The 144,179-nt window shown below is 42.0% G+C and overlaps 12 protein-coding genes and 1 long non-coding RNA gene across 17 annotated transcripts; 2 read left to right on the forward strand and 11 right to left on the reverse strand.

Moving 5' to 3' along the window:
• Nucleotides 1–1,033: 1,033 nt before the first annotated feature.
• Nucleotides 1,034–2,026, reverse strand: LOC307247749 (trace amine-associated receptor 13c-like; the record flags this gene model as incomplete). Its single annotated transcript, XM_080023871.1, has 1 exon — nt 1,034–2,026. The coding sequence occupies one exon, from the start codon at nt 2,024–2,026 to the stop codon at nt 1,034–1,036; it is 993 nt and encodes a 330-aa protein (XP_079879997.1).
• A 6,506-nt stretch (nt 2,027–8,532) lies between these two features.
• LOC307247750 (trace amine-associated receptor 13c-like) lies at nt 8,533–9,525 on the reverse strand (the record flags this gene model as incomplete). The annotated part of the gene is made up of 1 exon (XM_080023872.1): nt 8,533–9,525. One exon carries the CDS (start codon nt 9,523–9,525, stop codon nt 8,533–8,535), a length of 993 nt encoding a protein of 330 aa, XP_079879998.1.
• A 4,348-nt stretch (nt 9,526–13,873) lies between these two features.
• Nucleotides 13,874–14,866, reverse strand: LOC307247751 (trace amine-associated receptor 13c-like; the record flags this gene model as incomplete). Its single annotated transcript, XM_080023873.1, has 1 exon — nt 13,874–14,866. The coding sequence occupies one exon, from the start codon at nt 14,864–14,866 to the stop codon at nt 13,874–13,876; it is 993 nt and encodes a 330-aa protein (XP_079879999.1).
• A 4,157-nt stretch (nt 14,867–19,023) lies between these two features.
• LOC307247753 (trace amine-associated receptor 13c-like) lies at nt 19,024–20,016 on the reverse strand (the record flags this gene model as incomplete). Its single annotated transcript, XM_080023875.1, has 1 exon — nt 19,024–20,016. The coding sequence occupies one exon, from the start codon at nt 20,014–20,016 to the stop codon at nt 19,024–19,026; it is 993 nt and encodes a 330-aa protein (XP_079880001.1).
• Nucleotides 20,017–27,822: 7,806 nt separating this feature from the next.
• Nucleotides 27,823–28,815, reverse strand: LOC307247754 (trace amine-associated receptor 13c-like; the record flags this gene model as incomplete). The annotated part of the gene is made up of 1 exon (XM_080023876.1): nt 27,823–28,815. One exon carries the CDS (start codon nt 28,813–28,815, stop codon nt 27,823–27,825), a length of 993 nt encoding a protein of 330 aa, XP_079880002.1.
• A 3,847-nt stretch (nt 28,816–32,662) lies between these two features.
• LOC307247755 (trace amine-associated receptor 13c-like) lies at nt 32,663–33,655 on the reverse strand (the record flags this gene model as incomplete). The annotated part of the gene is made up of 1 exon (XM_080023877.1): nt 32,663–33,655. One exon carries the CDS (start codon nt 33,653–33,655, stop codon nt 32,663–32,665), a length of 993 nt encoding a protein of 330 aa, XP_079880003.1.
• A 4,302-nt stretch (nt 33,656–37,957) lies between these two features.
• Nucleotides 37,958–38,950, reverse strand: LOC307247756 (trace amine-associated receptor 13c-like; the record flags this gene model as incomplete). Its single annotated transcript, XM_080023878.1, has 1 exon — nt 37,958–38,950. The coding sequence occupies one exon, from the start codon at nt 38,948–38,950 to the stop codon at nt 37,958–37,960; it is 993 nt and encodes a 330-aa protein (XP_079880004.1).
• A 7,324-nt stretch (nt 38,951–46,274) lies between these two features.
• trim25l (tripartite motif containing 25, like) lies at nt 46,275–54,640 on the reverse strand (the record flags this gene model as incomplete). The annotated part of the gene is made up of 12 exons (XM_080023879.1): nt 46,275–46,849; nt 47,360–47,425; nt 47,573–47,641; nt 47,775–47,810; nt 48,259–48,381; nt 48,749–48,839; nt 50,426–50,476; nt 50,611–50,621; nt 51,546–51,705; nt 52,567–52,800; nt 53,379–53,474; nt 54,002–54,640. 12 exons carry the CDS (start codon nt 54,638–54,640, stop codon nt 46,275–46,277), a joined length of 2,151 nt encoding a protein of 716 aa, XP_079880005.1.
• LOC307246059 lies at nt 48,845–50,264 on the reverse strand. Its single transcript, XR_013844692.1, has 3 exons — nt 50,246–50,264; nt 49,909–49,971; nt 48,845–48,913 (listed from the first exon to the last, which is right to left on the reverse strand). It is a non-coding gene; the product is annotated as an uncharacterized lncRNA (long non-coding RNA).
• A 1,055-nt stretch (nt 54,641–55,695) lies between the features above and the next one.
• Nucleotides 55,696–57,743, forward strand: nudt15 (nudix (nucleoside diphosphate linked moiety X)-type motif 15; the record flags this gene model as incomplete). The annotated part of the gene is made up of 3 exons (XM_080023880.1): nt 55,696–55,844; nt 56,885–57,081; nt 57,365–57,743. The coding sequence occupies 3 exons, from the start codon at nt 55,696–55,698 to the stop codon at nt 57,511–57,513; spliced, it is 495 nt and encodes a 164-aa protein (XP_079880006.1). The 3' UTR covers nt 57,514–57,743.
• Nucleotides 57,744–63,735: 5,992 nt separating this feature from the next.
• gpr180 (G protein-coupled receptor 180) lies at nt 63,736–69,618 on the reverse strand (the record flags this gene model as incomplete). Its single annotated transcript, XM_080023881.1, has 10 exons — nt 63,736–64,509; nt 64,635–64,712; nt 64,828–65,025; nt 66,053–66,210; nt 66,342–66,391; nt 66,808–66,988; nt 67,867–67,972; nt 68,299–68,393; nt 68,564–68,707; nt 69,480–69,618. The coding sequence occupies 10 exons, from the start codon at nt 69,616–69,618 to the stop codon at nt 64,354–64,356; spliced, it is 1,305 nt and encodes a 434-aa protein (XP_079880007.1). The 3' UTR covers nt 63,736–64,353.
• Nucleotides 69,619–69,889: 271 nt separating this feature from the next.
• On the forward strand, nt 69,890–86,055 carry tgds (TDP-glucose 4,6-dehydratase). Of its 2 annotated transcripts, none has more exons than XM_080024613.1 (12): nt 69,890–70,028; nt 70,723–70,789; nt 71,777–71,845; nt 72,471–72,561; nt 78,785–78,933; nt 79,540–79,638; nt 79,772–79,831; nt 81,112–81,155; nt 81,326–81,491; nt 82,860–82,915; nt 84,058–84,155; nt 85,511–86,055. In XM_080024613.1, the coding sequence occupies exons 1-12, from the start codon at nt 69,982–69,984 to the stop codon at nt 85,576–85,578; spliced, it is 1,014 nt and encodes a 337-aa protein (XP_079880739.1). In that variant the 5' UTR covers nt 69,890–69,981; the 3' UTR covers nt 85,579–86,055. The 2 variants fall into 2 exon arrangements, with proteins under 2 accessions (XP_079880739.1, XP_079880740.1); XM_080024614.1 differs by having other exon boundaries at nt 78,788–78,933.
• Nucleotides 86,056–86,141: 86 nt separating this feature from the next.
• On the reverse strand, nt 86,142–119,422 carry LOC307248065 (ATP-dependent RNA helicase DDX3Y-like). Of its 4 annotated transcripts, none has more exons than XM_080024271.1 (19): nt 119,194–119,422; nt 114,851–114,902; nt 113,853–113,909; nt 112,875–113,090; nt 112,407–112,509; nt 111,064–111,171; nt 110,742–110,841; nt 108,671–108,806; nt 105,038–105,135; nt 104,008–104,106; nt 103,528–103,688; nt 101,660–101,804; nt 101,422–101,566; nt 99,065–99,115; nt 96,531–96,712; nt 95,994–96,111; nt 95,042–95,195; nt 93,162–93,286; nt 86,142–92,776 (listed from the first exon to the last, which is right to left on the reverse strand). In XM_080024271.1, the coding sequence occupies exons 1-19, from the start codon at nt 119,236–119,238 to the stop codon at nt 92,697–92,699; spliced, it is 2,175 nt and encodes a 724-aa protein (XP_079880397.1). In that variant the 5' UTR covers nt 119,239–119,422; the 3' UTR covers nt 86,142–92,696. The 4 variants fall into 4 exon arrangements, with proteins under 4 accessions (XP_079880397.1, XP_079880396.1, XP_079880399.1 ...); XM_080024270.1 differs by having other exon boundaries at nt 113,853–113,912; XM_080024273.1 differs by lacking the exon at nt 113,853–113,909.
• Nucleotides 119,423–144,179: the final 24,757 nt, after the last annotated feature.

Raw genomic sequence — 144,179 nt, forward strand, 5'->3', positions numbered from 1 at the left:
AAGTCATTATTCTGCTTCCAGAGTTCTGTTCTTAACATGTGTTTTTTGTATATGAAGTGAAAGACATCACCAAATTGTTGTCAATGTTATTGCCATGCTCCTGTTAATATCACGTGAAAAAATGTCAATATAGTGAATATAGATGCAACTAGTCCTCCTCTCTATGGTTGTATAATTTATACATTTTACAATTTATTTGAGGGAGAATAATCCAAGAAAGCATATTGTTGAAGAAAACTCAGTCTACTCTCAGGTTCACTTTGAGGTTTAGTGATTTTATATTTTAATTGATACATGCATGGAGAGAAAACAATAACACGACAGCAACTCTCCAATGTAATTGTCTCTCACTCGATATTCACCTCAAATGGGTTTTATAATATTCTGCTGAAGGACTATAGTGCCTGTAAATGACCACTACTTCAACAACATGGATATGTTTTTCGTTGAAAAATGGATGCAACTGGTCGCTGAGCTTGAAGTAACTTAGGAGCACAGCTTTGTTAAATCAGGTGAGGTCAGATTATATTCGTCATTATCAACACACAGAATGGTCTGATCTATCAAATTTAAGGACAAAGACGCTGAAAGTTTTTTACCACATGTAGAAATGTCTCAGCATTGTAATTTACTATTTTGTTAGTTTCTAAATATATGCCCATCTCTCAGAAATCATATCTGCAAACATGACTGTCCTGAATGCTGAATGCATGTCATTAACTTTTCTTGATGAAATCCATTTAGTTAAATTCCTTGAAAGTCATATAAAACTTTATTACAGTATGTGTCTTTATTGAAATGAGAAAATTACATTTGTCAGTTTATACATTTATAACAGCAATACACCTCCCCCATTCTAAAGGTTGTGCTCTACAAGCAGTTCAACACTTATGATGAGGGATTTTAGCAGAAACAGAAATGTATATGATTTCAATGATATCCCTGGAAAGAAGAAATGTAAACCCCTTCACCCAGCGACCCCATCACCAAGCATTACGAAAAATGATAATGAAATTAAATATCTGAATATATCTTAAAACATCTTGGCTTCACCGGAGTCAGGTTTTAATATTTGTAGAGTGACTATGAGTTTCATTGCTTTTCTAAACCAGGGGTAGAAGAAAGCGTAAATCAGTGGATTCAGACAGGAGTTTAAGTTTAACAACCAGACCACAAATGCTGATGCTGACATATTGCTGGATGTATTCTGTCCCGAAAATGCTGGGTAATAGTACGGACAAAAACAGATGAGAAACACCACAACAACCACACCCAGGGTTCTAGCAGCTTTCCTTTCTGATTTCCTTGCCACCACAGTCCCCCCGGTGCCCTGGGTAGACACAGTTTGAGAAAGAATGTGGCGCGCCTGGGAAATAGCCACCGCAAACACCCTCATGTAGAGAACAACCACCACTGTCACAGGGATTAAAAAGGTGATCGTCAGGTCAACAGCCCCTGAAATGTAACCAATGACTATTATACAGTCCCCCTGACACAAACTGTTCTTCCACGGCGCTATGAGATTCTCTTTCAGAATCAGGCAGTTGTAAAGAACCGAGCATATCCAGCAGAGGCAGACGGAGATTTTAACCCTGCCAAGGGTAATCGTGGCAGGGTAGCGCAGAGGGTTGCAGATGGCCACGTAACGGTCAACAGATATTAACAACATGTTCCCCACAGAGGCAGAGGTCAGGATGAAGCTCACACTGTAGTAGAGGGTGCATGCATGGTAACCTAGGAACCAGCAAGCCCCGATGGAGTGGAGGCCTTCGATGGGCATTATCAGCAGGCCCATAAAGAAGTCAGAGCAGGCCAGGGAGAGCAGCACCAGGTTGGTTGGGGTGTAGAGTTGCCTGAAGTGGGTGATGGAGATGATGACGAGCAGGTTGAGGGCCACAGTGAGCAGTGCCACCAATAACAGAACCGTGTAGAGCAGCATGGCCTCAGCTGGGGAACGCAGGGCCCTCCTGCAGGAGGTGTTGAAGAGCTGCGGGAAGCAGAGTTCGGTCGCCTCAGAAGTTTCCATTGTGCAGAGAGCATAGAGACTGATGGGAAAGGAGAGGCGAGGTGAAGAGGTGGGAGGTAGAGGAGAAGACAGCAACAAGCCTCATCTGCGTGTCTTATTTATTTCTCATACCAAATGTCCATCCTCCCCTTCTCCCTGTCATTGTCTTAACTCTGTCTTCATTTGTCTCTCTACTGCCCCCTCCCTCTCTCTCACACTTTCGCCTCTTCCTCATTCCTCCCAAACCTTCCCTTTCCATGTCTTCTTTTAACTCTATGATCCTATTCATCAATCACAAAACTGGAAACGAAAGAAGTGACTGTCGTGAATGTCAGAGGAATAATTCAGCAAAATATAAAATCAAAAGGCTGCATTCCTCAATACAGAAAAACTCCAATTACTCTACATTCCAGCCTCCAAACAGAACAGGAATATGTTGGAAGCAACAGCAACTTGTGCTGTTAAGGCCTGAAATATTTTGGTTTCATTCATTCAAACATAAGCTCCAAGGTCGAAAAAATAATATCACACAGTAGCGCAATAATTCATAACTACCATTTGCATTTTGAGGGGAAGAAATTAATTTACATTTAAGTTACATTTCCTCGTTTATAACCGTATAAAAACTACAAGGCTCATTGCTACAGAAAACTCTGCTTGAAGGATTAAAGGTATGAAATAAAATTCAATTTAAAGGGGACCTATTATGCAAAACTCACTTTTTCAGTGCTTGTGCACATACATGTGGGTCTCTGATGGGCCTACTGACACACAAACTGAAATATGACAACTCAGTCAGTCTTTTGAGAGCTGTCTATTTCAGAAAATGTGGTGAAACACGCCATCCAGATTTGTAGCCTCTTCCTACGTCACATGGGGCCTCGGTAGAATTACAACTGCCCTCCATCCGGGAGTAACTCCACCCATGGCTGGAGAAATAACACAGAGAATAACAAGCGCCACTGGGAAGACCAGCACAAATCTTTGAAACGATTTGCTAAAAGAGGAATTAATACAAACTGTCAGAAAGACAAAGACAAAAAATGACAACACCGTCAGACAAAACTGCAGATGAGGGAAATGTATGTATTCAAAAAATTATTTGTTGTTGTTTCTTTCTATGAAAAAAGGTATTTGGTAAATGTGTCCCACCACAGCAAAACTTGCCATCTCACACATATCTGAGATCAGCAGGAGCAGGCAAATAAGTTGAAAAAACCTTTCTTTAAGCAAAATTTGATTTTTCCAGATTCGTGTTCCTTTGTGTTTTTTTTAATCTCTCTATGTATTTTCAAAACCAAGTTTGATTTATGAATAGTATGAAAATGTTAAACCGTGGAGTTAAATATTCCCGTTAGATTACATGGGGAAACGCAGTTCACTTACCGGGACACGGAACATCGCTGAATAACGCAGATCGATCGTTTCCTTTAAAGCGAGCTTCCAGGTGAAGATCATTCCTCCATCGTCCATGTGATTTGAAGTCACAATGTGAAACCGATTTGACCTTTAAATCGTACTACTTTTACACACACGGAGCCATTGTTGTGAAACCACGAAGAAGAAAAACCCTTTGCATCACGCACCTACGTCACTTAAGTAAACAGACGGTTAAAGCGCAGCATGGGGGTGTTTCGGTCTCACATGTCTGTGAAAACTTTCTGCTCAGTATTGTTATGGATGAGGCGAAGCGGATGGACATTTGAACTGTTTGAACATTTCAAACAGCGGATTTCAAACTTAACGTGACATTTAAACAGAATATTTCAAGAACAACCGGAGGAAACCGACGATACATCCATTGCTGCTACAATGGAAGAAGCTGATGATGGGATGTCCGTTGAGGTTGGTGACAGATTTTCTGATTTCAGATTTTCCGAGACTCATAATTGATAGACTCTACATTTTGTTGTGTTGTCCGTACTTTTAAACTCAAAATAATTCCACTTTTATAAAACATATATATTCTTACTCTTTAATTAAAGTTGTTTTTTTTAAACGCAAAAGTAGTTGTGTTGTTGAGCTGTTCGTGAATGGCCCATTCAGCACTATGTTAATTAGCCATGAGGCTTTGTTTGTCCGCCAACGCCATTTGCATTCTGGGAGCTGGCTGAATGAACCTGGTGTGGGTAAAACTTTGGAGGTGATGATTGTGAGGGAAAAATGATTACGATCAACTATTTTGAATGAGGACAAAGGCCTCTACCTCCAAAAGGGGGTTTTAAAACATTTGTGTCTGTCCCCCCAGGAACCGCCCAGAGTTATGTAAAGAGAAATGTTTTGCTCGGAGACCTCTAACCCAAAACACACCCTGTTTCTTCCGTATAAAGCCTCCTGTCTTTCTCGGTGATATCAGATTGATCTGAGCGCTGCTTTGGAGCACTATTGAATCTTTCTCTTTATTCTGCGGAATAAATAATCTTGGATATTCCCAGTTTTGTCTTCTTGTAGCGGGCAGATTAACCTCACCGATCATTGCGGAAGAATTTCCTTCACATGATATCAGAATCACAGTTTGCCACACCCTTGTCATTAACAAGTCATAGCTTTTAAAATATTTGTTTGATTTGCACAAGTGACACCTTGTTTGGAAGCTCTGATTCTCCACTTTCAAATGATGCGGAAAAAAACAACTCCAAAACCGCCAAATGACCCTAAAGTACGCGGTGGGTCACAAATAGACGGGAGGCTGTGGCGCGCGATTCGCTGTGCGTTTCTCCAAACAAAACCAACACAATTTTGAGATTTTATTGTGGATGCATTTATTTTATTGATTGTATTTTGCGATGTTTACAGAAAGCAAAAAGTCCTTGTGTGTGGTGTCCTGGTAAGTCGCGGTGCAGTGTTCGTGTGTGTTTTAATTGAGCCCTGTAGATCAAATATGAGAGAAGATTCAGCAACTTGATTTGTTATTTCTCTCTTCAAATTTGTTCAGAAAATATTTTTGGTGGATTAATACGGTGAAATCCAGTGAAGGTTTACAGACTACGGAACCCGGAAGTGAAGCTCAAACCTTATTGGCTCACAACACCCGGGAACTTATGCTCAAACTCTATAAGCTCACAGAACCTGGGTCCTCAGGAGGGTGGTTCCTCCCATTTAAACACCGTCAGGACCATGTTGGATTTACAGTCATGTGAGAATGGCTAGAATGTTTAATCTGAGTGGTGTTTTTAGTTAAAAACTACAAAGGCCTGTTTTGGGGACCTCAGAGAACATTATTATCTGGTGTAAAAACGAGCAGAATAGGCCCCCTTTGAGATTTATGCCAGAAAAAAAGATCGATATGACACAATTGACACCTGATAAGGTCACCTTACTGTACCTGCCTTTTTCCTGACATGAACTTCATGAGGTCCATGTGGCTTGAGGAATCTCTCCTCTCTTAACTGCCTTTGTGCAGCGTTCCATGGAACCATCGGGGGGGCATGAGCAGATTCTGTTATTGACCCAAGATACTGTACAGGAACAACCTTGAACTACTTGTTCCCATTGGAAATGAAGACCAAGATAAAAAACAGTGTAACAGTGTTGCAATTCATTAACATTCATGGGCTGATTAACAAATGGATTGTGCGGCATTTCGGCCGCTGAACCTGCGCATATTTATATCGTGTGTATACTGTATTTTGTGTATTGATATTGTGTCTAGATTTGTGTGTGTATTATACTGTATTTGTTTAGTTTGAACTCCTTGAAAATGAAAATTAATATTTTTTAAGTACTTCACAGTACTTGAATTTCATTTTGCAATGCTAGAGTGAACCCTAGTTATGAATAAATAAAGAAAACAATGAAAATCAAAGACCGAAATTGATGAAATTAAAAAACCATCTTTGATGGTTCTCCCATCTACTCTGTTTTCCATGCTATTGTTCAGAAGTCATTTTCGTCAAGGTTGAGGTCTGAAGTCCCCTGAGGACAAGTTAGAGATTGGTCTGGACTCTCTGCATATACAACATTGTCATTGATAATCACTGTGCTTCTTTCTGAGGAGCAGCCTTGTCTCCATGACAACACAGGACTGTTCAGTATGGTCACTTGTTTTACATTTTGTGTACAGTAAGTTGAAGTAACTATTTCCAACTATTAATTTATTATTATTTCACCGCTGCCAACTAATGCAGCCACAGATAAGGTTGCATCATGCGCTTAGAGGACTACATCATGTGTTTAATGAATTAATTACCATGTTTTTCTAACACCTCAGTGAGCAGACGACTGAAGGAGGAGTAAACAGATTCCTCTGGTGGACAGAAACAACACAGTCTTTAGACATAATGATGTGTTTGTTTTGAAACGTTTGGATGGGGGAATATGGTCTCATAGGTTTTTGTAGTCTGTGTGTGTGTGTGTGTGTGTGTGTGTGTGTGTGTGTGTGTGTGTGTGTGTGTGTGTGTGTGTGTGTGTGTGTGTGTGTGTGTGTGTGTGTGTGTGTGTGTGTGTGTGTGTGTCACCGTGTGTCATGTTTTTTTATTGTTCATAAACAGCCGCCACAAAAACAAATGAACACATTTATGTTGATTAGTTGTTCCAACGAATGACTAATGACTAATTTGCAGGTGTACCGGAAACCAGCTTTGGAACCTGGGTAAATCACTGATAACCAAAAATGAAAATACTGAAACGTAAAACTTAACATATCTTTTCAAAAATATTTATTAACAAACTAACTTAGAACATAGTGACATTGATATGTCACCGAGTTCTACTATAACTGGGTGTCTCTTGAACATCAAATCACTTGTTGAACCATTGTATATAACTTTGAAAATAACCTTTGTCTTCTTTGAAATAACACTTGTCATCTGTTATCACATTTGTCGTGATTTGAAGTCTTTGAAAAGGTCTGGGTGGTTGTCGGACAGATGCTTCGAAAGGTTGGAAGTGTTGCCTCCCTTGGCGAGACAAAATTTCAAGTACCTTTGGCAAAATGGCGCTGCAATGTTTTTGAGTTAATTTATTCATTCATTTATTTTAATTTCTTCATTTAGCAGACGCTCTTGTCCAAAGCGACTTGCATGAGAGGCTAGAAACAATCAAAAGCATACATCAACCATTGCAGCAACATCGAACTTCAGTGCATGATCTCCTGTTTCTAAATTCAACCAGATACAAGTGCAAGATGCTGTAAGTAATCAGAATAAAAAGTGTCATTATTTTTTTATATTAGTGTATTTTTTTCTCTCCATATTAGTGCAATATGTCAAATAACAACTAAACAGCTAGTCAACATAACAACTCCTGTGTTGTCAGTGCATCATCAAAACAACAACTTAAGGCTAGTCAACCTCAACAGAAACAAGAATAGTTAGTCATAGCTGAGATAGAATCAAATCATGATTTGAAATCAAACTGAAGTTTTATTTTAATCAATTTCCTTATTGAACAAAAGAAAAAAAAGCACCAAACGGGGACACTCACTCCTTCTTTTTGGTGTTATGGAAATGACCACCGTAGGCACGCCACAGTCTAAAACATTAATTGGAAACACTGCTGCTTCTTTAAAAGTCCCAGTTAAAAAGGTATTATATTGAAAACGTTTCAGGATTTTCTTTTCACATAATATTTTTTTGACATCTTGACATCTGGAATGAACTGGAAGCCAGTTTAAAGAGGCTGGTCCATTCGGAGTGGTGTGGTCAAACTTTCTAGTTTCAGTCGTTATTCTGCTTCCAGAGTTCTGTTCTTTACATGTGATTTTTGTATATGAAGTGAAATACATCACCAAATTGTTGTCAATGTTATTGCCATGCTCCTGTTAATATCACGTGAAAAAATGTCAATATTGTGAACATAAATGCAAATGCATGTCTTCTCTCAGGTTCACTTTGAGGTTTAGTGATCTTATATTTTAATTGATACATGTATGGAGAAGAAACAATAACACGACAGCAACTCTCCAATCTAATTGTCTCTCACTAGATATTCACCTCAAATGGGTTTTATAATATTCTGCTGGAGGGCTATAGTGCCTGTAAATGACCACTACTTCAACAAAATGGATATATTTTATGTTTCAGAAGTAACTTCGGAGCACAGCTTTGTTAAATAAGGTGAGGTCGGAATATATTCGTCATTATCTACACACACAGTGGTCTGATCTATCAAATTTAAGGACAGAGATGCTGAAAGTTATTTACCACATGTAGACCTGACTCAATATATGCAAATCTCTCAGAAAAACTATCTGCAAACATGATATGCTGAATGCATGTCATTAACTTTTCTATATGAAATCCATTCAGTAAAATTCCTTGAAAGTCATACAAAACTTTTTTTCAGGATGTCAGGATTTAAATGAGAAAATTAGATTTGTGTGTGTATAACAGCAATACACTGCCCCCATTCTAAAGGTCATGATATACAAACAGTTCAACAGTTATGATGAGGGATTTTGGCAGAAATAGAAATGTATATGATTTCAATGATATCCCTGGAAAGAAGAAATATAAACCCCTTCACCCAGCGACCCCATCACCCAGCATGACCACAAATGATAATGAAATGAAATATCTGAATATATCTTAAAACATCTGGGCCTCACAGGAGTCAGGTTTTAATATCTGTAGAGTGACAATGAGTTTCGTTGCTTTTCTAAACCATGGATAGAAGAAAGCGTAGATCAGTGGGTTCAGACAGGAGTTAATGTACAACAACCAGAGCACAAATGCTGATACTGACGTATTGCTGGATGTATTCTGCCCCGAGAATGCTGGGTAATAGTACGGACAAAAACAGATGAGAAACACCACAACAACCACACCCAGGGTTCTAGCAGCTTTCCTTTCTGATTTCCTTGCCACCACAGTCCCCCCGGTGCCCTGGGTAGACACAGTTTGAGAAAGAATGTGGCGCGCCTGGGAAATAGCCACCACAAACACCCTCATGTAGAGAACAACCACCACTGTCACAGGGATTAAAAAGGTGATCGTCAGGTCAACAGCCCCTGAAATGTACCCAATGACTATTATACAGTCCCCCTGACACAAACTGTTGTTCCACGGCGCTATGAGATTCTCTTTCAGAACCAGACAGTTGTAAAGAACCGAGCACACCCAGCAGAGGCAGACAGAGATTTTAACCCTGCCGAGGGTAACTGTGGCAGAGTAGCGCAGAGGGTTGCAGATGGCAACGTAACGGTCAACAGATATTAACAACATGTTCCCCACAGAGGCAGACGTCAGGATGAAGCTCATACTGTAGTAGAGGGTGCATGCATGGTAACCGAGGAACCAGCAAGCCCCGATGGACTGGAGGCCTTCGATGGGCATTATCAGCAGGCCCATAAAGAAGTCAGAGCAGGCCAGGGAGAGCAGCACCAGGTTGGTTGGGGTGTAGAGTTGCCTGAAGTGGGTGATGGAGATGATGACGAGCAGGTTGAGGGCCACAGTGAGCAGTGCCACCAATAACAGAACCGTGTAGAGCAGCATGGCCTCAGCTGGGGAACGCAGGGCCCTCCTGCAGGAGGTGTTGAAGAGCTGCGGGAAGCAAAGTTCGGTCGCCTCAGAAGTTTCCATTGTGCAGAGAGCACAGAGACTGATGGGAAAGGAGAGGCGAAGTGAAGAGGTGGGAGGTAGAGGAGAAGACAGCAATGAGCCTCATCTGCGTGTCTTATTTATCTCATGCCAAATGTCCATCCTCCCCTTCTCCCTGTCATTGTCTTAACTCTGTCTTCATTTGTATCTCAATTGCCCCGTCCCTCTCTCTCACACTTTCTCCTCTTCCTCACTCCTCCCAAACCTTCCCTTTCCATGTCTTCTTTTAACTCTATGATCCTATTCAGTAATCACAAAACTGGAAGCGAAAGAAGTGACTGTAGTGAATGTCAGAGGAATAATTCAGCAACATACAAAATCAAAAGGCTGAATTCCTCAATACAGAAATACTCCAATTATTCTACATTCCAGCCTCCAAACAGAACAGGAATATGCAGGAAGCAACAGCAACTTGTGCTGTTAAGGCCTGAAATATTTTGGTTTCATTCATTCAAACATAAGCTTCAAGGTCGAAAAAATAATATCACATAGTAGCGCAATAATTCATAACTACCATTTGCATTTTGAGGGGAAAAAATTAATTGATGTTTAAGTTACATTTCCTGATTTATAACCATATAAAAACTCCAAGGCTCATTGCCACAGAAAACTCTGCAGGAAGCATTTAAGGTACGAAATAAAAGTCAATTTAAAGGGGACCTATTATGTAAAAACAACCTTTTTCAGTGCTTGTGCACATACATGTGGGTCTCTGATGGGCCTACTGACACACAAACTGTGAAATATGACAACTCAGTCAGTTTTTTGAGAGCTGTCTATTTCAGAAAATGTGGTGCAACATGCCATCCAGATTTGCAGCCCCTTCCTACATCACATGGGGCCTCAGTAGAATTACAACTGCCCTCCATCTGAGAGTAACTCCACCCACGGCTGGAGAAATAACACAGAAAATAACGAGCGCCACTGGGAAGACCAGCACAAATATTTTAAAAGAAAGAGGAATTAATACAAACTGTCAGAAAGACAAAAAATGACAAAACCGTCAGACAAAACTGCAGATAAGGGAAATGTAAGCATTTAAAAAAATATTTCTTGTTGTTTCTTTCTAAGAAAAAAGGTATTTGGTTAATACATGGTAGGCTGTGGCGTGCGATTCACCGTGTATTTCTCCAAAGAAAACCAATCAAATTTTGAGATTTTATTGTGGATGCATTTATTTTATTTTGCAAGTCGGGGTGCAGTGTCCGTGTCCCCTACAAGCTTGGAGCATGACAACGGAATTCGGAACAAACTGTTAAATTTAGCCTTGTAGATCAAATATGAGAAAAGATTCAGCAACTGGATTGGTTATTTCTCTCTTCAAATTTGTTCAGAAAATGATTTTGGTGGACTAACAGACTACAGAACCCGGAAATGAAGCTCAAACCTTATTGTCTCGCAAAACCCGGAGCTTATGCTCAAACTCTATTAGCTCACAGAACCCGGCACCTGAGGAGGGTGGTTCCTCCCACTTGAACAGAGCGTCAGGAACACGATGGTTTTAGAGGCATGTTAGAATGGTTAGAATGTAAAATCTGAGTGGTCTTTTCAGCAAAAAACTTCAAAGTCCTATTTTGGGGACCTCAGAGACCTTTGTTAACTGGTGTAAAAAGGAGCAGAATAGGCCCCCTTTGAGATTGATGCCAAAGAAAAAAAGATAGAACACAATTGACACCTGATAAGGTCACCTTACTGTACCTGCCTTTTTCCTGACATGAACTTCATGAGGTCCATGTTGCTTAAGGAATCTCTTCTCTCTTAACTGACTTTGTGCAGTGTTCCATGGAACCATCGGGGGGCATGAGTGGATTCTGTTATGGACCCAAGATACTGTACAGGAACAAACCTTGATCTACTTGTTCCCACTGGAAATGAAGTCCAACATAAAAAACATTCTGTGTAAACATTGAAGAAAGTTACTATTCAATTGCAATTCACTAACATTCATGGGCTGATTCACAAAAGGATTGCGCAGCATCTCGGCCGCTGAACCTGCGCTTATGACACAAAAAGCAATCGTCTAACTCACAAAGCCCCCTCAAACATGGCCGTTTCCAGCTTTTTAGGGGCCTGATGCAAAATGTTGTTTAGGGGTCCCTATTTTGTGAAAGTACGGTGGAGGGATTCCAAACCCCTAAGGTGGTCCAGGGGCATGCATTTAACCTCTACATGCAATGTGGTGCACTTTAAGAGGAAAATAGGCTAGATCTCTGAAGACGCTTAACCTCTTAAGCCCCGAGCCCCTTTCTTGGGCTCCAAGTGAGTTGGAGGGGTTGGCGTGAGTTTTATGGGGGCGGGGGTCGACAGTTGGTGCCACATACAAGTGCCTTCAGAAAGCTAAGACCTTAAGGAATCAACAAAAAAACACTTTAAGAAACTTAATACTGTGATGCAGTATCAATACATTTTGATAATTGTAGATTTGTGTGATTCAGACATTTTTAATGATTGGATGTCAAGAACTATTCTCTGAAAATGACTCAGAAAAACATTGAGCCAGTATATATATATATATATATATATATATATATATATATATATATATATATATATATATATATATGTGTGTGTGTGTGTGTGTGTGTGTGTGTGTGTGTGTGTGTGTGTGTGTGTGTGTGTGTGTGTGTGTGTGTGAATAGATGGGTGGTTGTGTGGGCTTGTATGTATTTTTATATATATATATATATATATATATATATATATATAGATGTAGTGTTTAGATATTGTGTATAGATGTTTGTGTCTATTTTACTGTATTTGTTTTGCCTGAACTCCTTGAAAATGAAAAGAATAGTTTTTAAAAAGTACTTGACAGTCCTCGAATTTCATTTTGCAATGCTTGAATGAACCCTGGTTCTGAAAAATTTCATAAAATAATGAAAATCAAAAACCAAATTTGATGAAATTGAAATAACATCTTTGATAGTTCTCCCTCCTATGCTGTTTTCAATGCTACTGTTCACAAGTCACTTTTGTCAAGGTTGAGGTATGAAGTCACGTAAGGACAAGTTACAGATTGATCTGAAGTTTCTGCATATACAACATTGTCATTGACACTAACTATGCTCCTTTCTGTGGAGCAACACAGTTCAGTATGGTCACTTCTTTTTATGTTTTATTTACATAGTAACTCTTTCCATCTGTGGAACAAAAGAAAAAAAAGCACCAAACGGGGCCACTCACTCTCTTACACCCCCCCAGTGTCCTCCTTTTTGGTATTATGGAAATGACCACCGTAGGCATGCCACAGTCTAATTCATTTATTGGAACCACTGCTGCTTCTTTAAATGTCCCAGTTAAAAAGGTTTTAAATAAAAAATGTTTAAGGATTTTTTTTTCACAAAATATTTTTTTGACATCTTGACATCTGAAATGATCTGGAAGCCAGTTGAAAGTGGCTGCTCCATTCGGAGTGGTGTGGTATACTTTCTAGTTTCAGTCGTTATTCTGCTTCCAGAGTTCTGTTCTTTACATGTGAATTTTGTATATGAAGTGAAATACATCACCAAATTGTTGTCAATGTTATTGCCATGCTCCTGTTAATATCCATGAAAAAAAGTCAATATAGTGAATATAAATGCAACTAGTCCTCCTCTCTATGGCTGTATAATTTATACATTTTACGATAAATTTGTGTAATATTGGAGGGAGAATAATCCAAGAAAACAATAACACGACAGCAACTCTCCAATCTAATTGTCTCTCACTAGATATTCACCTCAAATGAGTTTCATAACATTCTGCTGAAGGACTATAGTGCCTGTAAATGACCACTACTTCCACAACATGGATATGTTTTTCATAGAAAACTGGATGCAACTGGTCGCTGAGCTTGAAGTAATTTAGGAGCACAGCTTTGTTAAATCAGGTGAGGTCAGATTATATTCGTCATTATCAACACACAGAATGGTCTAATCTATCAAATTTAAGGACAAAGACGCTGAAAGTTTTTTACCACATGTAGAAATGTCTCAGCATTGTAATTTACTATTTTGTTAGTTTCTAAATATATGCCCATCTCTCAGAAATCATATCTGCAAACATGACATGCTGAATGCATGTCATAAACGTTTCTATATGAAATCCATTTAGTTAAATTCCTTGAAAGTCATACAAAACTTTATTCAGTATGTGTCTTTATTTAAATGACATTTGTGTATGTATAACAGCAATTAACCGCACCCATTCTAAAGGTCATGATATACAAGCAGTTCAACAGTTATGATTTCAATGATACCTCTGGAAAGAAGAATTGTAAACCCCTTCACCCAACGACCCCATCACCCAGCATTACCACAAATGATAATGAAATAAAATATCTGAATATATCTTAAAACATCTTGGCCTCACAGGAGTGGGGTTTCAATATCTGTAGAGTGACTATGAGTTTCATTGCTTTTCTAAACCAGGGGTAGAATAAAGCGTAAATCAGTGGGTTCAGACAGGAGTTAAAGTTCAACAACCAGGCCACAAATGCTGACGCTGACGTATTGCTGGATGTATTCTGCCCCGAGAATGCTGGGTAAAAGTACGGACAAAAACAGATGAGAAACACGACAACAACCACGCCCAGGGTTCTAGCAGCTTTCCTTTCTGATTTCCTTGCCACCACAGTCCCCCTGGTGCCCTGGGTAGACATAGTTTGAGAAAGAATGTGGCGCGCCTGGGAAATAGCCACCACAAACACCCGCATGTAGAGAACAACCACCACTGTCACAGGGATTAAAAAGGTGATCGTCAGGTCAACAGCCCCTGAAATGTAACCAATGACTAAAATACAGTCCCCCTGACACAAACTGTTCTTCCACGGCGCAATGAGATTCTCTTTCAGAACCAGGCAGTTGTAAAGAATCGAGCACACCCAGCAGAGGCAGATGGAGATTTTAACCCTGCCGAGGGTAACTGTGGCAGGGTAACGCAGAGGGTTGCAGATGGCCACGTAACGGTCAACAGATATTAACAACATGTTCCCCACAGAGGCAGAGTTCAGGATGAAGTTCACACTGTAGGAGAGGGCACACGCATGGTAACCTAGGAACCAACAAGCCCCGATGGAGAGGAGGCCCCCGATGGGCATTATCAGCAGGCCCAAAAAGAAGTCAGAGCAGGCCAGGGAGAGCAGCACCAGGTTGGTTGGGGTGTAGAGTTGCCTGAAGTGGGTGATGGAGATGATGACGAGCAGGTTGAGGGCCACAGTGAGCAGTGCCACCAATGACAGAACCGTGTAGAGCAGTGTGGCCTCAGCTGGGGAACGCAGGGCCCTCCTGCAGGAGGTGTTGAAGAGCTGCGGGAAGCAGAGTTCGGTCGCCTCAGAAGTTTCCATTGTGCAGAGAGCATAGAGACTGATGGGAAAGGAGAGGCGAGGTGAAGAGGTGGGAGGTAGAGGAGAAGACAGCAACGAGCCTCAGGTGTGTGTCTCATTTATATGCCAAATGCCCATCCTCCCTCCCTCTCTCTGTCACTGTCTTAACTCTGTCTTTTCAGTTAAAAACTTTTAAGACCTGTTTTGGGGACCTCAGAGACCTTTGCTAACTGGTGTAAAAAGGAGCATAATAGGTCCCCTTTGAGATTGATGCCTGTAAAAAAGATAGATTTAACACAACTGACACCTGATAAGGTCACCTTACTTTACCTGCCTTTTTCCTGACATGAACTTCATGAGGTCCATGTTGCTTGAGGAATCTCTCCTTTCTTAACTGCCTTTGTGCCGCGTTCCATGGAACCATCGGGGGGACATGAGCGCATTCCATTATGGATCCAAGATACTGTAGAGGAACAACCTTGATCTACTTGTTTCCATTGGAAATGAAGTCCAACATAAAAAAACATTCTGTGTAAACATTGAAGAAAGTTATGTGTTCGATTGCAATTCACTAACATTAATGGGCTGATTCACAAAAGCATTGAGCGGCATTTCGGCGGCTGAACCTGCACCTATGACACAAAAAGCAATCGTCTAACTCACAAAGCCCCCTCATACATGGCAGTTTCTAGCTTTTTAGGGGCCCTATGCAAAATGTGGTTTGTGGGTCTCTATTTTGTGAAACTTTGGTGGGAAGATTCAAACCCCTAAGGTGGTCCAGGGGCATGCTTTGAACCTCTACACGCAATGTGGTGCACTTTAAGAGAAAATTAGACTAGATCTCTGAAGACGCTTAACTTCTTAAGCCCCGAGCCCCTTTCTTGGGCTCCGAGTGAGGTGGAGGGGTTGGCGTGAGTTTTATGGGGGTGGGGGTCGACAGTTGGTGCCACTTACAAGGTTAAAATAATAATAAATTAAATGCAAATGAACTATTTTATGAAATCTGACTCAGAATTTTTTTTAGAAACATGTATTTATTGATTTTGTTGTAACAAATCACATCAAAGTGCATTTTGACAAAGGATAGTATAGTCAAATTAAATGACTGAAATTTGACAAAACTGTGTTATTTATCATCACAAAAAATTAATTCACTGAGACTTTAGTATTATATATGTCACGCAGGTGAGAGTCACTTAGTCTTGTCCTCACGCGGTTCTTGTTAATGTTCATAACCGAGAACGTCTTCTCGCACACGTATGTCAAGCCAAACAAGCTCAGCATTTTCTTAGCAAATGTCCAAATCTCTTGGAACCTGTCTTTGTCCAGCCGGCGGTAAAAGTTTACAAGAGGGAGTTGCAGGTGCTGACTGCTGACACTCCGCGTCACACTGCAGCTCAATGAGCTCCAGCTGCAGGTGGGCTGGAGCGTCGTAAGGATCCACGGAAAAAAGTGTGATCTCCTTTTCAATAGCTGCAAAATCCCTGAAACGCTGTTGAAACTCCTCAGCCGGAGGTGAGATGTTTGCCGTTAGCTTATCGTTAGCATGTTTCGTCTGGTAGTGCCGCTTAATATTGACTTCGTTGAAAACAGTCACAGTCTCTTGACAAATTAAGCACACACAGTTGTTTCGCATGTCAGTGAAAAAATACTCAGATTTCCACTTGTCCTGGAAACAGCGGTCCTCGTTGTCAACTTTCCCTTTTTAGTTCCAGTTGGCATTTTAGAAATGGGCTGAAAATATACCACAGTGGTTCAAGTTCACACAGGAGTCACGCGGCGAGAGTGCGGCCACAAGTCTACTGCCATCCTCTGCCATCCTCTGGACGCTTCAGGCCGGTGGAAATTTAGACACGGGCCGGATTTGGCCCGAGGGCCGGACTTTGGGCATGCCTGCCTTAAGGAATCAACAAAAAAACACTTTAGGAAACTTAATGCTGTGATGCAGTATCAATACATTTTGAAAATTTAGGATTTATGTGATTTTGTCAATTTTAACGTTTGGATGGCAAGCACTATTCCCTGAAAATGACTCAGGAAAAACATTGAGCCATTATATATAAAACTAATGTATATATATATGTGTGTGTGTGGGGGGGGGGGGGGGTTATATTTTTATAGTGTGTATACTGTATATTGTGTATTGATATTGTGTCTAGATATTTGTGTGTATTATACTGTATATATTTAGTTTGAACTCCGTGAAAAAAAATATATATATATATATATATTTTTTTTTTTAAGTACTTCACGGTACTTGTATTTCATTTTGCAATGCTAGAGTGAAAATTAGTTATGAAAAAATGAATAAAACAATGAAAATCAAAGACCCAAATTGATGAAATTGAAAAACCATCTTTGATGGTTCTCCCATCTACTCTGTTTTCCATGCTATTGTTCAGAAGTCATTTTCATCAAGGTTGAGGTCTGAAGTCCCCTGAGGACAAGTTAGAGATTGGTCTGGACTCTCTGCATATACAACATTTTCATTGACACTAACTGTGCTTCTTTCTGAGGAGCAGCCTTGTCTCCATGACAACACAGGACTGTTCAGTATGGTCACTTGTTTTACATTTTGTGTACAGTAAGTTGAAGTAACTATTTCCAACTATTCATTTATTATTATTTCACCGCTGCCAACTAATGCAGCCACAGATAAGGTTGCATCATGCGCTTAGAGGACTACATCATGTGTTTAATGAATTAATTACCATGTTTTTCTAACACCTCAGTGAGCAGACGACTGAAGGAGGAGTAAACAGATTCCTCTGGTGGACAGAAACAACACAGTCTTTAGACATAATGATGTGTTTGTTTTGAAACGTTTGGATGGGGGAATATGGTCTCATAGGTTTTTGTAGTGTGTGTGTGTGTGTGTGTGTGTGTGTGTGTGTGTGTGTGTGTCACCGTGTGTCATGTTTTTTAATTGTTCATAAACAGCCGCCACAAAAACAAATGAACACATTTATGTTGATTAGTTGTTCCAACGAATGACTAATGACTAATTTACAGGTGTACCGGAAACCAGCTTTGGAACCTGGGTAAATCACTGATAACCAAAAATTAAAATACTAAAACGTAAAACTTAACATATCTTTTCAAAAATATTTATTAACAAACTAACTTAGAACATAGTGACATTGATTTGTCACCGAGTTCTACTATAACTGGGTGTCTCTTGAACATCAAATCACTTGTTGAACCATTGTATATAACTTTGAAAATAACCTTTGTCTTCTTTGAAATAACACTTGTCATCTGTTATCACATTTGTCGTGAATTGAAGTCTTTGAAAAGGTCTGGGTGGTTGTCGGACAGATGTTTCGAAAGGTTGGAAGTGTTGCCTCCCTTGGCGAGACAAAATTTCAAGCACCTTTGGCAAAATGGCGCTGCAATGTTTTTGAGTTCATTTATTCATTCATTTATTTTAATTTCTTCATTTAGCAGACGCCCTTGTCCAAAGCAACTTGCATGAGAGGCTAGAAACAATCAAAAGCATACATCAACCATTGGAGCAACATCGAACTTCAGTGCATGATCTCCTGTTTCTAAATTCAACCAGATACAAGTGCAAGATGCTGTAAGTAATCAGAATAAAAAGTGTCATTTTTTTTTTTATATAAGTGTATTTTTTCTCTCCATATTAGTGCATTATGTCAAATAACAACTAAACAGCTAGTCAACATAACAACTCCTGTGTTGTCAGTGCATCATCAAAACAACAACTTAAGGCTAGTCAACCTCAACAGAAACAAGAATAGTTAGTCATAGCTGAGATAGAATCAATTCATGATTTGAAATCAAACTGAAGTTTTATTTTAATCAATTTCCTTATTGAACAAAAGAAAAAAAAGCACCAAACGGGGACACTCACTCCTTCTTTTTAGTAGGATTCAGTAAAATTCCTTGAAAGTCATACAAAACTTTTTTTCAGGATGTGTCAGGATTTAAATGAGAAAATGAGATTTGTGTGTGTATAACTGCAATACACCGCCCCCAGTCTAAAGGTCATGATATACAAGCAGTTCAAAACTTATGATGAGGGATTTTGGCAGAAATAGAAATGTATATGATTTCAATGATATCCCTGGAAAGAAGAAATATAAACCCCTTCACCCAGCGACCCCATCACCCAGCATTACCACAATTGATAATGAAATTAAATATTTGAATATATCTTAAAACATCTGGGCCTCACAGGAGTCAGGTTTTAATATCTTAACAGTAACTATGAGTTTCATGGCTTTTCTAAACCAGGGGTAGAAGAAAGCGTAGATCAGTGGGTTCAGACAGGAGTTAATGTACAACAACCAGACCACAAATGCTGATGCTGACGTATTGCTGGATGTATTCTGCCCCGAGAATGCTGGGTAATAGTACGGACAAAAACAGATGAGAAACACCACAACAACCACGCCCAGGGTTCTAGCAGCTTTCCTTTCTGATTTCCTTGCCACCACAGTCCCCCCGGTGCCCTGGGTAGACACAGTTTGAGAAAGAATGTGGCGCGCCTGGGAAATAGCCACCACAAACACCCTCGTGTAGAGAACAACCACCACTGTCACAGGGATTAAAAAGGTGATCGTCAGGTCAACAGCCCCTGAAATGTACCCAATGACTATTATACAGTCCCCCTGACACAAACTGTTCTTCCACGGCGCTATGAGATTCTCTTTCAGAACCAGACAGTTGTAAAGAACCGAGCACACCCAGCAGAGGCAGACAGAGATTTTAACCCTGCCAAGGGTAACAGTGGCAGAGTAACGCATAGGGTTGCAGATGGCCACGTAACGGTCAACAGATATTAACAACATGTTCCCCACAGAGGCAGAGGTCAGGATGAAGCTCATACTGTAGTAGAGGGTGCATGCATGGTAACCGAGGAACCAGCAAGCCCCGATGGAGTGGAGGCCTTCGATGGGCATTATCAGCAGGCCCATAAAGAAGTCAGAGCAGGCCAGGGAGAGCAGCACCAGGTTGGTTGGGGTGTAGAGTTGCCTGAAGTGGGTGATGGAGATGATGACGAGCAGGTTGAGGGCCACAGTGAGCAGTGCCACCAATAACAGAACCGTGTAGAGCAGCATGGCCTCAGCTGGGGAACGCAGGGCCCTCCTGCAGGAGGTGTTGAAGAGCTGCGGGAAGCAGAGTTCGGTCGCCTCAGAAGTTTCCATTGTGCAGAGAGCACAGAGACTGATGGGAAAGAAGAGGCGAAGTGAAGAGGTGGGAGGTACAGGAGAAGACAGCAACAAGCCTCATCTGCGTGTCTTATTTATCTCATGCCAAATGTCCATCCTCCCCTTCTCCCTGTCATTGTCTTAACTCTGTCTTCATTTGTCCCTCTACTGCCCCCTCCCTCTCTCTCACACTTTCTCCTCGTCCTCACTCCTCCCAAACCTTCCCTTTCAATGTCTACTTTTAACTCTATGATCCTATTCAGTAATCACAAAACTGGAAGCGAAAGAAGGGACTGTAGTGAATGTCAGAGGAATCATTCAGGAAAATATAAAATCAAAAGGCTGCATTCCTCAATACAGAAAAACTCCAATGACTCTACATTCCAGCCTCCAAACAGAACAGGAATATGCAGGAAGCAACAGCAACTTGTGCTGTTAAGGCCTGAAATATTTTGGTTTCATTCATTCAAACATAAGCTTCAAGGTCGAAAAAATAATATCACATAGTAGCGCTATAATTCATAACTACCGTTTGCATTTTGAGGGGAAGAAATTAATTGATGTTTAAGTTACATTTCCTGATTTATAACCGTATAAAAACTCCAAGGCTCATTGCCCCAGAAAACTCTGCAGGAAGCATTTAAGGTACGAAATAAAAGTCAATTTAAAGGGGACCTATTATGCAAAAACAACCTTTTTCAGTGCTTGTGCACATACATGTGGGTCTCTGATGGGCCTACTGACACACAAACTGTGAAATACGACAACTCAGTCAGTTTTTTGAGAGCTGTCTATTTCAGAAAATGTGGTGCAACACGCCATCCAGATTTGCAGCCCCTTCCTACGTCACATGGGGCCTCAGTAGAATTACAACTGCCCTCCATCTGAGAGTACCTCCACCCACGGCTGGAGAAATAACACAGAAAATAACGAGCGCCACTGGGAAGACCAGCACAAATCTTTTAAAAGAAAGAGGAATTAATACAAACTGTCAGAAAGAAAAAAATAACAAGTCGCGGTGCAGTGTCCGTGTCCCCTACAAGCTTGGAGCATGACAACGGAATTCGGAACAAACTTATAAATTTAGCCTTGTAGATCAAATATGAGAAAAGATTCAGCAACTGGATTGGTTATTTCTCTCTTCAAATTTGTTCAGAAATTGATTTTGGTGGACTAACAGACTACAGAACCCGGAAATGAAGCTCAAACCTCATTGGCTCGCAAAACCCGGAACTTATGCTCAAACTCTGTTAGCTCACAGAACCCGGCACCTGAGGAGGGTGGTTCCTCCCACTTAAACAGAGCGTCAGGAACACGACAGATTTAGAGGCATGTTAAAATGGCTAGAATGTATAATCTGAGTGGTCTTTTCAGCAAAAAACTTCAAAGACCTGTTTTGGGGACCTCAGAGACCTTTGTTAACTGGTGTAAAAAGGAGCATAATAGGCCCCCTTTGAGATTGATGCCAAAAAAAAAAGATAGAACACAATTGACACCTGATAAGGTCACCTTACTGTACCTGCCTTTTTCCTGACATGAACTTCATGAGGTCCATGTTGCTTGAGGAATCTCTCCTCTCTTAACTGACTTTGTGCAGCGTTCGAGCTCTAGTGCTGAGGTTGCTGTGTAGTGTATCACTGCTCGTATTGTAGTATTGCAACTTGATCTACTGGATTGACTCTGTACATTTCACTGCTATTTGCTGATCTGCCAACAAGCTTGTGTTCCAGACACACCCCCTATTCAGGTAAGTCCTCTCTTATGTGGGCGTGCACTTAGCCAGGTGCAACCCCAATCACACGAGCAGCTGTATTCTATCACCTATTTATGGTCCTGCCCTTGAAGCGTTAGCTTCAAGCGTTGGCCCATTTGTAGTCGCTCTCGTGTGAAGACGCACGTCTACCTCTGCACGTCAACCAAAGCAAGGACACCGAACAAGGCAAACCTGCCTTCTTTCTCTCACTCCATACAAAATGTGCTACTACCGCATCCCTACAACTTCAAGGTCTCCCAGAAAGCGTCGTTATACCATACGCCGATGCAATCCGGGTAACCTCAGGTCCCTGCAGCAAACATCTTCTGCAAAGACCTCCTTCTCTGTTGGCTTGTGGAATTGTCGATCTGCAGTTAACAAGGCAGACTTCATTTCTGGTCATGCCAACCACCTCTCCTTGGAGCTCCTTGCTCTCACTGAGACATGGATTAAACCGGAAGATAGCGCAACCCCGGCTGCACTCTCCACTAACTACTCATTCTCCCACACATCCAGACCATCTGGCCGTGGTGGTGGGACTGGCCTGCTAATTTCCAACACATGGAAATTTAATCCACTGCTGCCTTTAAACAACTTTGCCTCCTTTGAATATCACGCCGTCTTGGTGACTGCTCCGGTGAAAGCCTATGTGGTCGTCATCTACCGTCCACCAGGACAACTAGGTGACTTCCTACATGAGCTTGACACCCTGCTGTCATCAATCCCTGAGCATGAGTGTCCCATGCTCTTCCTCGGAGACATGAACATCCACTTGGACAGTGCGAGCTCGGCTGACTTCCTGTCTTTGGTTCGCTCGTTCGACCTAAGACAGATCCCGACTCCACCGACTCACAAGGCTGGCAAAGAGCTTGATCTCATTCTTGCTCGGAGCTGTACCACCGACAACCTATGGGTCACTCCTCTTCATCTCTCTGACCACTTCTTCATCCACTTCAATGTCCAGCTACCAACACAACCCCCCACCTCCCCACCCATGGTTACTATCCGCAGCAATCTCCGCAATTTGTCTCCCACCCACTTCTCCTCTGTGCTCTCCTCTTCTCTTCCACCCCACGGCACTTTCTCCTCTCTGCAGGTTAATGATGCCACTGACTCCCTCTGCTCCACCTTGAGCTCATGTCTGGATAGCCTGTGTCCACTATCCACCAGACCTGCTCGTTCAACCCAGTCGCACCCTTGGCTGACTGACACCCTCCGGACAACGCGCACTGACCTCAGAGCAGCCGAGAGGAAATGGCACAAATCCAAAACAATTGAGGATCTTGCTAGCTACCAGACACTGCTGTCCTCCTTCTCTTCCAGCATCACTGCTGCCAAGAAGGCCTTCTTCAATGACAGGATCAACGGTGCCACAGACACACGTAAGTTATTCACCACCTTCAAGTCTCTGCTTTACCCTCCACCACCTCCCCCAGCTACTAACCTCACTGCTGACTGCCTTGCCTCCTTTTTTACTAACAAAGTGGCAGCCATCAGCAGCCAATTCACTAAACAACTTACTCACAACCTGTCTTCTCCAGCCCTAGGCTCATCGTTCCCTGGTTTCACCCCCCTCGCTGAAAGTGAGGTATCTAAACTAATAACATGTAGCCGTCCTACTACCTGTCCGCTAGATCCGATCCCATCTAACCTCCTTCAAGCCATATCACCGACTATCACCCCGGCAATCACACATGTGATTAATTCTTCCCTAACTTCCGGCACTTTCCCTTCCGCTTTCAAAGCGGCTCGGGTCGCACCACTGCTCAAAAAACCCTCACTCGATCCCAATCAAGTAGAAAACTATCGGCCGGTCTCTCTCCTCCCATTCCTTTCCAAAACCTTAGAGAGGGCGGTCTCTAGACAGGTTACAGAGTACCTGTCAAGAAACAACCTTCTTGATACACTTCAATCTGGCTTCAAAAGTGGTCACTCCACCGAAACAGCCCTGTTGTCTGTGACAGAGGCCTTAAAAACTGCTAGAGCTGCTGCCAAATCCTCGGTTCTCATTCTGCTAGACTTATCAGCTGCTTTTGACACTGTCAATCATTGCATACTCCTGTCCATACTCTCAAGCATGGGCATAACGGGCAGTGCACTTTCCTGGTTCGAATCTTACCTTACTGGGCGCTCGTTCAGTGTGACATGGCGAGGCCAGCTGTCTGTGCCTCACAACCTCACCACAGGGGTGCCCCGAGGCTCGGTGCTAGGACCCCTCCTCTTTGCCATATACACCACCTCACTGGGCCCGATCATCCGCTCGCATGGCTTTTCATATCACTGCTATGCGGATGATACTCAACTCTATCTGTCCTTCCCGCCCGACGACCCTACTGTCTCGACGCGGATCTCGGATTGTCTCGCTGACATATCCACATGGATGAAGGATTATCATCTTCAACTAAATCTGGCGAAAACGGAACTGCTGGTCTTCCCGGCCAAACAAGGTATTTATCACAACATTGATATTAAAATCGACTCTCTATCTCTTGTTCCTACCAAGGCTGCAAGGAATCTTGGTGTCATTATTGATGACCAACTGACATTCTCGGACCATGTTGCCGCCGTCTCCCGGTCCTGCCGCTTCGCACTACTCAACATCCGAAAAGTCAGGCCGTACCTGACCCAATATGCCACTCAGCTGCTGGTACAAACCTTGGTGATGTCCCGCCTCGACTACTGCAACGCCCTCTTAACAGGCTTGCCGGCCTGTGCGGTGAAGCCACTTCAGATGATACAGAATGCGTCGGCGCGACTGGTGTTCAACCAGCCAAAGAGGGCACATGTCACTCCGCTGCTCATCGAGCTCCACTGGCTACCTGTAGCCCCCCGCATCAAGTTCAAGTCTCTTATGCTGGCCTACAGAGTGATTGCTGGGAATGCTCCCGCCTACTTAAATGCTCTTGTAAGAGCACATGTTGCCCCCCGGATGCTGTGCTCCTCAAATGAGCGTCGCCTGGCTCTGCCGGCCATACAGCCACGGCAATCCAGGCTATTCTCATTTGTAGTTCCACGTTGGTGGAACGAGCTGCCAAAAATGACCAGAGCGGGGACCTCCCTCTCTGTCTTTAAGAAGCACCTGAAGACCCAGCTCTTCAGTGAGTACCTCCTGTCCTAACCTACAATAGCACCACCTTGCAGTATTTATTGTTACACGAATGTTGTTGTTACACCAATCTCTGTCGCAATGTAGCTGAATGTTATTCTCCCTTGTAAGTCGCTTTGGATAAAAGCGTCTGCTAAATGACTAAATGTAATGTAATGTCATGTTCCATGGAACCATCGGGGGGGCATGAGTGAATTCTGTTATGGACCCAAGATACTGTACAGGAACAACCTTGATCTACTTGTTCCCATTGGAAATGAAGTCCAACATAAAAAACATTCTGTGTCAACATTGAAGAGAGTTATATGCTCGATTGCAATTCACTATCAATCATGGGCTGATTCACAAAAGGATTGCGCTGCATTTCAGCCGCTGAAACTGCACTTATGACACAAAAAGCAAGCGTCTAACTCACAAAGCCCCCTCAAACACGGCCGTTTCTAGCTTTTTAGGGGCCCTATGCAAAATGTCGTTTGTGGGCCCCTATTTTGTGAGACTTTGGTGGGAGGATTCCAAACCCCTAAGGTGGTCCAGGGCCATGCATTTAACCTCTACATGCAATGTGGTGCACTTTGGGAGGAAAATAGACTAGATCTCTGAAGACGCTTAACCTCTTAAGGCCCGAGCCCCTCCGAGTGAGGTGGAGGGGTTGGCGTGAGATTTATGGGGTCGGGGGTCAACAGTTGGTGCCACATACAACTGCCTTCAGAAAGCTAAGACCTTAAGGAATAGACAAAAAAAACACTTTAAGAAACTTAATGCTGTGATGCAGTATCAATTGTTCAATTTGTAGTGTGTGTGTGTGTGTGTGTGTGTGTGTGTGTGTGTGTGTGTGTGTGTGTTTGTGTGTCAGGGTTTTTATTGTTCAGCCGCCACGAAAAGTAATGAACAAATTTATGTTGATTAGTTGTTCCATTACGTGGACCAGAAACCAGCTTTGGAACCTGGGTAAATCACTGATAACCAAAAATTAAAAATTAAAACTCAAAACTTAACATATCTTTTCAAAAATATTTATTAACAAACTATCTTAGAACATAGTGACATTGATTTGTCACCTAGTTATACTATGACTGGGTGTCTCTTGAACATCAAATCACTTGTTGAACCATTGTATATAACTTTGAAAATAACCTTTGTCTTCTTTGAAATAACACTTGTCATCTGTTATCACACTTGTCGTGAATTGAAGTCTTTGAAAAGGTCTGGGTGGTTGTCGGACAGATGCTTCGAAAGGTTGGAAGTGTTGCCTCCCTTGGCGAGACAAAATTTCAAGCACCTTTGGCAAAATGGCGCTGCAATGTTTTTGAGTTCATTTATTCATTCATTTATTTTAATTTCTTCATTTAGCAGACGCTCTTGTCCAAAGCGACTTGCATGAGAGGCTAGAAACAATCAAAAGCATACATCAACCATTGGAGCAACATCGAACTTCAGTGCATGATCTCCTGTTTCTAAATTCAACCAGATACAAGTGCAAGATGCTGTAAGTAATCAGAATAAAAAGTGTCATTATTTTTTTATATTAGTGTATTTTTTCTCTCCATATTAGTGCATTATGTCAAATAACAACTTAACAGCTAGTCAACATAACATCTCCTGTGTTGTCAGTTCATCATCAAAACAACAACTTAAGGCTAGTCAACCTCAACAGAAACAAGAATAGTTAGTCATAGCTGAGATAGAATCAAATCATGATTTGAAATCAAACTGAAGTTTTATTTTAATCAATTTCCTTATTGAACAAAAGAAAAAAAAAGCACCAAACGGGGACACTCACTCTCTTACACCCCCCCAGTATCCTCCTTTTTGGTGTTATGGAAATGACCACCGTAGGCACGCCACAGTCTAATTCATTCATTGGAAACACTGCTGCTTCTTTAAAAGTCCCAGTTAAAAAGGTATTATATTGAAAATGTTTCAGGATTTTCTTTTCACTAAATGTTTTTTTGACATCTTGACATCTGGAATGAACTGGAAGCCAGTTGAAAGAGGCTGGTCCATTCGGAGTGGTGTGGTAACACTTTCTAGTTTCAGTCGTTGTTCTGCTTCCAGAGTTCTGTTCTTTACATGTGATTTTTGTATATGAAGTGAAAGACATCACCAAATTGTTGTCAATGTTATTGCCATGCTCCTGTTAATATCCATGAAAAAATGTCAATATAGTGAATATAAATGCAACTAGTCCTCCTCTCTATGGCTGTATAATTTATACATTTTACGATGAATTTGTGTAACATTGGAGGGAGAATAACCCAAGAAAACAATAACACGACAGCAACTCTCCAATCTAATTGTCTCTCACTAGATATTCACCTCAAATGGGTTTCATAACATTCTGCTGAAGGACTTTAGTGCCTGTAAATGACCACTACTTTCACAACATGGATATGTTTTTCATAGAAAACTGGATGCATCTGGTCCCTGAGCTTGAAGTAACTTAGGATCACAGCTTTGTTAAATCAGGTGAGGTCAGATTATATTCGTCATTATCTACTCACAGAATGGTCTGATCTATCAAATTAAAGGACAAAGACGCTGAAAGATTTTTTTGACCACATGTAGACGTGACTCAATATATGCAAATCTTTCAGAAAAACTATCTGCAAACATGACATGCAGAATGTATGTCATTAACTTTTCTACATGAAATCCATTTAGTTAAATTCCTTGAAAGTCATACAAAACTTTGTTTCAGGATGTGTCAGGATTTAAATGAGAAAATGAGATTTGTGTGTGTGTATAACAGCAATACACCGCCCCCATTCTAAAGGTCATGATATACAAGCAGTTCAACAGTTATGATGAGGGATTTTGGCAGAAACAGAAATGTATATGATTTCAATGATATCCCTGGAAAGAAGAAATATAAACCCCTTCACCCAGCGACCCCATCACCCAGCATGACCACAAATGATAATGAAATGAAATATCTGAATATATCTTAAAACATCTGGGCCTCACAGGAGTCAGGTTTTAATATCTGTACAGTGACTATGAGTTTCATTGCTTTTCTAAACCAGGGGTAGAAGAAAGCGTAGATCAGTGGGTTCAGACAGGAGTTAATGTACAACAACCAGACCACAAATGCTGATGCTGACGTATTGCTGGATGTATTCTGCCCCGAGAATGCTGGGTAATAGTACGGACAAAAACAGATGAGAAACACCACAACAACCACGCCCAGGGTTCTAGCAGCTTTCCTTTCTGATTTCCTTGCCACCACAGTCCCCCCGGTGCCCTGGGTAGACACAGTTTGAGAAAGAATGTGGCGCGCCTGGGAAATAGCCACCACAAACACCCTCGTGTAGAGAACAACCACCACTGTCACAGGGATTAAAAAGGTGATCGTCAGGTCAACAGCCCCTGAAATGTACCCAATGACTATTATACAGTCCCCCTGACACAAACTGTTCTTCCACGGCGCTATGAGATTCTCTTTCAGAATCAGGCAGTTGTAAAGAACCGAGCACACCCAGCAGAGGCAGACAGAGATTTTAACCCTGCCGAGGGTGACTGTGGCAGAGTAACGCAGAGGGTTGCAGATGGCCACGTAACGGTCAACAGATATTAACAACATGTTCCCCACAGAGGCAGAGGTCAGGATGAAGGTCATACTGTTGTAGAGGGTGCATGCATGGTAACCTAGGAACCAGCAAGCCCCGATGGAGTGGAGGCCTTCGATGGGCATTATCAGCAGGCCCATAAAGAAGTCAGAGCAGGCCAGGGAGATCAGCACCAGGTTGGTTGGGGTGTAGAGTTGCCTGAAGTGGGTGATGGAGATGATGACGAGCAGGTTGAGGGCCACAGTGAGCAGTGCCACCAATAACAGAACCGTGTAGAGCAGCATGGCCTCAGCTGGGGAACGCAGGGCCCTCCTGCAGGAGGTGTTGAAGAGCTGCGGGAAGCAGAGTTCGGTCGCCTCAGAAGTTTCCATTGTGCAGAGAGCACAGAGACTGATGGGAAAGGAGAGGCGAGGTGAAGAGGTGGGAGGTAGAGGAGAAGACAGCAATGAGCCTCATCTGCGTGTCTTATTTATCTCATGCCAAATGTCCATCCTCCCCTTCTCCCTGTCATTGTCTTAACTCTGTCTTCATTTGTCTCTCTACTGCCCCCTCCCTCTTTCTCACACTTTCTCCTCTTCCTAACTCCTCCCAAACCTTCCCTTTCCATGTCTACTTTTAACTCAATGATCCTATTCAGTAATCACAAAACTGGAAGCGAAAGAAGTGACTGTCGTGAATGTCAGAGGAATCATTCAGGAAAATATAAAATCAAAAGGCTGCATTCCTCAATACAGAAAAACTCCAATTATTCTACATTCCAGCCTCCAAACAGAACAGGAATATGCAGGAAGCAACAGCAACTTGTGCTGTTAAGGCCTGAAATATTTTGGTTTCATTCATTCAAACATAAGCTTTAAGGTCGAAAAAATAATATCACATAGTAGCGCTATAATTCCTAACTACCGTTTGCATTTTGAGGGGAAGAAATTAATTGATGTTTAAGTTACATTTCCTGATTCATAACCGTATAAAACCTCCAAGGCTCATTGCCACAGAAAACTCTGCAGGAAGCATTTAAGGTACGAAATAAAAGTCAATTTAAAGGGGACCTATTATGCAAAAACAACCTTTTTCAGTGCTTGTGCACATACATGTGGGTCTCTGATGGGCCTACTGACACACAAACTGTGAAATACGACAACTCAGTCAGTTTTTTGAGAGCTGTCTATTTCAGAAAATGTGGTGCAACAAGCCATCCAGATTTGCAGCCCCTTCCTACGTCACATGGGGCCTCAGTAGAATTACAACTGCCCTCCATCTGAGAGTACCTCCACCCACGGCTGGAGAAATAACACAGAAAATAACGAGCGCCACTGGGAAGACCAGCACAAATCTTTTAAAAGAAAGAGGAATTAATACAAACTGTCAGAAAGAAAAAAATAACAAGTCGCGGTGCAGTGTCCGTGTCCCCTACAAGCTTGGAGCATGACAACGGAATTCGGAACAAACTTTTAAATTTAGCCTTGTAGATCAAATATGAGAAAAGATTCAGCAACTGGATTGGTTATTTCTCTCTTCAAATTTGTTCAGAAATTGATTTTGGTGGACTAACAGACTACAGAACCCGGAAATGAAGCTCAAACCTCATTGGCTCGCAAAACCCGGAACTTATGCTCAAACTCTGTTAGCTCACAGAACCCGGCACCTGAGGAGGGTGGTTCCTCCCACTTAAACAGAGCGTCAGGAACACGACAGATTTAGAGGCATGTTAAAATGGCTAGAATGTATAATCTGAGTGGTCTTTTCAGCAAAAAACTTCAAAGACCTGTTTTGGGGACCTCAGAGACCTTTGTTAACTGGTGTAAAAAGGAGCATAATAGGCCCCCTTTGAGATTGATGCCAAAAAAAAAAGATAGAACACAATTGACACCTGATAAGGTCACCTTACTGTACCTGCCTTTTTCCTGACATGAACTTCATGAGGTCCATGTTGCTTGAGGAATCTCTCCTCTCTTAACTGACTTTGTGCAGCGTTCGAGCTCTAGTGCTGAGGTTGCTGTGTAGTGTATCACTGCTCGTATTGTAGTATTGCAACTTGATCTACTGGATTGACTCTGTACATTTCACTGCTATTTGCTGATCTGCCAACAAGCTTGTGTTCCAGACACACCCCCTATTCAGGTAAGTCCTCTCTTATGTGGGCGTGCACTTAGCCAGGTGCAACCCTAATCACACGAGCAGCTGTATTCTATCACCTATTTATGGTTAGAAACTTTGGAACCTGGGTAAATCACTGATAACCAAAAATTAAAAATTAAAACTCAAAACTTAACATATCTTTTCAAAAATATTTATTAACAAACTAACTTAGAACATAGTGACATTGATTTGTCACCTAGTTATACTATGACTGGGTGTCTCTTGAACATCAAATCACTTGTTGAACCATTGTATATAACTTTGTAAATAACCTTTGTCTTCTTTGAAATAACACTTGTCATCTGTTATCACACTTGTCGTGAATTGAAGTCTTTGAAAAGGTCTGGGTGGTTGTCGGACAGATGCTTCGAAAGGTTGGAAGTGTTGCCTCCCTTGGCGAGACAAAATTTCAAGCACCTTTGGCAAAATGGCGCTGCAATGTTTTTGAGTTCATTTATTCATTCATTTATTTTAATTTCTTCATTTAGCAGACGCTCTTGTCCAAAGCGACTTGCATGAGAGGCTAGAAACAATCAAAAGCATACATCAACCATTGGAGCAACATCGAACTTCAGTGCATGATCTCCTGTTTCTAAATTCAACCAGATACAAGTGCAAGATGCTGTAAGTAATCAGAATAAAAAGTGTCATTATTTTTTTATTAGTGTATTTTTTCTCTCCATATTAGTGCATTATGTCAAATAACAACTTAACAGCTAGTCAACATAACATCTCCTGTGTTGTCAGTTCATCATCAAAACAACAACTTAAGGCTAGTCAACCTCAACAGAAACAAGAATAGTTAGTCATAGCTGGGATAGAATCAAATCATGATTTGAAATCAAACTGAAGTTTTATTTTAATCAATTTCCTTATTGAACAAAAGAAAAAAAAGCACCAAACGGGGACACTCACTCTCTTACACCCCCCCAGTATCCTCCTTTTTGGTGTTATGGAAATGACCACCGTAGGCACGCCACAGTCTAATTCATTAATTGGAAACACTGCTGCTTCTTTAAAAGTCCCAGTTAAAAAGGTATTATATTGAAAATGTTTCAGGATTTTCTTTTCACTAAATGTTTTTTTGACATCTTGACATCTGGAATGAACTGGAAGCCAGTTGAAAGAGGCTGGTCCATTCGGAGTGGTGTGGTAACACTTTCTAGTTTCAGTCGTTGTTCTGCTTCCAGAGTTCTGTTCTTTACATGTGATTTTTGTATATGAAGTGAAAGACATCACCAAATTGTTGTCAATGTTATTGCCATGCTCCTGTTAATATCCATGAAAAAATGTCAATATAGTGAATATAAATGCAACTAGTCCTCCTCTCTATGGCTGTATAATTTATACATTTTACGATGAATTTGTGTAACATTGGAGGGAGAATAATCCAAGAAAACAATAACACGACAGCAACTCTCCAATCTAATTGTCTCTCACTAGATATTCACCTCAAATGGGTTTCATAACATTCTGCTGAAGGACTATAGTGCCTGTAAATGACCACTACTTTCACAACATGGATATGTTTTTCATAGAAAACTGGATGCATCTGGTCCCTGAGCTTGAAGTAACTTAGGATCACAGCTTTGTTAAATCAGGTGAGGTCAGATTATATTCGTCATTATCTACTCACAGAATGGTCTGATCTATCAAATTAAAGGACAAAGACGCTGAAAGATTTTTTTGACCACATGTAGACGTGACTCAATATATGCAAATCTTTCAGAAAAACTATCTGCAAACATGACATGCAGAATGTATGTCATTAACTTTTCTACATGAAATCCATTTAGTTAAATTCCTTGAAAGTCATACAAAACTTTGTTTCAGGATGTGTCAGGATTTAAATGAGAAAATGAGATTTGTGTGTGTGTATAACAGCAATACACCGCCCCCATTCTAAAGGTCATGATATACAAGCAGTTCAACAGTTATGATGAGGGATTTTGGCAGAAACAGAAATGTATATGATTTCAATGATATCCCTGGAAAGAAGAAATATAAACCCCTTCACCCAGCGACCCCATCACCCAGCATGACCACAAATGATAATGAAATGAAATATCTGAATATATCTTAAAACATCTGGGCCTCACAGGAGTCAGGTTTTAATATCTGTACAGTGACAATGAGTTTCATTGCTTTTCTAAACCAGGGGTAGAAGAAAGCGTAGATCAGTGGGTTCAGACAGGAGTTAATGTATAACAACCAGACCACAAATGCTGATGCTGACGTATTGCTGGATGTATTCTGCCCCGAGAATGCTGGGTAATAGTACGGACAAAAACAGATGAGAAACACCACAACAACCACGCCCAGGGTTCTAGCAGCTTTCCTTTCTGATTTCCTTGCCACCACAGTCCCCCCGGTGCCCTGGGTAGACACAGTTTGAGAAAGAATGTGGCGCGCCTGGGAAATAGCCACCACAAACACCCTCATGTAGAGAACAACCACCACTGTCACAGGGATTAAAAAGGTGATCGTCAGGTCAACAGCCCCTGAAATGTAACCAATGACTATTATACAGTCCCCCTGACACAAACTGTTCTTCCACGGCGCTATGAGATTCTCTTTCAGAATCAGGCAGTTGTAAAGAACCGAGCATATCCAGCAGAGGCAGACAGAGATTTTAACCCTGCCGAGGGTAACTGTGGCAGAGTAACGCAGAGGGTTGCAGATGGCCACGTAACGGTCAACAGATATTAACAACATGTTCCCCACAGAGGCAGATGTCAGGATGAAGCTCATACTGTTGTAGAGGGTGCATGCATGGTAACCTAGGAACCAACAAGCCCCGATGGAGTGGAGGCCTTCGATGGGCATTATCAGCAGGCCCATAAAGAAGTCAGAGCAGGCCAGGGAGAGCAGCACCAGGTTGGTTGGGGTGTAGAGTTGCCTGAAGTGGGTGATGGAGATGATGACGATCAGGTTGAGGGCCACAGTGAGCAGTGCCACCAATAACAGAACCGTGTAGAGCAGCATGGCCTCAGCTGGGGAACGCAGGGCCCTCCTGCAGGAGGTGTTGAAGAGCTGCGGGAAGCAGAGTTCGGTCGCCTCAGAAGTTTCCATTGTGCAGAGAGCACAGAGACTGATGGGAAAGGAGAGGCGAAGTGAAGAGGTGGGAGGTAGAGGAGAAGACAGCAACGAGCCTCATCTGCGTGTCTTATTTATCTCATGCCAAATGTCCATCCTCCCCTTCTCCCTGTCATTGTCTTAACTCTGTCTTCATTTGTCTCTCTACTGCCCCCTCCCTCTCTCTCACACTTTCTCCTCTTCCTAACTCCTCCCAAATGTTCCCTTTCCATGTCTACTTTTAACTCTATGATCCTATTCAGTAATCACAAAACTGGAAGCGAAAGAAGTGACTGTAGTGAATGTCAGAGGAATCATTCAGGAAAATATAAAATCAAAAGGCTGCATTCCTCAATACAGAAAAACTCCAATTATTCTACATTCCAGCCTCCAAACAGAACAGGAATATGCAGGAAGCAACAGCAACTTGTGCTGTTAAGGCCTGAAATATTTTGGTTTCATTCATTCAAACATAAGCTTCAAGGTCGAAAAAATAATATCACATAGTAGCGCTATAATTCATAACTACCGTTTGCATTTTGAGGGGAAGAAATTAATTGATGTTTAAGTTACATTTCCTGATTTATAACCGTATAAAAACTCCAAGGCTCATTGCCACAGAAAACTCTGCAGGAAGCATTTAAGGTACGAAATAAAAGTCAATTTAAAGGGGACCTATTATGCAAAAACAACCTTTTTCAGTGCTTGTGCACATACATGTGGGTCTCTGATGGGCCTACTGACACACAAACTGTGAAATACGACAACTCAGTCAGTTTTTTGAGAGCTGTCTATTTCAGAAAATGTGGTGCAACACGCCATCCAGATTTGCAGCCCCTTCCTACATCACATGGGGCCTCAGAAGAATTACAACTGCCCTCCATCTGAGAGTAACTCCACCCACGGCTGGAGAAATAACACAGAAAATAACAAGCGCCACTGGGAAGACCAGCACAAATCTTTTAAAAGAAAGAGGAATTAATACAAACTGTCAGAAAGAAAAAAATAACAAGTCGCGGTGCTGTGTCCGTGTCCCCTACAAGCTTGGAGCATGACAACGGAATTCGGAACAAACTTTTAAATTTAGCCTTGTAGATCAAATATGAGAAAAGATTCAGAAACTGGATTGGTTATTTCTCTCTTCAAATTTGTTCAGAAATTGATTTTGGTGGACTAACAGACTACAGAACCCGGAAATGAAGCTCAAACCTCATTGGCTCGCAAAACCCGGAACTTATGCTCAAACTCTATTAGCTCACAGAACCCGGCACCTGAGGAGGGTGGTTCCTCCCATTTAAACAGAGCGTCAGGAACACGACGGATTTAGAGGCATGTTAGAATGGCTAGAATGTATAATCTGAGTGGTCTTTTCAGCAAAAAACTTCAAAGACCTGTTTTGGGGACCTCAGAGACCTTTGTTTACTGGTGTAAAAAGGAGCATAATCGGCCCCCTTTGAGATTGATGCCAAAGAAAAAAAGATAGAACACAATTGACACCTGATAAGGTCACCTTACTGTACCTGCCTTTTTCCTGACATGAACTTCATGAGGTCCATGTTGCTTGAGGAATCTCCTCTCTCTCAACTGACTTTGTGCAGTGTTCCATGGAACCATTGGGGGGGCATGAGTGGATTCTGTTATGGACCCAAGATACTTTACAGGAACAACCTTGATCTACTTGTTCCCATTGGAAATGAAATCCAACATAAAAAACATTCTGTGTCAACATTGAAGAGAGTTATTTGTTCGATTGCAATTCACTAACAATCATGGGCTGATTCACAAAAGGATTGCGCTGCATTTCAGCCGCTGAAACTGCGCTTATGACACAAAAAGCAAGCGTGTAACTCACAAAGCCCCCTCAAACACGGCCGTTTCTAGCTTTTTAGGGGCGCAATGCAAAATGTCGTTTGTGGGCCCCTATTTTGTGAAACTTTGGTGGGAGGATTCCAAACCCCTCAGGTGGTCCAGGGCCATGTATTTAACCTCTACATGCAATGTGGTGCACTTTAAGAGGAAAATAGACTAGATCTCTGAAGACGTTTAACCTCTTAAGCCCCGAGCCCCTTTCTTGGGCTCCGAGTGAGGTGGAGGGGTTGGCGTGAGATTTATGGTAGTGGGGGTCGACAGTTGGTGCCACATACAAGTGCCTTCAGAAAGCTAAGACCTTAAGGAATCAACAAAAAACACTTGAGGAACCTTAATGCTGTGATGCAGAATGAATACATTTTGAAAATTGGAGATTCGTGTGATTTTGCCAATTTTCATGATTGGATGACAAGCACTACTCTGAAAATTGCTCAGAAAAACATTGATGCAATTTATATATATATATATATATATATATATATATATATATATATATATATATATATATATATATATATATATATATATAAATTGCATCAATGTTTTTCTGAGCAATTGTGTGTGTGTGTGTGTGTGTGTCTGTGTGTGTGGGTGGGTGGGTGGGTGGGTGTATTTATATATTTAAAAATATGTATGTGATTAGATATTGTCTATAGATATTTGTGTGTATTATTCTGTATTTGTTTTCCTTTAACTCCTTGAAAATTAAAAAAAAATGTTTTTAAAAAGTACTTGACAGTCCTCGAATTTCATTTTGCAATGCTTGAATGAACCCTAGTTCTGAAAGATTTCATAAAATAATGAAATCAAAAACCGAAATTGATGAAATTGAAATAACATCTTTGATAGTTCTCCCTCCTACCCTGTTTTCAATGCTACTTTCACAAGTCACTTTTGTCAAGGTTGAGGTCTGAAGTCACGTAAGGACAAGTTACAGATTGATCTGAAGTCTCTATATATGCAACATTGTCATTGACACTAACTATGCTCCTTTCTGTGAGCAGCCTTGTCTCCATGACAATACAGGACTGTTCAGTATGGTCACTTCTTTTTACGTTTTATTTACATAGTAACTCTTTCCAACTATGGAACAAAAGAAAAAAAAGCACCAAACGGGGCCACTCATTCTCTTACACCCCCCCAGTATCCTCCTTTTTGGTGTTAGGGAAATGACCACAGTCTAATTCATTAATTGGAAACACTGCTGCTTTTTTAAAAGCCCCAGTTAAAAAGGGTTTAAATAAAAAATGTTTAAGGATTTTTTTTTCAAAAAATATTTGTTTGACATTTTGACATCTGAAATTAACTGGAAGCCAGTTTAAAGTGGCTGGTACATTGGGAGTGGTGTGGTCAAATTTTCTAATTCAGTCATTATTCTGCTTCGGGAGTTCTGTTCTTTACATGTGATTTTTGTATATGAAGTGTAAGACATCACCAAGTTGTTATCAATGTTATTGCCATGCTCCTGTTAATATCACACGAAAAAATGTCAATATAGTGAATATAGCTGCAACTAGTCCTCCTCTCTATGGTTGTATAATTTATACATTTTACAATTTATTTGAGGGAGAATAATCCAAGAAAGCATATTGTTGAAGAAAACTCAGTCTTCTCTCAAATTCACTTTGAGGTTTAGTGATTTTATATTTTAATTGATACATGCATGGAGAGAAAACAATAACACGACAGCAACCCTCCAATGTAATTGTCTCTCACTCGATATTCACCTCAAATGGGTTTTATAATATTCTGCTGAAGGACTTTAGTGCCTGTAAATGACCACTACTTCAACAACATGGATATGTTTTTCATAGAAAACTGGATGCAACTGGTTCCTGAGCTTGAAGTAACTTAGGAGCACAGCTTTGTCAAATCAGGTGAGGTCAGATTATATTCGTCATTATCTCCACACAGAATGGTCTGATCTATCAAATTTAAGGACAAAGACTCTGAATTAGTTTTTTTTACCACATGTAGAAATGACTCAGCATTATAATTTAGTATTTTGTTACTTTCTAAATATATGCACATCTATCAGAAATCCTATCTGCAAACATGACATGCTGAATACATGTCATTAACTTTTCTATATGAAATCCATTTAGTAAAATTCCTTGAAAGTCATACAAAACTTTTTTTCAGATGTGTCAGGATTTAAATGAGAAAATGAGATTTGTGTGTGTATAACAGCAATACACTGCCCCCATTCTAAAGGTCATGATATACAAACAGTTCAACAGTTAGGAAGAGGCCTTTTGGCAGAAAAATAAATGTATGTACAAAAGTATGTATGTATGTATGACTTCAATGACTTTAATGACTGTGGTGACTTCCGATCCCTGAAAAGAAGAAATATAAACCCCTTCACCCAGCGACCCCATCACCCAGCATTACCACAAATGATAATGAAATGAAATATCTGAATATATCTTAAAACATCTGGGCCTCACAGGAGTGGGGTTTCAATATCTGTAGAGTGACTATGAGTTTCATTGCTTTTCTAAACCAGGGGTAGAAGAAAGCGTAAATCAGTGGATTCAGACAGGAGTTAAAGTTCAACAACCAGGCCACAAATGCTGATACTGACGTATTGCTGGATGTATTCTGCCCCGAGAATGCTGGGTAATAGTATGGACAAAAACAGATGAGAAACACCACAACAACCACACCCAGGGTTCTAGCAGCTTTCCTTTCTGATTTCCTTGCCACCACAGTCCCCCCGGTGCCCTGGGTAGACACAGTTTGAGAAAGAATGTGGCGCGCCTGGGAAATAGCCACCACAAACACCCTCATGTAGAGAACAACCACCACTGTCACAGGGATTAAAAAGGTGATCGTCAGGTCAACAGCCCCTGAAATGTACCCAATGACTATTATACAGTCCCCCTGACACAAACTGTTCTTCCACGGCGCTATGAGATTCTCTTTCAGAATCAGACAGTTGTAAAGAATCGAGCACATCCAGCAGAGGCAGATGGAGATTTTAACCCTGCCGAGGGTAACTGTGGCAGGGTAACGCAGAGGGTTGCAGATGGCCACGTAACGGTCAACAGATATTAACAACATGTTCCCCACAGAGGCAGAGGTCAGGATGAAGTTCACACTGTAGGAGAGGGGACACGCATGGTAACCTAGGAACCAGCAAGTCCAGATGGAGTGGAGGCCTTCGATGGGCATTATCAGCAGGCCTATAAAGAAGTCAGAGCAGGCCAGGGAGAGCAGCACCAGGTTGGTTGGGGTGTAGAGTTGCCTGAAGTGGGTGATGGAGATGATGACGAGCAGGTTGAGGGCCACAGTGAGCAGTGCCACCAATGACAAAGCCGTGTAGAGCAGCATGGCCTCAGCTGGGGAACGCAGGGCCCTCCTGCAGGAGGTGTTGAAGAGCTGCGGGAAGCAGAGTTCTGTCGCCTCAGAAGTTTCCATTGTGCGGAGAGCACAGAGACTGATGGGAAAGGAGAGGCGAGGTGAAGAGGTGGGAGGTAGAGGAGAAGACAGCAACGAGACTCATCTGCGTGTCTTATTTATCTCATGCCAAATGTCCATCCTCCCCTTCTCCCTGTCATTGTCTTAACTCTGTCTTCATTTTCTCTCTACTGCCCCCTCCCTCTCTCTCACACTTTCTCCTCTTCCTAACTCCTCCCAAACCTTCCCTTTCCATGTCTACTTTTAACTCTATGATCCTATTCAGTAATCACAAAACTGGAAGCGAAAGAAGTGACTGTCGTGAGGAATAATTCAGCAAAATATAAAATCAAAAGGCTGCATTCCTCAATACAGAAAAACTCCACTTACTCTACATTCCAGCCTCCAAACAGAACAGGAATATGCAGGAAGCAACAGCAACTTGTGCCGTTATACTTGAGCGGCCTGAAATATTTTGGTTTCATTCATTCAAACATAAGCTCCAAGGTCGAAAAAATATTTTCACACGTTAGCGCTATAATTCATAACTACCATTTGCATTTTGAGGGGAAGAAATTAATTTACATTTAAGTTACATTTCCTCGTTTATAACCGTATAAAAACTACAATGCTCATTGCCACAGAAAACTCTGCAAGAAGCATTTCAGGTACAAAATAAAAGTCAATTTAAAGGGGACTTATTATTAAATGTGTCCCACCACAGCAAAACTTGCCATCTCACGCATTTCTAAAATCACGAGGAGCAACCAAATAAGTTGAAAAAACCTTTCTTGAAGGAAAATGAGATCTTTCCAGATTTGTGTTCCTTTGTGCTTTTATTTATCTCTCTGCGTATTTTCAAAACCAAAATATTCCTGTTAGATTAAATGGGGAAACACAGTTCACTTACCAGGCAGAGAACATCGCTGAATAACGCCGATCGATCGTTTTCTTTAAAGCAGGCTTCCAGGTGAAGATCATTCTTCCATATTCCATGTGATGTGAAGCCACAATGCGAAACCGTTTTGATAGAATTCCACCTTAAAATCGTACTACTTTAACACACACGTAGAAAAACCCTTCGCGTCACCCACCTACGTCACTTCCGTAAACAGGCGGTTAAAGCGCAGCATGGGGGTGTTTCGGTCTCACTTGTCTGTGAAAACTTTCTTCTCCGTATCGTTATGGATGAGGCGAAGCGGGTGGCGGAAGCTCTGAATCATATTTCGGATCTTAATCTGACCAGTGCGATGGATCCAAGTCAGTGTTAGCAGCGCGTAGTGGACTTCATTTTCCACGATGATAGTCAGTTCTCCCACGGTGACGTGGAGAACGACAGCGATGCTGAATCTGATATTACTCCGGCCTTGGAGAACATTTCAAACAGCGGATTTCAAACTTATTGTGACAATGAAACGGAATATTTTCAAGAACCACTGGAGGAGACCGGACGATACGTCCGTTGTTGTTACAACGGAAGAAGTTGATGACGTGATGAAGTCTGTCGAGGTTGGTGACAGATTTTCAGATTTTCGTTGGTTTGTCCGTACTTTTAAACTCAAAATAATTCCACTTTTATAAAACATGTATATTCTTACTCTTAAATAAAAGCATTTCTTTAAAAATCTAAATTAGTTGTGTTGTTGAGCTGTTCGTGATTGGCCCATTCAGCAGTATGTTAATTAGTCCTGAGGCTTTGTTTGTCCACCAACGCCATTTGCATCCTGGGAGCTGGCTGAATGAGCCTGGTTTGGGTAAAACTTTGGAGGTGATTATCTCAGAATCACAGTTTGCCACACCCTTGTCATTAACAAGTCATAGCTTTAAAAAATATTTGCCTGATTTGCACAAGTGACACGTTGTTTGGAAGCTCTGATTCTCCACTTTCAAATGATGCGGGAAAAGAAACAAACTCGAAAGCCACAAATGACCCTAAAGTACGCGGTGGGTCACAAATAGACGGTAGGCTGTGGTGCACGATTCAAAAAATCCCTGTGTGTGGTGTCCTGGTGAGTCGCGGTGCAGTGTCCGTGTCCCCACCAAGCTTGAAGCATGACAATGAAAGTCGGAACAAACTTTTAAATTTAGCCTTGTAGATCAAATATGAGAGAAGATTCGACCCGGGAACTTATACTCAAACTCTATCCTCCTCAGGAGGGTGGTTCCTCGCATTTAAACAGAGCGTCCGGAACACGATGGATATAGAGGCATGTTAGAATGGCTGGAATGTAAGAATAGGCCCCATTTGAGATTGATGCCAAAAAAAAAAGATGGGTAGAACACAATTGACACCTGAGAAGGTCACCTTACTGTACCTGCCTTTTTCCTGACATGAACTTCATGAGGTCCATGTGGCTTGAGGAATCTCTCCTCTCTTAACTGCCTTTGTGCAGCGTTCCATGGAACCATCGGGGGGGCATGAGCGGATTCTGTTATGGACCCAAGATACTGTACAGGAACAACCTTGATCTACTTGTTCCCATTGGAAATGAAGTCCAACATAAAAAACATTCTGTGTCAACATTGAAGAGAGTTACTGTATATGCTGGATTGCAATTCACTGACATTCATGGGCTGATTCACAAAAGGATTGCGCTGCATTTCAGCCGCTGAACCTGCGCATATGACACAAAAAGCAAGTGTCTAACCCACAAAGTCCCCTCAAACATGGCCGTCTCTAGCTTTTTAGGGGCCCTATGCAACATGTTGTTTGTGGGCCCATATTTTGTGAAGCCATTTTATATATATATATATATATATATATATTTATGTGTGTGTGTGTGTGTATATTTATATAGTGCGTATATATTGTATATAGATATTGTGTATAGATATTTGTGTGTATTATACTGCATTTGCTTTGCTTGAACTCCTTGAAATATAATAGTTTTTAAAAAGTACTTGACAGTCCTTGAATTTCATTTTGCAATGCAAAGATGAACCCTGGTTATGAAAAAATAAATAAAACCACGAAAATCAAAGACCGAAATTGATGAAATTGAAAAACCATCTTTGATGCTCCTCCCATCTACTCTGTTTCCAAGGCTATTGTTCAGAAGTCATTTTTGTCACGTTAGGACGTATTACAGATTGGTCCGAACTCTCTGCATATACAACATTGTCATTGACAATCACTGAGCTCCTTTCTGTGGAGCAGCCTGGTCAGTATGGTGACTGTTTTTTACGTTTAATTTACAGTAAGTTACTCTATTCAAATTTTAACATTTCAGCTCCAACTAACGCAGCCACAGATAAGGTTGCATCATGCGCGCCGAGGGCTACATCATGTGTTTAATGAATGAATGACCATGTTTTTCTAACACCTCTTCATGGGTAGAAGTCTCAGTGGGCAGACACTATCACAGCGATGACTGAAGGAGGTGTGAACAGATTCCTCTGGTGGACAGAAACAACACGGTCTTCAGACATAATGATGTGTTTGTTTTGAAACGTTTGGATGGGGGAATACGGTCTCAGAGGCTTTTTGGAGTCTGCGTGTGTGTGAGTGTGAGTGTGTGAGTGTGTGAGTGTGTGTGGGTGTGGGTGTGTGTGTGTGTGTGTGTGTGTGTGTGTCTGTGTGTGTGTGTGTGTGTGTGTGTGTGTGTGTGTTTTTTTATTCCTCTACGCCGGCGACAGCTGTGGCCGGAGGCATTGTTTTCAGGTTATCCGTCCGTCCATTCCATTCTTGTGAACACGTTGAAGGAATTTCTTCAAATTTGGCACAAACTTCCACTTGGACCCAAGGATGAACCGAGTAGAATTTGGTGGTAAAATGTTGAAGTCACTGTGACATCTTTTTGGCAATAACTCAAGAATTCTCCCTTGTAAGTCGCTTTGGATAAAAGCGTCTGCGAAATGACTAAATGTAATGTAATGTAAAGAATTAATACGCTATTTATGACAAAAATTCACACAAACGTCTGATACGATAAAATGATGAAGCGATGACAATATTTAAAAGGTCAAAGGTCAACTTCACGGTGACATGTTCTGCAACAACACTTTTCTGGCCATTACTCAACACCATAACTCAGGAACAGAAGGGGAGATTGTGACCATGTTTCACATTTGGTCGGATACTGAATTGGTGACCTTAATCTTGGGTGCCCACCTTGAAACTGTGTTGTATACGGTAGATCTTCTGTGCTGAAGTGTGTGAAGCATCCCTGTTTCACAATGTGTAGCTTCTTTGCAGCAACATCCATATTTGAAGCTTTGTCTCCTGTCATGTCAGAAGAAATTTATACTCATGAGCTGGGCATTTACCCTACGCTTTATGCGCTCTAGCCAGAGTTCCCATACCAAAATCTTGACTTGGGTACCGAACCAGCTTTGCTTTGGTACCGCGGTATCGATACCAAATCGATACCGCGCTCAATGACTGATGACCAAAATATTTTCAATGAAAAATGAACATAAAAACATAAAACTTAACGTATCTTTGAAAAGATGGTCAATTGGGTCAGTGGTCAATGGTTAATTTGACATGTATCTATGCACCTAATACTATGCAGCTTCAGTAATAAATCCAGGTGTTTTTAGTCTTCACAGTGATATGACACTCCCCAACAATATTAGAAATAATTTGCTTGCAATGACATAAAAGTAAAGAGACCGTACACCTTTACTACTAATGCAATTTGTACTGAAAGCCACACATTCCAGTGTAAAATGCGCACAACATTTTTCAAAAAAATATTAAATTTCTGCTGAACACTGCACTACAAGATTTTTATAACCAATAATTTCCAAAAAAAATTGGCAATCGCAATTGGCCATGAAAAATCCTGATCGGTGCCGCACTAATATTCAACAAGTTTGCGAGGGAAGTAATGTTTTTTCGTGATCTACTTGAATCAGAAACACACGTTCGATACATTAAAAGGAAGATTAAAAGCGCATTGGACACTGGACTGGACAGGGACGGGGCATTGTCGCGGCAATGTTACTGCTTCCTAAAATTTGAAATAAAGAATATAAGAGAGGAATGGTTGCCTACATATTCATTACATAATGAGGCACTTCCAAAGTTGCCAAAGTATTTTTGGTGTGTGTGATATTACCACGAGTATGGCCGTAACAGGCATGCATGTTTTTTTGCATGTGTCCTTTTTACATTGATTGTGAATGTTTCCTCACTTTATATGTGGGTGTAATTGTTTTAAGTGTGGGTGATGTAGATTAACTTTACTTGTACAACTTTACTTATACAATGTTTTGCTGAATCATGAGTGTAGAGAATTAACTATTTAATTTTTAGAATAGATGTCGGCTAGCTACTTTCATAATTTCATAATGGTGAGTACAGTACAATAAGATGACAGGTGATAAACACGGCAGATCATCATTTTTTTACAACACTGCCCATCACACCAGTCCACCGGTAATGTGCCGTGACCTCTCTGACCCCTCGTTGGTCTCGTGGCATAATGAGAGGTTCCGGGTTCAAATGTTTCTTCTTGAATCGCAAAATACTGTAAATGCCAGACGACATCATCACGTTTCAGCACCTCCAGACTGCAGAGGTGCAACACTATGCTCTTTGGACTTTGAATCCATTGATCCGGGTTCAACTCTCGGTGGAGCCTGTTTAGTGGTCATTTAAAAGTTTTCTGAAACAGCGGTGTCCTTAAAGGAAACCCTTGCACATACCGTACAGCTGTTGAGTCATGAGGTCCCCTTAATTGTCCAAATAGTAAAATATCATTGTACAGTTCATGGTCATTTGCTTGTTATTCTGATGATATTTTAATATATATCACGGCGCCCAAAATGTTAAGACACTTAATAGTTTCATGTGTTGCTGTATTTGGTGCAAGTTGCAAGTTAAACTCAACACAGGCTCTGTTTAAATAAAGCAATTTAATGTCTTTATGCAAATGATACCACAAGAATTTCTTTAAAGGACTGTACATTTCATGCTTTTCTATTTGTTTTTTATTTTTCTATTTGCATTATGTCAATACATCCTGAGTCTTCTGTGGTAAATCCTTGATTCTGTAATTGTGCCCCACAAGGTGGACATGAGTAGGACATTTAAACAGCCCTTTCCCATATTTTTTATTTTTTATTTGTTAATTTTTTTCTCTCATCATTTTTCATTACTGGTAATGCTTATTTCTTACGGCCAGATGTTGAAGGCAGTGTGGAAGTGCTTTAACCTCCAGTTCAGCTATTGGCCACAAGATTCAAGAGGTTTATTTCAGACTCAATGTCAAGTCAATGGAAAATAAAAAAAGAACTTCTTAATAGAAATACTGAATCAATATGGTTTTCCACTCGATTTAGGGTCTCGATATTTGAGTCAACTTCTTCGGATGGGTGATTGCTTGTTATTTTGAATATTATTGAAATATATTGTGCCATGAAGAGGACATTAAGGCAGAAAGGGGGGTTTGGGGCTGTACATCCCTCGATTGACAGATCCCTCATTGGTGTTCAATCAAGGTTGGTGTGTTTATTCCTCCCTCTGTGTGTAGCATGCAGTACTGCATACTGTATCGTTGTTCTGGGTTACTGCATACTGCGCTGTATTGCTGTTCTGCTCGGTGTTACTGTATTGCTGTGTCGTACTGTTGTATACTGTACTGTATATCTCCATACTCACTTTATCCACATGCACTTTACTGCACATATCTGTATATACAAATAGCCTATGCCATATACATAACTCTATTCCCTTCACTTCTATTTTGCACCCCCACTCTGTATAACCTTTTCAGTCTTATTTTATCTTTATTTTATTTATATTATTCTCTTCACTTCCACATTACGTTTTAGGAATCAGTTCGTTTCAGTTAGTTGCTAGGTAGGAATGAGGTTTGCTATTATGTTCGGTTTGGTAACTATTGTGCATAATCTCCGGGTGCGTTGCAAAGACATTTCACTAAATATATGTATGACAGTATGTACAGTATATGTATGTGACAAATAAACCTCTTGAATCTTAAAATCTTAAATGTTAGACTACAGCTATGTTATATACAGTACACTCCAGAAACTCTGCTATCCGGTTTATTACAAAAGCCCCTTTTAAAAGACACCACTCCACTCTAGTCGTACCTCTCCGTCAACCGTCCACCCTTAATCACCCGTCGTAATATTCACTGGCTCATCTACAAAAGCCTCCTTGGTCCGTCCTCTCTCCTACCTGTGTCAGTCCCCTGCGTCAGGTGTGATCAGTGTACTCACCCCCGTGAACTTTGACACACAACATCCAGTTGTTTATAAACGGCTCGCTACCTACTGGGCACTACTTTGCAAAAACACGCTCAGGAATATTGCCATCGGAGCCAAAGAACACAGATTTTCAACCGACAAACGCCTGGCGTGCCGCACGGCACGGTCACACCGAGCAGATCTTGATGCTGTCAGTGCTGGAGCTGAACTGCCCGAGCGCAAAGTCCAGGCCCACCCCCACGCCGCTGCCCACCCCGAAGGCCGCATAGAGGGGCTGCGTGAAGTTGCCGCGGAAGGTGTGCAGGTGGGTCATGCTGTCGGCCACGCTGTAGAAGGCGAGCGTCCCCTCGGACAGGTCCAGGAAGACTCCCAGGCGAGGGGAGTAGGTGACGGGAATGTCTCGCTTCTGGTTGTCGTGCATGGCCGAGCAGCAGGTGTCCGACAGCTCCAAGCTCCAGGACTGTGCGTTGTAGCCCAGGCCCGCCCGAGCGTCCGACCCCTTCCTGGTCAGGGCCCCGTAGACCACACCCAGGGAGGAGCCTCGGCCCCTCCACTCCACCTCCCAGTAGCAGCGCTGGGCATACAGGGGGCTCTGGCACATCACCTGGGTCCAACCGTCGAAGCGCTGCGGGAGGTCGGCGTAGGGTTGTGCTGCCGCCTGCAGGGTGGCCTTGGTGTTGCCCTCAGAGAGAGCCAGCCGTCGGTGGGCCGTATTGGGGTCAAGAATCAGGTTCACTGAGTCTGGGAAAAACAAAAATTGGAAGGTACCGTGTCATATAAATAATGTGATATGAATAAAAATATATACTAGCGGCACTACACTGGTATAGGATCACTTCACTGTACTATGAGCTTCATAGCCATATCCATTCCCTCGACACATTTGCCGTACGATGATTATGCATTTCTTATAATTTCTTCTTGTAATGCACTAGTCAGCCTCGTAAAATTTCTCGTAGGTGCAACCTTTCACCACTTGTGAAGTAAAGTTCATGCAATTTCTTACACTGTCATGTTTTTTGTTTTTTTTACATGATTTACAACAACGGTGGTTCAATGTTTATGGAATGGAATGGAATACTGTGTATACTGTCATGTTAGTGTACTGTATGTATAAAAATATATTATGTGTAGCAACGGCAGTTATGACTGTACACTACAACAAATTCTGCATCAGATTGTATCACGCATTTACTTCGGGGATCAATATTGACATTGTTTACTGTGCTCAGGTTACGTGTAGATACTCACACTGTAGGAACTCCTCTCGGGTCCTTGGCTCCGGGGCCTTGATGCTATCGAGGTTGATCTCCCTCACTGTTAAAAGTCACACTTAGGGTCAGACTCTCTTAAATATGAATTGCTACCTCCTTAACCAGGATGATAAATGTAAAAAAATATATAAATGACTAAGTATTAAAGAAAAAAAAAAGAAAGAAAAGAAAGAATGGTATATCAGCTCACGTGTTGGGAAAGCAGGCGTGTGATTGATGGAGTCTGGTGGTGGCAAGTCCAAGAAGAGGCTTGGGTTAACTGTCCGGGGAGAAGGAAATAATAGTCACCTAACTAGTCAAACACAGTGATCCATGCACACATGATTTTTCACCATGAACGTGCTTAGTTAGGAACCGCATTGAGAGACAGTCCTGACGGACCGCCGCTTTACCGTCTGGTGGAGTTTCAGCCAGAGCAGCCATCCCCCCTGTTGAGTGAAACAAATTAAATATGAAATATTAATTAAAAATATTATGAGGCACAAACTTTATTACTATGTTATATTGGCTACAGAATTGGCTGTTCAGGAATTGACAGGTCCCCTGAATGTTTGAGAATATGTACAAGAAGAAGCTCAGATACATTTTAGTTGAAGTATCCCGACTCAAAGGGCTGTGATGGGCTGCAAGGTCGCTTTTCACGTTAGTTCTTACTTACGCAAAAAGTACTTACGAATTGTCAGCCAACAATCACCTGACGGTTTTTAATATAATATTTATATTTATTATGAATATACTATTTATATATTATTTTATCTATTATTTTATTTCCAGGCAACTGGCAACAGGGTCATTACCAAAACGTAAATATGTATGAGGATAATTTCATCCATTTTTTAAAATATCTCCACTCTCTAATCTCAAGTGTGGATTTACATGGGTTTCCACCCCCTAATGGTGGATTGCTGAGAGTGGCGGGGGCCGGGGGGGATGTGGCCTGGGCGTTGCCACGGCGATGGGAGCGGAAGAGGCTGCTGATGGACGTCATCCGGCTGAAGCCTGACAAAAGCCAAGAGAAGATCAGAACAAATGAGGTAAGACATTCCGTTTTTTTTATTGATCCTTTTTTCATAATAAATCATACAAGGTAAAAAAATGTATATATATATAAAACGAGAATAATAAGTTATAGGTCTATAATAATTCTGATGCTAGCTTTCAAAACATAATTTTAACAGTAAGAGAACTATACATACTCTTAACTTACTTGACTAAGATTTTGCACATGCCTCTATGCAGCACATACACTGTATAACGTTGTGGAAATACACAATGTGATTGATGATAAACATATCTAAAGAATAAAGCAGAGTGATTGTTTTTTTTTTTTACAATCAACTATCAACTGTTTGGATTGATCCTGTACCTCCAGTCGATGCTGGTGTCAGGGTCTGGGTCGGAGCTGGGACCTCTGCTGGGCTTGGAGGCGTGGCGGTGGCGGCCGGGAGGGCCTGGTTCTGGTTGGGACGGTTCCACAGGGAATGGGACTGGGACTCTCTGCGACTAGGAGTGGGACTGTGGGTTTCCCTGCCTGTTGGAGAGACGCAGAAGAGTGAGCGGACCCAATTGAATCAGCGAGCTTTGGATGAGCTGCGTTTCCCATTGAGCCCCTTGATACGTACACCAGGGCTCTTTGATGATTTAATGTACAGTGCATTTACCACTGCATTTCATCCATTTAATGTACACGTATTGCCTGCTGCAATACATCAATTCCATGCATTTTTGACAAATAAATCGATTTTAGGTTCCAAAAGGGTTTATTTGGGGTTAAAATGGTACTTATGATTAGCCAAACTGCCTTTGGACAAAGAATCTATACAGTTAGTCAGAAATCCTCGAACTCAAAACTTTACTAGAAGTGTGTGGATGTGTGTGAGTGTGTGTGTGTGTGTGTGGGGGGGGGGGGTACATTGTGTTTCATTTTCATTACTTTTGATCGATTCAAATCTGATCAATTCAAATTTGATCGATTTAAACAGTCTTGGAATCATAATCAGAATGAGTTTATTCAGCCCAGTACATCTTCTCAAGCATTTTGTCATGGTGGGGATTGGTGTGTTTCTCTACAAAACAATTATCATTTCAAAACAATCCATAAAATTAAATTATATCTAAAATATGAATAATAATAATATTAAAAAATAAATAAAATTAGCCAAAAAAATACTGAATATAAATATCCACATATAAAAATACATACAGAATATACAAAATGCGATTCTATGCACAGGATGAATTATTGGTATGGGTATATAGTGTATGAATTATAAACGACTACTATGTACTGACTAAATTGTTACAGCGTCTGTGGTGTTATAACAAGTGTTATTTCACTATATTACATCTGGAATACCTTCACACCCTGTTCACTATTGAATGGGTGGAACGTGCGCCGCTGGTCCCTTCGAAAGGACACACAGCAGGAACAATCATGAGGAAACGTCCAGGACGACAGGCCATCACGTCATCATCAGGAAGTGTCTGACGTCTGACCCATTTTTCTTCCTTTTTTTTTTTTTTTACCTGAGTCTCTGTCCACTCTTTTCTGCCTGTCTTGGGGCCTGGGTGAATTGGAGCTTCTTCTGTCTAGGAAAGGAATGAAGAGATCATTTTAACCGCTTTGAATCACCTCGGCAAGATCATGATCCTTTCAGGGAGCGGCGGAGTTTGTTGTTAAACTAACTTTTTAAATCAACTAATGGTGCAAAATGCCTTTGCCGTAGAGGAAAACTCTCAACTCTGGAACTGCCTGCCTGAAAATCTGTGGCTCGCGGTCTCAGTCGTCGCTCACTTCTTCAAACCTTTGCGTAGGTTTTTTAAGAACGTATTCAGATTTTCTCAATCTTTACTTTATACTTACCATGCGGTGCGTCCCGACTCCTGACATCTCGAGACCTGACACCAATTCCTACGGTAAAATGAAAATGAGCATTTTGACGTCCAGTAATAAAAAAAAAAAAGGTCCTATTTTGTGGTTGAGAGAATGAATGACAATCTTCATAATAAAAAATAATAATAATTTTGGTGTCAAATGCAGTACCCAATGGTCTCCGTTCATGGCCTCGTAACCCGACTGATAGGCTGTTTGCGCCTGCCATAGAAGACACAGAATGAATTAAATTGATAGTAAAGGAAACCAACAGTATAATAGGCTGGTAGTATAATAAATAAGGTATAATAATAATGTAATAACGATAATAATAAAGTACAAAGAGTGGCACGTACCCTGCGGGCGGCTGGTGGCATTGCGGACGCCCAAACCGGAGAACACTGTCAGATCAGCAGATTAACAAGGGTTTTCAAACTAGGTTTCCATTTCTGTACGGTTTAACTTAGTTTAGCAGACAAACCTGTTACACCAGGTCCATCTTGAAGCCTGCTTCACACTGAACACCACAAGCAACAGGTACAAAGCGGGATTCATTCCTGTGGGACGCGATGCGCTGCCAATTTCCGTGTCCAATCGAGGCTTTGTAGTGATTTGTAGTGAATTGTGTGTGTTCTTTATTTTTCTCGCACTTTGCAAACGCTATATAAAGGGAGTTTTAAGCTCTCATTCATGGCACATGGCGAATGTCCAGCTGAGTGAACTACTGGCTGACACGTTTTGGGATGCAAAACCCTTGCGTTCCTATTGTGTTCATCCAACTGCCACAAGGGGGAGGATCCCACTGTCGGATGCGATTACGCATTCGATGCGAAGCCGGCTTAAGAGTCTATTTGCAGAATTGTAAGAGAAAAAATTCTGAATTCCAAGAATAAAGAACTCAGTCATTTTCTCCACATGGCCCGAATCCTTTTCCATAACTATCTTCCATAACTAACTGCAATGCCGAAACCCAAAATGGTGGAAGGTTGAATAGAATAATGGAAAAAAAAACTACTCACATTTCAGAATCCCGCCTTTAGGTGCATTCGTGCTCGCTGGCATGACATGAGAGAGAGAGAGAGACGGAGAGTTTAATTCAAACTTGCATGAAGGCTAAAGAACTCACTCTCTGCATCGATTTCAAAAAGAAAATGATTGTATCTCACCACCGCTGTCTCCCAAAGTGAACGGGGCTGTGTCGTGGACTGAAAGGAAGAAGCAGTCAGCAATGAAATGGATATTGAAACACCTCGCACGGACAAACAGTGACCGTGCTTGGGAGCGTGCGGACCTTGTTTGGCGATCTTGTCCAGCTCCTGGTTGCAGAGATCCTCCACGCGCTCCCTCAGGTCCAAGATGGCGTCTCGCACAGGCTCGTACGATGCGCCGGGGTTCACCTGAATGCCGGCCAGCTCCTCGGCCTCCAGAGGGCTGCACATGGCCTCGCACGTCTCCAAAGACATGGAAGTGTTAGACAGCTGCTGTATATGATTTCAAATTGGTTGACGCTTCAGCCATGCCGTTTCCTAATTCTTTGGTTTGTTGTAAGTGGCGATTTTATTTTCTTGTTTATGTGATTTGTTTTTGTTTATGTGATTCATATTTGTTTATGTGATGTAAGGTGTCTTTAAGTGACTTGAAAAGCGCTATACAAGTAAAATGTATTATTATTATTATTGTTATTATTATTATTATTATTATTATTAGAAATCTTATCATTGGATCATTGTTTATTTGATTTGTTGTTTATTGTTTATCAGTAGGTTTTGTTGTTTATTGTCCATTGTTTATCTATGGCGTTAGGTTTATTGCAATTGCATGTTGCTATTTTCTTTTTTCTGTTTTTATTCTTATTGCCTTCTTATTATTGCTTTTTTTGGCCTATTTTTTACTATCTATCTATCTATCTATCTATCTATCTATCTATCTATCTATCTATCTATCTATCTATCTATCTATCCGTCTAGCCATCTATCTACGTTTCCCATATAAAAAAAAGCTCTTTGAATCTAATTAAGAGAACAACATACAGAGAATGTCCTGTCACTTGGCTCTTTGATGGAACTAACACCCCGACTAGCTCACTGTTAGTCAATTTGTGTGTGTGTGTGTGTGTGTGTGTGTGTGTGTGTGTGTGTGTGTGTGTGTGTGAGAGAGAGAGAGAGAGAAGGGGGGGGAAGCATATACTGTATGTGTGAGAGAGAAATATTTTCTCTCCATCCATCCATCCATCTTTCTATCCATCCATCCATATCTCACAATCAATCCCTTGTTTTGACCACCACAGCCCAGCCAGAGCCTCTGCTCCTCACCTGCAGGTAGTGGATGTGGTCCTCACAGCGAGCCAGGTCCTTCATCTCGTTGTCCCTCTTCCTGCGCTCCTTGATCTCGGCCTCCAGCTCGCCCGTCACCTCCTTTGCTTCGGCCGTCCTCTCCTGGCTCGCCTGCTCCAGCAGCTCCTTCAGGAGCTCCTGGAGCCTCTCCACCGAGCGCTGCAGCTCCAACAGCACGGAATCCGAGTCGCCGCACACGCGGTCGGCTGAGCGCTACGGGAACCCAATCAGAGCGTAAAGCTTGTGTATGAATAACGTTTTATGTTTGACTCACCTGTCTGAAGGTTGCTCCCTTTTATCAGTGGAGGAAACTGGTTGAGCAACCAGCTTGTTGCCAAATCTCATGCTTATCCTATTGAGCTACTAAGCGTTTTTCAATCTTGAAAGGGAACGGCTGGCCCCGACTGAGGTGGTGAGGGTTACCGAAATCCTAAACAGGTTTCCTCGCACTAAGAGATTTGTTTGACATTCATTTTCGCTATGTTGGGTGTTTTCGTGTGCCTTGTGTTTAGTGTGGTTAACCTTACAAACTAGGGGTTGCATATACTGCTGAAAAGCCATTTAAGATCATTTGAATTAAAAAAAAAAAAGAGCCTGCCTGCCAGCTGTCCAACTTGTAAAAGAAACAACTCAGACAGACCTAATTTAAAAGGGATTTGCAAGCACATGCAATTGTGAACATAACAGCTACAAATTTGGAATCCTTAGCAGCAGGAAATTAAGTTTCAGCCTTAAATGAAAAAAATAAAATAAAATCAAGAATATTTGATTAAGGCCAAATGTTAACCCACCTTCATGGTCTCCATCATCTTCTTCAACTCTTTTAACTCGTGCTCTCTCCGTTTCAGCTTCTGGTGATTCTCTGCCTGAATCTCTGACAGAACTTTCTACAAGAGGGCACAAGCCGGCAGATAAACACTGAGTCTTATCCAGGTTGTAGGATGTTCATCAGTTGCTCACTTTAATAATACATGCTCTCAGTAATCTATCAAAGTCACGTTGAAACAACTGCTGTGTGTGTGTGTGTGTGTGTGTGTGTGTGTGTGTGTGTGTGTGTGTGTGTGTGTGTGTGTGTGTGTGTGTGTGTGTGTGTGTGTGTGTGTGTGTGTGTGTGTGTGTGTGTGTGTGTAGTCCATGTGATGTTATGTTGTAATTTCTCATATGCCCATCTTTATGCTTTATGTTTCGGCTGTAGGCTACAATGACTATAGGCTACGCCAACTATCATGATGACCACTGGTCAAGGACCCAGGACTCCCTCATAGCGTATGCCACGCCGTATCTACCCCATTCATATAGTGATACAATATTCTGTCACCACATAAAACACTGCTGTATTGCGTCCTTCGTGAGGTTACACAGTAGTTATGGCGTCCCCCCCATCAAGGCCTGTGCAGACGTTCACTTCCCCTACCTGTCTCTCCATGCGCTCGGCCTTGGTGGACACACACTCGTGCCCTTTGTGCTGGTTGCTGTTGCAGAGCCAGCAGACAAACACTTTGCACTGGCGGCAGTAGAACTCCTGCAGGTACTTGTGCTCGGTGCAGATCTTCTCGGCCAGCTGGCCCGTGGGCACTATCAGCTCGTGCTGCTTCATCGCGGGCTGGCTCTGATGAGTCTTCAGATGGGCCTCGCAGTACGAGCTCATGCACACCAGGCAGCTCTTCACCGCCGCCTTCTTCTCCCCCTGGCACATGTCACACAGCACAGCCCAACGGGGCAGCCGCCGCGAGCCCTTGGACTTGGATGCCGGAACAGAAACCGTCGACCGGCCACTGCGGAGGGAATCCCGCACGTCCGACTTGAGAGCCGCTTTGCGGACCTGCTCCACGGCCTCAGCCAGCATGGTGTTCCGGGACAGGGAGGGCTTCGGGCAGAAGATCTTACGACACTGGGGGCAGCTGTACTCTCCCTTGGCGTCATCCTTGCTCCAGAAGTCCTTGATACAGTCCATGCAGTAGCTGTGGCCGCAGGGGATGGTGACAGGGTCGTTGGGGAGATCCAGGCACACCGGGCAGTTGAACTGCTCCTCCGTCCAAAGCTTAGTGCTCATCCTAAAGCCGCTGTGTCAGATGAACAGTCGGAGGAAAAGCCAGCAGCTATAGAGAGAGGGACCGCGGAGAGGGGAGGAGTGGGGACTAACAGCAAGAGATACGCAGAAGACACCTGAAGGTAGAAAGAGATGCAGTCTTCATGCCAGCACGAGAGAGAAGGAAATACTCTTGGAAGGAAGGAAGTCCAACTGGGCTGAGAGGTGGTATGGGTGGTGCCAAAGCCGTCAAGCAGGTTAAGCGAGGAGAGCAAGTCTTGAGGAAAACCTACATTCTCAACAAATACAGAAGTTTCACCACTGTGTCTGGAGGTCCTTGGAAAGTCTGAAAATATCTATGACTCAGTTCAAAAATATTAGACCTTAAAGGTAATTAAATACTGTTACATTTGAATATATGAGGTTTTAATTTCAACATAAACATTTTGTCTGCGTTTATTTGATTGATTATATTTTCAAAAATTGGTTCTTTTGCATCAGCTTCAATCGTGCTGATGTTATCAAAAAGCAAAAGTTCGATTTATTCCAGTTTTTGAAATTTGCGCAAAATATAAAAAAAATAAAAATCAATATTGTCACCCGGAACCCCATCGTTTACATTGTAATATGCAATACGCATAAGATGCCACTAGATATCAGTGTTCTGACACAAAACACTTTCCATGGTCAGTACAGTACAGTAGTTCACCAGCATACTGTATATCACCATCTACAGATGCTGCACAAATAGATCTCTTTATTTCTATTGACAGATATGATTTATTAGATGGTTTATTTTATTGAGCAGAGTTATAAAAATAGTAATAGTAATTGTTTAAAACGTAGAACAGCAGATGCAGAGCATTTTAGGAATATATCGCTTTGGTAAAATGGGGAAGAGGTGGGGGGTCGGCAATTGGATTTTTTGTTTTGTTTATTAGATGGAAGAATATAGACCACGTGACGTACACACCGAAACCACGTGGTGGACCGGAAAACCGCGGTGCTGCTGCTCGTCTGCTGCTCGTCTGCTGCTCGCAGTTCCAATCTAAGATTTGGATCCATTTGCTTCGGGTTAAATGTCTGAGCAGGAGCGGAAGCGTCCCGGCGTCGGCGTCGGGGTGCTCGTCACGGACTCGTCCCATCCAAAGTGTGTCCTTCTTGGGAAACGAAAGAGTGCGGTGGGTCGAGGGACCTACCAGCTCCCCGGCGGACACCTCGAGTTTGGGTAGGTAAGTGTGGAAGCCACTCATAAGGAGCCAAAAAGAAACGAAGAATAGAAATCCAACCGAATATTTGTTTTAAAAAATAAAAATAATTTGTTAGGTATGATCTTTCTTTTCTTTTTTTTTTTTTTAAGTTTGCGTTAACGTGACGGAAATAAATACAAAAACTGTTGTCGCTGGAAGTTAATATCAATGGAAAATAGAGAGTAAATCTGACAAAGGAAAAATGTAAAATGTACTCAGAGGTTGGTCTTGATCCTTTTCAATATATAATTTAGAATTGGACTGAGAAACCAAAATGGCTTTGGCCGATATATCGGCCATTATTCGACCTTTTTGACCAAATCGAGATCGGCAGTGCCCACGGCTCCCCATTTTGAAATAAGTATAATAAACAAAAAACATTGATTCATTATTTATCCTGTACATGTCTGTTTTACACTACTTTTAAGTTACTCACCAGAAATAAGTGCAGAAGTCTGACCAGGCATTCACTCATGTTTGTTTACACTGATCAGCCATAACATTTAAACCACTGACAGCTGAAGTGAATAACATCGCTCATCGCCTTCCAATGGCACCTATCAAGGGGTGGGATGTATTAGGCAGCAAGTGAATAGTAAGTTCTTGAAGTTGATGTGTTGGAAGCAGGAAAAATAAATAAAAAATCTTGAATCTTGAATCTTGAAAAATGGACAAGCGTAAGGATCTGAGCGACTTTGACAAGGGCCAAATTGTGATGGCTAGACGACTGGGTCAGAGCATCTCCAAAATGACAGGTCTTGTGGGGTGTTCCCGGTGTTCCACGCTACAAAATTGGGTCGGCATCGGACCCAAACATCGGGCATTGGTCAGGCTCTTCTTTTTTCCTGTATGGTTCCACTTTAAGATACAAATACTGACCTGTGCTAGAACCACAAGACTGATTATTTTACATTATACAGGCAATAATGGAGGTCTATTCCAATAATAGGTTATTTGCTTGACAACAAACTATTTTGAAGCACTTTAATTTTTTTGTCAAATGTAATCCCCTTTAAAGGGAGACCTGGGAAGAGTGTGCTCATAGAGAAGTCCTGGAGGAGGCCGGGGTTCACTTGGTCAACATCCGCTTTGCCTCAGTGGTGAACTCCATCAAACTGGAAGAGCAGTACCACTACGTCACCGTCATCATGCAGGGGGAACTGGACGGAGAGACTGTGCAGGAGCCCCGCAACATGGAGCCACAGAAGAACGAAGGCACCAATCATTCAATATATCATTACTATTCGAAGCTTAAAACCAACTAGCTGCAATATTTTACAATAAAATAGTCAAACTACCATTCATTATCTTTTACATGTATCATATCAATATTGTGATATGAGACAATGGTATGTGTATTTGCATCAAGCGACCTTAAGGTACAACTCAAAGCAGCAAAGTTGTCCTTTTCAATTTAGTTTAAGGATCTTTACTTTCTCACCCACTCACCCAACTATTGGGTAACAGAACATGTTTGGTCTTCCTTTCTCCTCTCCAGGTTGGACGTGGACACGGTGGGACCAGTTCACTCCTGAGGAGACGCTCTTCCTGCCACTGGCCTGCCTCAGACACCAGGGATTCCAGCCTTTCTGCAACACGGCATCAACCCCAAATGGACCATTTGAGAGAAACAACATGGACCCTTAAACTGGGAAAGACTGCTTAAAACCCCTATACAGCTTAGATTGTTCCATTTCCGGGTCAAACATATTGTGTTTATTGCTGTCAAGTAACACGGTTCTCAAAACATGTGTGATAGTGTTACGAGTTACTGAAGGCTGGGCTTACAATGAAATAACTCAGAAGCAATGGTCTATGTAGTAGTCCATGTGGAGTAGTAGTGCAATGTCATATTTTCGGTTGTGTGTCGTAGAAATATTACCACAAGTTTTTATATATATATATATATATATATATATATATATATACACACACACACCATGTTATTGCCATGTTACAATTTGGAGATTGTACTTGGCAATACCATTCTGAGCACAAGCATACATGGTTCAAAGGTTAAATGTGTAACAGTTAATGCCCAAGTGACATACACCGATCAGCAACAACATTAAAACCACCACAACCACAACAATCACTAACATTGTGTACTTCCTCCTTGTGCCGCCAAAACAGCTCTGTACCATTGAGGCATGGACTCCACAAGACCTCTGAAGGTGTCCTGTGGTATCTGGCACCAAGATGTAAGCAGCAGATCCATTAAGTCCTATAAGTTACCATGGATCAGGCTTGTTGTTCCAGCACATCTCACGCTCCATCGGATTGGACCCTAACCCCGGCCATCCACATGATGTAGAAGAAAATGTGATTCATCAGACCAGGCAACCTTCCTCTATTGCTCCAAGGTCCAGTTCTGACGTTCACGCGCCTATTGTAGGCGCTTTCGGCAGTGGACAGGGCTCAGCATGGGCACCGGTCTGTGGCTACGCAGCCCCATATGCAGCAAACTGCGATGCACTGTGTGTTCTGACACCTTTCTATCATAGCATTAACCAGCATTAACTTTTTCAGCAATTTGTGCTACAGTAGCTCTTCTGTGGGATCGGACCAGACGGGCTAGACTTTGCTCCCCACCTGCATGAATGAGCCTTGGCGCCTATGACCCTGTTACCAGTTCACTGATTGTCCTTCCTTGGACCACTTTTGGTAGGTACTAACCACTGCATGCCAGGAACTCCCCACAAGACCTGCCATTTTGGAGATGCTCTGACCTAGTCGTCTAGCCATCACAATTTGGCCCTTGTCAAAGTCACTCAGATCCTTGCGCTTGCCCATTATTCCTGCTTCCAACACATCAACTTCAACAACTGACTGTTCACTTGCTGCCTAATATATCCCACCCCTTGACAGGTGCCCTTGGAAAGAGATGAGCAATGTTATTCACTTCACCTCTCGCTGGTTGTAATGTTGTGGCTGATCGATGTATTTATAGTATATATATAAGTCTCTTCAGTTTTGTTTTTTTTAATCTCTTTTAATCTATCTATCTATCTATCTATCTATCTATCTATCTATCTATCTATCTATCTATCTATCTATCTATCTATCTATCTATCTATCTATCTATCTATCTATCTATCTATCCATACATACATACATACATACATACATACATACATACATACATACATACATACATACATACATACATACATACATACATACATAGTAAGATAAGAGATTTAATTGAAGACTTGAGTCTTTGCTCATCACATTCAAGAACTTGAAAAGCACACACTCCACGCTCTATTATCACGGTTTTTATTATTGATTTTAGTACCCTCTTTCTTTGACCGTTATTGTACTTTGGGTTTTCAATGTGAGTGAACTGAGCTGTTTAAATAATAAAGTCTGACTTGGAATTGTCTCGACTACATCCCTGAATGTGTGTGCATTTACTGAGTAGATGCTTTCCATTCTTGCCCAGAAAGGCGGACCCCGCCACTAAACATGGAAAGAGCATGTAGAGGAAAAACATCACAACACAATTACCTTGAATGACTCTTATAAAGTGTAATTCAAGCTAAATAAATGTAACTAAATATGAAATATTGGATCGATTTGATAAAATAACCGTACAAGTTTGTGAGTTCTACAAGCTAGAAAACGTAAAAAGAGCAATAGGTAGTAGTAGTCGTAGTTAAGAATATTCGACTTGCACAACATACATTCGATTTTTGGGTAAGCGCATGCGCAGATGGTTCCCTTATCATTTAACATCTATGTCGGAAAGCTGGGCGGCCATACATTATGATTGGAAACTACGTATAATGCTTAGGTATGTTTGTGAATTACACAAACGCCCTCACGCTGTCACTCAACGTCACGTCATCTTCGGATGTTTGAGGGCTCGTTGACACGATGGCGGCGGTTTGTGGCCTCCAAACTTTGCAAGGCTCTAGGAATGTGAAGTGATGTTGGACCAGCACCTGGGCTTTAGTAAACCTCCGCCGAGGTATTGGGCAGAAGATTTTTCGAAACATTTTCGTTGATTGGTACACCGAGAAGGACTGTCTGCTTTTGCCAAAGTATACGGCCGTATACGGTACATAGAAGTGTTTATATATGGGTACTCCTCAGTAAATGACCTACCTGTTTTTTTTTTACGACTGTTCGGACTTACAACCAGCTCTCTGACGAGTTTGTATTATGCAATGCCGCGGTGTGCCGCCCTTTATATACTATACACACAATATACATCTCATCTCATCACTGTTCTCAGACGCCCCCCTACCGTGAAATAACGCGGGTCCTCGCTTATCGACCAATTCGCTCAACGACCTGGTCCTAGGAACGGAACTCGATTGCTAAGTGAGGAGTACCTGTAGTATATAAATATTTTTAAATGAACCTTTTTACTAATTAAGCTTATGAATTACTACATATCCTTTTGCCACTGACAGTTCTCCAGTTAACTGGATGTGGCACATTTTGGTGACCCCCAAAAAGGAGATTTTTGTCCGTTACATTAAATCACATTAGCCAAATCATTCAATACTAGACCAATTGTCGATGTGCTCATGCGTAGTCACGGTGGCCGAGAGGTTAAGGCGTTGGACTCGAAATCCAATGGGGTTTCCCCGCACAGGTTCGAATCCTGTTCGTGACGACCTTCAATTTTGGACTTTACATGTTTTGTATTTTAACAGTCGACCTGGGCGATATTAGAATAACATTTACGCATTATTTTACTACGAATTTAATACCTTATCCGGATCGGGATTTCTATTTTACACTTTCATAATTTTTTACAGAACTAACGTAATCATTGTGATTTATTTAAAATCGTGCGTACTACGGCCAGATTTCTACATTTGGCATTTCATTCATTAAATCAAATCCCAATAATCAAGTAAGGAATTGCATAAAAAAAAACATTATACATATTATAAGACGGTAAAAATACTATTATTACTACGTTATTACATTACATTGCATTGCATGAAAGGGCGGTCAGGTCCCCCTGTGAGCCTGATCACCGACTGCGATGAGAAGGCCTACCGCGAGGAGGTGGCTGACCTGTCACTCTGGTGCCAGGACAACAGCCTCCACCTGAACGTCAGCAAAACCAAGGAGCTGATTGTGGACTTTAGGCGTGGATCACAATCGAGGACGCACGCGCCCTTGTGGATTAATGGGACTTCTGTCGACAGGGTGAGCAGCTTCAGATATCTGGGAGTCCACATCACAGAGGACTTAACATGGACTGTACACACAGACACTCTGGTGAGAAAGGCGAGGCAGCGTCTCTACCACCTCAGGCAGCTGAGGAAATTCCGGGTCTCGGTGAGGATCCTCAAGTCCTTCTACTCTGGAGCAGTGGAGAGCATCCTGACAGGCAACATCACCGCCTGGTTTGGGAACTGTACTGCCCAGGACAGGCGGGCCCTGCAGAGGGTGGTGCGTTCAGCTGAACGTACCACTGGAACTACCCTCCCCCCCCTTGCAGGAGCTATACACCAGGTGTAGTAGCAGAGCCCGCAGGATCATGAAGGATCCTCATCACCCCAACAACGGACTGTTTCAGCTGCTGCGGTCAGGCAAGCGCCTCGGCAGTCACACAGCGAGAACAGAGAGACTGAGATGGAGTTTTTTGCCGCAAGCCATAAGAACTGTCAATGCTGACCTCACCAGGGGTCCTCACTGAGCCATACACTAGGCTCCACTACCTACTGTACTGTATGTAGCATACTGTACCGCATACTGTATCACTGTTCAGGCTTGTTCGTGATGCCGTATTGCTGCGCTGTACTGTTGTATACTTTGCTGTATTATCCCAAACACTACCTCACTCTATTCACATTCACATGCCACTTTAATGCACATATCTGTATATACATAGGCATATTCCCTCTATCTATTCCATTTTATTTTTTATTGTATTTTATTCTATATATTTTTATCTTATTCTATAAGTATTCAACTTACTGTATTACGTTTTAGGAGTCAGTTAGTCAGTCTATTAGAAAGGAATTTTTTCCTTTTTTTTTTTTCCTAGGACATATTGTGTGCTATCACCGGGTGCGTTGCATTACATTTCACTGCATATATGTATGAAAGTATGTATATGTATGTGACAAATAAAAATCTTGAAACTTGAATCTCCTAATTCTGAAAACAATTTCATTTTTAGGCTTGAGTTTCAGAAATAGTTTTAATCAGATTTGCACATTTAGAGCACTTGAGCAGAAATATAGAGAGAAAAGAGGAAAATCTCTCTCCACTTGTGACCATTTACTCACATTTTACACCAACCAACTCCAGCTGTTTGCCAGTTATTCATTCAAATGTTTGATTAAATACAGAAGTGAGATCGAGGGAGCATTACGGTGTAGTATTAATAGTATATGTGATGGAAAATGGGAACTGCAGTAGAAAATAAAATGTGATGCTTGTGTTCCACTCCCTGTACAGTATATCCTCGCCATACACTCTTTTTCCACCTCTGTGCACACATGACTACAAACACATCTTAAATATTGGTGGCCGTAGAATGATACAATCATAGCATGAACTGCACTGTAAATATGCATAGTTCCATAATCAATTTGAAAATCAAGCACTCAAGTATGATTAATCTGATGATGAAATGTGACTTTGATTGTGGTGTGTGTGTGTGTGTGTGTGTATTTCTAAATTTGTATCGGGGCACTGACATAACAATGTAATGTGCATGTGTTACCGGGTAAAGTGATGATAGCAGCAGTTGAGCTTCCAGGTTCGAAAAGTAAAAGTCCACTGTATTTTGAGTCAAAAAGTCTGCATTTGCTTGGTTTTTTGTAGAGGTACAAAGTGGTCAGTGAAATAAAAAAATATACCCAACATGAAACCTTTAGACATGTACAGCAATGGATACTCCACTTCCACGGTATATCTGCTTTGAAAAAAAAACAAACAAAAAAAAAAAAAAACAACACACATATAAAAATAGTCACAATATTTACAAATCAATCATTGAGAATATAGCCGTGGATTTATTTCATTACTCTTGTTTTGGCTCAATACTTTGGATTTGATATTCCTCAGACTTTTATCATTTCCTATCCCGACTTGTAGTGCAGGAAATGCATAATTTACGCATGCTTTTTAATTTTAGGCTTGGATTGTGCTCAAAGTCTTCAGATGTTTGACTCCAATGTGTTTGAGTCAGAAAATGTCTCACAGAACTCCACCCGACCCTCTTATTATTTGTGCCATAAATCTGGTGCTTGTTAATGGAGGCTTACAGATATGAGTCATGGCCACTGTCCAGCTCGAGAATAAGGATGTTGTGGAAATCAAATTTTCCATTTCAATTTCACACATACAAGGAATTTAACTCTAATGTCGTCCGTAACGTACCAAAAAAACCCCAACAAAAAACCCCCAGCAAAAAACAAATAAATAAAAAAATAATCAGGAGTGAATGAATCCCTTACAGGATTCTCAATTGCAACACAAGCTGTTTGGCGCCTTTTTAATTTCCAGGTGAAATCCCCTGATGAAGAAACGCCTCTCTAATTTTCCACGCTTGGCTTCGTCTGAAACAGTCGGCGGGGGAAGTTGAGGGACGCTCCTCGAAAGCTACTTCCTCCCCACTTTAGAACATGCCTCTTTTATTTCGCTTAATGATGCTCAGCTACAAAGGAAATAGCCACTTAGCGCCCACATCCATCCATCGGTCCAACCTATAATTCCTCTGAACGTTACAAACCATGAGAGGTAGGGCGTTGCAGTCGACATTTCCCTGCGGTGGCTCTGAGGATACATGCAACGGAGCCTCAGAGCGTGTCGTGACTCACGTGCATAACACTGTTGTGTCGTGTCCTTCAGAGGCTCCGATGCGCCACAGCATTGAGCTCACTACTGGTTGGCACTGACTGGCAGTGTCATCTTGTTCTGTGTCATACCCCCTTGCCCAGCCCCGCAAGTGACCTTGACTTGCCACTTCACCCCCTCTGAAAACCAAAATGTAGCCCCAGTGATGAGTTTTTAAACATAGCAGAGTATTGAAGCCAATGTAGACGTGCCTTAAAGTGAAGTTTGGCTGAGGGCCTCTAGATAATGCTTGGAAAGCCTCGGACCGGATGGAAGTTCTCGCCAGAAATCCAGCCTTTCCAGACTCGAGGGTCTCAATATATAGCTTAAGTTGTAATAGGTGCCTTGTTGTGACTTTCAAAGAGGATGTTAAGGCTTGAAAAGGGGGACTTCTGGGGGTGTAGCTGCCTTGATTGACATGGTCTCTCATTTGCATTCCATCAAGGTGGCTATGTTTTCTTCCTTCCTCCGACGGTCTGGTGATTTTTACACGCCAGCCCACCAAGACTCTTAGTTTCCGACCAAGATGGTGGCGAGTGCAAACCCAAACTCAAGGCTGCAAATTGTCTCCTCAGAAAACCAACGGGTGACGTTACAGACACATTTTTCTTGCAGTCCATGGCTGTTAGCGTTGGCTCCATGCCTCGGGGGAGGGTGGGGGTCAGTAACACCTCAGTAACGCCCCCTGGTGTTGGCCCTGGACATGGTGAGCGGCAGCGAGACGGACGACAGGGAGGAAACCTCCCAGTAGAGCGAGCGGGAAAGGAAGAGCTGGTAGAGGATGACCACCGAGATGGACTGGAAGAGGACCACTCCAATGGTCACCATCTTACAGAGGGAAGGGGAGGGAGGGAACCAGTCAGTTTAAAATCTTATGCAAAAGGAAAGGAAAAAAAAAAAGTAAGAAATCAATGTAAAAGGATCTGGCATAAAGTGTTGGTTTGCACACCGACCTTCTCCTGTTGGTGCTGGTTTAAGACAATAGAGGTGAGGACCAAGGCAGGGTGACAGAGGAACCACAAAAAACATCCCTGCAAACAAACAAAGAAACAAAGAAAAAATTCAGTGATAAGGCTTAGACTGACATGACTTAGACTTGGCAGTTGTAGTGGTTAGAATATAACCTCATATTATGAGGTCCAGCACCTTGGCGAAGCTGAGGTAGAAGTCCCTCTTGAGTGCGCTCCTCTCGGTGGAGATGATCTGGTAGAGGACGGAGGCCAGGAGCAGCGCGAGGCCGACCCTCAGCACCATCAGCAGGATGCCGGGGAGGCTGCGCTGGGCGTGGTAGCTGCGGTGATCAGCCCAGGCGTCCGAATACTGCTCCCACAGCAGCAAGAAGCCCTGAGAAAGACCCACCACGTCAACAACAACAAGCCAAAAAAGGAGTAAGGAGATAGTAGAAGAATACCTTCCTTTGCACTCTGGACTTGGTCCCTCATAGACAGGAATATCCCTGTATCATTCCATCATTTTTTCATATTCCATTTAGAATCTAAAATCAGAACTTATCCACATTTTCCCGCATAGGGGAACGGGAAATGTTGCGAGTGTGGGGATCGCGGCGGAGAACCCCCACGCTTCGTGCCGGCCCCCACCGGTGTGCGCGTTGACCCGGGTTTAAAAAACCCGGGTCAACCCGCTAATTTTGGTGTGAAACAGCATTTTACTCTTGATTATACATTTTAGTGTGATCCACTCTATAGTTTACATTATGCATAATATGAATGCCAGAATGGCACTATATTAATGCAGTGTATTCATGCTCTTGTCTTAACATTATAAGGAGTACTTTTATCATATTTTATTATAATTTTTATTGGTTATAATACTTAAGGATTTGGGTATTATACTAAACGATAGGTTCACTATTTTTCAACCCAGGCCTTAATTAAAATGCTCCCATCATTTATAACCTCAATGAAAGCTTTACTATTGAGAAACCTAATCTGCTTCAGCTCCTCACTGTGCTTCAATGCAGTGCAATTGTGATCCTATACTTTTAGTGAAGGTTGAGGCGTCAAATCACGTATTTACTTGACTATTATTCCTGTCTATTTTTAACCATGTTTTATGCTCAGATGTTCCCTTATAAGCCCTTTGGGCCCCGACATCCTGCCCACTGCAGCTTCGATTCCGAGCTGCTGGAAGAACTCCATTTCCCCAAATAAATTTAGGAAGTTCTGGCTCCGTGTCCTGCTAAGACGAGCGAGCGTCAACACAAACATCGAGGCTTAAAAACCGTTGCTTCAGGAACCAAACGGTTGACATCACGGACACTATGCCCAGTTTTCCTGCTGTCCATGGTTGTAAGCATTTTCCCCCAAACAGACAAACAGTGAAGAAAGTGAATTCCAAAAGCCCGGATCACCTGCGTCAGCGCTCCCCCGATGGTGACGGCGGTGGAGGCTGGCGAGGAGTCCCACTGGAGGGGTCTGGACTGGGGCTTGCGGCCCCGGCTCAGGGTCCAGCCCATGCACAGGCTGAGCAGCATGTACAGCATGGACACCTGGGACACAGAGTCCAGGACTGCACAGGAGAGAAGGAGGGATCCACCTCAGTTCAAGTCACACAATTTTATCTTGGAGGATCTCGTTGCTAAATCACCGACACTGACTCCTGACGGTTCCAAATTCTAAATAATAAATTGAGGGGCTTACACTCTGCCAAGCCGCCCATCAGTGGAAGTCCCACACCGTCCCTTGAATACCTGCACGTGAGTACAAAGGCAGGACGCGCCGTGAGACAGGAAACTAAAAAAAGGCAGAACCATTTGGTAACCGAGTGGGAAAAGCAGTTCGAGACTAATAATGCCAAGACCAATAATTCAAGACAAACAATGACTGAAAATTATTCACTGAGGAATAATAGTTATCTTTCAACATCAAAACTGATGACCCAAATCTGAAAATGAGTTTAAAATTGAACTAATTTTATGAAATTAATTTTGCTTGTTTGCTTTTTTGCTTATTACTATTTGATGACCTTCTATTCATGGAGAGTACTTTGAGTTGCATGATTTGTATGAAAGGTTCTGTACATATAAAGTTAATTATTATTATTATTATTATTATTATTATTATTATTATTATTATTATTATATTTCATGGATTTGGTTTTCCCCACCTGGCCAGATGGACATAGTTGCAGAGCGCGGAGCCACCCTGCAGCGCCAGCGCAGTTGACAGCACCTTGAGAGCCATGTGCATGGGGCCGCCTTTCCTCAATGCCTGGTACAGGGGCTGCACGTAGATACAGGCAGCCAGGAAGTAGGCCAGGAGCAGCAGGAAGTAGAAACTGTGGAGCCCTAGGGTTTGAGGGAACCAGAGAGAGAGAGCGAAAGAGAGCGAGAAAGTCAAATATTTTCTGTATTATCCTTTCTCTATTAACAGATATCTTTAAAGGATAGGTTGGCCATTTTTCATTTTTCACTGCTACTGTTTCTCACTGTACTTAAGTGCAGTCCCAAACACTTAAGCTTTAAATGTTAAATCTCCATTTCAGACAGTCTCTGTGTGGTATACCACACACACACACACACACACACACACACACACACACACACACACACACACACACACACACACACACACACACACACACACACACACACACACACACACACACACACACACACACACACACACACACACACACCATTTTATCTTTTTTTTTTTTAAACTTTTGCACATATTGGCTCTCTTGGCTTAATCCACGCTCACCAAAAAGGCTAGAAACAGGAAGTTGTATAGTGGGTTTTTATTCCTCTTGAGTAGTAGGAAACGTTTTGATGTTTTTTCATCTTCGGCTGCTATAATGACCAAATTTATATTTTACAGCATCCATGTGCATTTTGGATAATGTCAGAATATTCCAACAAAAACTTAAATAAGATATTTCATAACCTGATATTGAAGTTGAAGTGTTACATAGGGTCAAATGCAAAAGTTTAAGATTCAGCTAAGCAAAAACAGTTATCCTGCTATTTTGAATAAATAGGACCTACTGTCATTTTGCACTGCACTATGAGCCACAAAATAGGCATGAAAAGCATGATTATTCTCATACTCTCATTGGATCTTTGAAAATACACTAGCTTGTATCAATTGTACGGTGAATTGTATGGCTTGTATTAATTGTATCGTATGGTATCCCTGTGCACGTCTGTTCGCGGCCTTTTCTCACCGGTCTGATCAGCGCTGAAGTGCTCCAGCGGGTTTCCTGCCGCGTCGGCGTTGAACAGCAGCACGGTGAAACTCAGGTCGCTCTGAGCCGGAATGGGCCCTCCATCCTGCAGTGCACGGAGCAAGACACCAGAGTAAGACGCTAAATCGATCGCTTAAATAACTCGGCTTTTGAGACGATCGAAGGTGGATGTCCTGAATTTCACAGGGGCTAGGCTAGTTGATTCCCTCTGCAGCCATGCACTGAGCTAACACAGTTAGCACGCAGCCCGTCGCTATCTCAGTACTGGACGCACAGGGAGGACCTTTGTATCGACGTTATTATCTAGCCAAACTACTGGAGTATCCCTTAATCAACAATCCCCATCAACAGCAACAATACAAATGTAAATGTATGCACTATTACCAGCATTACTTGTAATTGTCGGATTACCTGACATGTGTATCTGTCTGCGTAGAGGGCTTGCCAGGCCGTTGGCGAGGCCTGATGAGGAATCGTCTGGTTATGTTCCTCCAAAGTGAGAGAAACTTGCCAAGACAAAAGGGGGAAGAGGGGGAGAAACAAGAAGAGGATCAGGGCAGGACAGTAAGGCTGGGATGCAAGCAGGACGGTTACAAGGGAAGGGGTTTCATTTATTTGGTTGAGAACTCCTGGCGGCTTCTTTCCGTGCGCGTGTTTGTATCGGTACGACACGTACTGGTGAGATCCGCCTTGGCCAGTCGCTCCGAGCAGCTGAGGTTGTCCAGGCCCTTGTCCATATCCCGGTACATCAGGAGGCGAGATTCCTTCTCCACGGCGAGAGGGGCGTTGGGTAGTCGGCACACCACCAAGCCCTTATCTCCTGGAGGGCAGAAGGGAAGGGGAAGGGGAAGAGGGCAGGTTGAGGGAACATTAAAAAAAAAAAAAAAATCTCTGCCGGCGGGAATGATGTCCAACAGTTTCAGGAACGTTTTCAGACGAGGCCATTTGGCATTTTACTTGCGCTCTCATCTCGTTGAAACCGACGAGACAACACAGTTGACCCTCATAGACTTTGTCCACTTCATCACACAACGAATCCCTGAGTAGTGTCAAGATCATGACATCATACTTGACGAGCGATTGTCACACAAATAAGAGAGATGAACGATCCGGTAATTTTACGCCACATAAAATAAGCCTAAAACCATGTAATAATAACAACACACATCCCCCATATAAAGAGGAGCGATTTGTTGACGTTGACCCTTGTAACATAAAAAGTCAGGTTAATTTCCACCAAATGCACCAAACTTGCATTTTATTTGTTACAACAAATGGGCTCAATTCACAAATGGGACGCTGGCTTAGAAACAAAACAAAACAAAACAAAACAAAACAAGAAACCTCTGTGGAATTTGGATGGAAACGCACGCTCGCAGAGCCAAACGATATTACAAAAACATCGCGATCAAGCTCAAGCGATCGCGATCGGACGATGACGTCAGCCCTGGCCGCGACCGATCCTTCAAATCTGGGTCAGGGTGCCGGTCGCCGCGGGCGCGGAGCGCGGCTCTCGTCCGGCTCGGCCCCGTGTCGCGCTGGGCAACTTGCGGTTGAATTCACCGGAGCCCCGCGCGTCGCCGCAGCGTTACCTTGGTACATGAATCTGGTGATGAACTGCCCATCCCGCTCCCTCGCCACTCCGCTCTTGAAGAGCCCCGTCACAGTTTTTCCAAATGCAGCCGGCGGGCAGGATGTAAAAGCGACAAGTGCGGTTATTAAATAATACATTTTTTTTTCCCACCCCCTCCGGTCCGAGGCGTCAATAACTTGAGCGTTGAGTGACTCAAGTGAATAAACGAACCGGCGCACAGAACGCCGAGGTGATGCCCGGTCGGCACCGCTGACGCCGAGTGACAGGGTGACCTATCGGAGGACGACTTCCGCGTTCGCGTCACACTGCCGGAGCCAATCAGAGGGAGGATGGGGGGGGGCGCACAGGCCAAACGCGGCGGCCGAGCCTCCTACGTGTCAACGCTGCCGTAAAACGCCCGGCGACTGTCGTTACTTGTGTAGCGCAGCTGCCGCGCTGAAGGGAGGCGAATGTCCGTCGCGGAACGCCCGGAGCGGGGCTGACGCGTTGATGGCGAGAAAATGGAATTCAGCACGAACGTCTTGGTCACCGGAGGTTCGGGCTTTATGTGAGTTGGGGCGACCCATCAGCAGAATTGGCGGCAGCCTGGTGTCCAACGAGTAAACAGTCGTTCACTATGGTACAGCTATGGCGTCGCGTCATTTTGTTTTGTTTGACGCCGTTACGTTTCATTCAATTACTGTAACTTTAGTGACGCCTGGGATCTAGTTCGCACCAGGGCGCTACTTTTCTTATGGCTCATTCTAGTGCTCAGGGGGCAGATTTAAGGGGGGGGGGGGGAAATGCCATTAAAAGTTTTTAGTTTTTCTTATTATGTTCAATTCACCCCCAAAATGATGGAAGAATCTTGCTGCTGTTCTTTTGGTTTTTGAGAATCACTTTATCCCGTAGCTTCACCATTTTGGCGCTGACCCCAGCCCAGCCTTTTGATCTTTCACATTAATAAGTCATTCAACTTCAGTAATTAAACCACATATAACATCTTTATTCTTAAGAAAAAAAAAAAAGAGGCAAAGTAATCCAATTCTCCAACATCAAACTTTAATGTTAGCGTGCATTATATCCAAATCCCCGATACGTAGTCGTGTGATGGGAGTGACATTTCCCTGTCACTGTGGGTGGTGGAAAAGCAAATATATGTAGGATCCTGTGCGGCAAAAGCTCAGCCATAATCCAATAATCTAACGAAGCTGTAAGAGATTTTCTGTGGAATAACTTGCGGTTTCCTCTCGATCCTCCAGTGGCTCCCACCTGGTCTGCGACCTGGTCAACAAACACCCCGATTGGAGGATCATCAACCTGGATATGGTTAAATATGCCTTCTCCCCATTTTTATTGTCTTTCTTTAACAAACAAAAACACCATTAAAACCACCACTAATATTGTGTAGCTCCCCCTCGTGCCGCCAAAACAGCTCTGACAAACAGCTCCACAAGACCTCTGAAGGTGTCCTGTGGTATCTGGCACCGAGACTTGAGCAGCAGATCCTTTCAGTTGCGAGGTGGGGCCCCCATGGATCAGGCTTGTTGTTCCAGCACATCTCACAGATGCTCCATCGGATCAGACCCTAACCCCGGCCATCCACGTGATGTAGAAAAAAACATGATCCATCAGACCAGGCCACCTTCTTTCATTGCTCTGTGGTCCAGTTCTGACACTTACGTGCCCATTGTAGGTGCTTTCGGCGGTGGACAGGAATCAGCATGGGCACCCTGACCAGTCTGTGGCTGCGCAGCTCCATACGCAGAAAGCTGCGATGCACTGTGTGTTCTGACACCTTTCTATCATAGCATTAACCAGCATTAACTTTCTTCTTACGCTTACGATTCTTACGCTTGCCCATTATTCCTGCTTCCAACACATCAACTTCAAAAACTGACTGTTCACTTGCTGCCTAATATATCCCACCCCTCTACAGGTGACATTGGAAAGAGACGATCAATGTTATTCACTTCACCTGTCAGTGGTTTTAATGTTGTGGCTGATAGGTGTGTGTGTGTGTGTGTGTGTGTGTGTGTGTGTGTGTGTGTGTGTGTGTGTGTGTGTGTGTGTGTGTGTGTGTGTGTGTGTGTGTGTGTGTGTGTGTGTGTGTGTGTGTGTATATATATATATATATATATATATATATATATATGTGTGTGTGTGTGTGTGTGTGTGTGTGTGTGTGTGTGTGTGTGTGTGTGTGTGTGTGTGTGTGTGTGTGTGTGTGTGTGTGTGTGTGTGTGTATATATTAATAAATACACACACACTTACATTTCGGTGAGTTAAAACATTTGTCCCCCCCATCACTCCAGCTGGACTATTGCTGCAGCCCCCGGAGCCTGGAGAGTGTTGAGGACAAATTAAACTACACCTTCATCAGGGTGAGAACTGATCTATCTCCAGTCCCACCCCCCAACCCGTGTTTCACACAAGCTGGGATTTTAATCAATTTGACTGGGATTTTTTTTTAGATTTGAATCACAAACTCTATTTCACAGTGCAAAAATGCCACGTGCAGGGAGGATGCTGAGCTAGATTTGTAGTTTTAGTGGCACACTACTTCACGAGTAATGGTGCAGTCCCTGCCAACTGTCCTGTAGAGACAGCGGGATGAAGCAGGGGGTGAAATGACAGTTTATATTTCAAATGTGGTATCTGAGGTTTTTTCAAGGCATCGAACCGGATAGCAGGACAAGCCGAGGTACTAAGCACAAGGTTTTGGCTGAAACGTGTGGCGTGTGTGTCCTGTGTATTTATCATGTCAGGTTATATTGGTCACACACACCAAGGAGAGGGACATCAGTCAGTACTCTTATAAAAAATGCAAAAGCAGACCAGATCTGTTTGGTACTTTTCCAATACCTTTCCATGGAGTAGGACAGATTTTGGAACGAGGAGACGCTTATTAGTCGGTCTTTGGCGGGATCGTACTTTTGGAGGAATGGCGCCAGGCCACGCCCGCTTGTGTCGCATTAATCGGGTCCTCCCTCTCTCCTTTTGAAACAGGGTGACGTGTGTGACCAGTGTCTGGTTGCGCACATCTTCGACACAGAGAGCGTCGACATAGTTTTCCACCTGGCTGCCAAAACCCACGTCGGTAAGAAAGGCTTTCCACTCCAGGGTCTGATTCAGAAGAGTCTGTTCGGCTCCGAGTCGAGTTCTCCCAAGAATCATTTAATTCTGTCAGAGTTATTTTATCCTATAATATTTAGATGGAGTGCAACATGTAAATCAGTCACATTCAATAAGAATTATCTCAAGTGCCTTGGCCTTTAGTCCTTAGTGATTATTTCCACTGGGTGCGTCGAAGATTCACTCGTTTTGCCGAAGTGGCTCCTGAGTTATTTAAAAGATATGTTCACTACGAACAAATCGTTTACCAGTCTTGCAGCACTAACTATTTAAAGACCATAGTAATAATAAGCACAGTGTGTTTGTGATGTTTTTATCGTTTAACAGGATAGTGGTGTAGGGTGGTGGTCAGAGTTTCCGTTATCCGGTAATTACCAGTTTTTTAACGGGAAAATCTGTTCAAGTCCGACATATTTAAATTTCTCCGCTCCTAATTTCCGGTGAAAATAATTTCCTCGAAGCACAATTTTGATTCATGCTGGGGGACGATAACGTTAACGATAATTATCACAATATTTTTTTACTCTGTGTCGAAATAAAATAGACCCGATGATTTCGATTTAAAACTAAAAATAAAAAATTCAGGGAGAAAAAAAATCAAACAAGCTGCTGAAGTCGCCAAACTGTGATTCAAAGTGACCTTAACATTTAGCAAAAGAGAAAATGGAGTTGGAGTGCATCTGCCAGGACAAGGAAGTGTCCCAGGAGTCAAAGCTCGGTTGAAACAGTTTTAAAAAGTGACGTCATTAAAAGTGACGTTCGGTCTTGGTTGGACACCCTTCATCCACCCCAAGGGAACCTTTTTGCTTGGGAACCATTGAGGTTGCTTTAACTTACGTTTTTTGTAACCTACACGGGTATTTTTCAATAAATATGCAAGTATTACCAATTGACTGGGGAAGAAAGAAAGACTAAGAATGTACTCATAAATAGTAAATATTTGCATATTAAATTAGAACCACCTGTGTGAGTTAAAAAAAAAAACAACACAATTCAAAGTGACATGAACCTCTACCAGGAGAAGCCATTTTTAAAGGGAAAAGCGGTTTCGAGGAACCGCGTTTCTCATTAAATACGCAAATACTACTTATTAACCCGCAGTCAGAGTGACCATCTATCACAGGGGTGGCCAACCAGTCAGAGACTAAGAGCCACTTTTTTTACTGTGTTACTGCAAAGAGCCACATCATACACATGGGCACACATGAACATCACCCCATCCCTTCCTCACACACACACACACACAGACCTCTGCTCAACCAGATTTATTGTAAATGTCACACACCAACATGATAATGACAGAAATTGACTCCTAGCCCCCGCGACCCGACTAAGGATAATCGGTTCAAGATGGATGGATGGATGGAGTACTAAGACCACAGGCCAGTTATTTTCAACAATTAACATTGTGTGCACTGTCTCACACACACAAACTCTCAGTTCAACCAAGTCCACAAACAAAAATATAACATTGTGTGCACTGTCTCACACACACAAACTCTCAGTTCAAAAAGTACTGTTGTTTATTTATTCATAGAGGGGGGAATTGGACTTCGGGTTTAATGATAAGGATGTATTTTTTTCATGTTGGGTCAATTTATTCAATAGTGTCCCTTAAACCCTAACCTTTAAGAATCAGTTTTGGCTCTTGCCTACCATACATGATCTGATGCTTTGGCCATCCACATATACCTGGGACTAGGTGTTCCGGAGTCCTGGCCACATTTTTGAAAAAAAAAAAAGTAAGTACTGTAAGTACTGAAAGTACTGCGTTTCCGCGGTATACCTCTCAGTTCAACCAAGTCCACAAACAAAAATATAATAATTAACAATAGCGTTTTTCTCTTACTATGCATGTTGCTTAGTGGGACTTCTGGCATTCCTTGTCTTGAACAATGCTCTTCAAATCTGGCTTGAATTCCGTTGTTGCCACTCAAAGCAATTCTTTCACATGGGTGTCATTGACAGTATCTTAAGCGCAGCCCGTTTGACATTGGGGCATTTTTCCATTGGCACACTTCTCCAGAACTCAATGGTCCCTTCCCTTAAAGCAGCTTTCAGTCGGTCCTCCTCCTGCAGCTCGCGAGTCGCGACACACACACACACACACACACACACACACACACACACACACACACACACACCCCTCCAGCCTTCACAGTTCTCCATCGGAGATGTTCGATACGCAACGCAATTCACCGGCCGATCCATCTTATATGTTGACTACTAACCATGTCAATAGTGTTGAAAATAAACTTCCAAATTTTTTTGAATCTTATTTGGTGTTTTATTAGTCCTAATGCCGCGTTGACTTTGTATGGAGGCGCGCCGCCCCGGCGCTTTTGGTGTAAACGCGGCATTTGGACTAATAAAACAGGCGTTAATGGGACATGACTCCTGCTGCTGTTCGCTTTGAGTAAATGAGGAAGTGATCCGCGGTGGAAAACGAGTGATATATCATAGCGATTTTATAATCACAATAGGGAATGAATGGCTGCGCTTTTTTTTTTTCTGAGTTTTTGACGCTTGTTATGTGAAAGAGCCGCATGAAACCAGCCAAAGAGCCGCATGAGGCTCGCGAGCCGCGGGTTGGCCAGGCCTGATCTATCACTTCACTTGTTTTGTATTTCACCCAGAGACGAACACCCTGTGTGTCTGGCTCTGTGGACGTTCTGGACGACGCACTGAGTCACACTTTGCGAACCGCTGGATGACGCACCTGCTTGTCATCAAATATTCAAATATAATACATTATATATAATAAATATAAACGCATTATAGTTAACAATACACCTACTGATGCACAACTTGGACACATCGTCAGTGTTGTTTCCTGGATTCACTGGGTGTTTCGGGTCTTACAAAAGACATCCTCCTCCAGGCGACCCGACCGGGGTGATCAAATCCCGGCCTGTGTACAAGTACCATGCTACACCCACTGCAACCACTGCTCTCCCCTTTTCAACCAGAGCCATCTGGAGGCTTTTTCTGCTGCCTCCACGTTGTTGCCTATGGCCTTTCTCCGGTTGGCACCTGTTATGCCTAGTGTGCCGTAGGCTTTGCTCAGGGAGTGGCTCGTGAATCCCTGACTGCCCACCTCCACTGGCATGCATCTGGTCTTCCAGCCGTTCCTCCGACAGTCCTCCACCAGCTCCTGGTACTTCTCCCTCTTTCTTTCTTGAGCCTCCTCCATCCTCTCCTCCCAGGGAACCGTCAGCTCCAGCAAGAAAAGTTGTTTTGTGGCTTCTGAGACCAAGATGATCTCAGGTCTCAATCTGCACTGGTTTATGTGCGGTGGAATTTTCAGCTGCCTCTCCAGGTCAACTGTCATCACCCAGTCTCGGGCCGTGGAGAGCAAACCAGCAGAGCAGTTCTTTGGTGTCTTTTCAGGCCCTTTGTCCTTCCTTGACAAAGTGGATGGCCTTGGCTCTGGCTTGGGTGTTTCGGCTGCCCTTGATCCCCTTAATGATTTCTTCAGCGATTGATTTGAGGACCTGGTCGTGCCTCCATCGATACCAACCCTCACCTAGCGCCTTGGAGCAGCTGCTCAGGATGTGTTCCAGTGTCCCTGTTTTGGAACACAGGGGACATACAGGTGTTTCTATTTTGCCCCATTTGCACAGGTTGGATGGGCTTGGGAGGACATCATAGACCCCCTGGATCAAGAACTTGATCCTCTGGGGGTTCCACTGCCAGATATCCTTCCAGGTGACACTCTGCTCCATCGCCTGCTCCCACTTCATCCAGGCGCCTTGCTGCCGCATGGCCACTGCTCTGCTGGTTCGCTCTTCCTCGACTGAAGTTCGCACCTCCTCCTGCACCAACCTCTGCCTCTCCCTTCCGCTGGCACAGTCGTATCGGGTTGCTGTAAGGCTCCCAAGTCCAGCTCTGCCTTGCGCCACTGTTCCTAGGATAGCCTTGTGCTTCAGTCGTGTTTCTGCTTGCTGTACTGCATCGGCTGCCCTCCACTTCCTCCCTGTCCTCACAACAATCCCTGCTCCAGACACTTTGGCATCTCTGGATCCAGAGTACTGCAGGTGTTCCCGTGCCCGTGCCACAATGTACTCCTCCCTGACTGAGCTGAAGGGGAGCCTGAGCTTATTGGTGTTCCCATACAGCCCAATGTTGCTCAGGCTGCGTGGCAATCCCAGCCATCTACGTAGATAACTGCTCACCTTTTGCTCAAAGCCTTCCACCACAGTCATGGGGACCTCGTAGATGAGCAGAGGCCAGAGGATTCTTGGGAGTATTCAATGCTGGTAAACCCAGGCCTTGAATCTTCCAGGGAGCCCAGACTTGTCCACCGTTCTTAACCAGCCCTCCAGGTCAGCACTGGTTGCCTTGATGGAATCTCTGTCATTCAGGCTACAAGTTAGGCACTTCACCGGCTTCTGAGTGACTCTGGAATCTGATGTACTCCCAGCCTGAAGTGGAATTTGTCTATGACCTTCCCCTTCTTTAGAACCAAGGACCTTGACTTTGCAGGTTTGAAGCTCATACGTGCCCACGCCATGATGCGCTCCAACCCCTGGAGGATCCACCTGGCTCCTGGTACAGCTGTTGTTGTCACTGTGAGGTCATCCATGAAGGCTCATACAATAATATCATCTCAAACTGCAGCCACAAGCGAGTTCAATTCACAATGGATAGATGCAAACAATCGATGTGATGATTTAATATGATAAAATAATACAAAAATCGGATCATGTCTTTATCTTGATGAAAACATACGGTATGATAGGATTGGATCCTTGAATGAAGAGGATGACAGTTCTTCTTCAATCGTTTTCTGGAAACATAGTCTCAGAACTCCATGCGCGCGCGCACACACACACACACACAAACACATACAAACAAAAGGCGAAACTCCACAAATTTCCTGCAAAATGAAAATATACATTCAAAACAATGTTATGTTTTCTTCTCAAAATGGTATTTTGTGTTGAAATGACATCACCATCATATGAAGACATTTCTAAGAACCAGCTGAACACTGATGTGCTCAATGTTAAACACTAGGATGAATGGAAAATACACAAGTTGGATGTGTTAAGTGTTCTAAATACAGAACAAATAATATAAAAATGTACTGTATACAGTAATCATTGAGTACTGTATTGATATGCAGTACTACAATACTGTAAAGAAAGTAGATTTCTTACCTATTCTCATTTGGGAAAGTCCGGATGATGGAAGCTGCTGTGAATCTGCTCAAGTTTGGTTGTACTCTCTGCCTGGCCTCCCTCATTATTCCACCATGGTTGACAACATGGTCAACCCAAGTGGCATGGATTTCATCAGAGCTTATGGCTCTCCCTTTTTTTTCTTTTTTTTAATTAAACCTTTATTAGTCCCACAACGGGGAAATTAGCATTATCTGCATTTTACCCATCCTAGTAACTGATGTATCTAGGAGCAGTGGGCTGCTATATAGAGGCAAGAGGGAGCAGTTAGGGGGTTAAGCGTCTTGCTCAAGGACACATCAGCACCCTACCAGGAGGAGCCGGGGATCAAACAGGCAACCTTCCGCTTACTAGACGACCTGCTCTACCTCCTGAGTAGTCCTTGCTCTTCCTCCTCCTCCTCCCCATCCTCCTCCTCTTACTTTCACTCCTCTCGCTGTGCCGCTCTCTCCGATGTTGGCATCCATTGTTGCCAAACAGAAGAGCTCGCCTGTGGCCCTTTTGTCACAGTAAAGCTCTGATTGATAAAGAGTTCAGCATTTTGAACACAAGGAGTGTGTGTGTGTGTGTGTGTGTGTGTGTGTGTGTGTGTGTGTGTGTGTGTGTGTGTGTGTGTGTGTGTGTGTGTGTGTGTGTGTGTGTGTGTGTGTGTGTGTGTGTGTGTGTGTGTGTGTGCGTGCAGTTTAGAACTGCAATCTTGAGTGTAAAGGAGGAAATGATCTTGCTTTTTCGAGAATTAGTTCAGGGTATTGGTTTCTCATTTAGAGGATGTGGCTCAAGTACCAGTGTTACAGAAAAACTGTAATATAAAGACATAATACAATATACAGGGGTTTTTTTTGGACTGTTTGGTTTTTCACAGGCATCAATATGTGACATTTATTGATTGGCATTTAGCCAACTAGAAGATTCCCCTCCACAGAGTTACTGTTTTTAACATTTCCTCTCCTTTCCTCCTCCTCCTCCCCCTCCTCCTCCCCTGCCGCACTTTCTCCTTGCTTTTAGAAGCGTCCTTCCTGTCTCCATCCACGTTCCAGCGTGTCAACGTGGAGGGGACCAGGGTCCTGCTGCGAGCCGCCCACCAAGCGCGGCGCCGCCCGCGACGCTTCGTCTACGTCAGCACCGACGAGGTCTACGGGAGCAGCCGGGGCCAGGTCGGCCTCGACTCCAACATTTGTTGTTTCGATTAAATTCAATGGAGTTCAAGAGGTTTATTTGTCACATACATATACAGTACATACGCTCATACATATATTTAGTGAAATGTCTTTGCAACGCACCCGGAGATTATGCAACGGAACATAATAGCTAACCTAATTCCTACCTAACTGAACTAACTGAAACGAACTGATTCCTAAAACGTAATGCAGTTAGTGAATAGAATAATATAAATACAATTAAATTAAAATAATTCTTAAAAAGATAATACAAAGTGGGGGTACAAAATAGAAGGGAATAGAGTTATATATATTGAAATCTTGCTTTTCTTTCTTCCGATCCATTGATTCGTGGTTTTTGGGAATGTTTATCCATATCAACAGTTTACCGATCACAACTACCGCGGCTGCCAAACCCCGCCAACCAAAAAAACAGCAAACCGAGGAAAAATGTACACCGCACAAATACATCAAATGGCTGTTCCCTAAAAGTGCCAGCAGAATAAAGTATCAAAGGTGTGATTTTGGTGACAGAATAATCCCACAGACGGACATTGAAATACCCCGGTGATAATAGTTTGGGAATAACGTGTCTCTGTGCAGGTGTTTGACGAGGACAGTCCCATAAGACCCTCCAACCCGTACTCCGCCACCAAAGCCGCAGCAGAGTACCTGGTCAGGTCCTACTGGGACGAGTACAAGGTATACACACACACACGCATACGCACACACACACACACACACACACACACACACACACACACACGGACCCTGCAGTTTATCTACTGTGTGCGTGTGTGTGTGCGTGTGTGTGTGTGTGTGTCACCCTCGGCAGTTTCCCGTCATCGTCGCCCGATGCAACAACGTCTACGGTCCCAGGCAGTTCACCGAGAAGGTGCGGCTGCATTTCACAGCTCATCGTCAGCTCTGTTGTTCCACTTCTTCTACAAGGTCACGTTCGCAATTCCTGTCGTGTACGGAACGTGGAAAATGTAACCACATATATCGGAGTCGAATCGCCACAGCACTTCCGATTTACTTTGACCTCCCAATCCGATCCCACGAGGCATCATCATCAAAGTCGACTCAAAGTCCCGCGAGATAGACATGTTCAGCGGGTTCTAAAAGTTGGGAGCCCACATTTGAATAAAGGCCCGGGTCGAACAATGGCAAAAACCTTTAAATATAGATAGTACATTTAGTTTTGTAAACCCGTACTTTTGAGTGGTCACCATTGCGGGTCCTGAAAGTGGATGGAATCTTGCTTTGACACACGCATATAAGTCAACTTGACGCTTTCCTCTGATATTTCATATATATTATTTATATATGTTCAAGAGATTCGAGGGGTGCCCACACTTTTTCGGCTTGCAAGCTACTTTTAAAATGACCAGGTGAAAATGATCTACCTGCATAAAAAAATGCTATATATATATATATATATATATATACACACACACACACACACACACACACACACACACACACACACACACACACACACACACACACACTGAGTATACTTTATATATACAATATATGTTGGCACACCTTGCAGCACTGCATGAACCCTTACGGCACAATAAAATACATTTATGGTCACTACCTTACTCTGATGACTTGCACTGAATGGAGTCGGCCAGGGTTGCATAGCCTGGACAGTAGCTGCTGGTAGCCAGCCTCAGGCAGGCTTCCAGATGATCATCAGTCATGGTGGAACGCTATTTGGACCTAATCTTCATGTGGGAAAAGGCTGACTGGCATAAATAAGTATGGCGCGGCAACTTTGAGGACAGAAGTTGCATTTACTGAACTGATCATGTTGACCACCATGTTGGCTTTGTCTTTTCCATGCAGCTCTAAATTGAGCTCATTCAAAATGGTCAGATCGGTTAAAAAAAAAATTAATAAATAAAATAATGTAATGGGGCCTGATCTACCCGCACTTCCTTTGCAATCTACCGGCCGATCGCGATCAACGTATTGCGCACCACTGTACTGAACACAATAGCAACCTCATTTGTACTTGACTAACTAACTGAAACGAACTGATTCCTAAAACGTAATGGAGTAAGTAAATAGAACAATCTATAATAAAATAAAATATGTATATTTATTTATGTATATATATTATTTATCATAATATATTTTTCTTTGTGTTTTTTTTTTTTTAAGGTCATTCCCAGATTTCTGTCCCTGTTGCAAGAGAACAACAAATGGTGATGCTTGTTTACTTCTTCCTTCGTTTTAACAAGCCGACCGTCCCGCTCCCTTTTGGGATTTCAAAGTCGTGATCGAGTGATGTCCGGGCAGCCCGCCTCCTTTTTATTTTATTTATTTATCTTTTTAACTCGCATACTGACAAGTCAGTTTCTCTGTCGCTGTACAGCACCATCCACGGCACCGTCCCCAAATCGCGCCACTTCCTGTTTGTGGACGACGCGGTGGGGGCCTTCCTGACCATCCTGGAGAAGGGGAGTGTGGGGGAGGTCTACAACGTGGGCGAAGGCTGCGAGGTCCACATCGTGCAACTGGCCACACAGCTGGTCAAGATGGTGAGCGTCTACATTAGAACCCAAATTTGAGGTTGTTGTTTTTTTTTTTTTTTTAACCACATTTTCTTTTAATTCGTGTGAGAAAGCAATCAAACAACCTCTATGTAATAACTTAGTAAATACCTATAATTTATCAATAATTTATCATTAAAATTTACACCCTTTACACCCATAACAGTAACAATAATAGAATCGCATTTTGTGTATTCTGGATATTTTTATATATTTTACTATTTCTGTTTTGTATTTTGTGGCTATTTGTGTATATTTGGCAATTTTTTATTTATTTGTTGTTTGTTTTTTTGTTTATTTATTATTTCTTTATTTTTTATTCTGTTTTGTTTTTATTTATTTTATGTATTTATTTTTTCTGACTTTTTGTTAAGCTTTTTTTAACGCTGATGTTGCTAATTTTGTGCAATTCTCTGCACATTTTCGCTCAACCTGTCTTGTATTTTAAATTTAAAAAAATATACTTAAAGGGGACCTGTTATGATTTTCCTTATTTTCTGTCATATACAGTATATAATGTTACAATGTCGGATGTTTATATTAGATGTGGCCAAAGTGTCAAATAATGAGCGTGTGTCCCCACTCGTAGATCTAATGCGAGTGAAGAGTTGGTGAAGACTGTGTTGCTTATTTCTCGCCTCAAAACACATTTTGGTGGACTGATAAGGTGAAATCAGTGAAAGTTTACGGACTAAATACAACCGAACCCGGAACTCGTGCTGAACCCCATTGGCTCACAGAACTAGAGGCCTCAGGAGGGAAGCGCCCAGTGAAACGGGGCGGTTTAGATGAGTGTTTCTCAAATGGGGTTACTGCAGGGAGAAATTAAATTAAGATACCGGAAAGAATATTGGTCATATATACTGTTTAAAAAAAATACATACTGCGCACATACAGTACATCACGTATGTTAATTTTCTTTTCTTCTCCCAATGCCAGTGAAGTGATCTTAGCTTAGAACCACTGGTTCAGAGGTACCGAATGTTAGAATGGCTAAAATACATAATTGAGTGGTATTTCAACAAAAAATCTTCAAAAACATTGTTTTGGGGACCTCAGAGACCTATCTGAAGTCGTTGAAAATGAGCATAATTTCTCCTCCCTTTAACACCCCAAACTATAGCATGATCCATTGTCTGTTTTTCCTGGTGACCAATATTCTTTTGTATGTTCCTGCTTTGCACACATATATATATTTTTTTAAACACACCTTTCTTCAGCGTCTCTTCTCATTCACAATCCGAGACATTGGACCGATCTCACCTTAATGATCTTTCGCTTTAACCACTGAAACATGTGTAGGAGTGAGACAAACGGCAACGTAACATTTTCAAATCTGCGCGTTGTGCCATCCAGGTCAAAAATGTTCCCGACGCTGAGCTGAAACACTGGCTGGAGTTTGTGCCCGACAGGTAAGTCGGTCTGACATCTTCTTAAAAACATACACACCTTTTTTCCCTTGTTTGTATCATTGCACAGCTCTGTGGAATACCCGAGGCAATTGGTCAGTAGCGGGAATCAACGGCCTATTATTTCTGAATAACGCTCCCACTGTCTGTTAATAACGTCCACCCGGTTTCACGTCCCTCGCGTCACTCCACCGACAGCAGCCGTGCTCACTTAAGCTAGTGCCGCCATCTTGTAACGGCAGATGGAAACTAAGATGGTTGACTTCAATATCAACTTATACCGTTTTCACACCAAAATCAGCGGGTTGACCCGGATTTAAAATACCCGGGTCACCCCGCTGATTTTGGCGATTGACACCTTTCCCATTGGCGGGAGAAACATTTTTTTTTTCTGGTGCGTCACGTTCGACGTCACGAACACGCTGCAAAAGGGGCGTTTCGTGGTTCCAGTGGGATTGGGAACCAAACGGTAGTGGAGACTGCAACTTAAACAAACAACTGTAATACTTGGGAAACAAAAAACAAACAAAAAAAACTTGCGCACTGGTGCTTCGGCGGCAGCGAACAGGGACCAATTTGGGACAGTGCTGGAGTGACTCGGAGCGCGGCAAGGAGCGTGGGGGGTTCTCCGCCGTGCTCCCCACGGTGCGATCCCCACACTCACGACCTCTCACGGTCCCCCCAGGCGGGAAAAAAAAGTCAATTACTTCTGATTTTGGATTCTAAATGGGATGTGAAATTATGGAATGATACTTCCTGCGGGTAAAGGGGGCGAAAGGGGGGGGGGGAAACCCGGGTTTGTCCTTTCCCACTGGTGACAAACGGCGGATGTTAGCGGGTGTTACCAGGTTTTCGGTGCGGTGTGAAGGGGGTGTTCCTCGGTGAGCACAAAACTTTTAATTTAGTGTTGGATGCTGAGGGGTCAAAAAGGAAACAGGAAAATGAGGGAAGACTAAGAGAGACCAAAGAGGTGGACGAGAGAGAACTTGGCAGAATATAATTACACACAATAAGTAAACATGGTAATGAATGACAGCATCCCGAACTTGAGGGGTGCACTGAAGCATCCTTCATCTCCGACCGTCTTGGATCAAACGCTCATTTTGTGATGGCATAATGCATCGCGCTCCTCCCTCCCTCTCCAGACCGTGTGTGGAGCTGCGTTACCCGATCAGCTCGGAGAAGCTGCGGCAGCTGGGATGGAGAGCCCAGGTGTCCTGGGCCGAGGGCGTCCGGCAGACAGGTGCGTAGGGGGAGTATTGCGGCGCACGCTTATGCTGCGGTCACAGCGCCGGCGACGGGGCTTCTGTGCGCCTGGAGTTTGTGGGCGCGTCGGCTCAAAATCGACTGGCTGTCGTGGGTGCGCCAAACATTTCAAAACTCTCCCCTTTTCCATATTTAATCTACATTATATAGATAGATGGGGCTGTGTCTACTTATTTTTAATTAAATTGGAGTAGTGTATTTACTTGGCAAAATATATATCACCTTGAAAGTCTTGAAGAGACTTGACCTTGTTGAAAAAAAACCCATAAAATCACGTTCCTTATTTTATCAACATTTTTCAATTAAAATAATAGGAACAATGTAGTGGTCCGAGCGTCCATTTTCCAGGGAACTGCTCGTTCGCATAAAGTTGAAAGTGGCTTAACTGTCCTCATCGCCGTGAGCCCGCCAGCTGGATGAGGCCGAGGTCCGTTTGAAATGCATGGCGGCCTGTCGATTTGCAGCGCCCTGTCGCCAGCGGTTTACCGCTAAAGCCAAGAGGGATAACGTGGCGCACTGGCCACATGATCAACTGCACTAACATAAAAACTACAGTTCAAATACATACAACTCTTACAGCTTTAAACTCCTTCCACCTGTGAAACACCCAGTTGAGAACTCCATGCATCTGTAAGCTTCTTGTTAGGTTTCTCTTTGACTTCCAGCAGACATTTGCCCGTTTTCTTTTCATATTGGCTGCAGCAGCGCAATTAATATGCTGCATCATAAATGGCATACTATCCTTAATGGTTTTTGTTTTTTTACTGCTATACTAATGTACGCTGGACGATAGTCTAAACATAGTTTGAGGTATGCCTCATCAGACACAAGGACTGTCTGCTACCATAGCAACTCTTTTACTGTATTCCTGTCTATGTGGAAGTATCAAAACTCAAGTGTACTTTTCTAGTTCTGGATTATTATTTATCGTTCTGCATGATAGAGGTAGAAGTTGATTTTGCTCCACACATTTTAGTATTTTTAGAGCTTATAGAGCTTATTGTGCTTAATCACCAGGTGTCATGACATTTCACTGCATATACAGTATGTATGACCGTATGTTTATGTATGTGACAAATAATCTCTTGATCTTGTTTCATCCTGCTCATTATGGAATTTTACTTAAAGGGACATCACACTTTGTGGTCAGTATGAGCTTACATTTGGTATGAACAGTGACAGACCTCTGCAGAGTTGCCACTTTGTAGAATGAACTTCTCTTTAATTGGTTTCTCTCGATCCAGTCTCAAGGTCTGAAGTCAGTGTCCTGGGAAATAACAGATTTACTCCAAACGACGCAGATTAATGAGACCGTTGTTTTTTGTCCAACAGTGAAGTGGTACGACAACAACCGGGACTTCTGGCCGATCCCATCCAGTTTGAAGATGCCTGAGCCGTGACCCTCATCTGGGTTTTCGAATTTTAATTTAAAAAAAATTTCACTCCGTTATTTGTGAGCTGAGAGCTCGGAAGACTCCGACCTTAACTGTAGTACAGTTTATTCATGAAAAATTCATATTTTATATATTTCTCCTCGAGGTTCTTTGACTCCAGGAGTCCCATAGACCATTTTGGAATGTCTAGGGGAATGTTGGGGAAGAGTTCATAAACTGCTGGCCAATGGAAATGTAATATTTTCAAATGATAGTATTAAGAAGAAAACATAAAAGTAAAAGATAATTAGGTTTTTTTTCTTAATACTATCATTTGAAAAGTATATCATTTGAAAAGTATTTGATAATTTTTTGTACAGAGTTGTCTAACAATACGTACATTCCATACGTCCTGGTATTATTTGTAAGATGTTGTGCACAACACTGCGCAGAGTGGATCACATTTACCTGTCCCTACATTTTCAGTGAAATAAAACCCATTTTTGCAGCCAAATCGTTTCTTGAGGGGGGACGGGACACAAAATCCAAACACAATAAAAAGGCAAGACGTCACGCCTTTGCAAATCCAAACCTTTAATTGTGGTAAAATCATAAGAGTCAGATGCACAGAAACATCTTTTTTTTTTTTTCTTCCTTCGTGCAGTGCTCCTCGTGCACAACCGCTAAACTAACACAGAAAGCAAAAACTAACTAACTCGCAGGGTGCGGTGCTGGGGGGGGGGGGGGGGGGGGGGGGTGTTGGTTTGGGGGAGGATGTTGGGGTTTGTCCCGTGGACGTCGACGGAGCAAACTGGACTCCATTCAAAATGCAGTTCTTTTGAGTATTACGGGGAAATTTTCTGCTGTGCAACGGTACAATCTAGATGTTTCCATGACAAATGTAATCATTTCAGTAACCCAAGCGGCATTATCTGCAACTTGTGATGCAGCTTTATTTTGAGGGTTTTTTTGCGAAGCTTTCCTCAGCACAGGCTACAGATCTGCACAAATTAAGAATTCTCTGGTGTGGAAAATACCGTTTGTTTGTTTTTCTCCCCCCCCCCGTCCAGACTCAAACCCCACTACTTCAAGAAACTCCACCCCGCCCCCAAACTTCACCCCAGCACCAAACACGCTTTTAACAAGTCTTAAAAATATGCACATTACATCAACATAGCAATAGATCCACATTTTACTTTTGTATTATAAAGACTTTTAAAGATGGCCACTTGCCAGACATTCACAACGAAGGGTGTAAGGGGGGAGGTGGGTGGGGGGGGCGGGGCGGGGGGGAAAAACAGCAACTCATATCAACGAAAAAAGGGGAAAAAAAAAATCCATCAACTTGGAGAGAATCTGGACATTGTTTTTTTTGTTTGGGTTGATTTGAACCTCATGTTTTGTCGTTTAATTTTTTTTTTTAATATTTGCATTTGGTTGTGATGTAATTATTCATTTGTTTACATTATTAATCCAAACCTTGGCATTGTTGGTCTGTTTCTCAAATCGGTTGTTTTTTTGCCAATTTAAGGACGGTTTATTCCGGCGGATTAGAATTCTGTTTTGGCAATGACTTCCTGTTGCAGCAACAGGCGACGGATCCGATGTCGAGTCCAAAATGACTTGAAAGGCGACTCCTGGAGGATTTTCTCTTAATACGTCGCTGTCGGTGCGCTGACCTGCCAAGCTGCTTCCAGCATTCCTCTTTTAAACAGTTTTTCCCGTAAATTTATTCTCGTAAATTATTCTGTTTTCCCCGCTCTCTACCAAACTGATTTTTCGTTCTCCTTCGGAGAGTTGGAAGCAAGCGCGTCACACGCAAGGTCGTTTTTCCTAATCACAACAGTTTGTTGTTTTTCATCGCCATTTGGTTTTTCCGATAATTCGGAACGATCACTTGCACGGCAACGACTAAAAAGAGAAATCCCTACAGGTCGCCTCTGGAACATTAAAAAGCTCACACTACCCCAGAAAAATAGAAATTTCCACTCATACCCATGATATTCAACATTCAAGTGCCAGTGTTTTTTTTTTGTTTTGTTTGTTTACTCGTCTTTTGGTCAAGTCACTTAATATTTACGGTTTTTATTATTAGGCTTATAAAAATAAATATTTCTCAAAAATGCTTGATAAATTACACAAACTAGCAGCGGATGTAAGACTAGTACTTTGAGGGTGTGTGTGTGTGTGTGTGTGTGTGTGTGTGTGTGTTTGCGCACGCGCGCAAATAGCTAATTCCCATCAACTGGGCGACCTCTACCTCTTCTAGGTCTCTCTTCCTCCCTCCCTCATTTATTAACAAAACTCCAAAAATGTGCAAGAAAAGGTTGTGTTCTGTTCTTTTTTGTGTGTAGAACTGGATGGGAAGCATAGCACCATCAGCAGATAAATGTGTGTGCATAAGGGTGTGTGTGTGTGTGTGTGTGTGTGTGTGTGTGTGTGTGTGTGTGTGTGTGTGTGTGTGTGTGTTGCCACGACGCTGCTGTACAAAGTGTGACATCCTCTAAGATCAGCCCCGCTGGAGGGTCGGGTTAAGTATCGCTGAATTTAAGGCATCGAAAACGACTGAAAAGTTTCTTAAATAACGACCTAGAATAGAATTTAATATGGACACTTTTACAAAAAGAAACACGAGCAGACGATATGTACAAAGGTTCATTTGAGAATCTCCTTGATCACGCGACATCTGCTTTAGTTAAATTAGAAAACAAAAAGAAAAACAAACTATCTAAAATATGTATTTCAAATGACTTGCATTGAATTCAAAGAAAGAAGGAATTCTGGTCTCCAGGGTGGGGAAACTCCCCCGAAAAACGCCCAAGTTTCAGGGTTCTCCAGGATTCAGTAACGTCAAGGCAGCCGCGCGGATCTCAAACAAAAAGTCACGTTCGTCCCTGAATTCAAACTAGACGCCACCGAGTGGAAGCAAAGCCTAAAATGTGATCCATAATATTGCACTTTAATAAAGAGTAATGCCCAGCGTGAGGGAGAAACGCCATCAGTTCATAATGCTGCTACTTGTTGGACCGCCACTAGTGGATTATGGGTAAATAATGCCCCACAGGAGAAATACAAATGAAAAAAAAAAATTGAGTTTTCTATGTGTTAGAACTCTGTATTAAGCTCCACCACGCCAGCGGCACAACGTTCTCGTTGCGGTGATAAAGAACGAGGCGTTTAATCGTCACGGTAACAAAAACAAAAGGAGTCGACAAAGCAACACCTATAGCTCAATTAAAATGTATTCCTCGCGCTTATTTTAAACGGCTTCTCGTATTTCTTTGGCAAAAATGTTCATCAACAGTTGAGGGTAAAAAAAAAAAAAAAAAAGCAACATTTTAGCAAAGAGCAGCCATTCGTTTTTAAAAGTAGATTTCTTTCCAAAAACAATCCGGACCAAATTTTAGGATTTCTCCAAATGAATACTTTTATGTCTAGTGGTGTGGCTGGTAAACTCACAGTTCTCTCCGTTCATCCTGACGGACGTGTGCAAACCGCAAACAGGTTTCATTTCAGGGAGCCGTCGGCTGACAAGAAACTACATTTTTGCTCCATTTCGAGAAGATCCAGTTCATGTCTGGAATTCAGAACCACACAGCGAGTATAAAAAAACAAAACGTAAATCTGACCTCAAATTTCTACATGAATATCCTACTAAACGGTCATGAGCCACGTCGCAGCGTCGCGGCCCTCCAAGCCTTAAAATGTGGAAAAATACCCGGAGCCGTGGCATCATTTCCTGTTTCGTCCCAGTTCATCCATTGATTCCTGAACTCAAGACGTGACAAATAAGAAATGAAAGGCTCTTTTTACGAGGACATTTTGAGGAGGTTTGACTGGAATACTGAACACGTTGATTACTTTCACGTCATTTCAAACGGTCTACACTAATCGCTGTAAAACGGAAAGAATTTAAAAGTCAAATTACATTTCCAGAGCTATTGTTGTGCATCGTGGTCTTGGAACTTCCAAATATACATCACCAGATCACGCCAACAACTTCATTTCTTTGATAAAAAAAAAATATATATATAAGAATACCGAGACCAGTCAACACCCCCAAAATAATTGTAATTATTGATCGACTGTGCTGCGTTGTGCTTCAGCTGAGCGTTTTCAAATCGATCCTGAAACGTTTCTATCACCCGGAAACAGAATCCAAAATGCAGTTTTGCCAACAACTTGTGTCGAAAAAAGGTTTGATGTGTTAAATTGATCAAATTATCATAATTAACATTGTTAATTATCAAGGGGATTTTAATATAGATATTATATTTATCAGAATAATCCTAAATTCTCCATTTAGCATCATTCACCATGGTATAGATGTTGTACAAATGTTGGACTAAAAGCGAGCACTTTCTATGTTCAGCTCCTGCTGCTTTCTCTGGAATTCCCAGTTTTATTTGCATCTAGATGTAGTGATCGGTCGTCTCAACCCTGTCCTAAAACTTGCACTGGATCCTTTTGGTCTCCCCTGAGGAGGCTAAAAAACAAAACAAAAAAAAAGTGTGAGCAGAGCAGTTTTCTAGGCTCCGGTTTGACCTGACGCAGTGTCTCGTTTATGCCTCGACGTCACGTTTCCATTCAGTGGCTGAACCGTCCAGACGTACTGCGGACTTTCCCGCTGACTCAAATCAGATTTTACATGTTATATTTTCTGGGCACAAAAACAGAGAGGTCAGTTCACTAACCCCCCCAATAGTGTGTTTTCACTAGAATATTCAACATGGCTACCCAGGGCTCATATTGACCCCTGTGTTCGTCTTATTACATCCCATCACCAACAGTGAAGGAACTTTTTCCCAAGCCCTTTGCCGTCGGAAGTCTATTGCGCACCGACGCTTCCTGACACGAGGGAGCTTCTTCAGAGAACCAAACCACTGAACAGGATTGGTTTCATTATTTTTATTTTACTTTTTTCTTTAGAGAAGACTCTTCATATAACTCTCCAGGATAGAGTGAGCGTGAAACTAAATTGAACTCGTTTTAAATAGTTTGCTTTGTGCGTGCGTTGATGTTCCCCCTTGAAAGAAGAGTTTTGGCAGACAAGGGGGTGGGTGGGAGGGGGGGGGTGGGGGTGGGGGGGGATTCAAACATCTGCGGCGGAGTTCTCCATTGACAGAACAGGAGCTGGTTTCCCAAAAGCATGGCGACACCAAGAGCCTCCGTTAGGGACCAAAAAAGCCGCCGGTTAAGGATTTCAACCTCGACCGGCAGCTGGAACTGTAGGCCCGAAAATGGCACCGGGTGTAGGGTCAACACGGCTTTGGGAAACCCAACCGAGACCCCCAAACCAGAGCTCCAGATGTGAGAACGTTCGGTCCCTATGAAGAAGGTCGTGGTCTCCCAAAAGCATATTACTGCCAAAATGAAGATAATTATCCAGGACCATCGGTTCCACGTTGGTCGTGAGTCAGAGTGCCTTTCACACGCTCAAGAAACCTGGAAATAAGTTAAATCCCACAAGTCGCAACCAAAAGCCATGCCTATCGGATTTTCATTCGACTACGTTTCACTGGCGAAGTGGTAAAAAAAATACAAATAAAAATAAAATAATAATAATCTATTCAGCTCTTAATAGCACATGGACATGTTCTACAGTCTACCTATGTAAACAAAGCCATAAGATGCTTTTGGGAAAACCACCACGTCGAGAGAGACCTTTTGCGACAAATTTGTGACATTTCGATCAGCGAACGAGGACCCGCGCAGAGTCCCGCCGTCGCATTTGCGGGGTGGTTTCTTTTATCTGTCGTTTGTTTTGTTTTTGCATTTTGGTTATTTTTTTTTGCCAAGGTTTGACTTAGTTCAAGCCTAGTTTTTTTCCTTCCAAATAGAAATGAACAAAACATGTTTACCAAATATGACGTCAAATACACATTTCAGTCATAGTTGGCGCTAGCCGGCGATATATATGTATATATAGCAATTGAAAAACAAGGAAAATGAAATTGCGAGAGATAAAAAGTACTAATTCTTAAAGGCACAGTACATAAACAAACAAATGATCCTCCATTTTGCTTTGGCGCCTTCTTTGTCGTGTTGTAATTAAAAACTAAGAATCCCAAAGTGCCGACATTTTCTGAGCTAGTCACGAGGGAGATCAGATCTAAAGTGACATTTTTTTTTTTTTCCTCCTGTCCCTCCTCGGTCTGGTCACTCAGACCCGGGGCGACTGAACAAAGTGTCACACATTTTGAAAAGGGATAAAAAATAACATTAATGGCGTCTGGTCGTATGGAAATAGCGTAGCAGGTGTCTCTAGAAATCCAAAATGACACTCGTCTCACTGGGTTTTAAACTAGTGCCCAGGTCCGAGCTCAGTGCCGCTTGATCTGCGTTTCTGATGAAGTGCGGGTCAGAGAATCACAGGCTGGTCATGTACTGAACGTGGAGTTCAGATTTGGAGCTACATGGGGGGAGGGGGGTGTCGGGTGGGAGTGTGGGGCGGGTGGAGGGGGGGGTCTCTCTGTCTGGCTTAAGGTGGATGCACACTACAAGGCTGCAGAAAGTAATCGGTACTGTAAAGTGTGCAGGGTTTTTTTTTTTGTTGTTTTTTTTTTTGTTTTTTGTTGTTTTTTTTTTTTTAAAGGGAATGATGGATTCATTTTCCTCCTTAAACGTGAGGAACCTTCCCTGTAGTGTCCATCGACCTCAGAGTCGAGCTGTTTTTTTTTCCCTGCGGACACGTGACATGGAGGGTGAGGGTGGGGGTTAAAAAGGAAAACCAAAGAGCAGTGGCGGCAGGTGATAAATAACCAAGTAAAACGGAGGTATCCCTTCAAGGTGTGGCCTCTTCAGGGAGGTGCGCCGGGACTGACTTCTACCCGGTAAAACAGGAAGAGACGAAAAAGGACTGGACCATGTAAGGAGGTGTGGGGGGGGGGGGTGTAAACAAAAAAGGGTGGAGATGGAGGGAATGATGCGTTGACTTTGTCTAGCGATAGATAGGTCAGTGTTACAGACGGTAAGTAGCCTTCGGGGTGTAGCTTCAAGAGGAAAATGACCATGTTAGTAAGGAGTGATAGGAAGCAGAGCGGAACGGGAGGCGGAGGGGGGTAGAATGAAAAAGTGAGGCAGGGGTTTTGAGAGAGGGGGGGGGGGGGGGGGGGGAAAAAAAAATGAATACGATGGAGAGGTGTCTAGTTGCCCCACCAGTCCACCTGGGAGTGGGTGTAGTTCCCGCCGTAGCCATCGCTGCTGTAAAAATTGCCAAAGCCACCTGTGGTAGATGGAACACAACAGACAGGATCGTCAGATTGGCTTGTTTTTCATTTCTGATTCATACAGGAAAGTGAAGCTGTTTGGTAAATGGATTAGAATGAGCTAATGGAACACTTCATTCTGCATGTCTAATTTCACAATTTATGAAAAAAAAATCGAACTTATCATTAATAACAGTAAATATCTTGGTCATATGTAGAGCGAATAGTTTGCTATGTTGTTGCAGTGATATGTTATGTTATGTTATATCACACACACACACACACACACACACACACACACACACTTTTATCAATGTATTAATTTATTACTAAGTAACGAGGACCGGTTGGCTATCCTTGAATTGATTTGTTCTACGTTTTAGTGTTAAAAAGCATTCCAACCTCCTCCGAATCCGCGGTTTCCTCCGTGTCCTGACTGGTTGCGACCACCGCGTCCTCCAAAGCCGCCAGCGTTGCTCCCTGCGCTCGTCTGCCGATAGTCACGCGCTCCGAAACCACCAGAGAACCTTTCCAATCACATAAAGAAGTTTTGCTGCAGTCCATGCCCATCTTTGAAAGCATTTCAACTCATTGCTTTTAAACATCGAGTCTCTCATTGAGCATCAGAACATCTGACATTAATAGTTGCTTTCGTCATAGTCTCATTAATGTGTCATACATTGATACCTAAACAACTACATGAAAGAAGACAATTTTATGTTATTATGACTGGATTTACACATTCAAATCCTATCATATGTTTTCACCAAGATATTGATGAAAATGGTAGATTCCCCTAGTTCCCTACAGAGTAGAGGTAGAAGGGATGGAGACAGAGTAGAGATAGTGTAGTCTGCAGGGCAGGAGGGGTGCGAGTGATTTGGGTTCGACTTGCCTAAAGGACTCGCACCCTCAACCCCACAATTTTAACTGCAACTGCCAACGGTACACACTGAGCACTGGGGTTTTCCGGGGTGGCCGGTCGGTGTGGGGGCGTGGTTGGCTTGCGGCTGGTGGCTTAAGGTGTGCTGCACCGCCAGGTGACTGGGGGTGGTGGAGGGCCTGTATATCTGGCGGCCTGCTGGCATCGGCGGCGGGCTAACATGCAGGTGCCCCGTGCCGAGCACACGCCACTACGTGTATGGGCTCTCTGCGCTTGCGGCCGGATGGGTGTTTGGTCGGCTGCGGTGGGACGGGCCTCGCCATTACGTAGGGCATGGTTGGGCATGGGAGTCCTGCCGTCTCGCCTGAAGACAGTTCGGTCGGCCTGTCGCCGTGGGGCCGGGATCTGGGCCTGCGGTCCGTGCCTGGCGCCCGCGGCGCGGTTCTATGCCTGCGGCGCGGTTCTATGCCTGCGGCTGCGTCTTGCGCCTGCACCTGGGGGTCGGTTGTATGTGTGCGGCTCTGGGGTGTGGGGTCTCCTCGTGCTCCCTGGGACTGGGTAATGCTCTTCGGGGCTGGGCGTGGCGCCTTGGCCCTCTGGGGGCCCGGGGGTCTTCTGTGACCGCAGGGCAGGGTGCTCGGGGCTTTCCTGCGGCTTCGGGGCCCTTTCCGCTGCTTGGAGGCGTCACAAAATAATACCGACCTTCTACACCAGAACCAATGGGGATAAGTCATGTACACTCACCGGTGGACAGCACACACGTTACACTCAAGATTGTAGTTCTAAAACACCCCCCCCCCCCCCCCCCCGGTTGCATTCCTCTCCTTTCCTCCTTCATTTGCTGCCATAACTATGACATGAAGAGGCCACGTGACCAGTTGTAGTTCCAGTTTTCCTGGACCTAATTCACTGTTTTTCCAATCCATGTTGTCCAATGTTCATATTTTTGTGTAAAAGTTGTTTGTTTCTATTTTTATTTGTCTCACCCGTGGTGATTTTCCCCCTTTTGGAGTAATGATCAGTTGTTTTTGACCCAAACATGATAAATAGTTCTCCAAAGAGGGGTTGGTGATGGTTCTCCATAAGCAAAAATTGTGCTCCTGTCATCCTACTGGTCGTCCACAGGACAGAGTCATTGCAGAAATTCTTGATGATTTAAGAATTAATAAAGAGTTGCATTGCAGGTTGAGAACTTGAACTCCACTTGCAGACTAACTCTGTCCTGAATGCAATTGCATACAAATACAGCATGCTGTTATTTATAAAAATAAATAAGTAAATAAAATAATAAAAGGAGGTAGAGAGAAAGAGGTACAGTAGCGGTAGATATTTTCTGAAGCAATCTCAAAAGTTAAACACATGTTTAATCTTTCCACACAAGGCTCTTAAAGACACACACCTCTTAGAGCGCCCTCTGTTGGTGCTCTTGTGTTGGTGTTCGTAGGCCAGGCTCTCCAGCCATGAGGGAACTTCCTGTTTGGCCTCCACCAAGATGTCCAGGAGGTCTTTCGTGATGTTGCCGTTCTTATCGTTGAAGAAAGACGTGGCCAGACCTAAAGGAGAGGAGACATGGATGATGACTGATACTGTGCTGTCATTTGCAACAACATGAAATAAAAATAATATAAAAGGCATGTTTTGGTAACCTGGGAACCAGAGAAATCTACAAGCTCATGTTGCATTTGCTCTGCAGAGTAGAATGGCCACCTTCCCATTGAAAGATATTTTCGCTAGACTTTGTCAGCGTCGAGCCAATCCAAACCATTTATCGAATATAAACTATATATTATCTGGAGGGGTTTGATACGATGATACAGAGGAGTGCCGTTGAGGCATTCTCATAAACAACCAAGATGGCTGCCGCTGATGTGGAACGGTCTCATGAATCCACTATCACAACAGTATTAAACAAACTGGACGGCATATTTTCTCTAAAAAGCTTTGGTTGATAAGAAAGATGTGTTTGCCGTACTTCTGACAGGATTTGGTAAAAATTTAATTTACCGACTAACTCGCTCAGCACTACATCATACTATACCATCATACGATACTCTGATTGGTTAAAGGTCTATCCAATTGCATCCAGAGACATTTTGGTGCACGCCCGTTGGTAACGCCCCTTTGAAATCGAAAATGAACGGAAAGATTCCAGACTAATACGCAAATTTGCGATTTAGTCAGGCGAATGGCGAATGTTTTTGACCTTTATCAGTTAAACTGAATATGGTCTTGACTGAATTTAGTACAGTCAAGGCCATGGTACAGTCAAGTGTACTTTGTGATGAATTGCTCTTAGAACTTTGCATTGTCCATTGATATCGTCAACACATACACACAGCTGTAGAACTTACCCAGGTTCCCCACGCGCCCTGTACGGCCAATGCGGTGCACATACTCCTCTATGTCACTGGGCAGGTCAAAGTTAATGACATGTTTCACATTGGAGATGTCCAGACCACGGGCTGCAACCTAGAGAACAACATGTTTTAAAATTGGATCATTCCCGTAGAACAGTAGTAAGGCAGTAGTACAAGAACAAGGGGAGAACTCTCTTAGTCTTCCATAACCAAATAAAAAAAGAAAAGAACGCCAGGTTGGAATCCAAGTCGAATCATCCGTCTTGTAAATATTTGCTCAATTTTGACTTTTCTTTCCTTGTCTAATATTTTTTGGAGGTTGTGGTTTGTTATGGAGACTTTGGAACTGGAACCTTGAGACTTGACTTGGACCTATGTTAAGGTGACCAAAGTGTTCTTGTGATACCAAAGCATACTTCCATGTGAGATCAGAGATCACAAATTAGACAGATATAAATGAGTGAACCTTAACCAAAAAAAAACACAAAAAACCCCCAAAAAAACACAACATAAATTAGGACAGATGCTGACCGCTGTAGCCACCAGGATGGGGCAGCGTCCCGATCGGAACTGATGGAGGGCCTCCTCTCGGTCTCTCTGGGAGCGGTCACCATGGATACTGGTGCAGGCGTAGCCCTCGCGATACAGGAAGTCCTCCAAGGCGTCTGCTCCTTTTTTGGTCTCCACAAACACCAGGGTCAGTGAGTCCTTCCCTGTATGAGAGAGACAGATTACAGTTTTTATTTTTTTAATCAATCCCCCTTCATCTCTTGCAGTTCCTGTACGTCAAGAGTGATCGTTTAAGAGCAGACCAATGAGAGCAACGTGGTGGCACTGGCAACTGAAACAAAACAACAGAATCCATGCAATGCTGCTACTGTATGTCAAGTTGGTCAGAATGATCAATATTTAATTAATATTGATTAATAATAAAAAAAACAAAATAAATATGTCCATCCGTTTCTTTCTCTCTTAAACTGTAACTCAAGGTTACAACCCGTATACTCACTAGTCCAACACAAAAACAAAACATTGTATAAGAGAACATTATACACATTGGGTCAGGTGATTTCTTTAAGTATGTGTCTTAGGTTGTGTAGCAATATATAATACACTGCCGAGCTTTAATAATGTCCTTTTACTGAAAAGGGAAATGGAAGGAAAATTATAAGGGATGATCTGTTCAGACCAATTTTGGAGCAACATACATCAGGTGCATTTTCTTAAACAGTGCTTTGGCTCATGGACAAATATTTTATTGTGAATACGCACAGAACAAAACATTTAGAATAAATGCAGTACAACGTAGAGGATGGAACAAATATGAATTAACCAGCTGGATGGTGAAATGCAAATAGACAACGACAGTAAGGTGCACCATGTGTTTGATGGAATTAACCCAAGAGTGAGTGTACACTTAACATAGTGGATAAATGCCACTAATGTACAGTCTAAAAACAGCACCTCTGACCCTATCTCAACTAAAACTACATGTTGTTGAGCTTCCCAAATGCTCCCTGGGATTACATAAAGAGGCCATCACTCATGATCCAAAGCCATGATTCTCCTAGAATCTGGATTATATTTTGCACATGGACAAATGCACATCCACTTTAATTTGAAAAGAAAGAAAAAGAAAAAAAAAAAGAAAATAAATAAAAAAAGGAGGGGATTAGAGAGAAGGGGAATTAAAAGGCGAGTCCAAGTCTGGCAATCTATGGCACAGTTCGGAGAAAATTCCTCCACTCCTTCTCCCCAGAACCTTGAACATTCTGTTTCGCTTCCCCTAATAGAACCGGGTCCATTACTGTTTACTTCATTTACAAATTCCATTTCCTTCCCAACTCAGAACTGTTATCAATTTCTAGGGCGATGACATCATCGTGCATGCCACCCTATCCGCCCCAAACCAGCCTTTTATGCATATGTCTTGTATGACAATTTGGTCATAAATCCATCTATGCACATCCAACGGTTTCAATCATTTGTACCTGTCATTAACATGTCATAAAATAAACAACTTTATAACTTTAAACTTTATAAATAAACTTGACTTATGCCAGCAGTGAATAGTCATAGCACTCCGTTAGCGGCTCTAATAAGGTGAAAAAGGCATCCCTGGTACACATTAGGAAAAAAAATAGGAAATAAACAAATGGCTCAGCTAAGATCAACAGGGTGTGTTGATTTATTGGCAACGCACCATTTTGCATCACAATAGCAGGCGATGCCTATTACAGGCCAGTAAGCTAAATGTGAGCAAAGTGGATTTAAAAAGGAAAATGAACAGGGGTAAAAAGGTTGTTGGACAAGCCAGTGTTACACTCTGGAAATCCTACTTATTTGTACCACTGCCTTAGTGGTTTGGGTCCATTTTTAACATACACCATTAGGTTTTCGAACAGTCAAGTTCAGTTTGCAAGTTAGGAAATTGTTATGCTGTTCAGTGTTTGGTGAAAATTGTCAATGTTTCACTGATGGTTTATTACGGCTGTGCCTTGTTACGCTGTATATGTACAATATATTAGTGTGCCAAAATCGGTTAATGTTGCCCACGTATTCTCTTTGGTTTTCTAGGTTTTCCTTTCATCGTAACATATTAAGGTTATCAGTATTTACTCTAAATTATTTAGTATTTATTAGTAAATTTGCTTCAAAATAAACAGATTTGGGGTTCAATCCAGGTATGGCAGGGCTTAGATTTCTAAAATTTGATGGGCTCTAGAATTTGGCCTACAATTTTAATGCCAGTGCAGACCTTTAGATTCTGAATGAGTGCTCCTGCATCAGCTGTAGGTGGGCGAGGGCCCGATGGTGAGAACACAGAACCGAAGGGTCTTCAACCGAGAAAAACAAAACTAGAAACAGGCACGACTGAACTAAACCCGAAAATAGAAAATGAAAATAATGAGACTAACATCCAGAATGCAAGAGATTTATAGCAAGCCAAAAAAAAAAAAAAAAAAAAAACTTCATCAAGCATCTGCAAGCAAAAATAATAGTGATAAAACAATTAAACTCAAATATGGAGTGAAAGAGAAAAGGTTCCTGAGTGAACGTCTTACCGGGTTTCTCTATGGGGTCTCCTGAATTGTCCTGTACCTCGCTGGGGATCACTTTAGAGGACAAAAACCACACCAAACCAGCGACATGTCACACCACCTCAAAACACCAACACAATACCATGTGGGAAATTCAACAGTGAGAATACTGTGAACCAGCATTGTAGAGACTCCTGCGTGATCATTTTAAACTTGGTGCACTAACCTAAATAAATAAATAAATGTTATGTCCGCGTTTGTTGTTTCTCCAATTCTTCTCTTTTCTAGCTGCATTCTATTTTCAGAATGAAGAAGACTTTACTTCCACTTTCAGTGGCTGTGATTAGCTTGAGAGAAAGAAAAAGTGCACTCAATGAAACTTTGCATGAGCTAGAAGTAAAACCAAATTGCTGATGAGGAAACGTTTGACACTGAAATAACTCCAGACGACACCGTTACTGTTGACACTACCTCCGTTGACATTTTAAACGTTGCCAACAGGCCCCGAGAACAGGGGAAATTTGATTGCCATATTTCTGATTTAACATGCATCTGGTTGCTATCAACAGCAGAATAATTTCATCTCATTATTCGGGCCAGATTCACTTTTAGTTGGAAGGCAGGAAAGAGACACCGTAACCATCTAACACACTAAAGCATTCACACATTTTGAGTTCTTATTGCTTCTAAGATTTTAAACCATCGCAGTGCAAATGGCACTTCGAGCGAAATGTGGATGGTTAACGTTATGTGTGGATGTGCTTGGGTTTGGCTTTTTGAGACCGGCTGGAAGACACAGGGTACCAGGTCAGATGCCAATAAGGTTTGCAACTCAGGTGTGTTGGCATCAGTTTGTGTCAGACTTAAAGAGGTCTTTGGTCTCAAGGGATAGGTTCACAATTTTTCCAACCCAGTCCTAATTCAAATGTTGGTTGCCATCGGTTTTAACTGTTCACAGCACAACCTTGCTGAACGTTTTACTACTGAAAAACTTGCGACTCTGCTGCAACTTCTCTCTGTGTTTAAAGGTGAAAACCACCTACTGTATGTCCAGCATTACAATGGCCAAATCTTCCCACACCCCCCAAGTTGTTGTGTGATCCATAGAACCAATTCCTTTACTTCTCTGTATCCGAGGACGGGGTTAATCAGGCTATTTGAGGTTCTGGGATGCATTGCCGATGTGCACTTATGCTACGCCCTCTGGAGAGCCTCAAAGCTCAAGTGAATTGAGCAGGGAAGGTGGAACGCCAAATAATAGACATCACAGCCAAGGTGGCGTGCTATCGCGGTATCGTTGATGAAGAGTGAGGTAAACGGAAAAGGTTGCTCAGAGACGAAGAGGTGCAACTTCCTGTTTCTAGTCACTTACACTAGCCCAGATGTAGGAAAAATAGCTATATAGCTGCAGGACAGTGCTACGTTTCACCAGTAAAGTGTTCAGTGAGGTTATGTTATGAATAGAGCTGTGACGATAACCACATTACCGCGGTTACGTCACGCGGGATTGAGCTCATTGCCGTCATCTCCAGGAGGATGACAGGAGAATATGAAATATAAACACAATAATCATTGCTCAGTTATCAAGTGTCTTCCATGCTATATTCAAGGACTTCTGGAGCAACTGAAAAGGGCTTCCGAGGTGGAAGGGACAGCCCATTAAACATATGGTGGATTTCTTTTGTGTGTGTCCGATTATTATTCATTATTTGTAGGGCTGGACCCGATGCAAAATTTTGTCCGTCGAATCATATTCGACTGCTCAATGCGAATATAAACGGGGCACAGCTGTCCGCGACTGGGGCGCCCATAGAGCTGTGTTTGCGTCGATTCATACATAAAAATATATTTATGATTCCCCTTATTTATAATTCCTCATTGTTATCCTTGTTCATTTTTGTAAGCTTCTGTTTTATCCTGTTATTGTAATGCACACCGACTGACAAAAAAAATACATTAAAAAAAGTGTATGAAAAATAGTGAATCTATCCGTAAACCACACAGATTAAGAGCTTTGCCTTGAAAATTTGCGGGTGAAGTAGTCATTATGTCATTATGTCAAGTACACACATTTGTCTATTTCATTAACACTGTTAATTACAAATGCGCAACAGAGACCTTTGCCTGTGTTTGTAAACTAGGATAATAAACCCCAGGAAACACGATTGAGCAATACGCCCTCAATTGTGCCACCTGAGTTTCAGTGCGACTGTTACATGCTCCACCTAATCGCATAGTTCCACTGAAATATTAATAAAGTCTCTGAAAAAAACAACAACAAAAAACTTTCACATTTGCTTGAGAAGCATAACATGGAAATACTCTATGGGTTAGAACTGATAGGCGTGTTCCATGTACGAATTTTCATGCCACCTCCTCACCTGTGGCGTTGAGCAGGTCCAGGAGGAAAGACCTCTTGTCGCTCTCCTCCACCCACACAACCTTCTGCGTGATGTTCTCCGAGGTGGAGCCCACCCTGCCCACAGCAAGGAAGATGTACTCCTCCAGGAAGTCGCGAGCCAGGATCTGAAAGAAGAAGGCATGCAAGTCATCAATCTACTGCCAGGCGAAGCTACGTGATGGGAGACGATGATTGAATATGGCTTTCTGTTTGCAGACCTGGATCTCTTTGGGGAAGGTGGCGCTGAACATCATGGTCTGGCGGAGGCCCTTTGGCGGCATGGAGTCCTGTTCAACGATGCGTCTGATCTGCGGTTCGAATCCCATGTCCAACATCCGATCCGCCTCATCCAGAACCAGGTAGCTGTTGAGACAGAAGAGGAAGGACACCATAGCTATTAAGGAGGCATGACTCAACAGCCAAAAATGACTAACAGGAAGGAATGTTGCTGTCCTTTGGTTTTTAAACCAAAATGTAGACCTAAAAATATTTTAGTCATGACATAATTAATGATTTTACAAAAAATATTGAGCAAACACTGCACGATTAACATAATACAGAATGATCCAAAGATAGGAGAGGGCCTCAAGATTCGGTCTCCTCCTTATTCATAATACAATGTTACTACATCTTTATATCATAAAATAAATTATAATTCCATACACTGTACGTCAGACTTCAAACTTGACGTCCATACTTTGGCGTCCATATCTCATTACATTAGACCAGGGGTTCTCAGACTCTTTGGCTGGCGACCCCTAAAAAAAGTTTAAAGTTTTGTGACAATGTCATTCTGACTCGCAGATGTTCAATCAAACCACAGCATAGTTAAGTCCATGTACAAACCCCCATGGAGTTGGCACCCCGTGTGATGAAAATATTACCGTTCGTGCTGCGTTTGTGCAAATTTGTGTCGTAAAAATTTGCATTTGTGCAGCTATGGTTTTGATATATTTAACATTTCATGAGCTGTTATTTAACTTTTATTATCCTTTAACTGTTATTTCCCATTATTGTCCATATCACTCGAAAATAGTCTTGTTTGTTCCATGTTTGTGCTTTGGGTGACCAAACGTCCTATTTAATAATAAAAATAGTTTAAAAAACTGTTTCCTTTTGTGTATGCATGTTCAGAAAACCATCTGGCAATCCCCAGAAAACATTTGGCCACCCCCCTGGGGGTCGGTACCCATAGGTTGAGAACCCCTGACTTAGACAACGAAAAGCATGCATTCAGGTATGATGAGATTGGTTTGAGACAAGATATCAGTGCTTTAACTTACTTTTAACTTAACGCATCCTGTTCATACTATAGTAGGGGTTTCACAAACTAGTTAGTATTATTACCACTAGTCAGCGCTATTGGTTGCAGTCAACTAGTCATGGACAACATCATTTTTGCCAATCTCACCAGATTTCCAATAATTATTGTACTAGTAAAAAAATATTATAATATGTATTTACATTTATATCTTAATTCAGCTACGTAGTATTTAAAATTCTCCAAATTTGAAATGCCCTCTCTAGTGAGCCTCGCTAGGGTGTTTAGTTTTTTTTCGTCCGTTCTGGGCTACTGTAGGAACATGGCAGTGCAAAATGGCGTGGAAGCGTACCCACTTCCTATGTAGATAAACATGGCTCATTCTAATATCACGCCAACACAAAGGTTCTTATTTTCATGGGATTATACAGTAATTAATACATACTTGTGAATATTATATTCCATTTGTTCAACACAAATTGTGTAAATTCAACACAACGCTCCTTTAATTTACAAAATACAATTTTCATTGTTACCATGAACTCCTCTCTCTGCATCCTTCTTACACAATAGGTAAAAGACAACTACTTGATTACTATTATGAAAAACCTGGCAACGAGTAAAAATCTGTAGCCGTGAATCGCGTCTTGTATATTCAGCAATTTTTGATTTTCTATGCCAATTGTCTCTACAGCAATGTCAAATTCCTTGTATATAAAAATGTACTTGGTGACATAAACGTATGCTGGTTCTTCTTTATCACCCCCTAACTACCCCTTATTCCCTGCTCCCTGCCAGAGAAGTACCATCGAATCCCTCTCTCACTTGCAGTAATCCAGGGCGATCTTGCCCCTCTCCATCATGTCCACCAGCCGTCCAGGTGTGGCCACCAGCAGGTGGCAGCCTCGCTCCAGGTCTCTGATCTGCTGGCCGATGTCGGCTCCACCGTACACCACGCAGGGCCGCACATGGGACCTGTATGCAAACTGTGGTGGGGGAGACATCCAAGTAAACACACAAACAAAAATATTGAAATTGAATAAAATTACTATGGTTTAATTTCTTAGTCCAGTTGATGTTCATGGGAGTATGCAAGTATTTTTAATTTGTTTATACTAGGATCATTACTCAAACCAAAGAGAAAGGGGAGAGAGAGAGGTGGGTGGGGGGGGTGTAGCGGGGGACACATGAACACAAATATTTTGTGCTGATCAGCAGTTCCCCTAATCCAGCCTGTCTGTCTGGTAGAGCAGACTTTTAACACAACCACACAAAGAAAGCTGGCTCTCTTTATCGCTCACTCACCTTCCTGGCTTCATCGTAGATCTGCAAGGCCAGCTCTCGGGTCGGGGCCAGCACCAGGGAGATGGGGTACTGCTTACGACGACCATACTTCCCGTTTTCCTGAATGGAAGACAAAGACACTAAAATGAGAATAAAGTATCATTATATATATATATATATATATATATATATATATATATATATATATATATATATATATATATATATATATATATATATATATATATATATATATGAGAGCTAGAGAGAGAGAGCGAGAGCGATTACATATATGCATAGGCATAAATGGATCATTATCATCACATTTTGTGTCCGGAGGCCAGATTTCACGGAGAGAAGCTTTTTCTTTTTGACCTATTTATGTGTTAGGTTCACCACCAAAATCATATTGGAATCGTTGAACAGCTCTTAAAAACATTTTATTTTTGATTATGAGAAGCATTTTATCCCTTAGACTCACCATTTTGGCCTTGACCTAAAGCCCAGAGTTTTGATATTTATATACTTTATATTTTACTGACAAAATACCAAATAATTAAAACCTTTTTAATATATGTATATACAAAAAGAGTCAAAAATTATTAAATGTACATCGAACTGAAATGTTCTATCCATTACATCTAGTTTATCATTTTAAGTATACCTGTATTATAAGAAAATGCCGTTAATAAAGTTGTTTTAATGAACAGTGGCTGGCTACAAAAAAACTTGCCTCAATTAGACAAAAACTGAAGTTTTTCCCCAGCACATTTTTAATGATACGTCATGACGGGAATTACTTTTTCCCCTAATATTTCCTATGATAATGATATCCGAGAAATAGCAAATATTTAAATCCTGTAGAATAAGAGCTCAGCCATAATCCAATGTTATATCTAGACAAATGGTACAGGGGGTTCTCGTTTGAACATCTTTGAACAGTGGCCATAATGAAGGATGAAGAATAACCCAGAGAAACTATAGACAGATAAATACATCGAGATGAAATAGCTTTTACACAACATGGACACCAACACACTTTTCCCCTCACCTGCCCGGAGGCTTTAGCTGCGGCCAGAGCGTCACCGGGTCCGTCGTTGTAGATCTGACTGAGGATCGGCAGCAGGAAGGCTGCGGTCTTTCCAGAACCTGGATTCACACACACACACACAAAATTAAGGACACCATTTGAAATGTGGAGGAGAAAACTTGTTGGAGGTCTACTTGAAAGAAAGTTGGGACATGTCCAAGACCTTACTCCAGCTTTGGAGACCGACAAATCAGTTTCAAAACAATGATGCAAGATCTTTGTGCTGGGCTTGACATTACACTTGCCCAGGGCAAGTAAACTCTGTGTTCAGGCAAGTGGAATGTCTCATGCCGTTGTCTGATAGGGCAAGTAAAAAACAAATTTGAGAGTAACGGCAGCTTGTGAGAGGGGCTGGTATGTGCTCCACAAGAGTAGTTAACGTTATGGATATGATTTGGATTGTGATATCAAATATAAGATAATAATGTTAAATGGAACATGATGCTGTGATATGATGAGTAGAATCAGGAAGTTAGATCAGAGAGGAACATCCTGAGCAGATGTGGAGGGCGGAGGAGAAGAGACACTTGCAGTAGTGTTGAAAAGAGACAATCTCAAACTTCAAACAAGCTGATTCTTACAGCTATCAAGCATTTCTTTTAACTATGAAATTGTATGAAATACTTTGTTCATATTTATTCCACAACAAAAACGGACATTATTACAGTATAGGCACAAATCAGCACATAAAACTTCAGCAGAACACAGGAAATTAAGTGTTTGAAGCTCAAAATTTCCCAGGGGAGGACCCCCAGACCCCGAGTTTAATGTGCTCCTCCCCATGTTTATACAAAATGTACGCAACTAAGCAAGGTGGAGAAGGGGCCTCAAATAGGTATTGCCTGAGGCCTCCAAATCACTCCGCACAAACCACAGACAGACTTTTAAAAGAGCCATTGTTTGAATAGAGGAGACAGTTATTAAATAGATTTTTTTTAATAAAATGTTGCCACTCTTATAAATGTTTATTCATGTAACTTTAACTGTATTCCTTGCAGAAAGTTTAAAGGTTTGATTATTTCCAAGCTCTGTCACATGCTGAGCCATGCCCAAGATCAGGGGTGGGCAAACTTTTTGGCTCGAAGGCTACATTACGTTTTAAAAACTGACCGGCGGACCAGACCATTAGTAGATGAGGTGAAAAATGAGAAAGCATAAAGTGCAAAATATATGTACAATCTATTTCCTCTTATCCCATTTTTTAATTAATAAATTCATTTTAAAATAAAAAATACAACAACTCAGCATTGATGGATTTAATGAGAACAGTGTTGTTGGTCACCCTTTTTTGCCAGCGCATCAAAATCTGGTGCCATTTTCGTTGTGGAAATTCATAGGACAGCGCTCAGGTGTTCATCAGTAAGCTAGGCTCTGTGATGTGTTTTGTTTATGTTCATCACACTGAACGTCTGTTCACACACATAGGTAGAGCCAAATAACACCAGCATCTTCCATGCCAACTGTCGAATGTCAAAGTCAATTTTACCTTGAAGGCTTTCATGTTTGAATACATGTGTCCCAACTGATCTTCCCCTTGCAGCTTCCCGTTCAGCTCGTTCATGTGTGCCAGTATGTCCACAGCGAACGCCAAATCAGTTGCAACGGTTTCTTGGCAAATCAGACACACAGCCTTTGATTGTAATTCAGTAAAAAAATATTTTGCAATCCAATCTTTGTTGAAAACCCGACACTTTCAATTTTGCGCTTTTTCGTCCTCATTTTGTTATGGGTGATGCATACACGATGATCAGGTAAAGTGAAGAAGAGTGACTTGACATAAGAGAAGGCCTGGCAATGCACCATCTGGTGGTACCATTAAGTATTACAGGAAAACAACAGTGAAATGCATACTACAAATTTAAATATATTATAGGATTGTTGTTAATGTAAATGCCTCATGGGCCGTAGTTTGCCCACCCCTGCTCAAGATGATTATTCAAAATCTTTGTTCCAAATTTAATTCCAATTTAAAAATTATCATTATTATTTTAATTCAACGTCGTCCATGCTAGTATTTCAGTAGCTTGTTGTGACCCCTGCCGATCGGATCGCCTATCAGTGATCTTGAGTGGCCACAATTGCACGATATGAAAATATAGACGATTGCCCAACCCGTGCACACACGCACGGACCCCCTTTTGCCTTCAGAACTGCGTTAATTCTTTGTGGCATAGATTCAACAAGGTGTTGGAAACATTTCTCAGAGATTTTGGTCCATATTGACATGATAGCATCACGCAGTTGCTGCAGATTTGTCGGCTACACACCCATGATGCGAATCTCCCGTTCCACCACGTCCCAAAGGTGCTCGATTGGATTGAGATCTGGTGACTGTGGAGGCCACTGGAGTACAGTGAACTCATTGTCATGTTCAAGAATCCAGTTTGAGATGATTTGAGCTTTGTGACATGGTGCATTATCCTGCTGGAAGTAGCCATCAGAAGATGGGTACACTGTGGTCGTAAAGGGATGGACATGGTCAGCAACATTACTCAGGTATGCTGCGCTGTTTAAACCATGCTCAATTGGTACTAAGGGGCCCAAAGTGTGCCAAGAAAATATCCCCCACACCATTACACGACCACCACCAGCATGAACCCTTGATACAAGGCAGGGTGGGTCCATGCTTTCATTTTGTTCAGCCAAATTCTGACCATACCATCTGAATGTCGCAGCTGAAATCGAGACTCATCAGACCAGGCAACATATTTCCAATCTCCTATTGTCCATTTTTGGTGAGCCTGTGCGAATTGTAGCCTCTGTTTCCTGTTCTTAGCTGACAGGAGTGGCACCTGGTGTAGTCTTCTGCTTCTGTAGCCCATCTGCTTCAAGGTTCGGTGCGTTGTGCGAGATGGTATTCTGCATACCTTGGTTGTAACAAGTGGTTATTTGAGTTACTGTTGCCTTTATATCGTCTCGAACCAGTCTGCCCATTCTCCTCTGACATCAACAAGGCATTTTTGTCCACACAACTGTCCCTCACTGGATATTTTCCTATTTTTTCCAGACCATTCTCTGTAAACCCTAGAGATGGTTGTGAGTGAAAATCCCAGTTGAAGAGCAGTTTCTGAAATACTCAGACCAGGCCGTCTGGCACCAACAACCAAGCCACATTCAAAATCACTTAAATCCCCTTTCTTCCCTATTCTGATGCTCAGTTTGCACTTCAGCAAGTCCTCCTCACCATGTCTACATGCCTAAATGCAATGAGTTGCTGCCATGTGATTGGCTGATGGGCTATTTGTGTTAACAAGTAACTGAACAGGTGTACCTAATAAAGTGGCGTAAAGTAGTGAGTGTATATTATTCACACCATATTTATCGTAATTGCTACCTGTTAATTGTGTGCTTTGTACGTTAATAAATTATAATAATTATTCAAATATCTGTTGGTTATTTTGAAGTAGGCCTACATTTTCCATTTTCGGACAAGTACATTTGGCTATCGGTCAAGCAAAACATCTCAGCTTAATGTAAAACAAAAAAAAAAAAGCTTAATGTCAAGCCCCGTTTGTTAGAAGGGTTTTTTGTTTGTTTTGTTTTTTAACGCAATAAAGCTCTTGTTTTATCTCTGTTACCGCTCGTTCCCCTTACCTGTCTGGGCGCAGGCCATCAGGTCTCTCTTGGACTTTATGATGGGAATGGCGTACTTCTGGACCGGGGTGGGTCGGGTGTAGCGGCTCAGGGAGATGTTGCCCATGACGATCTCGCCCAATGCCACATCTTGGAACTGCAGAGCACACACAAAAAGTAGTGGTTGTTCAAGATTCAAGATGTTTTCTTGTCGCATACATACAAGCATACATATATGTAGTGAAATGGCATTGCAATGCACCCGGAAATTATGCACAATAAGTACCACCTGGTCATTAACTAACTAGCACAATAGATAGCTGGATACAAGACCGTCTTTGTAAGCGGCCGTGCGAGCATTCAGAGCGCCGCGGATGGATTTATCGACCCACGATTTCTGGTTAGGAAATATCCTTACTTTCACCGTGGTAACCATGCTGACCGCTATCATGGCTATGAAACGCATAGCAACACCCGTAAACTCGCTGACGTCAATGGAACTTGATTGGAACATGTCCCAGTTTGTCACTCATAGCGTGCCGAAGCACGGCCTCTGATTAGTCCGACCGCTGCTTTGCGTCCCTCATCACTACCGTTTCATGTACGATGCGAGGCTTGTAAACAGGAAGCAACAAGATGGCGGTGTGGTCCAATTCCCTGAAAGCGAGACTGTCTTGTATCCGTTTTTGTATGGTGTGTAGCAGTGGTCCAAAGTTCTTTCTCCCCTGGTGGTACACGTGATGTGTTAATGGAATTTAGGCAGAAATTATTTAAGGTTCGCCCTGTTAAGGTCCCAAGCCACCACCACAGCCGCGTCGGGTTTTTTGTTCTTAAGTCCACACAACACATCATATAGTTCCGATAGTGCCGTGTCAGTATCTGCTTGCTAATATAAACGGCTATGAATTCCCGGGGAGGTAGAATGTACGGCATGAGATGGTCAGCTGTTTCAGGTTTGGCAAGCAGGAGTGGAAGAGTGTCTTGATGTTGTTGGGGCTACACCAGCTGCTGTTGATCATGAGGCAGACACCTCCACTCTTGGATTTCCCCGACTCCCGACCTGTCTGTGCGGAACACGGAGAAGGACTTAACCCGGCACCAGCGGGTTCAGGCAGGTCTCTGTCAGGTGAAGGACGCAACAGTTTGTGCGCCGTTGGAATCTTATCCTTGCCCGAATGTCATCAATCTCATTTTCCAGGGACCAGACATTGGCAAGAAGGATCCTGGGCAGAGGCGGACGGTAAGGTTGCGTCTTCATTCTGGTCTGAATGCCGCCTCGCCTAACGCGGTGCTTCCTCCGGCTGCCCTCCCGTGGTACAGGGACTGCATTGTTGTTGTTGATTTGTTTATATCCACGAGTGCATCGTGGTCGTAAGACATCACTGCTGATGAGTTTGACGGACATGTAGAAAAACCTGAGAAAAATACTAAAATGTGCGTATTCTACACAAAGCGTTCGTGCTGGCGGCCACAAGGGACAGCTCCAAGCAGCTTCAATGTCAACATATATTATAGATATATCTATATATAGATATATATCTTTATATAGATATTAATAATGTCTCAAATTCAGAATGGGGTTTGTTATTACATACTTAAGGTCCAGGTTTTCAAATTAAACATTTGGGGTCGTAGGTCAATCCTTTAGTCATTGAGAATGCAAAATTGTTGTTGATCCTGATATGTCAACATTTTCATTTCACTAAAATTTGAGTGGTGAGTAAGAAGAAGATAAACACTAACGTTGACATTTTTATCATCACTAAATTTAATTAAACTATTACATCCAAAGTATCTACATCTCAATCAAAGACTCAACTCTAATTCCAAAAAATGACCGGATGGATTCAACAACATCTGGATTCACTGAATTGATTAGATCATTGTGATTTATCATTTTATCAAATCAGAGCTTTCCCACAAAACCTTTCCATACATCTTTTTCTTTGAGAATAAATTACATTTTGGGCTAGGGATGAAGTTATGGTTGATTGAAACTATTTTGTTTTGCAAGGGAAAAGTAGGATGAAAATTGACCTTAATGTAAACCAAAAAATACCTAAAAAAATACATTTTCTGTAAAGTCACTTACGCTCTCAATGTGGGGTGGGCAGTTCTGGCCCGTGGCTTCGACGGGGATATCGTCGTATTTCTCAAAGTTGATCCCGGTGTTGCTTCCGGAGAACAACTCACTGTGCGAGAGGAGAGACAGGGAGGAGGAGATTCTACGATTTCTACAGCTTTACAAATGAGACACTTTTAATGAGCTTACAATGCAAATGCTTCGTAGAAATAACAGATTTGCTCCAAAAGGAGGCAATATGCGCAGTTCCTCCAGAAAAGAAAATATATGATTTTACTGGTTGACTGGTTTTGAGGTCAACGTTTTGACATTTATCATCCCACACACTTACTGTTCCAGGCGTTCGTTGGGAGGGGTGAGTTTGGACCAGTCGTCGTCGTCCCTGGACTCCTCCACCCAGCGGCTGTTTCCTCCACTGCTCATCCCACCGCGATCATACCTGAGGAGAACGGTGGCGATTGCACTCAATTACCCAAATTTCCCCACTTTGTCTGTAAAGCAACATGTTGTGTTTCTGTTCTTTGCAGCCACATTTGACTAAGCGGTTTTTCCCCCAATTGTCAGAAAGGGGGAAGATGGTTGTCGGTCAGATTTAGTGGCAGGAGGAAGCCGCCAGGCGAGGAATAGTCAGTTTCTTTGCCAAAACAATGGTCAGTGGAAATAGAGATGGCGGAGCATAGAAACCTGTCCTATTAAGCATGTGCTTCCAAATCCCAAAAACCTCAATCAGTGAGAAAATTAAGTTGTAATTTGGTAAAGATAAGTTGAAAGCAAGTGCACAGAGGCTGATTCATGTCCTGTTAGCAAAGAAAATAGATCAATTGGCTTTGTACAGGAGTATGTCAAGCTTTTAGTTTAAACTTTGGAAAGCTTGGTTACCATTTAGTCACATTTTGCAACCAATTTTGGAGACAGTGCTACTAAATACTTTAACTGCTGTAGGAGCACCAGGGTGACTTGCAAACACACCGGCTGTTTTTATTTATTGTTTGTTTGTAGATCATCATCAGAAAATTTAAATCATCAAATCGCAGCCCGCAGAAGCTGTCTCCTCCTCCGCCTCCGGGGAGCAGCGACCCAGACCAGGGGGTAGGCTCTTTTCCCTGGGATAATTACACAATTTGGTCCTTTAATTTGGCTCCACCACTCTTTATCCTTTGTTGTGAGATTTTAGAAAGTATCCCAAAAAATAGAAAAGAAAAAGGCACCTAATTAAGCAAATTTTTTTAACCGAATCGCTTCCTCCCGGTGAAACGCGGTGCTCTGTCCCAGACCACGGTGCACTGTGTGCTTGTGACTTTTTCCTTTAAAAAAAAAAAAAAATGGCGCAAGGAACATGCGCAGAACAGTAGGTATTGAGACAGATGATCCGCTGTGGCGACCCCTAACGGGAGCAGCCGAAAGAGGAAGAAGAAGTTATTTCAGAAAATTGTCTATTACCAAAGCATTTATCAGCCATACAGCTGAAGATGGAAAAAATATTAATGTGTTGCGTTTCATGTTGATTTCAGTGCTACTAAGTTTTGTGCTGGTGCTCCTAAAATTTTAGATAGGGAGCAGCAGTGCTACTAGTGGAAAAGGTTAGTCTGGAGCCCTGTAAGAGAAAAGGGGTTAGAGGGTTCGTGGCCAAATCAAAAACATTACTTATTTTAGAATTTGAAATTGAGAACATACCGTCCTCTATTGCCGTTGCCCCTGTCGGTGAAGAAAGCAGACTTCCCACGGTTGTTGCCGAAGCTGCTGTACGCGTCCTTTACAGTGTTCCATCCACCCACATCTAGACAATAGAATGATATATTTTTATTTTGTTGCATTTGCATTAGATACTCTACAACAGAAGCAAAATACAATTTATATTTGTAAGAAATGCATTTTATTGTGATTAAAATGCACAACACTTAGTAAATCATAGTATACTCAGGCTCTTTGCCATCGTGTCGGACAGAGAGCCGTGTTCGCGTCCGTGCCATATTCCGTTATATATTCTCTTGTAAGGAGGTAGGTGAAGTATTACTTCCAAAAAGACAGCTAGGTGGATCATCTTTCGGACTATGAATGAAATTAATTTTTGCACTTGAAGCCAGAGCAGAGATGGACAGGGATTGGAAGTGGGATTGAACTTTAAACCTAATCAATGCACACCTTTGCTCTCGTAGCCGCCGAAGCCCATTGGCTGCATGGGGTTGATGGGGTTGAAGGCTCCGCCCCTGTTGCCCCGGTAACCCCCTCCACCACCGATGCCTCTTCCTCGCTCCATGCGAGGCGGCCCCCGATTGAACGAGTTCCCACCATTCAGCCGGTTGTCATGGTAGCCATTGACGAAGGTGTTGCGTCCGCCGTCCCAGCCGCCCATCCCATCTGCGACGGAGAAGTGGAGGTGCGACCATGACGGAGAAGAGTGACAGAAAAAACGTTCCATTGGTTTAGAAGACACAAGAGCTACTTCAGCGAAAGGTTAATACATCCTTACTTTGTCATTTTGGATCCATCTGGATTTGGCTACTTCAAAGTGCTAAGCGTTCAGAGCTTTGTATCCAGGTCATCCCGGCTTAGACTACACTTTGATTCCCTCGTCAACCACAAAATGTTTTCATTGTAACAGCTTGTTATTTCAACCAGACTATCAAAGTCAACTCAAAGTGGCAATCCATAACATCGTCTGTGTCGGTGAATTACACAACAAGACCCAGAAGTCCACGGGAAACTGCTACGCTTTCCCGGATTAACCTTGACTCCTTAAGAATTCTGGGGTTTTATTGGTCACTTGAGGTGGTGGGAGACAATTTTGGCGAATGTTCATCTATATCGACAGTTTACTGATCACAACGAACGATGGTGTTTTATCAAATTCACCACAGCCGATTTTCACTTCTTCCTCGATCTTTGCATTGCAGCACGGAACAATGGAAACAGAATATAAAGGAGCACATACATAATGCAAATGCGTTGAATGGCGGTTTACTAAAAGGTGTCAACAAAAAAAAGTATCAAATATGGCATTTATTTATTTTTAAACAAAATAATCTTACGGACTGCCACTTTAAAATTGAACTTTTTTGAGCAGATGCTTCAGATTTAGTCAGTGCCAATCGTCTGCTCTAAGTCACTGAATAAACTTACAGTTGGATGCAGGTGCCATTGCGAAGCCGCCCTGTCTACCGGTGGAAAATGCATTTCCTGCTAAACAAAAAACAAAAACAAAAACAAAAAAAAAATTAAGAAAAAAATGAAGAACAAACATCACCTTCCAAACTCAAAGTAAAGGAACCACTGTAGCACATTTTGCGAAATCATCCATTTTAGTAGCACGCAAATGGAGGTAATATTAACCTGCAGGCCCTAGATCACATTCGGCCCCGAAACTCACTGCCTTGTCAGCTCAGACAGACTCACCGTTTTTGGAAATCTCTTTGTTCCTTAGATGTGGAGGAATGTAACGCCCTGGGAGCGAGAAACAGTGTCCCTTTACAACATCTGTGCATTGTATTCCATAGAATAATCACGTGGATTAAACTTGGTTACTTTAAAGTGCTGCTGACACTATATTAAAGTATGCAAATTACTGCAACTTTTTTTTAAAGCATGTGGTGCGTAAATATTTGCAGAAAATACGAATTTCTTGCAATTTTTTATAATAGAAAGCACAAGTTTATTAATGAATAATGAGGTTTCTAAAAAAAGTTTCCAGTTGGAATGTGTGTCTCTGCCATCAACAAGTAGGCCGAAATTTGAGTGTGGTGAAGATGGTGGAAAAAAAGAGGACGTTTTTGGCAAAACCAAAAACAGCGGAGGAGGTTTTGGCAAAACCAAGAGACTTCATTATATTGTTTCACAACCTTCTAAACTTTTTGAACTTTTTGAATCCTGAACCACGGCTTACCATGGACTTCTTCTTACTCCCCATTAACTTCTCACCGCCCTTAATTTCCTCGTCTAGGCTCCAACCTACAGTAATAGCTTGTCTTAAGGTCTTGTTCCGGGAGAAAACACTTGTTTCATATTTTTTTTAGGCTCGTTCTCACCACAAACGAAACCGCTTTTCAAAAGACGCTCATCAATTCGTGAGATGCAAGGTAAGGGCCAACGTCAAGAACACACAAAATCTTGGGACTACTTACTGCCAGTGCCCCCGCCTTGACCATCTCCTGCGCTCAAGTCTAGTACAGCGAGCTGCGGAGAGAAAGAAACTGTCCTTAAAAGGAGGTTCATCATAGCGATAGGTCTCAAAGTTGAGGAAGGCTTCCCGGTGGCCCCCGATGAACTGCTTGTAACACCACACAACAAATGCAGTTCTGGAAAGGAGGTAGGGTTTGATTTAAACTGTAGACCCTGGAGACGTAGTTCAGTAAGTACTTCATTTTCAAGTGAAGTATCTTCCATCATACCATGACCTAAGCAGGAGCTGAAGCAAAAAAGGCAGCTAAACTGAAAAAACGACATTGTGACTCCTTGATAAAAAGCCCAATTATTCACTTCAGCCCACGGGATGGAAATTCGACAAAATAGCATTACATTTTTTGCAACATTTCTATTGTTGACTTGAAACAAGTATCCTGCAGGTCATTTGCAAGGGATTGATTTCACAGAGGAAAGGCGGGTAATGCCATTTAATATGTAATTCAGCACTTATGGTTGGTACAATGCACAGTTGAATACAGTCACAATATTAAATAATATTTTTTTTATTATAATATTTAATAAAGTTTGAATGATAGATTACGACTTTCGTATCAAGCTGTGCAAAAAACAATGAATTCAATCATAATCATTTGCCATAGTTTCTTCTCTTAGTTTTTCTTTCAGTGTTAAGCACAAATAAAAAAATAATAAAATATCTTATTAAATAAATCTTTAAAAGAGACGCTTGTCTTAAGAAAATAATTCCAAAGAACTTTAAATTGCATTGCTCTGTGTTAGATCTTTTTCCCACTGACTTGTTGGAGAGAGCGGAGCAGCAAACGCATTCCCGCAGTTGTTTGGCATTTTAATTTAACAGCCTACGTCAGCGATCTGAGCTTTTCATCCATTTCAATCTCCCTGCTGTCCATTTTCCTGCTGCACCGTATACCTCTATGGCTGCTCTACATTACTACACAACCGGGCCCTGAGTGAACGCCTGTGTGGCCCAGGCCTGTCAAGTTGCGTTGGCACAACTTTCATTCGTTCTGCCCTCTGGTGTTTAAAATGTGTCAGTGAAAATTAGCATATTTTGATATCGCAGAGCCAGCCATAAGTGGGCAGCCCACTGATCGTGAACACCTTACCACTAATCCTGCAAGTCAATGATGAAATATTAAAAGTAGTGTGATAAAAATGCATGCACGGAATGTGCCTTTGTATTGCAAAAAAATCTACTTAACTTTACAGTAAAAGCATCTGTGTTCAAAAACAGAGGCAGGAAGGCCTTCTGTAAATATCTGACATGCATGATGCACTTGATGCAATACATTTAAAGTGGACCCATTATGCACCTTTTCTACAGAAGATAATATAGGTCTCGGAGGTCCCCAAATATGTTTTTGGAGTTTTCTGTTGAAAAAAAAAAAAAAAGTCAAATTATGCATTAGGGCCATTCTAACGTACCTCTAAATCCATTGTGTTCCTAATGCTCTGTTTCAGTGGGTGGAGCCACCCTCCTGAGGCCATGAGTTATGTGAGTGAATGAGGTATGAGCACAAGTTCCGGGTTCTGTGAGCCAATGGCATTTGAGTAGGGCTTCCCGGTTTCATTGTATTAACTTTGTAACTTTCACTTATTTCACCATATCAGTCCACCAACCATCAGTTTCTAAAAGATTTGAGGCAAGAAATAAGCAATACAGTTTCTGAATCTTCACTCATCCACAAGGCTTACTATTTTCAAAGTAAGTTATGACTTTGGTTGCCCTGCTCCAAGCTTTTGGGGGACATCACACCAGGACTCTAGCACGCTGAGATTTTTCATTTCATGTAAACTTCGGGGGAGAAAAATAAATAAATAATAATATTATAAATAAATTTGCGATAAAAAACACAATTTTAATAGGTTTTGTCTGAAGAAACACACAGTGGATCTGATGGAGCAGATGACCAGATAAAGAAAGTTGACGTCAGCTCATGCCCAAAGTAGAAAAAAACCTTTGAAAACCGAGCATTCAGAATGATCTGAAGCCTGAGCGTTTTGCCCGCAACGATGACTGTCATTAGTTTACCCCAATTTTTGACTCTTTAGTCACATCGAATATGAAACTCCAACACACACACACACACACACACACACACACACACACACACACACACACACACACACACACACACACACACACACACACACACACACACACACAATAGGTTCCCTTTAAATTATGAAGAGTTCAGACTACGTGATTCTGGCCTGTGACAGGGCAGTCAAGAAGGAGAGACTGAGTGCACAGAGCAGTAGCCAGAAACACACAAGATATCTATTTTACTCCTCTGGGTTTTAAATTAATTTACTATTTAAATTCTGCTTTGATTCAGTTTTTACAGTGAGCAAGAATCGAATAAAAAATACATTATCCTGTCCTGCTCATGGTATCGCGTCATTTCCCGTGTCGATTCTAGCATGCGTTTTGGTGACGAGACACAGTTTGGATGCTCGACAGACTCGTCTGGGATTCCTCCTGGGGAAAGATCTTGTAATGTGTGACCCCCTGTCACCGATCAGTCGAGTAATGTGCAAGCACAAGACTCCAGTATTCCCAATCACAGAACAGAACGTTGTGTAGTGTGAACAGTACAGCGATCTGACGACTTTCAAAGTCATGTAGTGTGCCCATGACATAAATCAGGGGCTCCCGAATGGGCTCCGTGGCCCCCTAGGAGCTGAGGATGTAATTGCAAGTAATCTGCAGTGTGTGTGTGTGTGTGTGTGTGTGTATGTGTATATATATATATATATATATATATATATATAATATATGATACAGATCTCTCTCTCTCTCTCTAAACAGAAGTTTTTTGTTTTACATTTTATATATTTTTTGGTCCTCAGAAAATATAATGAATTGAACTAATGAGGGTACGTTTTCTGTTGAGATTTTCACTTCTGTCTGCAAAGGTTATGTTAAATGTTTTACTGATCAAACCTCATTTCGAACCCCATAATTAATTAATAAAAACATGTTTGGAAAAAGTGTTATTTTTTCCCCCTTTGGGTGGGAGTGGACAGTCAGTCAGACCAAGTGATCATTTATAACCGTTGGGAGTTATGACAATTCAAAACAGCATTGAGCCAATGCACGTCACGAACATTTGGTCAACTTGCATTTTCTCCAAACTTCTGGAAGTAGGGGAGGCTCAATGGGATTTTCGGGGGAGCATTTTTGCTGACAGCTTTATTTAAATTACATGGGGAATTGTTTAGGTTTTTGGTGTTGTGATTATGACTGATGGAAGTTGAAATCTGTCACAGTCGGTCTTTGCCACACGGCTTACCGAGATACGGTTTTGTAGAAAGGTACCGATCTCGACGCCGGAGCGCGGAATCCAAGCCACGAAATCATACGATTGTGATTAAAAACAAACCCCCAGACGCGCCGCTGCTCGGCGGCCTGCAAGCGCTTGGCTGGCTTTACACTCCCGATGACGCAGAATAAATGGACGATTTACGACGAGTGCTGGGAGACGTTGCAAACTCGCGGACGGCGACGAAATAAACCGCGCACGCATGTGCGCCATCTCCGAAATCTGGGCAAACACACGCGAAAAGGAGCCTCAGTTCGTTTCGTCCTGGTCGCTCGGGCTCCGCATACACCTCCATTTTATCCGGCACAACAAACGCAGCAGCATTGGAAGCCGAGGGGCGATTCATAACAGCACCGGGGCGGCCCGGGGGAGTTAGGGCACACGGCGTCAATGATAAAAGGGTGCTCAATTCGGCCACGTACATTTCCATATACTAGGAATTTGTCTTGGTAATGGTCGGTGCATTGTTGCGCAGTGAAGAAACGCTTAACAGTATTAAAAAAAGAAATGTAGGGGGGGCGGGGGGTAAATACACAGAATAAACCGTGTACAGGATCAATTGAATTACAAGGCAATAACGGGGGCATCGATTTTAAAACGCGGAAGCCTGTAAAGGATGAATGAACGCGTAAACCAGCGTGTGAGTTACAGCGAACGTGTTCCAGTCGTGATTTATACAGGAGCAAACACACGTGGAGCCATGACATGACCCCCACAGTGCGTTTTGACTTGGCGTTAAACTAACGATTTATTCAACCCCCCCCCCCTTAAAAAAAACCGGACGGCGAGGGCCACTTTGTAGGGTTAGCTCCGTCCTCGCTCGGCACGGCGCAGTCACATTAACGAGCGCACCCCCATGCCAACTAGCACGATACTGTCAGCCCTAGCATTAGCGTCCCGAAGCTAACTGGCAATCAGCGATAACAGCGCGCGTCCAGCACATTCAGAACCACTGTGCAGTCGAAAGAAGATCTTACCTGCTGCTCTAGACCGTGGACATTTTCGACGGCCACATGACTCATAACTATTGAATACGGGGGAAAAATTTTGTCGCCGAAAAAGGGGTCTCTTTGTTTGCCGGGGTTTGATGTAGCGCACTTCCCACTCTGCGCAGCCGCTATTCCGCCTCTCTTCGTCCGATGACAACCGTTCCGATGGGTCGTTGGATTGGTGAACTTTTGCCAACCTCCGCTGTCGCGTCGTGCTTATTTTTTTTTTTTTTTGGGGGGGGGGGGGGCTGCCGTAATTTTGATTGCTACGACGTTGGATAGCACATCCAAACTCAGCTGATGCCGCTTTGCTTCCCAGCTGGTGCTGTGAGTCAGAATAGGGAGCTCCGGGATTGGTCCAGAGCGCCCGAGGTTTCACTGGATATCGCGATATAGTCGATGCCAGGTAAAAAAAAAAAATTGGCAATGAAGTGGAGAAAATGGATAAATACAAATACAAATACAAATACAGAAAGAAAAAAAAAAAGCAGCTCAGATCAAAACAATAGCCCCCCCCCAAAAAAAGTCATAACAACAAATGCTGAACACGGGAATATACAATAAACCTAATGATTAACCATAATATTTAAGAGATTGGCAACATACAATAAACAATGAAGCTCTATAGCAACATCTCACTCTATTTTGATTGTTCGCACGCACACACACGCACCTAATGCTAATGCTTAGAACAACAACAACAATACTACTACTACTACTACTACTAATTATAATAATAATAATAATAATAAAGGGCAAAATAAACCTGTTTTCCACACTTTTCATTTCGAGTGCATTTTCTAAAGCCTGAAAATGATAATGTCGCTTCCACAGGGCCAGGACTATTTCCTGTAGAATTGTGTCCCTTGTTCCTTGCAGGCTGTGCAAAAAGTGCTGGGTTTCCATCAGAGGTTTCCCACTTGCGGCGGAGACGCGCGAATTGCCGTCAGGTTTTTACCACCTGTCAATCACAGACCAGATTTTAAACAATGAACACGGAAATACGAGTTCAAAAACTAATAATAGAAGCCAATAAATGCAGACATAAGAGAGGATTGTTACAACGCAAGTAATTTCACGCAAAATAAAATGTGGAAAAAATACTGTAGCCACTGGGGGTTTAGGACTGGACCTGGTCCAGATGCAGCAGCTCTTTCCAAGGTATTACCTCCCTTTTCGCATCCACACAGGGAATAACACAAAGCATATAGGCAGGTCCATTCAAATGTATTATCAAACAATATTTTTTCATTTCTTTTTACATTTCTTTAACCAAGTTTCACTCTTGATTCTTCTGTTTTCACATGCAAACTTGTCTTTTCCAGATGACTGACAAAAAAAAATGTTGTGTTAACTTGCGGGCTAGATTCCCTATTGTTATTGTTCGATATTTGCCTCTAAATTTTTCAGGCTAAGCTGTCTGGAAGAAAACAACGGCAGACGCTACGAACACAGTTTGTGTCTCGTTAGAACCAGGACGTCGCAAACATCTCACGGTTTAAGTCTCATCCAAATCGATCCACATACGGAGTAGGAATTAGTTAAAAAGCAATCAGATTTGACCCAAAGAAGCCAGGCGGCCGCGCCTCACCGACACGCCAACATTTGAAAACTAATGGAACGAGATGTGATTTAGAGAAAGACGCTTTGTGACGTCATCATACTATTCACTATAAATGTCTAGGGTATGGGTCAGAATGTCCATTCGACAGGTGTCCAGTGGGCCGTGTAGACTCTGTCGCTCTGTAGTGGTTAGAGATTACAAACTAGGCGTCTGTGTTCAAGATTCAAGATCAAGATTCAAGAGGTTTATTTGTCACATACATGTACATACGCTCATACATATATGCAGTGAAATGTCTTTGCAATGCACCCGGAGATTATGCACAATGGTTACTAAACCGAACATGATACCTGACCTAATTCCTACCTAGCAACTAACTGAAACGAACTGATTCCTAAAATGTAATACAGTTAGTGAATAGAATAATAGAAATCAAATACCATTAAAATAAAATAAGACTTTAAAAGATAATACAAAGTGGGTGTTACAAAGTGGGGGTACAAAATAGAAGGGAATAGAGTTTTGTATATGGGATAGGCTATTTGTATATACAGATATGTGCAGTAAAGTGCATATGAATAAAGTGAGTGTGGAGATATACAATAAAGTATACAACAGTACAACACAGCAATACAGTAACACAGAGCAGAACAGAAATACAGCACAGTATGCAATAACCCACAGCAGTGATACAGTAAATTTGCAGTACCGTATGCTACATACAGTACAGTAAGGCAGTGTGAGTGACTCAGTGCTTTTTGTTAGGACCCCTGGTGAGTTCAGCATTGACAGGTCCTTATGGCTGCAGTAAGAAACTCCGTCTCAGTCTCTCAGTCCTCTCATTCAAAAATATACACTGATACCCTGATTACTGGGAGCAATGGCAATAGTTGGCAAAATAAGTGATTACAGTAATAACTCCTGCTGAAAAATGAATTACTAAAGCCATTCTTGCACAGTTATGCACAAAAATAGATAAAAATGTTTACATATGATATTACCACTTTAATCACCAGTATTGTATGGCACAGTGTGCATTTAAAGATACACTCAGCCATGTACATCTACATGAGAAGCGGTTGAGCCGTGAAATCCCGTACACCTGCATTTACACAAATGCAGATCAGCAGCTGTACACACACGCGCGCGCGCGCACACACACACACACACACACACACACACACACACACACATACACACTTCACCAGGATGCTCTCCACTGCTCCAGAGTATTAGTATGAGAATGTATGTGTTTATGTACCTTCTTACCTGGTAGATGCCTGTGGGTCTGTTTGATTGATATTTTATCTCTTTGGTGCCCATTACTTTGCTTTGATTAATGAACAAACACGAAAAAACATGATTTCACAGAAACCTGTGACCCAGTCGAGCCCTGTCCACCCGACTGTGCGGATGAGAGATGCGTTCATGTACTAGGAAGGCGTCGGAAAAATAGAAGCCGTGATATGGTAATTAGTCACAGAAGTCAGTCACTTATTGAAAATCGAATCCAAGGAAAGAAGTCACCACTTAAATGACATAAGTTTGATTCCCTTCATAAACATCCGTAAGTATGTCATTATTGACGCACACATTGCCTGCCGTCACTGAGACTCTACATGTACTTCCACACACAACACAATGAGTTATGACGGTTGTTTTAAAGAAACTCAATGTATATTTAGTTTCCTACAGGTAAACGTTGCAGACTTAACTGAAAACTGAGAAGGTGTTAAGTATTGACAAAACTAATAATTCAAATGCCAAATTAATATTAATGTTCCATAAATGTTGTCTGCATTACAAAATAGACAAGTAATCTATTGAACTGAATGTTCCAATTGTATGTTGTTAACAGAGAGAAGACAATGAAGTACTAATGAAAACGAACATTTATTAATTATGTTTGTGAAATGACGTACATGTGGTGTGGGGATGGTGAGTTTTGGGTAGCCACACCTGACCTGGATCTCGGTTATTAGGGACCCAGGATCAGAGTGGCTGCATACCTGTTGGTTGGTCTAACGAGCAACAGGTTAAAACCCCCATCCCCACACACACTCAGGAGCGAGGAGCCCTGTGTCCATCTGCTCCGGGGCTTGTTCTATCAAGGCCCCTCTCCACAATAAACTTGTGTGTTTTCTACCCTGTCTTCTGTGTCTCTGTGCCGGAGGTCCCTGAACACGCCACTTGGGTGGCGCGTGGTAGGCAAAAGTGCCACAGACATGTATTTATTGTTGTTATGTAAAGTAATCACAAAGCTTGCGTTTATTGTTCCAGATGCCAAAGAACAGCCGAAAGTCTAATAAAATAAAGAGGCAATTGTCCAAAAATCCAGCCCTGGAGGTCAGTTACAATATTCTAAAAGAAAATACTGTGGAAAAACCTATGAAACAGATATAGGAGAGAGAAAAAACTAATGAAATTATATCTATGAAAAAAGTTAATATTGATGAGAAAGCTTTCAATAAAGGTGTTGATTTGCCATATGTTTCAGTGTTATTTCCGATGGGTTCTACAAAGTATTTTGAAACAAGCAGGACAACAAAAGTGGGAATGACCTAAATTGGTCTGAAGGATGGGAAATGTTAAAAAGGAATCCTGTTACAGTTGCCCGAATGTTTGATCATCGATTCCACTGTTTCATTAAAGATGTCATAGTGTCACCAGCACATTGGTTAAATAATTCATTTGTACAGAATTGTATTCCAACAACGTGGATAACCTCACACCAATTGTTTGTTCTGGGTCGAAAATGCCCCAAAGGTAGACAAATGATGACAATGAAGTTATAGCTTTTATTGATCAATATAATAATATATGTGAAATTCCACCTGATTCAGACAAAGACATGTGGGACATTGTATCCTCAACAACACAGCAGGAGACACTCTAAAACATACAAGAAAAAAGGAGCAATGCGTAGATTCCTTTCCCAAGACCACCAAGTGATCAAACATTCATGACTCTACATGCACTACTACTCTTGATGAAGAAGAAAGAGCCAATGACGATGATCACTGTGAAACAGCCAGTACCACAGAAAGAACCGTGGAAGTTAACTGTAATTCCAAAATGGCAAAAAAGGAAGCAGAAAACATTGTAAATAAATAAATAAATAAATAAATAAATAAATAAATATAATGTATGAACTGATTCTCAATCCGAAAAAGTAATTTTGTTACAGTCGACGATTTATTTAATTACATGCCAATATCTCAACAAACATTTGAAAGTGCTTTCAAAAACATTACAAAGAGAAAAAAAGGTGTTTTAAAAAGACATGTTTCTGATATTTGGTTGAATCAGTACAACAGAGATTTTTTTAAATGTTTGAATGCAAACATGGATATTCAATATGTGGTTGATGCATATTCTTGTATAGTTTACATTGTGTCTGAAGCAGACATTCCCAATGCACTCTATTTCACTAATTCTAAACAGCGTAAGGGCTGCTATAAGTTACAAATAACTGACCCTTTGTCGCATAAATCACAGATTATGTCACATTACACAAAATAAAGACGACTATTATGGCTAGACAAATACAATATTGCCCCGTACGACAAGTGAGATGAGAATCAGGCTAAATCCATATACTGTAGTTTCATGTCTCGTTTTATGCCTGCTTAAGGAAAATTCTTCAAAATGTAATTCTTAACAACACAACAAACAGGGCCCTTGTGTATTGCCGCCTGCATCCACTTCTCATCATTTTTGTTTTTTGGATTCATCTCCTTGACATTTTTCGGCCTACAAGTATTCCACACACAGCAATCACATAACTTATAGACTTGGTTGAAGTCTCCGGAACCGGAGCGTTTCATATGCGTTGTCGTCCAAGTTTGATTCACAGCGATCTACATCTGCATCAGGAAATATTGATAAAACTTTACGAACTCACCGAAAATTGAAGAACATTGACATTACCTTGAGAACAAAGTCACTTTGTGACATCATGAACCAACACTACATAAATCCACAGTTAGACTCTGAGTGGTTGTAAAAATTGAAAACTTGCAACTCGTGCTACGCTGCACAGAATTGAGAGAACTGTAATAAGTATCTGTGATGGACGCTCCCACGCCCAAAGTTTGTTTTAATCTGCCCTATATTTTCTTTGTTTGTTGAAACAGATCTTTTTACACACTACTATCATAATGCACATACAAAGTTAAAACACATACAAATGACACATAGGTTTTGTTTTATATATATAACATAAATATTTTATTGCTGGGATTTAAGTTTGTTACCCCTGCTGGGAAGGACAAGAACTTCACAGCTTGCAGGGCTTAGCGAGATCCAGTTCAACCTCATGAAGGGACATGGTTCATTTTGTATTTCCTTTAATAATAATCTCTTTTTATAGATTAATGTTTTGTATTTATGTTGCATTTATTTATACGTGTGCACTTATGTTATCAAGTCCCTTGTTTTATAATATTTGTTAATAGTTAATCATTTTTTGGTTTGGCCATGTCCCTATATATGTTCCCTCCTGTTTTATTTGGTCAGGTCCATTTGCTGTGTCCAGTTGTCTCCATGTTAACCATGTTGTATAAGTTATTTTTACCTCATTTTTAGTTTTATCATACATTAGTTAATTTGTAAAAGTTTCCCCCGGCACATATTTTGCAGACCTCGAATAATCCAATACAGCCCAATATTTTTTTGGTAAAAAAAAAAATCCTAATTTTGCCTCAATCTACTGTACTGACTGTTACTGTCCCATACCATCAAGGTATGGGACAGTATCAACATGACTAAACTGGACCCATGTATTGCTGCCTGCAGCTATATTTATTATTATTATTATTATTATTATTATTATTATTGTTGTTGTTGTTGTTGTTGTTGTTGTTGTTGTTGTTGTTGTTGTTGTTGTTGTCATTATTATGATAATTAATAATCATAATAATAATTCGGATTCATATATTTTTATTTTACAAAACATTTTACCCTGATTTGGCTCCCTGGAATAGAACTACACATTTTCTGGATCTGACAGTAATTGCCCTGACTGGGCAGGATGATGCATTGGATTAGAAAGAGCATCCAGCGATGGTATTCATACTTTTGTTTTTTTGCCAAGGATTTCCAGGACGCCCCCCTCCTAAATAGTACAAATAAAAAATGTGTTACATGCAAATTAACGTGGTTTATAGTAAACCAGGTCGAGCAGTCACATTCATATGTGGCTTTTTATTGCCTATTCATACAGACTAACAGGGCAGAAAGGTGCAGGATTAATGATAAAATAATAACAATGAAAACAAATAATGAAAATAAATGACGATCTGAACAAATTGTTATTATTATTATTATTTTCAATTAACTACTGAAAATAACGTCATGAAATTGCAATTCCTCCGTGCCCCACGAGGGGATGTGCCCAACGGTTTGTATACAACTGTAGTATAATAATACAATATAGCAATATTGATTTTCTAATTCAAGATTCAAGATTCAAGAGGTTTATTCGTCACATGCACATACATACTTTCATATAAATATGCAGTGAAATGTCTTTGCAACGCACCCGGAGATTATGCACAATAGTTACTAAACCGAACATAATAGCAATACAGTAACAGCGAACAGAACAGCAATACAGCGCAGTATGCTGTAACCTAGAACAGTGATACAGTAACTTGCAGTACAGTATGCTACATACAGTAGAGTAAGGAAGTGGGGCCTGTGTGAGTGACTCAGTGCTTTTTGTTAGGACCCCTGGTGAGTTCAGCATTGACAGTCCTTATGGCTGCAGTAAGAAACGCCGTCTCAGTCTCTCAGTCCTCTCATTCAAAAATATACACTAATACCCTGATTACTGGGAGCAATGGCAATAGTTGGCAAAATAAGTGATTACAGTAATAACTCCTGCTGAAAAATGAATTACTAAAGCCATTCTTGCACAGTTATGCACAAAAATAGATAAAAATGTTTACATATGATATTACCACTTTAATCACCAGTATTGTATGGCACAGTGTGCATTTAAAGATACACTCAGCCATGTACATCTACATGAGAAGCGGTTGAGCCGTGAAATCCCATACACCTGCATTTACACAAATGCAGATCAGCAGCTGTACACACACGCGCGCGTGCACACGCAAGCACGCACGCACGCGCGCGAGCACACACACACACACACACACACACACACACACACACACACACACACACACACACACACACACACACATACACACTTCACTGCAGTGACAGGACTTGACTTGTGACTTCTTTCTCGGTGGCCCTGAGAGTTCAACATACTGCAACTTAAGAAAACACATGAAAATAGACAAAACACAAGCAAATAACGAAAAACACAACCGCATTAACAGGAAATACAAATGCATTAACAGAAAACACAACTGTATTTACAGAATACACAACCAAAAAACCACATTACAGAAGTGAACCACGCGATTACGGAAGTGAGCCACATCGGATGCATTGGTTTATCTGCAATAAAATATATATAACCAAATTATTTTGTGTCTGTAATTATCCTCCATTTGCTTCCTCCATGCAATTAATAAACAGAAAAAAAAACTTTTATATCAATCCACAGTTTTTATTTAAGCCATTTAAGTGAAGTCTTCCAGAAAAAAAGCAGATTCTACCGGTTCCGTAATAGTGTGCAGAATTTGCAAACGATTCAAATCTTTTGGGTGAAAATTATAATTTTATATACTTAGCGATTTTTTTTAAATCATTCAAATTTGGCTGGGTGGTTCATAAATCATGTTTCTGTGGTGTGCCTATCTCAGAAGACATATTTACTGTTGCTTTAAACTGACTTTTTTATAATTCTGCAGTTCTGATTCTGTGACTGAAGCACCTGCAATTCCAGCACTGATTTGTCCCGTTTGAACCATCGTGCTTTGAAAACTCACATATCAAAGTGTTCATTATTGTCACATAGTGCTTAGTGACTATCAACCTAACATCAATCATGACTACATTTGTAATTGTGATTTTGTGAGTTAAACCCTTTTCTCATGTGGTGTTTCAAATATCTTTTCCAAGCCATGTATGTTCAGCTTGTACCTTTTTTATTAGAACAGTGTAACAGGGGTCCAAACTGAAATTTTCAAAGAGTCAGTAGACGGTTATAAATGTCAGCACAACAGGAGTCTTGCCAAGTTTGCTTGTTGTCGTATGTTTTGTAGTGTCAATAGTCAGATTTAAACAGAGTTAAGGGTAAAGTTTGAATTGTACTGAAAAAAATGAGAATAGCCTGGATTGCCGTGGCTGTACGCCTGGCTCTGCCGGCTATACAGCCACGGCAATCCAGGCTATTCTCATTTGTAGTTCCACGTTGGTGGAACGAGCTGCCAAAAATGACCAGAGCAGGGACCTCCCTCTCTGTCTTTAAGAAGCACTTGAAGACCCAGCTCTTCAGTGAGTACCTCCTCTCCTAACCTACAATTACTTAGCACTACCTAGCAGTATTTATTGTTACACTCATGTCTCTGTCGCAATGTAGCTTGAATGTTATTCTCCCTCGTAAGTCGCTTTGGATAAAAGCGTCTGCTAAATGACTAAATGTAAATGTAAATGTAAAAAATGTATATACATTTATATTGAATGCTGTGTAAAACAAAAGCCATTAACACCAAACAACTTTTCTTCCAGCTTTAATATAGGTTTTCTATGACTACATTTAATGACAAAGATTTAAAAAGTCTCCACTATTTACAGTGTTCCACTTAGAGGTTCCTACAGTTGATATTCACTGGTTTTGGGACAATCAAGGCCTCATTCAAATTTCGGTTCCCATTAAGGCCTGGGTTGAAAAATAACTAACTTACCCCAAAAGATTCTTGAAATTCCCCAAAGCCAGAATCGAATGCAACTGACCCTATAGCGTGTGGTTCCCAAAAAGATTAACATCAAGCCAGCAAAAAAATCTAAAAATTCCACCAAAAGAAGAAGTCACATGTGTTTGCATCATAACCATATAAACTAATGCAGTAAGTAGAAAATCATACTGACAATGTATATGCATCATTTCCACATCAGAATACATCCTCATAATGACAAATTCAAAAATACCATTATATATATATATGTGTGTGTATATGTGTGTGTGTGTGTGTGTGTGTGTGTGTGTGTGTGTGTGTGTGTGTGTGTGTGTATGTATATATAATAAAACTTGTGTATATATAAAAGATGCTGATACATTATAGCTTGTTATCAACACATTAAAAAAATCAGCTAAGTAAACACAAAGCATGATAAATGACTAATGGTTTAATAGGGATAGCCTTATGAAATATTGGGACATTTTTTGGGCTTTATTGCATCAGATTTTTCTGCTTGAAGTTCTTGTGACAATTAATCAACAAATTCCATTGAGACGTTTCTTCAAAGAAAGTTCCCTATTCTATCTTAACTAACTCAATGGAATACGTACGTTTTTCCGAATTCACTGAGTACACACTGAGGGACACATAATTGGTAAAATTATGCAACGGACATACAGTATCTAGAGCAGCAACACCAGTCCATCAAGGTTTTGGAGGAACGACAATCAAGTGGCAAGCCAGAAATGGCTTTAGTTTGATATGCATAATAGTAATGAGAAGTCTGTCTCTTTCTGGAGAATCGGATCTTTAAGAGTGAATCTGTAAAAAGATGAATTCAATTTTCTGACTTCGTTCATTTTATTCAGTCAGTCAGAAGAGTCGGTTCAGCGCTGAGTCGTGAATGGAATTCTCACGAAAATCATTTTATTCTGTCAAAATGATTGAGGTAGGAATAATGCGTAGTGTAAATCAGTCACATCCAATATGAATGATGGCAAATGCCTTTGGCCTTTTTTTTTTGCATTCAATGAATCCTCACTAATTATTTTCTGTTCGCAAGTAGAAGATTTGCTGCGGGGCTTGAGGCCCATGCATGACTCACATCTCTTGAAAGATTTGTTCCCGATGAAGAAATCGTACAAGTGGGCCGGCTACCTGATTACTGCACGTTCAGGTTTCAATTATAGTCTAAGTATTTTAATAAACCTTTGTTGTGAAAATGATGATAGGTTGCAGAATTTTGTCACCAGAATGGTACATTTCCCTCTATATACCTGCGAAAACCAGGAGTGGAGTTGTCACAGCTGTGCCCTTAATGTTATAATACTAATGTCTCAGTTCAATATCGTCAAACTATAATCAAAATAGTGAAACGATTCTTCTCAAAGAACCACTTGCTTTTGTGACATTTCCCATCATTGATGCCTTGCATTATCCGCTCGTGAGCATGGTCTTAATGTGTTGCTGATCTTTTGCAAAGCCAAGCTCTGTTGGAACTTGTTGTATATCTAAGCTATGGAATGCTGAGCTGTGGGGTGTAGGGCCCAAGATGAAGGGCACTTGGACCAGCTTTTGCTCCAGGTGCATTCTAGCTAACTGTACCTCTTCCCAGCCAGCATATGTCAAAGTCTAGGAGCCCTTGTCCCCAAGCTACTCTATTCCAAACAAGGATTTTGAGATGCCCTTTCTGTGATAGAGAGGCTGCCAATTCTTTTTAGGACATTCATTTTCCCTCATGCTAGCTCCACAAATGTAAAAATGAAAGCATTTGAAAGAGACACAAAGACCCACGGAGCAAAAGTGTGTGGTGAGTCTATGAGGAGCAATAGATAAAACATAAACACAGCCACGGACCAGACCAGCACCAAGCCGGCGTTCAGGGCGATCTTTGTTTTCAGCGGTTCATTCAGCAGCTCCTCCAGGAGGTTCTCCTTGAACCCACAGAACTACTCCAGAGCCATCATACACCTACCATGTTCCTCTGTGCCTCCTCCTCCAAAGCAACACTCTGCTTTGTCCATTTCACCACTAGCTTCTCTTTCCGGCTTTGCATCGTTTGTCGGTCGGCTCAGAATTAGCCCGAGCACATTAGGCCGAGTATAAGCTGTGTACGGGCCAAGTACGGTCAACCTGAGCTCTGCCAGCAGTGTAAAAGTAAAAAAATATATATACTCTACTCACAAAAAGTTAGGGATATTTGGCTTTCAGGTGACATTTATGGAAAATGTAAAAAGTTCACGCTACAGTGATATTATATCATGAAAGTAGGGCATTTAAGTAGAAGCATGCAATGATGATTTCCTCATCTAAAACAATTTATTGAAACAAAAGCCAACAACAGTGGTGGGTTTACCACAACAAAAAATGTCAGTGTTTCAATAACTTGTCATGTGCCCTTGAGCATCAATTACAGCTTGACAACGATGTCTCATGCTGTTCACAAGTCGACTTATTGTCTGCTGAGGCCTGGCACCCCACTCTTCTTGAAGGGCGGCCCTCAGGTCATTGAGGTTCCGGGGTACAGAGTTACGAGCCTCTACACGGCGACTCAGCTGATCCCATAGGTTTTCTATGGGATTCAGGTCTGGAGAAAGTGCAGGCCACTCTATTTGAGGTACCCCAGTCTCCAGCAGCCATGATGCGACCTCGATGATCTGGAGCATTGTCGTCCATGAAGATGAACTTAGGCCTGTGTTGTTCATGCAGGGGCACAATGACTGGATTAATGATGTTATTCAGGTAGTATGGGCTTGTGACTGTACCATTGACCAAGTGTAGGGCAGTTCTGTATTAACTAGACACGTAACACCACCACCTCCAAAGGCTCGTTAGGTGACAACAGTGGCTGACGCATAGCGCTCTCCTTGACGTCTCCAACATCGTTGGCGGCCATCATTTCTGCTCAACGTGAATCGACTTTCATCAGAGAACAGCACTGAGGCCACTGGTCCCTCATCCAGCGTAAATGCTCCCTGGCCTGTGCAAGACGATGATGCCTGTGCCTGGTGGTGTGGTCAGGTATCCTTGCAGGTTGTCTAGCACGCAGACCACGCTGATGTCAATGGTTTTGAATGGTCTGACGTGACACTTGGGTGCCTCTCACCTCCCTTAAATAAGCCTGAAGTTGAGTGGCATCATCATCCGGTTCCGCCGGGCACTGTTCACAATGAAGCGCTCATCACTGTGGGATGTGGCCAAAGGACGTCCACTTCTATGCCTTTCTGTGACTCTTCCAGTCTCTCAGTCTCTCTGTTGGAACCTGCTGATGACACTCTGTGACACTCTAAGCTCAGTGGCCACTTCCCTCTGAGAACATCCTGTTTGAAGCCTCGCTATGGCGAGGTACTGTTGATCAGTTGTTAGGTGTCGTTTTGGTCTCATGATGTCAAAATGTGAACAGCATGGTGAAGAGGACTGTTTAAATACCATTTCAAATTAAACCAGGACATTTATTGGTCGATTCATGGATCAAACGCCTGTTGTGAATTTTGCCGTTCAGCTCCTTGTTAGAGAACAGCAAGTTGTGCAAAAAGTACTGAAACATTGAACAGTTGGACATGTGCATTCAAAAGTTTAGAGAAGGTCAAATTAAGTTCACCTGTAAAGGTTATAAAGCATTTTAGGTTCATCCTGAAATTTCCCCTGAAAGCCGAATATCCCTAACTTTTTGTGAGTAGCGTATAAATAAGTCTCAACTTTTACTTTTTTCCTTAAATAACAGTTTATTATTTTCTTTGGGTTGGGAGCTTGCATTCTTCGCTCCCCCTTATATGTAAATATGTAGAAAGTTATATGTTAATAAGAAAATAACAAAAATAACAATTTAATAAGAATTAGATGTTATCATGATGTGGTTTGAGCAGCCTTACCTGTCCTGGGTCTAGGGAATTGGGCCCAAGATTAGTGTGGCTGTATGCCTGTTGCTTGTTAGAGCAATCAATAAGTGACAGATAAAACCCCCATCTCTACACACACACACACACACACACACACACACAAGAGGAGAGCCTTTGTCATGACATGTTGTCCACCTGCTCCGGGCTTATTTCACCTTGCCCACTCTCTACAATAAAACTGGTGTGTTTTCCACCCCATCATCTACGTCTCTGTCAGAGGGCACTGGAAACACAACTCGGATGACACATGGCATCCGAAATTATAGTTATATTCAAGTCTACAGAGATATGATGTAGTGCTCATAACCTTAATGTAAAAACATAAAAATGTACACAATGCTCATTTATTATAACTATATTTTAGCAATATATTATGTTGGCTTGTATCATAACACACTCAGCTGTTAACTAAAAATCTTAATAAATAAGCAGACATTGACAGATATAAGCTGCTTTCCCACATTAACTCCAAACAATGTCTGGATAATCAGGTCCGGACATTGTCCAGAGTTGCCCTTCCACATATGCAGCTCACAACCAGAGATTGTCCGTGTCAGACACGTTTACACTCACTGTAGCTGGAAATGCTCTGTTTGGTTAAGGCGAGGGGTGGAGCTGGGTAGAGCGTGCAGGAGGTAGGATGTGACGCAATGACGCTGTGGACTTTTAGCACACCCAAGATGGCGGATGAGGCTACCAACTTACCTTTTTTTGGCGTGGATACGCCATGTATTTGGATGTAATATAAACAAAGGAGTGGAAAGGAATATAAAGGAAAGCAGAAAGGAGTACGAAGCAGCTATGCTCCATGCACGAAGATCCGCACAAAGTAAATAACTGGCATGATGGAGACGTCATCAACACGCGACACGCCCACTCGCTCACTGTGAATGCTCCGGACAATTACTTGCTTTGTTCAGACATACCGCTCAATCGGACATTACGCCGACTTTGTTACTAGGGTGCTGGCTGGGTAAAGTCCGGGTAATGTCCGATCCAACTGATTTGGACATTTGCCTTCAGGGTTGCAGTGCATGTGTGAAAGCAGCTTTAGACAGTCTTGTCAATTTTATGTTTCCATCATAGCACAAAAGTTACAGATACTGGCTCCCTCTGTCCTGTGGTCGATCAGTCTGCTTCTTTGCTTTCTCCCTCTATTTTGGCCTGGGCTTCATCCACCGCTTCACATACCTCTCCATCTCCTCATCAGGAGCTTGTGCATGTTGATGCCGCCCCGCACCTTCGAAAAAAAGGGACAGAAAGAAATTATTATAAATTACTGGTAACCCTTATGAGTTTAGACTTGTACTTGTTTACACATTTGTTCTAGATATTGGTTTCATAATTTGTCTCATGATACCCAGGGAATAAGGCTCAAAATGCATAAACAGTATGACATGTTGAAGCAGCTCCCTGGAAGATCTAACATCCAATAGGGCTGAACACGCTGACTGCTGTTTCTGCCTTTATGTGTGTACATGTTTTTCAGTTTTTCATCTCATGAATAAATTCTGAAAATACAAAACACAGATGTGGCTTATCAGGGGTGTTGCCAGAATTTTGGGACCCCATAAAAAAAACCTACTGGGCCCCTAACCTAGAAATCAGAATGTTTCAGATTAAAAAAAGGTACTGAACAATATACGTTATTAAATGTACTACTATAAGCTTCTGCTGCTCTATACTACAATTGTGCAGATTGTAGTTCCCACTGTCATCCTTTGTCTATATTTAAAGTTTTGCAAACATGTTTGGTTCCTAATGTTATCAAAAGCTGTCTGTGTCATGAGATTTTTATGATGCTTTATTATAAATAAATACACAATCTGTGACTTATTTTGAATATAAGGTATTGTAGTCAGTTTTAATGAACAAATTACCAATGATCCATGTTTCAGATTCAATAATTTATTGCCAATTCTTATAAACAAGGCAAACCCTCTTCTGCCCTACTAAATTCCTAAATAACATACCCAAAATAAAAAAAAAATCCTGAACTATGTGGACTACAGGCATCAATGTGGCACCTATAGAGAACAAGCATCTGTGAAACCGCAACTGTAGTGTCATGACATTATGTGGGCATTCCTGAGTAAGTTCAACAGGAGATAAATCATATCAGAAAATACCCTGAAACAGTATTTTGCACTTTCCCGGGCAGGCTTGAGTAGAACAGGTTATGGCAGGGTTGTCAAACTCATTTTAGCTCAGGGGCCACATACAGCCCACTTTGATCTCAAGTGGGCCGGACCAGTAAATTCATAGCATAATAACCTACAAACAACGGTAACTCCAAATTTTTATTTTTATTTAAGTGCAAAAAAGTACATTCTGAAAATGTTCACATTGAATGAACTATCTTTTTACAAAACATTATGAACCTGAAAGTCCTTTAAAAAATAAGTGCAATTTCAACAAAACATTTAGTCCAGAGGTATCTGGAACTAAACAACATAATATTTAACTTTTTGATCAAAACAACTTGTCAAGATCAATAAATTATTTTCAATTTACATTCATTTCCACATCTGTGTAGAAATCCTAGCAACCTGAACCGACACACCACACAAAACAAACTGAAGTAGGAACTACGTATTAAGGAAGAACGTTATTAGGAAGAAGTTATCTTCCTGTCTTGTAAATGTATACAATTTATACATAAAAAAATACATAAAAGCTGTGGCAGGGAACGAACAATAGAGTTCCACCAAAACATTTTTTTTGTACTCAAGCTGCTGACTGACATTATATTGCACAATGTTGAGTGTCTTTAAATATTTCCACAGTAAGTTTTCATTTCACAGAACTGTATTCTTCAGGGTGCAAGGGTGTCCTCAAGTAAAATAATCCTTTTACTTGAAGTAGGCTTACTCCCCGTTTACTTTGCTCATGAAACTTGGCATCTTTCAGCCTTCACAAGTGCATCAATATCAGGTGTCAAATCCTGAGTAGCAGCCACTTTCAGGATGTCATTGAAGTGTTTGTGTGTGAGCCTTGGGCACAGCTTTGTTTTATTGATGATCATTACGGGGAATACTTGTTCTAAAAGGTAGGTAGTCCCAAACATACACAAAACCTTTGCAGCAAGGGTTGTCAATTTGGGGTACCCTGGCAAGAGATACTGATAAAATGTGTCGAAGCCCGCCAAGGCAAATTTGTCAATTATTTCAAGTTGTATGTTGACGGGCAAATCAGAAGCCTTGACTGTGAATGGCGAGCGAAAAACTGGGAATTCTGTCTCAAGTTCACCAAAGACCTGAAACCACTGCTCAAACTCCCGCAGCAATCCTGTAATCTTGTCCTTGTACCGATTCATGTCAGCATTAAGTCCAGTCGCACGTGCATCTTTTAGACGAGGAGAATGAGCAGGGTCACCACTTGACAGTTGTGTCTCCCACAAAGTCAGCTTCAACTTGAACGCGCGTATGCTGTCATAATACTGTGTGACAACTTTTTGGCGGCCTTGCAGCATTTTGTTAGATAATTCAAGTGCTCTGTAATATCCACCGTAAATGCTAGGTCCTCCAGCCACTCCAAGGATTGAAATTCCAACACCGGTTTGCCCTTTTTCTCCATGAACTGTCCGCTTTCCGTTCGTAGATCAAAGAAACGCCTCAGCGCGGCACCTCGGCTTAGCCACCTTACTTCAGTGTGGTATGGCAGGCCGTAGGTAACGTCTTTATCACTGAGAAGGCTGCCAAACTGACGGTGATTCAGACCTCTGTCTCGGATCAAATTAATAGTTCTGACAACAACCTCCATGACGTGATCCATTTTTAAATACTTGCAACACAATGTCTCCTGGTGCAAGATACAGTGAAATGTCCAAAAACGATGTCCTCCATTTGCAGCCTGTACTTTCTCTCTAAATTTAGTAACAACGCCTGCTTTTTTCCCGATCATTGATGGCGTGCCATCTGTAGCCAGGCTAACAGCAAGAGCCCAGTCCACTCCGACCCTGTCCAGCACTCAAACAAGAGCGTTGAAAATGTCATTTGCGGTTGTGGTGTCCATCATAGGCACCAACTCAAGGAACTCCTCAGTGACGGTCAAAGTCTCATCAACACCACAGATGAATATGGCCAGTTGAGCAACATCCATAATGTCCATGCTCTCATCAATTGCAACCAAAAATGCAACGAAAGACTTGACTTTGTGCTTCAATTTGGCTGTCCAAATCTGCCAAAAGATCTGAAATCCTATCTGCCAGTGTTTCTTGTCAGGCCAATGTTTGCAAAAGTCTGTCGCTTCTCAGGGCACATGATTCCTGTAGCCTTCAGCATGCATGTTTTCACAAACTCCCCCCCGCGGTATGGTTTTGATGCTGATGCTATTACGCTAGCAATAAGGTAGCTAGCTTTCACTGCTGCATCACTAATATCTCGGCTACGGGTAAAAACAGACTGCTGTTTCTTCAAACCCGCTAACAACTCATTTATCTTCTCTCGTCTCAGTTGTCCTTGCAAGCTGTTGTATTTTGCGCCATGATGAGTCTCATAGTGGTGCCGAATAATATATTCTTTGAGGACTGAAACCTGCTGCGAACACACCAAGCACACAGGTTTCCCATTCGCCTCTGTAAATAAATAGGAAATGGTCCATCTCTCTTAGAAAACTCTACACTCTGTGTCCACTTTTTGGCTTTTTGACAAAGACATTTTAGGTAATGAGGGTGCCACAGAGTGTAATGTTGACAGCAAAAGAACACGTAGAATAAGATTTTTTTACCGGCAGCTCCAGCATTAACAGTTTGCTTACTTGACAGTGTTGTGCTCGACCCCCAGTGTAAAAAGAAAATTGAAACAGCAGTTACTTTTGTTGAAAAATTGCAGTTGTCTTCTCTGTCATTTTTGCACTTTGCAAAGTCATCCCGCGGGCCGGATTGGACCATCTGGCGGGCCGGGTTTGGCCTACTGGCCGTATGTTTGACACGCCTGGGTTCAGGCATATGTCTTTGTGTTTGTTCCCAGTCAACAAAACTCAGCGGTTACACTGCACCAAGAACCCAGTCGAGCCTTCTTGTGAGCAAACTCATTTAAAATGTCTTTAAAGTTTAATTTTCTAGCTAACTGGTTTTCAGCTGAAAGGATGGCAAGGCTGTTCAGCCTGTGTTAGCACATTGTAGATCTTAGATAGTTTTTTATAAGTTTCAGCTTACTGAAGGCACGTTCACCGCCAGCAACTGTCACAGGCATTGTACAGAAGATTCGCAGTGCAATGCACACCTCTCCAAAAATGCTCTGTAGCTGCATCTTGTAGATGGCATTTAGGAGCGCTACAGGAGAAAGACCATATGAAAAAGTGGCACGATATATCGTCTTTAGATGTCGCATTTCATTTTCAAATCCATCTGTGAGATCTTTGGAGTACTTGTTCCTCAATTTGTGACAAGATACTGCACATTTGGTTTTCAGTCATTTTCCTAAATGTAAGTACTGGTGAAAACTCCTCGCATATCGCTGCAATTTAATGGAACCGTGTAGTTTCTTGATGAATTTGATGTGTTGATGAAGAAGGAGTGACCGCTGATGCTGACTTGAGTAAAATAATAGGTTTATTACAAAAGAACAGCATTAGACCAGACTTGCCTAGGACGTCCAGGAGAGAACCGAGCCGGATGGATTCTCTGTCGAATGAAACTCGGGCGGGTTATTTTATGCTTGTCTAGAGATAACGTTGACCATCGAATTCCCCTACATAGGTCACAGGTCACATTCCACATCCCTTATCACCGGGACCCCTGGTGATGTGCTCTCTCTCTCGGGACCCCTGGCACGTCCAAGACACCTTATATTTCCCCCCTTTGAGACTACATAAAGTCTCGACAGAGATAAGAGTCATTGAACTTACGACGTTAATTGGCCTTATATAAATCACATACTAACAAACAAACTGATTATAATATACCCTTCTGAACATGCTTAGTCGTAGCAATACAATAAATTTGTGGAGTGTGAGAGCGAAAACCCCATCTGGCAGCTTCCTTTCTTAGTTCTTTCAACAAACAGTCAAGACAGGAAAATTCTCTCACAGTTCCTCTGTCTGAAGGGTTTAGCAAACTGTACAGGATGTTACATATAAATGCATACATTCAGAACCTCAGAAATAAATCAAATTTTTTTTCCAAAGTCAGGCTGATTGACCCATCGGACCTTCCAGTGAACCTGTCCCTGCCTATCATCAATGTCCCTCAAAACCCCGCAAAACAAGAAAACACCTGAGGTCCCAATATATTCATTTCACCCTGTTACAGAAAACTTCAAAGAAAACAATACTAAATCAAAGTATTATGTCTTGCTAAAAATATCTACTGTAGAGTACAGACTTTTCATCAATAATACAGGTTACATTGTAATAAACAAACTCCAATATTATAAAAACCTGCATAACACATATGTATGTATTGAACTGTTGCTTTTTAACACCCTCAATCTTCACTGCTATTTCACTCGACACTCCTGATCATGATGTCCTCATTCAGGGTCCGCCGTTCATTTTCATCCTCCATTCTTGAATGTCCATGTTTGAGTGTTCAAGTCCATTAGGTTAGGATCTCTGGACACAGCCACCCTCAGACTGGTCCTGAAAGAAAAAAATCACCAGCCAGTATCTTGCACACACATCAAATACAGTATAATAATTTAACTTTTGCATTACACTTTAACATTATTCCAATATATGATTAACATTTTCCTTTTCCCCCCTTTGTCCATGCCTTTTCTCCTTCAAAAATAGTATTGAGTCTATGACGGAATCAGATATTTAGAATGGATATTTCTCTACTGGTGTTAGCGCCTCCTCTTGTTTTTGCCTGTCAGAGACATATGTGTGTATTCTCTTATGCAGTGCAGCCATATAATTATCATACTCTCGAATTTCATCTTCTAAAAGGGCTAGACTTGGACCCTTTCCACTTGTGCGCAAACAAGGTGTTGGCATCCGTCTACCTGTAGCCAACTCATGGGGGATCATGCGCAAATCACAGGGCCCACTTGAACGACACTCCATTAATGCCAACGGAAGCGCCTCTACCCAATTCAGTCCTGTGTGCTGACAGATTTTGACAATGCGATTTTTCAGCACACCATTCATTTTTTCACAAACGCCTTGGCTTTGCGGATGATAAACAGCTCCTAGACATTGTTTAATTGCCAATTTTTGCAGAATTAATTTTATTGTTTTATCCACAAACTCTTTCCCATTATCTGAAGATATGCGATCTGGAAGTCCCCACCTGCTTATGACCTCACGACACAAAAACCTGCCTTGGCAACTGACTGAGCATCTTTACGCTTGGTTGGACATGCTTCAGTCCACCGTGAAAATCTATCCACGACGACTAACATGTATCTTTTACCTCCTACTGGTCTTATCATGTCAACAAAATCCACAACCAACTCACGCACGGGACCTGTCGGAGTTGGAATGTGACCGGGTGGACTCTTCCCACCCCTTCGAACATTGTTTTTAAGACGGATTGTACATCTGCCTATGACATAATCAATTTGCTCAAGCAAGTACAGTGCCCAAAAACCATACTCTTTTGTGATTTTTCTTCTTACCTCCCCCCTTGCAACATGGGCTAACCCATGTGCTTCCTGAATCATCAGACCTAGTAGGTCGGGGGGGTGCTACCATCAGTCCTTAATGATTTCTCCACAGACCAGCAGAATCTTGTGTGGCCATAATTGTTTATCTATGGCTGAAGCCGCTTCTTGCATCGAGATCACATCTCTGAGCGTGATTTTATCTTCCAAGTCCACTTCATGGGTGACAAGAAGAACCTTGCCTGCTTTGTTTGCTCCTGTAACTGCTTTTGCAGCCTCATCCGCTGCTTTGTTACCTTGAGTAACCCTTGACGTGTCCATTTTGTGTGCTGCACACTTAGCTACAGGTATTTCCTTTGGCTTTATCATTGCATGCAACAATTTCATTATCTGAATATGATGCTGTATCGGAGAACCATCGGTTTTCTTAAATCCTCGATTTGTCCACACTGATCCAAATAAATGACACACATTATGTGCATATGCAGAATCTGTATATATTGTCACTCGCTTGCCTTCGGTCAATAGACAAGCTTCCGTCAGGCCCACAAGTTCAGCAAACTGTGCAGAAGCGGGTTTTGGTATTACTTCTGCTTTCTCAACGACTAATTCAGTTCCTTGGGCTTTGACTACTGCATAACCAGCACTCAATGTGTCTCCTATTTGATAGCAGGACCCATCAGTCCAATACTCCACACCTGACACATGCAGTGGGAAAGCTTGCAAGTCTGATCTGAGCTTTGCATATCTCTCTACTTCCTGAACACAATCATGTGGCTCCCCATCTTCTGGAGGACTTGTCCCTGTTCCTGTGGGCTGACAAAGAACTGCGCATGCATATTTGCCCCCAGTGGATGTAGCCACACACAGCAAAAAGTTCTTAGAGTAGTCTGGCAGCGCTAGCGCTGAAGCTTCTTGTAACCTCTGTTTGATTGTCTCAAATTCCATCGTTTCTCCTATATGCTTCTGCTCAAATCCTTCAGCCACCATTAAAGTCAAATATGGCACAATTTTCTCAATGTCACGCTCTTCATCAAGATAATCTGCTCCCGTTTCCAAGACACCTCAACCGCATGTCCTAATTACTGATTATACTATCCAGAGACACATAAAACACTGTGTTGCCAAATCCAGCGTCTGACTTCTGTTCATTTGCTCTTTCATCTTCAGTCTCATCATGGAAAAGGTTTCTTTTTTTTCTGGTGGCTCCTCTGTTCATTGTGAAAATGACTATTTACACCCATTTAATTTGCCACCATGGAGGCTTCTGCCAGAAGAGCGTCCCATTGATAACGCAGAGCCTGCATTTCTTCCTGTAGTGCCTTAATGTGAACTGCTTTAGTGTCCAGAGAAATATTTCCTGACTGAAAAATTAGGCTTCTATTCTCAGCACACTGCAAAATCCCAGAAAGTGAGCAGGAAGATTGCCTTGAAAGACATGAAGTAGCTTTTTAGACCTTTTGCCTCCGATTTGGCTTTGTTTGTCAGGCTGCAGGTAGCAAGAAGCATGTGTAGGGCCTTGGTGATGGACGGTAAATGAGTTGCCACTGGTTGGACCGCAGCAATACGCGCACTCCATCGCGTGTCTAAAAGGCGGTTAAGACAGCAGCCAGTCTTTTCCTTGTGAATGGCCCATCGCTCTGGGCTGGCACTGAACAGATTGTAAAGACAATTCACACAACCAAAAGAGATTGATACTTCTGGGGACGACTGAGATGCATGTACACCCACAAGATTAAGAGTATGGGAGGCACAAGGTGAGTATGTGGCCAGTAGATTATTTTGCTTGAACTCCCTTCGCTTTCCCTGACATATTTGCACCATTATCATAGCCTTGACCAATCTGCTATGTCAATACTATGCCCTTCCAATGCACTCGAAGTCATTTAAGAAATTTCATTTACTGTCTTTCTAGCAAGGTCTTTAAATTCAAGAAAACATTATTATTTCCCATTCACCTGTTCCCTGAACATTATCTTTGTGTATCTCACCAATAATACACTTTGCTCAGTCTGGGAAATGTCTGGAGTTGCATCACACACAGTATAACCGAGTAATAGATTGCATCTTCTCTTTCATAAAGTATTGTTTTCAAAACCCTTTGACCACATATTCCTACGAACTCATTTTGGCTCTCAGGGCTGAGGTAATGAGTCGGTCGTGTTCCTTTCTTTTTGTCCCTGACTTTCTGTAAGTGCTCAGATGCTTTTGGTGCCAAATTCTGACCCTACCATCTGTGTGTCTCAACAGGAATCAAGATTCATCAGACCAGGCTGTTTTTACCCCAGTCTTCGACTGTTCAGTTTTGGTGAGCATGTGCACCCTCAGCTTTCTGTTCTTTGCTGAAACAAGTGGAATCAGATGTGGTCTTTCGGTGTTGTAGTCCCTCCACCTCAAGGTTCAACATGTTGTGCATTCTGAGATGTCTTTCTGCTCACCAGAGTGGCTATCTTTGTTACCGTAGCCTCTCTGTGAGCTCCAACCAGTCTGGCCATTCTCCGTTGACCTCTCTCATCAACAAGGTGTTTCCATCCGCAGAACTGCCGCTCGCTGGATGTTTTCTTTTTCGCAACATTCTGAGTAACTTCTAGAGACTGTTGGGCATGAAAATCCCAGGAGATCAGCAGTTAGAGAAATACTCAGTTGTTGACCTGTCTGTCAACAACAATCATGCCGCGGGTGAAAACACTCAGATCACATTTTTCCCCCATTCTGATGGTGGATGTGAACATCAATGTGCTGCGATCTAGACTGCATTGGTCTGTATTGGTTGCTTCGTGCAGGATCTGCGCCGGCTCGAGACGAGATGGAGCCGATGCTGCGTTCCATGGGGTAATGCTGCATTACTCTAAATAGGAACTCTGAAAATTTGTTTGAACTGATGCTGTGTTCCATGGGGACTCAAAAATTTGTAATTTGGCTTGATAGGAAGTGATGCTGTGTTTCAAGGGAACTCTGAAAACTAATTTGTGATGAACGCGACTAACCTGCAGCCAGTGTGTTGCTGCCTGCAGCAATATTTTCTAGTTGTCCTTATTCAAATAGAAGTTACTTTTTGAGAAGAAAACAAATGTTCTTTTCGAATCAAAACTCGATAGCCGACAGTGCTGGAAAAAAAAAAGTTTAAATCGAAAATTGAATCGAAACCTTAAAATTGAAAGTCAAATCAAATCGTGGATTTGGAGAATCATGACACCCCTAATGTTTATGTTGTACCTGATCGATCAGTGTTATCAAATTGATTTTTAAACACATAACCAAAACTTTCACACATCCAGAAGTCATCTGCCAAAAAATTATAATCAGCTCGATTTACAAATAATACAGTCCGGGGGTTCGACTTTACGTTAGCTGTAAGGCGGGGCAGCAATAATGCATTTCTGCTAGTCCGTCCGCTAATAAACCCTGAACAAACCCTTCACTTTGGTTACTACAAAACCTTTGTTCCCAAAATGGAGGAGAAGCTTATAATTGGAGGAGCCGGTGTCCCTGCGCCTTACGATGTAACTCTGTTCCTTAATCGCAATTTTTAAAAATATGATGGAAAAAGATTTGGTAGATAGTTGGGATCCCTGGAGGTTTATTACATGACGCACTAAATTAAAAATGTGAAGACTGTCCCTGCACTTCCATCTAGTTTGATTAAAAACATTTTCCATGTACAGTATGATGTAATGTAGCACAAATCACATGGCCAGAACGCATGGGAATATTTTTGGGGAAGTTAATCTGACATAAAATCTGGTATAAAAAAAACCAACTTCAATAATTTACTACTGAGTGTGCATTACCCACCCACATACATCCACAAAGAGAGAGATACAATTGCAAGAGAAAATGGGAGAGAGAGAGAGAGACAGAGAGAGAGAGACAAAGAGAGAGAGAGAGAGACAGAGAGAGAGAGAGAGAGGAGCAAGAGCGGTGCAGGAGGATCGCACATGATTTGTGGGGTAATGTTGCATATATTCATATTTTAAATGTTATATTATATTTTATAAAGAGATATAAAAACAACTGTGTTACTTAGAAATAAATATATTTGCAAACACTTAAATAAATGAATGCAGCTATGTGCACATCACGTTGCTATGGCAACTACTTAGTGACGTGTTGAACTATAGCAGGGCACTGGATATGACGAGTA

The sequence above is a fragment of the Zeus faber genome (assembly GCF_960531495.2).
Source record: "Zeus faber genome assembly, chromosome: 2".
In the NCBI taxonomy this organism is placed as follows: Eukaryota; Metazoa; Chordata; class Actinopteri; order Zeiformes; family Zeidae; genus Zeus; species Zeus faber.

What these genes read in the sequence shown, in the direction of transcription:
- tgds (XM_080024613.1), top strand. Translation starts at nt 69,982, where the DNA reads ATGGAATTCAGCACGAACGTCTTGGTCACCGGAGGTTCGGGCTTTAT. An exon ending in GGCTGCCAAAACCCACGTCG is followed by an intron (nt 72,562 to 78,784) that starts GTAAGAAAGGCT and finishes CCTTGCTTTTAG; the next exon opens with AAGCGTCCTTCCTGTCTCCA. An exon ending in CTGGAGTTTGTGCCCGACAG is followed by an intron (nt 82,916 to 84,057) that starts GTAAGTCGGTCT and finishes CTCCCTCTCCAG; the next exon opens with ACCGTGTGTGGAGCTGCGTT.
- LOC307248065 (XM_080024270.1), bottom strand. Translation starts at nt 119,238, where the DNA reads ATGAGTCATGTGGCCGTCGAAAATGTCCACGGTCTAGAGCAGCAG. An exon ending in GATGGCCTGCGCCCAGACAG is followed by an intron (nt 105,136 to 108,670) that starts GTAAGGGGAACG and finishes GTGTGAATCCAG; the next exon opens with GTTCTGGAAAGACCGCAGCC. An exon ending in AACAGAGGGCGCTCTAAGAG is followed by an intron (nt 93,287 to 95,041) that starts GTGTGTGTCTTT and finishes GTGATTGGAAAG; the next exon opens with GTTCTCTGGTGGTTTCGGAG.